Here is a 126,476-nt window from a genome sequence, read left to right on the forward strand (position 1 = left end):
GGTGTAATGGTTAGGGTGCTGACCAGGAGACTCTGAATTCTAGCCTACCCTTAGTCCCAGCCTGGTGACCTTGGGCCAGTCACTTTCTCTCAGTCCAACTCATAATAAAGGTGAGATATAAACAAACAAACAAACAAACAATGAATAAATCTATCTAATACTCCTTCCTCCTTCTAATTTCTCCACTACAACTACCCTGTGAGATGAATTGAGCTGAGAGAGAGAGGCCCCAAATCACAGATCGTTATATATCAAATGCAAGTCTTCTTTACAGGGAAATATAACATTCATAATCTTCAAAATCTTTTTTCCTTCTGTCTGGTAGAACTGTCTAGAAGCTGCTGGCTTTTGGGTGGGAGAAATATTTTCCATCTGTTTCTTGGTTTGGTGATGAACTGGTCCGGTATTGGGCCATTAGTTTTAGCTGCATGAGAATTGTCCCTCATTGTTTAAGGGCCTGAACTGTACAAATCTGTATGTGTCTACTGAGAATAATCTTAGGTGCAATTCATTGATAACAGGCCAGGGGTGAAATGCTCCTGGTTCGGATTGGATTGCTTGATCCGGTAGCGATGGAGGCGGGTGGTTTGGAGAACCGGTAGCAAAAATCCCTGCCCCCCCCATGCCCAGTTGAGCCACACAATCATCAGAAGCTTTTTTTTACTTTTAAAAGCGGTTTTTCTACAACCTTTTTGGCCGAAAAAATGCTTTTAAAAGTAAAAAAAAAGCCTCTGATGATCGCGTGGCTCAGCTGGGATCATCAAAGGCTTTTAAAAGAAAAAAACCCTTTTTTTCTTTTAAATGTCTCTGACGATCCAAGCTGAGTTGCCTGATCATCAGAGGCATTTAAAAGAAAAAAAGTCTCTGCCGATCAGGCAACTCAGCTGGGATCGTCAGAGCCTTTTGAAAGCATTTTTTTACATGTTTTAAATGGTTTTAAAAGTAAAAAAAATAAAAAATTGGCCACGCCCACCCAGTCACATTACCCCCCACCAAGCCACGCCCACAGAACCGGTAGTAACAAATTTTAGATTTCACTCCTGTAATAGGCCTTAGAGCTGAATAAAGGATTTAGGATTGAAGCTCTTACATTTCATAATCTATTAGCTTCATTGATTAGAAAGCTGAGGTTTTCTGGATCGAAAAATAATATTGCCTGGACACCAAAATGTAAATATGAAATATTGTTGGAGAAGAGGGAGAAGAGACAATAAGCAACCCTATTGTCTGTCCTATAGCCCTCCATGTTTGCATCCATGGACGGGGAGGAGAGTTGATCCCAGATGAACTTTTCTACCCAGGTTTTGTTAAATCATTGTCGTGCTAAACTTCAGGTGAAAGACCAATGAGCAATGTCTTAACATAGGTTAATGATAAAGTATTGCTGGTTGGTCTTTTGTCAGATCTCACAGACATAAAGCCTCTGTGTTCCAATGACTTGAATTTGGCCTACCATATTATGCAAATGTAGCCATTTGGGCTTATAGGTTTACACTAAACCAGTGTTTCCCAAACTTGACCCTTTGAAGATATATGGACTTCAACTCCCAGAATTCCTCAACCAGGCATACTGGTTGGGGAATTCTGGGAATTGAAGTCCATGCATCTTAAAATAGCCAAGTTTGGGAAACACTGCACTAAACCACAATGTAGTTTGATCGCTTTCATATTAGTTCAAATTCAGCCAATTGGAAAGGGTGATGATAGTCATGACACTATGCAACATGCAAAACTAGCCAGCAAAACTACCTACAACTCAAGCTAACTGTGGTCAGAAAGTGCTTGGTATTTTCTCTGCATTTAAAAAAAAAATATTATCATACTGGGAGGCTCTGTTCCCAACTTGATGAGGATATAATAGATGTTTCAATTTTAAGTATGGTAAATTAATGTCTTTTTTCTCGGAACATCTGCCACTTAAGCACCATATTTTAATCTGCGTACAGATGCCTTGTATATGATGCTCCCCATTAAAGTGATCTATTTTTTGACATCACTCTTTGGATCAGGGGTGGACTGGGGGGGATAGAAAAAATTAGAAGCACAGACTAGGACGATGGAAATGTTTGGCTACAATCAACTTTTATTCCTTCAACTTTATTCAATAGAGCAATACTTAGAAGTGTAATTTTGATAGTAAAAGGTTGTATAATTAAGATTCTTCTTACAAATTTCTCCGAGGGATTTTTCTGTAGATGCTCAGATGTTCTTGAACTCCCTCCTTAGCTTCTAGGAATGATCCCATAGAGACTTTACACTGCTTCACCTAATGGTCCCAATTCTGGGAGCAAAACTGAAATCACCTTCCCAGGGATTTGCTCTTCTGGGTGTTTATACCTCTGGATTTGAGATGATCAGCTGAATGTAGTTGACCTGTCTCTTCAGTGACAGTGTCAGCTCCCAGCTATCCTAATAAGTCCTTCTGGGCACGATTAAAAAGTTCGTGCTTGCCACCTTGCCATTATGAAACTTATGCAAGAAGTTTGAAAGTTCTAGCAAATTGGCTCCTTGGTGTATCATTAAAAATCAACTTAGCTTCAAAGACATTACTTTAAATGAGAAAAAGGCAGCTGCTACTTCTCTGGAGTTAATACTCATCTGAAAATGATGTTCTGGGAAAAGAGAAAGATGCCTACCTTGTGCATTATGACCACTTTGGTTTAATGATTCTGCTCTTCATTTGTATTGCCCATGTCTTCCCTACACCTGCAGCAACACACTTGAGTCCTTATGTACGTAAGAAATTAAGAACAACCAAACTCTATGAATCCAAGGTCCTTCCTCACCCAACCTTTTATTTCTTATGGTGGCCAACCAGATGTATCTAGAATGTTGATACGTGGAGTTGGAGATCTATCACCCTCCTACTGTTGTTTTCTTGCGAATAGTAGTTGGAAGCATGCTCCATCCTACCAGAGGTTTCACTGAGTCTTCATGACCAATAATCTTTGATAGATCTTCCCTCCATGAATTTATGAATCTCACTTTTTAAAAGCTATTAAAATTAGTGGTCATCATCAATTTTTCTAATAATTAATACAACCGGTTACTTATGCACTCTGTGAAGAACTGTTTCCTTTCAGCTGTTTTAAACATCTTCTCAGTCAGTCTTATGTGCCTTTTGAGACAGGAAATAAAATGGTCCCTGACAACTTTATTTAGGTCATGCATGAGTATACACAACCAGGTCAGCCATCTTTTTACTAGACATTGTAGCTTTTTCTTGTGTGCAAAATGTTCAATTCCCATGCATTATAATTATTTTCTGTATGGCTTTTTTCTTGGTTTGTGGGTAAAACACAGCCCTTTTCACCAGGGGTGAAATGTAAAATTTGTTACTACCGGTTCTGTGGGCGTGGCTTGGTGGGGGTGGGTAATGTGACTGGGTGAACATGGCCAACTTTTTTTTTTAAACTTTTCAAAGCATTTTTTCTAATGCTTTGAAAAGCCTCTGCTGATCAGGCAACTCAGCTGGGATCGTCAGAGAGGCTTTTTAAAAAATGCTTTGAAAAGCCTCTCTGACGATCAGGCAACTCAGCTGGGATCATCAGAGACTTTTCAAAGCATTTTTTTTACCACCTCTTCGGCCAAGAGGTTGCAGAAAAAAATGCTTTGAAAAGCCTCTGACGATCCCAGCTGAGCCGTGTGATCATCAGAGGCTTTTTTTTTTAACTTTTAAAAGCATTTTTTCGTCGGAAGAGGTTGTAGAAAAAATGCTTTTAAAAGTAAAAAAAAAAAGCCTCTGATGATCACGTGGCTCAGCTGGGATCGTCAGAAGCTTTTCAAAGCATTTTTTAAAAAGCCTCTCTGATGATCGTGCGGCTCATCTGGGCATGGTGGGGTGGGGGTGGGGGTGGGGGGTGAGGGCTGCAGGAATTTTTGCTTCCAGTTCTCCGAACCACCCGCCGCCATTGCTACTGGATCAGGCGATCCAGTCCGAACCGGGAGCATTTCACCCCTGCTTTTCACCTTCTTGCTTGCATCTATACATGGAAAAACTAAGACATTTGTAAAGTAGGATTTACTGATGTAGAATCCATAATGAAGTTTTTTCCTCCATGAACCTAATATTTTTTATTTGATTAACATATCACCAATGTAGAACAGACATTAAGTTGACTGGCTAGAAATTCAGAGATCTCTGTTATTTTTAAAAAACTTTGAGACCTTCTAGTCATCTCATGCTGGGTTTAATCTGAATGACAAATTGTAAGTATGGCAATGTAAGATTGGGGCTGGGGAGTTAACACAAAGATTGTGGTCCAGGTTGCTTACTCACTGGGGGTGAATGGGATGGAAGAAGCAGTAGCTCCTAACAGTGCATCCAGGTAAAGAAACTCAGAGTTTTTTGTTCAATAAAAAGTGTTACCAGTGATAGAGAGCATTATGCACCAGGAAAGCAGGCCACAAAGTTGGAACAGCTGGAGACAATTTAAAGGATGATGGAGGTGGCAAAATTGACTGGGAAGTTGGCTGGAGATTGAAGCTGACCTGGAACTGGACTGGAGTCTGTGTGAGCTTGGAGACCAGACTATGGAGGAAATCCAAGGCAGAGCCCAATGTAGTAAGATTTACCTTCGTCTCTGTCCCATGGGACCATCAAGGTTAAATGATGGCCAAATAAACTAATGGGGATGAGTGGTGAATGGGGAAAATGGATCTGGGTCTCTATATTGGATTCTGCATGATGCCCTGGCCTGACTGGCCCTGCTTTGGATATGTTGTCTGTCAATGATAGTGGGGAGACTTTGGAATTTTCCCATCACTGGCATAACAGACTGGGCAGCTGACCTGGTAGAGCAGTGCTGATGTGAGTGACCCAAAGACTGTAGATTGGATGTGAGGTTAGAGTTACTAGTGGTAGTCTTACTAAGACTGGCAAATAAATTACCAAGGAAACTTTGGACCCGGGAGTACAGGAGGATGGACTCATGCTAACAGGAGAGAAGCCACATTAAACTATTTTGTGTGTTGTCAGCCTGGACCCTGATGAAGCATGTAACTGGCAGTTGAGGCCTGGGCCTATACCAAGTACATATATGGCCTGTGGTGCTGGACTTTTTTCTATCTTTCTTACATTTGTTAATGCCTCAATTTCAACTGTTGTACAGTAGAAGCTGCTAGTCAATAATTTGGTTAGAATTTGATATTGCTTCTACTTGAATCAAACCTGGAGGTTTGGTGGTTGAGGAAGGATTTCAGCTGGTAAATGAAATCTATCAGAGTGTTAGTGGTTTGATAGATCCTTTTATTGTAGTCTTACTTCCCTGATGTTGAGTGTCTCTGGTGGAAACAATTGGGGGGGGGTAGGATATATAGTAGAGGAAAATATGGGTGGTGGTTGATTGATCCCAGCTGCCACAGAGATGACAAGCATAGGATGTGTGTGAGGAAGGCAGAGTTGGGATGGGATGAAGGCAGGTGAGGATATTATAATCAGGGGTGGGTTCTAAAATATTTTACTACCAGTTCTGTGGGTGTGGCTTATTTTGTAACAATGCTTTGAAAAGCCTCTGCCGATCAGGCAACTCAGCTGAGATCATCAGAGGCTTTTCAAAGCATTTTTAACCACCTCTTCGGCTGAAGAGGTTGCAGAAAACAATGCTTTGAAAAGCCTCTGCTGACTCCAGCTGAGCCGCAGGATCATCAGAGGCTTTTTTTTTTACTTTTAAAAGCATTTTTTTGGCCGAAGAGGTTGTAGAAAAAATGCTTTTAAAAGTAAAAAAAAAAAAAGCCTCTGATGAGGTGGGGTAAGCTAGTGGCAACCGGGCTGGGGACCGATTCGGGGGCGTGGCCAGCCAATGCTATTACCAGTTCTCCGAACTACTACACATTTTTACTACCGGTTCTTGTGAACCGGTGCGAACCGGGAGCAACCCACCACTGATTATAATAATGGGTGAACAGGGGGATATATGAATGGAGATCTGAAGACTGGCACTCATGTAACCAATTTGGTCCAAAATCTTAGTTCTGTCCCATCAACTAGCCTTCAGTGATCATCACTAATACTAGGCCTAATAAAAGCTCTGGGCTCCAGCTGATATTTTTAAAAACCGTATTGGTGTGCAATAACATCACCCACATGGCCAGCCATATAGCAACTGCAGAAATGCAGATTGGTTTTATCACAGGACCAATGATGTGAAATGCTCTCACCTCTATTGTTCCTGATCAGGATGCCCAAAGAGTCCACCACAGGGCACATTGAGGTCCCAAATATGTACTAGAAGATGAGATACCCCACTTATTTATTTAGGATGAGTACAATGGCAGGAACTTAACACTTAACACTTCCTTCCAGTTATCAATGGCCAGTTTTTCCTGGGCTGCTGAGTTGCTTATCCCCTTCTGAAGTGTCTTTTATCTCTTTCTCTGATAGACTGGTGAAACATTGGACTTTTCTCATATTTTCTCCTTTTTTACAACTTTACTGGTGGAAAGTGAGAAGCAGAGACTCTGCTGGTTCACTGATGGAATAAAATGAGCTTAAAAAACAACAGGTGAAATTGATAACAGTTCTGCCATTCTTTCTAGATAAAATAATCACTGTAAAACCAATGCTTTGTTTCTCCACCAACGTACCAGGCAAGAAGGAGTGAAGAAGGGAGTCAATGAAGGAGTGAAGAAGGGAGTCAATATACATGCCATTAGTACTTGTTTTCTTGGCGCATGTGGGAAGGGTAAAGAAAAAAAGGGGAATCCATCAATCAGGTGCCATAGTAAATGTAGTCCAGACAGAACCCCCAGGCCATCACTATGGTTAAAACAAAGGAAGAGGCAAAAATCCAGAAACAGATTTCTCAAGGTAGTTTCATTTTCATGGAATACAAGCTGCTTAAATATGGACAAGTCTTGTGATGTGCACCAGATCAACCCATTCATTCATGATTAAATACCTTATTACCCTTAAAGATAAGGGTATTGATATTCCCTTAAAGAACAGGACATTTAGATTAAAACAATCACTGTCCCCATCACTTTGAATTGGTAAGACTATAACCTAAAAGGGATGGAGGAGACTAACCAGTTACCTGCTATCCTTTCCTTGTAATACCAGGTTACAGTTTTACATCAACTCTCTGCTGCTGGTTAGTACTTGAATATTCTTTCTAGTCCATTTCCTTCTCTTGTCTCCTGGAAACTTCCCTTAACACCTGGATTTAATAAAACCTGAAATCCAAATGCATCATTAAAAACTTCATCCTCTCTTGGTTATGATATATATGTACAAAGCCAAAGCAAACTGGGCCACCTTCTGCTATAAGTCCTCCCATGTTCCATTTAATCCCAATTCTAATTTAGAAACTTCCTTTTTTAATTTTCAGTACTCAAATGCTTATTCTGATCTAATCAAGCATTTATACTTGCTCAATAAGTCATCAAAGTCTTCATGGAACACCATGAAACCATAAAACTGGGATATAGACTCATGTTATAAGTCCATCTGCAGATAAGCTGACCTTCCAATTTTTAACTAAAATTCTATGAAAAATGAGGGTAGTTTATCTTCATATGGCATATTTTTCATCATATTCTGGTTAAAATTTTGAGGATCAGCTTATGCATTGATGGAACTGTTTGCGAGTATATATACTACTTTTAACAAATTTTATAGGATTTCATGGTACATTATGGTACTTGTAAGTCACCTTGAGTTGCCATGTGTGAGTAGGCAGCAATATAAATTTTCTAAATAAATAAAAAAATAAATTATTTATAGATTATATATCGATTCTGCCTTTATAGATTTTAGTTTTACAGCTATCACTAGTATTCATTTCATAGCATGGATTCATAGATTCATCTATTGAATAATTTTATATGCTTAATTTGATAAATATTTTATGGAGAATTAATTTTATAGGTTACCCTTATAAAATAAAAGCACCTGATAATTCCATAATTAATTCTGTATTGCCGAGTTGCTATCTTATTTTGATTAAAATCTGAAATAAATCTTTGGGGTATCAGATTTTCTTTAAATACCTATGGTTCAGTGTCAAATAGATGTGTTTGACTTGCATGCCTGTAACACCTGCCAGTATGAGCATGCTTCATAACACTTTTGAACACGGACATAAGTACCACTGCTAGCATTACAAAGCAATACACTGATTTGTTAAGTCTAGGAGTAGCCCCAGAGATGGGTTTCAGCAGGTTCTGACCAGTTCTGGAGAACTGGTAGTGGAAATTTTGAATAGTTTGGAGAATCGGTAAATACCACCTCTGACTGGCCCCGCTCCCATCTATTCTCTGCCTCATGAGTCCCAGCTGATCAGGAGGAAATGGGGATTTTGCAGTAACCTTCTCCTGGAGTGGGGAGAGAATGGAGATTTTACAGTATCCTTCCCCTGCCATGCCCACCAAGCCACACCCACCAAGCCATGCCATGCCCACCAAGCCACACCCACAGAACTGGTAATAAAAATTTTTGAATCCCACCATTGATAGCCCTTACTTTTTCATAAGTAAACCTTATGATTTTCAAGAGCAAGAAGTGTTTTTAAGTGTTTCTGCACTGCAGCTTTGAAGGAGCCAGGCTGACACCATATGGCCACTACAGTTTGGATCTGAATTCCTTAGTTTCTTTGCCTGCAGCGTTTCCAAGTAGTTCATCAGCTTCTGAATAAGATTCCTTCAGAAAAGACATTGCAGTTCTCTTGACCTGGACTCTTCCCTCTTCTGATGAGCAATTGCCTTGTTGAAAAATTAGTTTTGTTCTGATTTGAGGACCAACATGTAGATATAGAGAAAGAAAGAAAAAAACTTTTCCAGAAATTAATGCATTGATAGTTTGATTATTGTTATGACTCAAACTAATTCCTAAACTGTACCCCACTGAAGATTTTGAGATTCTCTTGATACCAAAGAATACTTCAATTTGCCAGATGGCTTAGCAAGTTTTAAAACAGTAGCTTGCTTTTTAATGTTCTCAAAGGCCCAGGTCCCCAGATGTTATCTTCAGTACGAATTATATATACAATACTTGAATACAACCTAGATTCGTATTCAGATTCTCCCTAGTTCTATTCCTTTGAGGGTGTTTTTCTTTTATAGTACATAAGACGCAAAATACAAAGCAAGATTTCATTACTGCATCATTTTTTAAAACAATGTTATCTTAGTGTTCTCTTATTTAAAGCTAGAAGAACTCTTCATCAAGTAGGCTTTTTCCATACCTTTAATAAATTGAAATAAGCTGGAGAACTGAAAACTGCTGTCACATTACATTTCAGGTACATGGGGAATGGGCAGGTTACCCTTTAGCATCATCATATGTTTGAAAATTGCATTTGTATATTTATTTATTTGAAATAGGCATTATATTTTCTGGAATAATCACATTCTCGATAAAGCTCAGTGTAAAAATGTAGGAACATTAAGAGTCAGTGTGTTGGATGATTAAGGTACTGGCACCCAGGAGGCTCAGGTTCAGGTCTACCTTGGCCATGGAACCTTATTGGCTATTCTGAAGACTCTCTTTCAGTCTCCCTCACAGGACAGAGGTGGAAAAATAGGAGGAGTCTGCGGTGCTTATACAGCCCAGCTCCTGAACGAAAGACTGGATTTAAGTTTGACAAATAAATAAAATAAATGACTATTGCTGGGATGTGTGAAAAATAATTACAGCTTCATTTGATTCAATATCTAATTTATTCAGATTAATATAATAATCATCCTACACACATTCTTTTTTATTGGAATCTTCCAGTCCTGTTTAGTTTAGGTCAATCATAAATGGTCACTTTAATTTATTTAGCAATTCGGTTTACGGGCTTAAGATGTTGAGCTAAATGCTCTTCTTGAACAAGGTAAGGAAATGTATCAGTTTGCTTCAACAAAAATGAGAGGCAACTCTTAATAGGATATAATTAATAGATCCTATTTGCACTGAACTCTGGATTAGTTCCAAATTCTCATCCTATTTTCTTTCTTAAGTTTCAAATGTTTGTTGATTTTATTATTCTTTTTCAGTCTTGTTTTGGACTCATCCTGAATTTCACTAGAATTAATTCCAGACTATGAATATTAAATCTATGCCAAATAGTTTGGTCTTTTTAGTTCATTTGTACCACTCACAATTACCAGAACACAATTATACATTCATAAAAATGTAGTAAAACACTCTTGATGTGTTGTTAGTTGACTGTATGAAAAAGTCTGTAATTGATTTTAGATTAAGTCAAAATTGATTTTATATTACGATAAAATTATGCTGCTTTAATATTAAAATATGCTATGTAATGTCAGAACGAGTGCTACAAAGTCTGTAAATTGTGTTTAGAAATGTTAAAAAATATCTGCTATTCAAGCTCAGATGTTTTGTAAGTCTTTTGTGAGGCATTTTTGTCTGCTCAGACCTGAAAAAACTAAGAAAGTTTGCTAAAAGATCAAGAAAAAATGGATGCAAATAGGATTAGTGGCAAACAAGTACAATTTTGTTATAACACAACACTATTGTTTATTAATATTGAATCTATTAAAGCATGAATGTGTTGATTTTGTAGCACCAGAAGGGACTTTTCAAAATAATAGTTATGTTTCCCTGTATTTTAGCTGAATTTTTATTGACAATTACAACTTTCCCCAGTGTACCTACATTGGCTTTATGGCAAATCAGTATTTCTGATAAATGAGATTAACTGATGACAATTGGTATTAACAATTCAAAATTCATTCTTCATGCATACAACATTCCATGTTTGCAGATCAAAAACGAACACCAAAATGAAAATCAAAGACTCCAACTTCTGCCAGAAAAATCAAGTATTGCAAAAACCAGATATACACAGAGTCCTTCGTGTGTGTGTGTGTGTGTGTGTGTGTGTGTGTGTGTGTGTGTGTGTGTATGATGAAAGATGAGGTTGATTCCATTCTGTGTTTTGGAATATATTCCTTGCTTTACAATTCATCATGATGAGCATATTGCAAATTAAGGCTGCATTTCTGTTTTGATTTAGCAGAGCAAAGGGAATGATAGTCTGAGTCTGCAGTACCAAAAGGGACACTTCATTTCCTTCTACTTTTTTTTTTTTTTGCATTTTACAGAAGTTATCAAAAGAGTTATCAAAAATTAATGGAATGGTTTCTAGACCTTTTGAGATGGCAAATACATCTAAACCAAGCTGCATATAATTTATAGGGAAAAAAAACCCAATACATTCTTCCCAAAATTCATGGAAGAGAAAATCAGAAACCCTGATTTAATTTATTTCACAGCATCATCCTTGTCACTGACCTGAATAGAGGCTCTTGGCCACCCCAACTCCTACTCATCCAAAGGTTGTTGGTCCCTGTGCTAGACACTGAATGCAACTGAGCACTATATAATTTGAACTGAGTGGTCAGAGTGTTTTAGTACAAACTATCTCTTGCCTTCCATATAACCTTACATCAAAGGACATTGTAAGTCTCACTGTAGCACTTTCTGGCCTCAAAGCTGCTGCTACATGAAGGCTAAGGTCTTTTCTCCAACTATGTTGGAATGTTCATTCACCCTGTGGTCTCCATAATCCCTTTGCTCTCTCTCAAACTTTGGTTTGAATTGTAAATCTCTTTCAGAATTTTGAGGTAAAACTGCTGTCTACCTAGAGCAGGGGTGGGCAAATGTGGCTCTTTTACACTTCAACTCCCAGAATTCCTGAGCCAGCTTGGCTGTCTCAGGAATTCTGGGAGTTGAAGTCCACAGGTTGTAAAAGAGCTACATTTGCCCACCCCTGACCTAGAGTATGATTTTAAAAAACAACAACAACAACAACTCAATGAAAAACATTGAGTCAAGATTCTCAGCCAACTATAGCAAAAATAAAAATAAAAGGCTGAGCGCACAAGGTATGCTTTAATTACATCTCTTCATTCTTTTTAGATACTTCTGCTTCAGGCTTTTTGGCATGAAAATGGCTAATAACACAGGAGTAAAGGATTTCTACTTCACTGAACTGTCTGGTCTCCCTGCAGTGCACATTTCTCTATTTGTGGTGATTCTGCTGGCCTACCTGACCACTCTGGCAGGGAATGGGGCTATTCTTATAGCAACAGTGACAGATGCTCACCTCCAGACTCCTATGTATTTCTTTCTATGTAATTTATCTTTGCTGGATGTCCTTTGTCCAACCGTCACTGTGCCAAAAATGCTCCAGATGTTCTTGTCAGAGGACAAGAGAATATCATTTGTTGGCTGCATGCTGCAACTCTTCTTCCTGATTTTTGTTGTGGGCACTGAAATTTTTTTGCTTACACTGATGGCTTATGATCGCTATGTGGCAATATGCAGCCCTCTACATTACACAAATATTATGAGCAAGCGATTATGTGTTCAACTGGCAGCTGGGACTTGGCTAACAGGCTTCACAAATTCTATGATTCACACCTCAATGACCTTTACATTATCTTTCTGTGGGCCCAATAAAGTTAATCAATATTACTGTGATATCCCTCCAATTATGGCACTTTCTTGCTCTTCCACATATCTCCCTGAGCTTGTCCTCCTCCTTGTGGCTGGCATTTCAGGGGGCGGTGCTTTTCTTGTTACTCTGATCTCTTATATCTATATAATTTCAGCTATTTTACACATGCGCTCTGCTGAGAGCAGACAAAAAGCATTTTCCACTTGTGGTTCCCACTTGGCTGTCGTTTGTCTTTTCTATGGGACAACCATTGCAACCTACGTCAGGCCCACTTCCACTTACTCGCCCAAGAAAGACAGAATTGTTTCAATGCTGTATGGGATTCTTACTCCCATGATAAACCCAATGATCTACAGCCTGAGGAATAAGGAAGTTAAAAGGGCTTTGATCAAAGCATTTAATATGCAAAGGGTTTTTTTGAGGGGTTGAATTTGGGTTCCCCTCTACTCGAATGTTATCAGAAACTTTCTTGCAACATTTTGGTAAATTGTTTTCTGGCCCTTTCTGATTGAAAATTTGTATTAATCTGTCCAGTTTTAATAACAATCAGTTTCTTAGCTAGCAAGATAGCACCCTAACCCTAACCCCTCCTTCTTCTTGGATGAAAAAAGTCAAAAGCTTCTGTAGGATAATTTGGGCCTTTGAACAATTGAAAGACAATTGGGAAAAGAGGAAGTTTTATTTTGCCTCAAAGGGTAGACTACTTGGGCCTGTCCTACCTTCAGGCTGATATGGTTGCTTCTCTCCATCCCCATTCACTGCTATGATTATTTCACAATGGCAACCCCAAGAGAAGATGAAAATGATGTTGGAAAGAAGGTCATTTCAATCTTGAGGCCACAACTATATGATAGATCACCTTATTCAAATCTTTCAAGAAGGTCATTCAGCAACTTTACTATTTTTCTTTTCTTTACAGTGCTGATTTGGAAAACATACTGGGGAGATTTGCTGTAAAATTGTGCTTGGTTTTGTCTTCATTTTAATACTAAGATTGTTCAAATTTTAAACTTTGAAATGTTATAATCTAATATATTCTCTCTTGAGGAGTGTTGTAAGATAAACATGTAGGAACATGAATTTATATCTACTGCATTTATTATGCACACATTAAAATATGTGAGTTTTACATGTCCTAAATGGGGAAGATTTTTCCCCATTTTTTCCCCATATTTTTCCACTATCAGTTTTATATGTATATGCCACTATAGATGACACGGGACTGTCCAATATTAGACTGACCTTGGCTGATCTCAGTAACAATAGAAATAGCACTTAGACTTATATACCACTTCACAGTGCCATACAGCACACTCTAAGAGGTTTACAGAATCAGCATATTGTCCCCAACAATCTGGGTTCTCATTCTATCAGTAAAATGAGAACCCAGATTGTTGGGGACAATATGCTTCCAAGGTCAGCCTTGTAAGGATGGAAGGCTGAGTCAATCTTGAACTGGTAAGGATCAAACTCCTGACAATGGTCAGAGATCGCCTGCAATACTGCATTCTAACCACTGCGCCCCCATGGCTAGGATAGCTAGGTAAACATGCATGGGATTAATAGCTGAAGGGGAGACCATCAGAAAATCTCAGATCAAGGGGCTAGACTAAGTGGTAAGACTAAGAAAAAAAATTCAAATGTAATCAAAACAAAACATGGAAGAAGACTATGATAAACTACTTTCATGGTGTTTCCAGGAAAACAACACGTTCATGTTCATAAGGTCACCAGAAACCTGATATGTAAGAAAGCTTATTTAATGCAGATTGGAATAAGACGAATCAGTTTACAAATGCTGAGTCAATAGATTGTTCAACTCCCATGGGGGAAAAATAACTGATTGGCTTCCTTTGAGTAAACCTGCTCTGAAGTCCTATAGAACCTGTCAAAATAAGTGACATGTGCAGTTTCTGCAACTCTGGACTGATTTCCAGTGGTTTGGAGCCATGCCAGAAATGCAGAGAATGTACAGAGGGTAGGGTATTGATAAATAGTTTTCTGTGTTACATTTGCAAAAATAAAAGATGCAATATATGAAGGACCACACTAGCAGCAATTTCAATTCATTCAAACAAACAGACAAAAACAATCTCTCATTCAATACTAGAAGCAATTTTATGCTAAAAAATTCCCCTTTTAAGAATCAAATGAGTCTACCAGTATGTATGCATTATTTTTTAGATTAATTTCCTACATTTCCTTTAGGAGCTTATAGCAGTGTTAATAGTCCTCCATCATCCCATTTGTTCTGTCCCCGTCTCACACACGCACTCAAACAGACAGCCGGGGGTTAAATAAACTGGCAGGCAACAAATTCTTCTGATAAGAGGCTTGGCAGCAACCCAGTAGCTGCTTGCCAAGAACTTTACTCATAAACAAGATACACACAGTTCAAGAATTGTCCAGTCCGTAATTAAATCCAAGGCAGATAATGTTGTTTCCAAAGATGCAATGTGACTCGATAGTAGTTAGTTTTGTCCGTCACAGAGTCTGAATGGCCACCTTACCCCCTTTTATACCCTGTGGGGTGTGGTCCAGGGACTCAGCTTAATCTCTGGCATCTGCCTCTTCTTCTGTTGCGTGCGCTTATCTCTGCGATGCTGCCGAGGATCCAGCCAAGACTCATCTCCCTCATTACTGTCCACCTGTGGCTGCGTGGACGTGCTTGGCCCCGGGCCTATCTCTTGCCCTTCAGCGGACACTGAAGGCATTGCCAGAGAGGAGGGTTCTGGAGAGGGAGGCCTTGCCAACTCCTCTCCTTCACTCTCAGAGTCCTCTCTTGCCAATGACACAGGCTCAGGTAACAACACTATCCCCCACCACAGCCACAACACTATCCCCCACCACAGGGCCCTTCCCCCACGGCTGATGGTCAGGATGTGGTCGGGATGGGAACTGGTCATGGAAGGCCTGTACCAGGTCAGGGGCATGGACGGAGGAAGCGTCCTCCCAAGAGAAATCCGTGGGCCCGTACCCCTTCCAGGCAATCAGGTACTGAAAACACCCCTTCAGCCAACGGGAGTCCCTGATGCTGTCCACCTCGTATATCGTGGAGTCATCCTCGTCAACTGTGGCTGGGGGGGTAGGTGTCGTCGGGCATCGGAGATGGCACGATGGGGCCTCAGGGACCAGGAGGGACTGATGGAAAACAGGGTGGAGCCGCATGGAGCATGGTAGAGTCAACCGGTAGGCCACTGGGCTGATGACTGCCTCGACGGGGAAGGGACTGATAAAGCGCTGGTCCAGTTTCTTCACTGGCCGGTCTGTGGGGAGGTGTTTTGTGGACAGCCACACCCGATCTCCAACTTCCAGTGGTGGCGTTGCCCGTTGAGAGCGGTCAGCGACCCGTTTATAGTCCTCTTTTGCCCGGATCAGCTGCCGATGCACCAGTTGCTGCACTGCCTGCAATTCCAAGAGGAAGTCCTGGGTCTCGGGAACATGGGAATCTGAGATCGACCAAGTTGAAAAGCTGTGGATGGTATCCTATGTTGGCATGGAACAGGGTCATCTGGGTGGAGGTGTGTTGGGAGTTGTTAAAGGCGAACTCCACCAGGGGAAGGTACTCGGCCCAGTTGTCCTGCTGCTGGTTGACGAAACAGCGGAGGTACTGTTCTAGGATGCCAATGACCTTCTCCATTCCCCCATCAGTCTCTGGATGATGCGCTGATGACAGGCACACCTGCACCTCCAATGTGGCCATCAGGTTTTTCCAGAAGCGGGCCGTGAATTGGGCCCCACGGTCCAAAACCACCCTGTCCGGCAGGCCATGGAGGCAGAAGATGTGTTGCAGGAACAGACGGGCTGTGGTGCGGGCCGATGGCAGTCCACGGCACGGGATAAAATGTGCCATCTTCATGAGCATGTCCACCACCACAGGGACGGCCGTAAACGTAGTGGTGGCAGGTCCATCAGGAAGTCCATGGAGATGGCTCCCCATGGTCTCTCCGGTGTCTGCAGCGGCTGGAGGAGTCCAGGAGGTGGGCCGGACGCAGCTTTGGCCTGTTGGCACATCACACAGGACGTCACGTATGCGTGCACATCGTGCCGTACCCGAGGCCACCAAAAAGTCCGCGTCACTAGGTTGAGGGTTTTAAAGAAGCCGAAGTGTCCCTCCGCAGGGTTGTCATGGCACTGGTTCATGACAAGGGCTCGGAGTGGACTCGTGGGCACGTACAACTGGCCCCGGTGCTTCAGCAAGCCCTCCTCCAAAGTCCATGGGGATGCGGGGCCGACTTCCGCTTTCCGCTGCTGCGACCAGTCATCCCGACGCTGCGCTTCCAGCACCTGAGCCCGCAAGTCCGTTGGTTCCTGGACCGCGGCCAAGGATTCCGCTGGCAGCACCGTCTGTGGGGAAGGGAGTCCTTAGGGCAAAAGTACTCCAGCTTGTGGGATAGAGCATCTGCTCTCTGGTTGTGGCTACTCGGAATGTAGGTGACGTGGAAGTTGAACCGGGTGAAAAACAATGACCTCCGGATCTGCCGCTGGTTCAACTTCCTGGCCGTTGTGAGGTGCTCCAGGTTCCGATGGTCCGTCCGCACCTCCACCTGGTGTCGGGCCCCCTCAAGATGATGCCGCCAAACCTCAAACGCAGCCTTGATAGCCAGCAACTCCTTTCCCCAGATGGTGTAGTTGCACACGGAAGGATTGAGTTTCTGTGAGTAATAAGTGCAGAGAAAAAGAGTGCCGCCATCCACCGGGGCCTGTAGCAGCACCGCCCCAACCACCACATTGGACGCATCCGTCTCGACCATGAACGGACGATGTGGGTTGGGGTGCCTCAGGACAGGCTCCGTGACAAAGGCTCGCTTGAGAATCTCGAATGCCTGCTGCTGTGGGGACCCCCACTGGAACAGGACCTTCTTGTGAAGGAGTTGGGTCAGCGGCAAGGTCAGGGTTGTGAAGCCCGGGATGAAGGTTCGGTAGTAGTTGGTGAACCCCAGCAAATGCTGATGTCCTTCACCCGACGAGGGGGTTCCCAACTACACAAGGCCTCTACCTTGCGCGGGTCCATAGCGATGCCTTCGGGGGAGATGATGTGCCCAAGGAACTCTATGGAATTCTGGAAGAAGAAACATTTCTCCAACTTCGCATAGAGTTGGTGCTCCTGCAGGCACTGCAGAACCTGGTGGACATGCTGGAGGTGGCTTTCCTGGGACCAGGAATAAATCAAAATATCATCCAGGTATATAACCACAAACCGCTCCAACATGTCCCGGAAAATGTCATTCATCAGGTGCTGGAAGATTGCGGGAGCGTTGGTCAACCCGAACGGCATGACAGTGTACTCGAAGTGGCCGTATCGGGTGCCAAACACCGTCTTCCACTCGTCCCCCTCTCGCACGTGCACCAGGTTGTAGGCCCCTTGGAGATTGAGCTTGGTGAAGATTGAGGCCTCCCACAACCTCTCCATCAGCTCCGGGATGAGCGGCAGGGGGTAGCGATTCTGTACTGTGATGGCATTTAAGCGTCGGTAATCACAGCACAGGTGTAAATCCCCTGTCTTCTTCTTCACAAAGAGGACCAGGGCCGAGAGAGGGGAGGACAAAGGCTGGATGAACCCTCGGGCCAGGTTCTTCCAAAATGTCCTGTAGGGTGGCCAACTCGGGCTCCGACATGGAATACAGGCGTCCCGTGGGCAGTGGTGCACTGGGGAACAGGTCCACCGGGCAGTCATAGGGTCGGTGCGGGGGTAGTCGGTCCGCCTCCTTTTCGCTGAATACGTCGGCGAAGGGCGTCAGCTCAGGAGGCAAGGAGATGGCTGGGGTGGAGACGTCCTGGCCGGCACAGGTGTGGCGGAGATGGTCGACGCACTGCAGGCTCGGGAACAAGATGGCATTTCTCGACCATGCCACCTGCGGATCGTGGGTCCGAAGCCAGGCCATCCCCAGGACCAATGGGAAGTGAAGGTCTGCTGTCACGTAGAACTGGATGGCCTCCTTGTGTGTCCCAATGGCGAGGCGCAAGGGCTGGGTAGCAAATTTGATGGGCCCCGCCACAAGTTCCTGTCCATTGATAGTCTCAACCCTCAATGGAGGGTCCACCGGAACCAAGGGGACCTTAAAATGGGCCACAAAGGCCTGGTCCATGAAGTTTGTCATGGCCCCCGAGTCCACCAGCACATGCGCTTGAAGCCCCTCCGACCGGTTGGCCAACAAAACCCAGGTATCCAGAATCAGGTGCCGAGGGGGCTCACAGTCCACATTCGCTAAGTCCGGCAGGGCGTTGACACACGCCCAGCCTAGGGTTTCCCCTAGACCAGGCCTGCCCCATTTCCTGGCTGGTCACACCAAGATTCCAGAACAGGCTTGAGCGCCCCACTTCGCTTCCTGGGACACGAAGCGGCAAAATGTCCAAGAGCAATGGGCTATTTTGAAGCAACAGGGGCATGGCCCATCAGGCAGCAGAGCCAGAAAGGAAGCTAATCACCAATGCCACCTGAGCCCGGTCATCCGGAAAATCCTCTGGTCTCATAGTCATAAATAGTTGGCATTGTACCATGAAGGCCGGGAACATCGCTGGCTGCCCAGAAAACCTATCTGGCACGTTCACTGGACATCTCCGATGGGGAGGAGGAGGAGGGGGAGGGAGAGCTGCAGGAGCATCCCCCAAAGCAAGTTGAGCAGTTAACTGTGCCAATTGCTGCTGCAGAAGCTGATTATCAGCTTGCAGCTGTTGTAACTGCTGCTGCAGCTGTTGGTCCATCGTGGTTAAATGATGGGTTAAATTTCTGGTGACAGACAAGATGTTCTGTCCCCGTCTCACACACGCACACAAACAGACAGCCAGGGGTTAAATAAACTGGCAGACAACAAATTCTTCCGATAAGAGGCTTGGCAGCAACCCAGTAGCTGCTTGCCAAGAACTTTACTCATAAACAAGATACACACAGTTCAAGAATTATCCAGTCCATAATTAAATCCAAGGCAGATAATGTTGTTTCCAAAGATGCAACGTGACTCGATAGTAGTTAGTTTTGTCCATCACAGAGTCTGAATGGCCACCTTACCCTATTTTATACCCTGTGGGGTGTGGTCCAGTGACTCAGCTTAATCTCTGGCACGCCTCTTCTTCTGTTGCGTGCGCTTATCTCTGCGACGCTGCTGAGGATCCAGCCAAGACTCATCTCCCTCATTACTGTCCACCTGTGGCTGCGTCGACGTGTTTGGCCCCGGGCCTATCTCTTGCCCTTCGGCGGACACCGAAGGCATTGCCAGAGAGGAGGGTCCTGGAGAGGGAGGCCATGCCAACTCCTCTCCTTCACTCTCGGAGTCCTCTCCTGCCGATGACACAGGCTCAGGTAACAGAGCCACAACACCATTTTGCTAGACAAAGATACCTTGTGATGTGGTTGGGGCTATTTGTCCCAGAAATGCCAAAATCCTTTATAAGAAATCAATGGATAAATACAAAATAACAGATTTATTAAAATCAAGACAGGCAGATATAGATTATCTGGAATATTGGAATGGTAGGGGGTAGGAGGTGGCAACTTTTTTCCATATAGAAGGCATGACAGAAATTGCAATTGTGCAATCTACAAGACTCTGGATTACAGATAAAAAAGGAAGGGACAATTTCCTTTGAAGACAAGAGATGGGAATATGAAAATAATAGGTAAGATCTTATTTTATCACGTTTGTGCCCTGATCACAATTGGAGATTTAAAATCTATAGATATAGAAATTGACACATATACACACAGGATGCTTCATATGGATTACAGCTGCTTTTGAAGAAATCCAGTTCCAAGGAAACAAGCAGTAGGTTTGCTGGAATAATTCTTTGAGTTAAATTGGAGATGGATATCATTAATATTTCAATACAATTTGTACTTTCCTGTGGAAAATCCCTTTGAACTCAAAGGAGATTGTTTCTTATGATTAATAGCATTGTAAAGTAACTTTTTCTAATTTGATGCTGTTGCATTTAAAAAAGATTTTGTCTAAGTGCACTTCTGTTCCAATGAAACTCAAATCCAACTGGTACCAAATTCCTTAGAGAACTTGGAGTCCCTCAATAGACTCTTGTCTTAATGCTGTCATTTGCCTTTGTTAAAAAGGAAGAGGTAACAAAGACTTTACTTTGATGATTGGAGCAATGATTTTAAATGTGATACCTGAGTAGCCATGAGTGTATTTTGCTTGACTCCACATAAATTCTTCATGCTGTGATTCCTGTGTTGATACAGACAGGAGAAACAAGAAAGGCAAGTGACTTCAATTTATTGGAAGAATAATTTTATGTCATTAGACATTATCTAATGTCATCTTCCATGTTCAGGTGCCCTCTCGATGTGCAGGATTTTCTTTATGGACATGTGGGGAAATATGCAGACTGCAGTCCCATCCATCTGGAGACCAACAGATGAAAATGAGTGGGTCTATTTTGTTTGCAGTTTTATTCTTTAATGAATTATTTGTCCTGAGTCAATGCCGGAAGAGAGTAGATTTTATCCATAGCTCTGATAATCTCAACTGATGACCTTAGCACATTTTATTTCCTCATGTTTAACCTCCAACTGCAAAATGGGAAGGTTTAATTTAAGGCATTTTGGGGAAGGCTTAGTAACAGCCTTGAAAATATTATAGTTTTTGCACTGTATTGTTATCATTGGTGAATTGAAACCCATTTATTTATTTATTTATTTTATTTTATTTACAAATATTTATATGCCGCCCTTATCCCAAAGGACTCAGGGCAGCGAACACAAGTTAAAAAACATACAATAATAAAGGAAAATCCTAATTAAAACCAATTAAAACAGAGACAAATAAATAATAAAACCCAAGAATCAGAATCAGCCCATTTGTTGAAACAGCCAAGTCTTTAGGCCTCAATGGAAGGAGTGGAGATCAGGCGCCGTCTGAAGCTCGGTAGGTAACTCATTCCAGAGGGCAGGAGCGCCCACAGAGAACGCTCTACTCCTGGACGTCGCCAGCCGACATTGTCTGGTCGACAGTTTAGTGTCATGTTTTTGAAAAATGAAACAGCCTTAACTTATTCATGCCTGCTAGTAATAGAGATTTTGAAGGGTAAAATGTTATTTGCAGATGGTAAGCTAGTAGGAGTTTCACAAATCTAAACTGCCCCTCCTGATGAATATCTTACCGAATAACAACAGCAATTCTAAGATAACCTGTTGCAGCAATTTGACTCTGTAATGTATTCCTGAACTAAATCTGAATTAAGAATTTGCATTCAATGGCTTTCAAGATTAAATATTTGTAGTCAAATATTAGATTCACAGTATATATCCTACAACTATTTTTTTTATCAATTCTGTTTATTAATTTAGACAGTGTCTAAAATCTCCTTTAAACATAATGACCTAATTTAACAATGGTTTGCTCTTTATCTATGTTAACATTTATATAGTACTGTAACTTTTATACTATTTTTTATAATCTAAGTAATCACAGATAAGGAGAAAAAATGAGTGGACTATTAAAGCCTCTAAAACAGAGGTGTTAAACTCAGGTTGTCACAGCAGCATCACATGATGTATTGGAACTCCCCCCCCCCCTTTGCTAAACCAGGCGTTGGTTTAGCCAGCATGTGATATATCTGGCACACGGACCGGGAGTTTGTAATAATAGGCAATAAAGTTTAATGCTGGTCTTTAGCCCTAATTACAAAGAGAAAGAGACACTATCTGTCTACTGTTATAGTTTCCTTTTCTATTGGGACTTCCATTCGGATTTCTTCCCAACATCCGATTGCCATCTACCCTTTGTAGTCCGCAGAAATATAGGTGATAATCTGCATCTCTGCTATACTCTAAAATCCAGAAATATATATTTTTTTAGCAAACCTCTTTTGCATTGTCTTATTTTAGGTACTCCTGAAGCTCAGTCTGATTGCCAGAAAGATGGAGAAAAGCAACACAACTGGGTTGAGGGACTTCTACTTGACTGAACTGTCTGATCTGCCTGAAGTACAGACTGCCCTCTTTGTGGTGATTCTGCTGATCTACTTGACCACCCTGGCAGGGAACGGGTCTATTCTCATGGCCATAGGAACAGATGCTCACCTACAAACTCCAATGTACTTCTTTCTGAGTAATTTATCACTTCTGGACATCCTTTGTCCAACAGTCATTGTACCAAAGATGCTTCAGATATTCTTGTCAAAGGACAAGAAAATATCCTTTGTTGGCTGCGTGCTGCAACTCTTCTTCCTCATTGATATGGTGGGCACTGAAATCTTCTTGCTTGCAGTGATGGCTTATGACCGCTATGTGGCTATATGTAGTCCTTTACATTATGCTAATATAATGAATAAACAATGGTGTATTCAATTGATGACTGTGATTTGGCTATTGGGCTTAATTAATTCTATGATTCACACCTCACTGACTTTTAGATTGTCTTTCTGTGGATCTAAGAAACTCAACCAATATTTCTGTGATCTTCATCCTGTGATGGCTCTCTCTTGTTCTTCTACTTTCCTTGCGGAAATTGTTCTTCTACTTGTGGCTGGTATTATAGGAGGTGGGGCTTTTCTGGTCACCCTGATCTCTTACATCTACATAATTTCTACCATCTTGCGCATGCCTTCCACTGAGGGGAGGCACAAAGCCTTTTCCACCTGTGGTTCTCATTTGATCGTTGTATGTCTTTTCTACGGGGCCACCATTGCTACCTATGCTCGCCCCACCTCATCTTATTCAGGCAAACAAGACAGAATAATTTCCATGCTATATGGGATAATCACTCCCATGCTGAACCCTATGGTCTACAGTTTGAGAAATAAGGAAGTTAAAAAAGCATTGTACAAAGTCTTCAAACTGAAAATATTTTCATAGATGCCTCCTTTATTTCCTTCTTTAGTTATCAAAATGTGTTATGTGTTTAAAGCATTGGTTTTTCTCTGATCTATCCATACAGTCATTGTAAAAAAAAAAAAAAACCTAGGTAAGCACTAAGATTGCCTGTTTTTGTTCAATATTTGTAATGGTATGTGGAAAAGATCTTTGGCAAAAGACTGGGCAAAGAGAGCTGCCAAGAGTATGGTGAGATAAGAGACAACATAGCCTGCAACTGGATAGTGAGAACGGCAAGAAGCATAGACGGGACACTCCTTCCCATCTATACTTCCCGGGGGGATGTATTTTTAGACTTTCAATATTTTGTCAATATAATTAGAATTAACTCATCTAATTGTGATGGTTTGTCCCATGAGGCTGACAATATTTTACTTTTTGTAAAGGAAAGAAGGAAAGAAACAATTTGGTGTAGCGATTAAAGCATCAGGCTAGAAACTGAGAGACTGTGAATTCTAGTCTTGCCTTGGTACAAAGCCAGCTAGGTGGCCTTGGGCTAGTTACTTCCTTTCATCTCTAAGAAGAAGGCAATGCCAAATCAGTTCTGAAAAATCTTCCCAAGAAAATTGCTGAAACTTGTCCAGGCAATCGCTGAGAATCAGACATGATTGAAAGGAAGACAAAAAATTATCTATAAAGGGGTGGCTGAAGGTTTTTGCTTTTGTTTTAGAACCATCCATGCCTTAGATATCAGAATGCATGAATTTGGGATGTAACTGTACTTAAAATGCAATGTTGCAACAATCCAATTCTGTTATCCTAATTGACATTCTCACTTGTACAGTAGGTGAGCTTCCTTCTGCCCTCTATTGAAAAGAAGGCAATTTTAATATTTAATAATAAATGTGATTTTTTTCCCCTACTCAAAATAAATGCTTGTTGTAATGTTTATGGATCCATGGTTCAGATGACTCTTGAAAAAGCACCTTTGGGACTTTTACCTTAGTGCACTATCCTCTCCTGCTGTTAATTTTCTTAGAATATTGTGAACTACACGAAAGTGAGATGAAAATAAGTTCTCATTATATGTTAATACTCTTCTTTAGCCCCTAAAAATTCTGATTTTGAATGGATATATTAACATCTATTCCATCCTAGCCTAACACCGTTGGTGAAAAAGTTATTGATTAATTGAGATTAATGTGCCTCTCATGTTTGAGAACCTGGAATATAGAACTCGGCTATTGTACTGAATTGTCCCCAGGCTGGTTTCTTTCATTCCTTATTTCCTCACTGGTCACCTGTGATTGTCCTCTGTAGAGACAATCTGCCTGCAGTGCACCTTTCTCTATTTATGGTGATTCTGCTGACCTACTTCAGCACTCTAGCAGGGTATGGGGCTATTCTTATAGCAAAGTGACAGATGCTCACCTCCAGACTCTTAGGTATTTCTTTCTGTGTCTGGATGTCCCGAGTCCTACTGTCACTGTGCCAAAAATACTCCAGACCTCCTTGTCAGAGGACAAGAGAATATTGTTTACTGGCTGCATGCTGCAACTCTTCTTCCTGATTTTTGTGGTGGACACTGATTATTTTTTGCTTGCAGTGATGGCTTATGACTTCTATGTGCCGATATGCAGCCCCCTATGCTCCACAAATATTATAAGCAAGCAGTTATGTGCTCAACTGGCAGCTGGGACCTGACTAACAGGCTAAACAAATACTATGATTTTTACACCACTGACCTTTATGTTACCTTCCTGCTGACTCAAAAAAGTGAATCAATATTACTGTGACAACCTTCCCATTATGGGAAGGTCTTCTTGCTCTTTGACATATCTACCTGAGCTCGTTCTCCTCCTTGTGGCTGGCATTTTAGGGTGTGGTGCTTTTCTTGTTACCCTGATCTCTTATATCTGTACAGTTTCAGCTATTTTACGGACACACTCTGCTGAGGGTAGGCAAAAAGCATTTTCCACTTGTGGCTCCCATTTTGCTGTTGTTTGCCTCTTCTGTGAGACTACACTTGCAGCAGTTTCAACTTATGGCAAAAACAAACAACCATACAAAACCCCTTGCACTTATTTATTAGATTTATTTTCCACATTTCCTGTAGGAGCTGAAAGCAGTGTCAGTAGTCCTCCCCAATGGTGGGTTGCCCCTGGTTTGGACCGGTTCTATAGAACAGGTAGTAAAACTGGTGGGAGGCTCTGTCCACCAACCCCGATGTCATCAGGAAGCTTCTGAACATGCGCACGTGGGCGGCCCTGTTGCGAACCGGTAGTAGAGGTAAGTAGAATTCACCCCTGGTCCTCCTCCATCTTATTTTGCTAAACAAAGCTACCTTGTGAGGTGATTTGGGCTGTTTGGCCCATAGATTCCAATATCCCTTATATATCTATATAAATAAAAATGTAAATGTCCGTTTGTACATAACCGCACAGCTCCGAAAGTTCTTCACCAATTGCTTTCAAATTTTGACACAATGTTGCATTCATCTATGGGTGTGTTTTTATATACCTATATTATATACATGTCACACCTGTGACAGGTAAAAACATGAAAAACATTGGAAAACATTGAAAGACATTGACAAACATTGAAAAACAGCGCCACCTGCTGGACGTAAAACCAATACACCAACATTTTACCACATGAATTTTGAAAATTCACTAGGTGAAATGTGAAAATTCACATTTTTCACTAGGTATAATTCCAAAATATATCAACAAAAAAATATCAGCAGTCCAGATACAGAAGACTCAGGTAGCACATACATTTACATGTTTAAAAATGCTATAAAAATTGTTGCTCTGTTCTCTGAGGAAACATACTACACTATAGCTGCAGTTATGTTTTTACTGACCGAAATGTCTAAAAATGGGCATTTGCACATATATACCTGAATACTTATAGGAAGCACAGATGAAGGGAATTTTGGGGAAAAGCAGACTGGTTATGAAATGTCACTCCATCAATAATTTCCAGGATAGATAAATCACTTAGTAACAATGTTGGCAATGCCATGAACGAAAATGAACATTTTACCACATGAATTTTGAAAATTAAATCACAAATTTTTCACTAGGTATAATTCCAAAATATATCAACAAAAAAATATCAGCAGTCCAGATACAGAAGACTCAGGTAGTCCTCAACTTGCAACAATTCACTTACTGACCTTTCGAAGTTACAACAGTACTGAAAAAAGTGACTTATTACCATTTTTCATGCTTATGACCATTGCAGCATCCCCATGGTTATGTAATTTATATTCAGCTGCTTGACAACTGACTTACATTTATGACGGTTGCACTATTCCTGGGTCATGTGATCACTTTTTGCAACCTTCTGACAAGCAAAGTCAATGGAGAAACCAGATTCACTTAACAACAGGGTTACTAATTTAACAACTGCTGTGATTCACTTAACAAATGTGGCAACAAAAAAAAGTGGTAAAATGGGGCAAAACTCACTTAAGAAATTTCTCACTTAGCAACGTAGATTTTGATTTCAGTTGTGGTTGTAAATTAAGGACTACCTGTATTAAAGATTGATTGGATTCGATTGGAAAGATTTAAAGAGCTCAAAACCAGATAAGAAAAATATAGTGCTACAAACATAGCAATAGAAACTTAGATATAGAAATTCATAATTCTATAAAATATAAATAGTTGTAAATTAAAGTAATGAGCTCTAGCTTAAGATAGGTAGGAGAGTCCAAACAAATATATTGTTAACATAACATGATGTGGTGCGGAGAGCTGCGAAGGCCTGGCCTGAAAAGGTAAGGGCGATGACGGGGGATGCAGAAGTGGCTGGGCCAGAGATAGAGATAAACAGAGAGAGAGGGAGAGAGATACATACAGAAATACAGAGAGACGGGGGGTGGGGGTGGGGGGGAGAGACACATACAGAGATACAGAGAGAGAGGGTGGGAGAGAGAGAGACAGAGAGAGATACAGAAAGAGTGGCAAGAGAGAGACATAGAGATACAGAGAGAGGGGGGAGAGAGAGAGACATAGAGAGATACAGAGGGGGGAGAGAGAGAGACATAGAGAGATACAGAGAGAGGGGGAGAGAGAGACACATAGAGAGATACAGATGGGGGAGAGAGAGACATAGAGAGATACAGAGGGGGGAGAGAGAGACATAGAGAGATACAGAGAGAGGGGGAAGAGAGAGAGAGACAGAGGTACAGAGAGAGGGGGAGAGAGAGACACATAGAGAGATACAGAGGGGGAGAGAGAGAGACATAGAGAGATACAAAGAGAGAGGGGGAGACAGAGAGGGAGGATTTTGTGGTTCCCATTGTTTTTTAGCAACCGGTTCTCTGCCCTAATCACCAGCTGCGTAGGCGTGGCTCGGGGGCTGTCATATGACTGATGAAAATGAGTGACGTCGAGTTGGCCACACCCACCAAATGTTTGTGGAGAGTTTGGAACTTCAGCCTCGCTCTTTTAGCCCAGCGGAAGCACCAGACTGGGCCACAGCAACGCGTGGCCAGGTACAGCTAGCATATATATATAAAAATCAATGGATAAATACAAAATAACCCAGACATTCTTTTTAAATCAAGAAAGGCAGAAATAGATTATCTGAATATTGGGATGTGATGGGGAGTGGCAGCCTTTATCCATTTAGAAGGCATAGTAGAAATTGCAATTGTGCAAGCCACAGGGTAATAGCTCAGAACATAACTGTCTTCTTGTTATAATGGTTAACAATGTCCATACTCTGATTTACCATGAAAAAGGTATAATTTCCTCTGAAGACAAGAGATGGGATATGACTATGATAGGTAAGATCTTATTTTATCATATGTGTGCCCTGTTCACAACTGGAGATTTAAAACCTATATACAGAAACCTGTATACAGGATGTTGATGTGGATTAGAGCTGCACAATGGAAATAAAGTTTTGAACAGACCTAGTTCCAAAGAAAATAAAAAAGTACAAAGTTCACTTGAATAAGTCTAGTTCTTTGAGTTACTGTAAAATATCATGAATAACCCAACACTATTTGTACTTTCCTGGCAGGAAGTCCTCTTTTTATTTAGTTTTTACAGATTAATAGTAGTGTAAAGTCACTCTTCCTAGTTTGATGCTGTTGTATTTTTTTTAAAAAAATCGCCAAATTGAACTTCTGTTCCAATGAGACTGAAATCCAACTGGTACCAAATTCCTTGGAGAACTTGGAGTCCCTAAATAGACTCTTTGCCTTAATGTCATCATTTGCATTTGTTAAAAAGGAAGAATAGCAAAGACTTTATATTGATGATTGGAGCAATGATTGTTAATTTGATGCCTGAGTAGCCATGCATGTATTTTGCTTGACTCCACATAAATTCTTCATGCTGTGGTTACTGTGTTGATGCAAACAGGAGAAAAAAGAAAGGCAAGTGACTTCACTTTATTGGAAGAATAATTTTATGTCTTAGACATTATCTAACGTCATCTTCCATGTTCTGGTGCCCTCATGATATGCAGGATTTTCCTTATGGACATATGGCAAAATATGCAGACTGCAGTCCCATCCATCTGGAGACCAACAGATGAAAATGAGTGGGTCTATTTTGTCTGGAGTTCTATTCTTTAATGAATTACTTGTCCTGAGTCAATGTCAGAACAGAGTAGATTTTATCCATAGCTCTGATAAAATCTCAACTGATGATCTTAGCACATTTTATTTCCTCATGTTTAACCTCCAACTGCAAAATGAGAAGGTTTAATTTAAGGCATTTTGGGGAAGGCTTAGTAGCAGCCTTGAAAATATTATAGTTTTTGCACTGTATTGTTATCATTGGTGAATTGAAAACCATTTAGCTTTGTGGTTTGGAAAAACACTCTTAAGTGGTGATTTATGTCTGCTAGTAATAGAGATTTTGAAGGATAAAATGTTATTTACAAATCTTAGGCTAGTAGGAGTTTCATAAAAATCCGCTCCTTCTGATAAGTACCTTATAGAATAACAAGAGCAATTCTAAGAAAACCTGTTGCAGCATTTGACTCTTACGCATTCTTGAACTAAATCTGAATTAAGAATTTGCATACAATGGCTTTCTAGGTTGAATATTTTCAGTCAGATATTAGATTCATAGTATATAGTCTACAACAATTTCTAAATCAATTCTGTTTTGTTAATTTAGATAGTGACTAAAGCCTTTTTAAACACGTTATAATTTAATTGTGAGGATGATGGATCTAACCCAATAACTCATAAGACACAAGTATAATCTTCTTTTCATTTCTTTATTGCAGGCCTGAACTAGTCCTAGGCCCATTCAGTTGATAACCACTGACCTTTGTCTCTCTCTTACAGCTATACATCTGGAACTGCTGGATGGCCTCGTGGTGGGACCTCTTATACCCAGGGGGAGGAGTCAGAGGTAAGGTGGAATGATGGGATATGTGGTTATGTTAAACCTTGCAGGACTATGAGGGGATGTGATACGAATGGGTTAGACATTTAATTTGACATTAATAATGATGTATTCTTCATCTCTTCCTCCTCTATTAATATTTTTATAGCACTAACCATTTATGCTGATTTTTATAATCTAAGTAATCCCAGAAAAGGAAAAAGAAATGACAGAAAGGGAGTGAAGAACTTGAGATGATTTCCAAACTCCTTTATGCTTGATCATTGACCATGAAGGGATGATGGGATCTGGATTACTAAAGCCTCCAAAGGCTTCATCACTCATAATAATAGGTAATAAAATTTAACACTGACCATTAGCCCCAATTATGAAGAGAAAGAGACACGATCTGTCTACTGATATAGTTTCCTTTTCCATTGTGGACTTATTCCCAACATCCCATTCCCAACTACCCTCTGTAGTCTGCAGATATATATGGAAGAAATGTAGGTGATAGTCTGCATCTCTGCTATACTCTAAAATCCAGAAATATATATTCTTTTAGCAAACCTCTTTTACATTGTCTTATTTTAGGTACTCCTGAAGCTCAGTCTGATTGCCAGAAAGATGGAGAAAAGCAACACAACTGGGTTGAGGGACTTCTACTTGACTGAACTGTCTGATCTGCCTGAAGTACAGACTGCCCTCTTTGTGGTGATTCTGCTGATCTACTTGATCACCCTGGCAGGGAACGGGTCTATTCTCATGGCCATAGGAACAGATGCGCACCTACAAACTCCAATGTACTTCTTTCTGAGTAATTTATCACTTCTGGATATCCTTTGTCCAACAGTCATTGTACCAAAGATGCTTCAGATATTCTTGTCAAAGGACAAGAAAATATCCTTTGTTGGCTGCGTGCTGCAACTCTTCTTCCTCATTGATATGGTGGGCACTGAAATCTTCTTGCTTGCAGTGATGGCTTATGACCGCTATGTGGCTATATGTAGTCCTTTACATTATGCTAATATAATGAATAAACAATGGTGTATTCAATTGATGACTGTGATTTGGCTATTGGGCTTAATTAATTCTATGATTCACACCTCATTGACTTTTAGATTGTCTTTCTGTGGATCTAAGAAACTCAACCAATATTTCTGTGATCTTCAACCTGTGATGGCTCTCTCTTGCTCTTCTACTTTCCTTGCAGAAATTGTTCATCTACTTGTGGCTGGTATTATAGGAAGTGGGGCTTTTCTGGTCACCCTGATCTCTTACATCTACATAATTTCTACCATCTTGCGCATGCCTTCCACTGAGGGGAGGCACAAAGCCTTTTCCACTTGTGGGTCTCATTTAATTGTTGTATGTCTTTTCTATGGGGCCACCATTGCTACCTATGCCCGTCCCACCTTTTCTTATTCAGGCAAACAGGGCAGAATAATTTCCATGCTATATGGGATAATCACTCCCATGCTGAACCCTATGATCTACAGTCTGAGAAATAAGGAAGTTAAAAAAGCATTGTACAAAGCCTTCAATCTGAAAAGATTTTCATAAACATCTCCTTTCTTTCCTTCTTTAATGATCAAAATATGTTAAGTTTTTAAAACATTGGGTTTTTTTTTTCTGATCTAGCCATACTGTCAGTGTACTGAGCCTACCGTAGGTGAGCACTAAGATTGCCTGCTTTTGTTCAATATTTGTAATGGTATGTGGAAAAGAGCTTTGGAAATTGGGCAAAGAGAGCTGCCAAGAGAATGGTCAGATAAGAAACAACCAGTGGTGAAATGTAAAATTTGTTACTACCGGTTCTGTGGGTGTGGCTTGATGGTGGTGGTGGTAATGTGACTGGGTGGGCGTGTCCAACTTTTTATTTTTATTTTTAAAAGCATTTCTTCTATAAACTTAAGAGGTTGCAGAAAAAAAATGCTTTTAAAAGCCTCTGATGATCAGGCAACTCAGCTGGGATCATCAAAGGCTTTTAAAGGCAATTTTGTTTCTACAACCTCTTCGGCCAAAGAGGTTGCAGAAAAAAAATGCTTTTAAAAGCCTCTGATGATTCCAGCTGAGCCGTGTGATCATCAGAGGGTTTTTATTTTTACTTTTAAAAGCATTTTTTCGGCTGAAGAGGTTATAGAAAAAATGCTTTTAAAAGTAAAAAAAAGAGTCTCTGATGATTGCATGTCTCAGCTGGGCATGCGGGGGGCAGGGATTTTTGCTACCGGTTCTCCAAACCACCCACCGCCATCGCTACTGGATTGGGCGATCCGGTCTGAACTGGGAGCATTTCACCCCTGGAAACAACATACCCTGAAGCTGTATAGTGGGAAGGGCAAAAAGCATAGATGAGACACTCCTTTGTTTGTAAAGAAAATGGGGGAGAAATATGTACTTTCAGTATTGCAAGATTTTGACAATGTAATTAGAAATAAAATCATCTAGTTGTGATTGTTTGTCCCACAAGGCTGACAATATTTCTCTATTGATATCAATAAGGAGAGAACCAGCTTGGTGTGATGATTAAGGCATCAGGCTAGAAAGTGGGAGACTGTGAATTCTAGTCCTTCCTTATTGTAAACCATTTCTGGAAAACCTTGCCAAGAAAATTGCCAGGACTTGTCTAGGCAATCGCTGAGAATCAGACATGATTGAAAGGAAGAAAAAAAATGTATAAAGGGGTGGCTGAAGGTTTTTGCTTTTGTTTTAGAACCATCCATGCCTTAGATATTAGAATGGATGATTTTGTGATGTAAATGTACTTACAATGCAATGTTGCAACAATCCAATTCTGTTATCCTTTTTTAAAAAATTTTTTAAAAACTTTTATTAATTTAAGAAACCTCATAATACATTTATAAATGCAAGTAAAACAATTTACAACAAGCATCATCTTAATGACATCTACCTATAATATCTGAATTGTTACAATATCAATATCCTATATTCTTCAGTATACATTATTTCTCTCACCTTATATAATGATATTATTTTATCGATATCTGGTGTCTCTTTCTTAAATTTCATTTGATGTAAAAATTTATTTTACTCTATTGATATCTTTTCTTTTATTTAATTTTTCTTTCTTTCTTCTTCTCTTTTTTTTTTCACTTCCCTCTAACCATTTATACCACTTTTGCCAGACCAGATAATATTCAGATTCTTCCTTTCCTTGGATCTCCTTGGTGAGTTTATCCATCTCAGTGCATTCCATAATTTTGGATATTAATTTCTCTTGAGTCGGGACCTCTTCTTGTTTCCAATTTTGTGCGTATATGATTCTTGCTGCAGTCAAAATGTATGTTATTAAATATATTATTTCTTTTTCATATTTGCTTGTAGGTATTCCTAATAAGTAAGTTTCTGGTTTTAATGGTACCTTTTGAGTTATTATTTGTTCCAGTTGCATTTTTATATTGTTCCAGAATTTTTTAGCTTTGGGACTATATGGTAGTCATGTCCCAATTCTGTTATCCTAATTGACATTCTCACTTGTAGCTGAGATTCCTTCTGCCCTCTATTGAAAAGAAGGCAATATTACTCTTTGATAAATGTGATTTTTTTTCACTCAAAACAAATGCTTCTTGTAAAGTTTATGGATCCATGGTATTTTTCTACCAACTTTTGGAATTTAAATAACAATAGCTTAATGCATGTTCCTCTTTTGTCTTAATTTTTCTAAGAATACATGAAATTAATGTGAACTACATATAAGTGAGATAAGCATACATTCTCATTATATGTCAATACTTGTCCTCAGCCCCTCAATAATTCTGATTTTGAATGGGATTTCTTCAGATTTTTCCAGTTCCAGAACCAACAGTAACTCAGGCAGAGGCACTCCTCCTCCCTCCCTCCCTCCCTCCCTCCCTCCTTCCTTCCTTCCTTCCCTCCCTCCCTCCCTCCCTCCCTCCCTCCCTTTCTTTTCAATTTAACTTTTTTATTAGTTTATCAAAGTATAAAATAGAAAGAAAAAGAAACATGGAAAAGTAAGAAGAGAGGAAGGGATAAAGAGGGGGTATAGTGTAACAGGAGGAAAAAAAAGAAAAAGACATCAACTTCTGACTCTCTTTGGCACAGTCGAAGGTAACAACATTACAACCACAAATTTTTGCTTTTACACAACAGTATGTACAAGCCATTTCTATAACAATAAGCCTGTCTAATTTACAAAAACAGAATCAAAGTTTCTTTTTTTTTCTCATTGGAAACACAAAATCCAGAAGCAATTTCAAACTAGAGGCAAAATTAAATACAACTTATTTGGATAAAAGAATCATTTAAAACCATCTCAGCTTCTTCTTGCTGTGGGGAATAATATATCATTCATTCTCATATTTTTCAAATCTAGTCCATAATATTTTACCAACTTTAGAATATTATTCAGCATTACATAAAGAACCGGCAGCCTGCATATACATACGTATTCATTTCATACATACAAAACTGACTTAAAGCGTTCTAACAGTACATATATTATATTTTTTAAAAATCTATCCTAATTAATTAAACCAGATTTAAGTCACTCCCTCCAGTTTATCTTCATAGAATAGAGACTTTTTCTTCTCAGGAGAATCTATCAAGTCTCCTTTCTTAAGAAAGAAGATTATAAATATAAATGTACAATTATGAAATGATAGATTGGGTAAAATGGGAAAGAAATTGAAAAGAAAGTATATATTATTAGAAAATTGGAGTTGCTTGAATACCAAGTAAGGAAAATATTGCACAACAAAGGAGAAAGAAAAGAAAGAGGAGGAGAGGGATAGAGGAGGAGAGGGAGAGAGAGGAATGGAAGAAAGGGGAAGGAGAGGAAGAAAGGATAGGGGACAAGAGCAGGAGAGAAGGTGAGAAAGGGGGAAAAGAGGGGAGGAGTGGGGGAGAGGAAGGGGAAGTAGGGGAGGAGAGGAGAGGAGGAGGAAGAAAGTAGAAGAGGAGAGGAGGGAGGGAGGGGAAAGAAAGAAGGAGAAGAAGGTTTGTTGTGAAAAGAGGGAAAAGAGAGGGTAGAAGAGCAACCCCAAATATAATTAAAATTTCTTATTTTTATACTTTCATTAGAAAAAAAATATGTATATATAGGATAAATTATGGATAAGAGAATGTACATTTACAATATGGGTATAAGAAATAAAAATAAAAAAACTTTTTTCAAAAAAAGTCTCCTTTCCTGAAGAAGTTCTCAGATTTATTTATATCCATTAAAAAAAATGTCCCAAAGTGTTCTGTTAGATGTTGTAAATTGGTCTGAAGCATATCTTCCCTGATTAAATTTTCCTTCACTGAAATAGCTATCATATCTTTTTTTCTCGAAGAATTCTCAGCCTTGTTAACAAGGCTGAGAATTCCTCCTCCTTCTTTCTGATTACATTACAAAGGTTCCTTCTATCCCTTATTCAATCAGTTTTACATTCAGCAAATCAAGGAATCATCATTCCACTTTTCCCCCCATATTCAGTAATATGTTCCAAAAAAGATTTCAAAACCTTTATTGTCATTGTACATCATGTATACAATGAAATTGGTTTAGCCTCTACTGGTGCAATCCATACAAGAATACAAGACAACATGAATAATATAAAGAATAATCCTCATACAAGTACCCTGTTTTCCCCAAAATAAGACATCCCCTGATAATAAGCCCAATCGGGCTTTTGAGATCATGGCAATAAGGCCAAGCACTTATTTCAGGAAAATATAATACAGGGTCTTATTTTTAGGAAAACACGGTACTTAGGAAAAAAACCTAGTCATAAGTTTCCATATGTACATCATATTCTGTGCAACATGTATATTACTCTGGTGTATAATCTTATATCATAGTATATACATATTACACACTACACTGGCACCAGTGAAATTCATCATATTAATTTATTTGTGGTGCGATATTGTGTTCAGGACTCTGACAGCCCATGGGTAGAAGCTGTTTTTAACCTGTTTGTCCGTCTGGCTATATTTCTGTGTCTTCTGCCCAATGGTAAAAGTGAAAAGAGACTCTGGCCAGGGTGTGAATCATCCTTAAGTATCTTCCCAATTGATACTTGAAGTAGGCTTCCCTGATCCAGAAACATTTGATCATATTCACTCCCATCTTCAACCTATACTTTCTTGGGAAAGTGATGACAATGATAACTCAATTTCAACTTTGAGAAAATTAATTATTTTGAAATCCGGTCATGGAATAAAAACGGTGTCAGTCACTTTAGTGGATGAAGTTTGTCAGGATAGGAATGAAAAAAGAGGTCCCCCTGGTTCTTTTGGTTGTCCCAGGGTTGAATATTCTCCTCCATGCATTTTCTCGCCATGCTATATAAAACCATTGGAGAGGGGCATCTGTTGTGTAGGATGAGATTCGTTTATTTATTTTATTTGAATGCTGCCCACTGGCTCTGATGACATTCAGGTATGCATTACTAAACTGAAAATGACTTAACCAATGTCTATCAGATAGAAAAGAAAGCCCAATTAAATAACCCAAGTCATTCATCAGTAAACATACAGAAACATCGTTTTCCCCCAAAGGACTTGGGGCATGAGTTAGGGGCCATCATAGAAACTGTGGTTATGGTTTATGTGGCAGTCATGACCTCTTTGGCCCAGTATGGTCAGGACTGATCATTCATGCTTTAAGCATCACTTGGGTGTAATGTACTTTAAGTTGGGTAGGCTTTGGAGAGCACCTGGAAACCACAGCTGGTTTAGAATGCAGCTGCAAGATTAATGGTGAGCCAATCCTGCCATGGCAGGATCACATCTTTCCTGAAACCACTGCATTAGATCCCACTAGTCTTCAAGACCCAACTTAAAGTACTGGTAATGACCTATAAGGTCCTATGAGACAGCACTATGTTACATTCAGTTCTACTTGCAGCTATTGAATCCGCCTCTTCACAGAAAAAAAAAATCTCAAGAAAACCTGTTAAGAATCACCCTCCCCACCCTGAATTGAGGAGGGGGCATGAATGAGATGATAGGCTTTCTCTGTGGCAATGCCTACACCTTGGAATTCTTAAACCACAAAGATCTGCAAAGCTCCATCTATAATAATCTTAAGAGAACAAAGGAGCGAGTTTGGGAGCTATAGCATGGGTGCATAGGGCATCTTTCGGAAACTTCACATCCCGTGGTTTGTGTCTGTGTTTTTATTGACCCTCAATATACTTTTAATTGGTTTCTGTTTTAATGTAATTATTTTTAGGATTTTTGTCACTCCAGGTTTCTTGGCTAGATGCCTGGCCATATAAATTGGATGGATAATTGAATGAATGAATGAATGAATGAGAGAGTTAGTGAATGAATGAATGCTACCATTTAAAGACATTTTTATTACACTGTGCCTTCAACCCTAGCTTGATTTTATAGATTTTATAGACATCCATCTTAGGAGAGGGTTGATTTATTATTACTGTTTTTTTTTTAAAAAATGGCTCATTTCTATTGTTGATTTTTTTAATTTTAATCTGTTGCCCTTTACCTAGTGCATGGTTGGTTGAGTGGGGAAAGATATAAAAAGCTTATATATATATATATATATATATATATATATATATATATATATATATATATATATCTTTGTCTCCTAGAAGCACGAAGCCGAAAACACCAGCCTGAAGATGACAAATGAGACTTCGTCAAAACGTCGCCAAGACACTTCCAAATTTATGCGGGAGAAAACCCGAATAACCAAAGACCTACATACAAACACCCACGAAAACCTCAGAAAACAAACAAATATATATATATAGTTAAAATCTCAGGTGTTTCCCCGCGTCATTAAAAGTCTGTTAGTTAAAATGCTTAAAATCCTGGTTAAAATCCCAGCTTAAAATCCCAACAAAACACTTTGTAAAGTCTTTAAAAATTCTAGCTAAAATCCTAACCAACACTTTAAAAGTTTTCTTTTTGGCAACATTTCGACAAGCTCTCTATCTCTCTAAAGACAGAGTTACAGGCTAACCAGCATAACCAGCTTTTTATCAGGTTCGCCTGATACGCCAGTTGCGCCCCTTTCTGGATCGGGACTCCTTGGGCACAGTCACTCATGCCTTGGTCATGTCACGCCTGGACTACTGCAACGCTCTCTACATGGGGCTCCCCCTGAGGAGCACCCGGAGGCTCCAGCTGGTGCAGAATGCGGCCGCGCGGGTGATTATGGGAGCGATGTGGTGCTCCCACGTAACACCTCTCCTGCGTGAGCTGCATTGGCTCCTGATGGTCTTCCGGGTGCGCTTTAAGGTGTTGGTTCTCATCTTTAAAACGCTCCATGGCTTAGGGCCAGGGTATTTGCGAGACCGCCTGCTGCTACCGATAACCTCCCACCGGCCAATACGCTCTCACAGAGAGGGCCTCCTCAGGGTGCCGTCAGTCAGGCAATGTCGGCTGGCGGCCCCCAGGGGGAGAGCCTTCTCTGTGGGGGCACCTGCCCTGTGGAATGAGCTGCCTCCTGGAATACGATTGATTCCGGACCTCCATACCTTCCGTAAAGCCCTGAAGACGTTTTTATTCCATCAAGCTGGCCTAGCCTAAATGGTTTTTTAAAATTGGGATTTTAAATTTTATGGATTTGGGGGTTTTAAATTGGGAAGCTAGTGATTTAATTCTTTTTAATTATCTTAACTTTTGTATTTGTATGTTTTTTTAATTTTGGCTGTTCACCGCCCTGAGTCCCTTCTGGGAGAAGGGCGGTATACAAATTAAATTAATAAATAAATAAAATAAATACGTCTGCAGCAACGAACATAGAAAAGCAACAACTCTGACCTCGCAGCATACCCAAAACTTCTAAACTGAAAGTAGGGGCCCGATGATGATAAGTTAGAGAGCTTGTCGAAACGTTGCCAAAAAGAAAACTTTTAAAGTGTTGGTTAGGATTTTAGCTAGAGTTTTAAAAGACCTTACAAAGTGTTTGTTGGGATTTTGGAGGATTTTAAGCTGGGATTTTAGCCAGGATTTTAAGCATTTTAATTAACAGACTTTTAATGACAGGGGAAAACACCCGAGATTTTAACTTTTTACATACACACACCCGTGAAAACTTGAGAAGACATATATATACATTGCTCATAGAAGCACGAAGCCGAAAACACCAGCCTGAAGATGACGAATGAGATTTCGTCGAAATGTCACCAAGACACTTCCAATTTTACGTGGGAGAAAACCCGAATAATCAAAGACCTACATACAAATACCCACGAAAACCTCAGAAAACTATATATATATACATACATACATGCATACATACATACACACACACACACACACACAGACACACACACACACACACACACACACACACACACACACATCATATTATAAAAAACAATTTCTTAATTTTCATTCTTCTCCAGGCTCCTTTAACTTCTTTGTTTCTTAAAACATAGATAAGGGGGTTCAGCATGGGGATCACAACAGCGTAAAACACAGAAATTACTTTGTCATAATTCAGAGAATGAGAAGAGCTTGGTTGCACATACATGAAGAAGAGGGTGCCATAGAAAATCACAATAGCAGTCAGGTGGGATGCACAGGTAGAGAAGGCTTTGTGTCTTCCACTAGTAGAATGTTTTCTAAAGATGGCATTCAGAATATAGACATAGGAGATCATGACTGTGAAGAGGGACCCAGTTAAATTGATAGTACTCAATGCAAAAAGCTGGATTTCTTTTGGCTGAGTGTTAGAGCAGGATAAAGCTAGAAGTGGTGGGTCATTGCAATAAAAGTGATTAATTAAATTTGGACCACAGAAGGATAACTGGAATGTTAATGCTGTCTGGATAATCGAATTCACAAATCCATAGCTATAGACACAAACTACCAAGGAAACACAGCGCTTTTTGGACATAATTCTGGAATAAAGCAATGGATGGCAAATGGCCACATATCGATCATAGGCCATGACTGATAGCAAAAACAATTCAGTGGTCACCAATGCAACAAACATAAAAAATTGTATAAGACATCCAGTCCATGAAATAGTTTTCTTGTCAGCTAAAAAATCTGCTATTGCCTTGGGGGTAACAGTTGAAGAATAGCTGGCATCCAGGAAGGCCAAATGGCTGAGAAAGAAGTACATTGGAGTATGTAGCTGGGAATCCACCTTGATCAACAGGATCATCCCAAGATTTGCACTCAGTGTGATGATATAAATCATCAAGAATATATTAAAGAGAACAACTTGTAATTCTAGATGATCTGTGAATCCTGAAAAGATGAATTCAGTCACCTGAGTTTGATTTTGTCCAATCATGTAGTCCTCTCCTTTTTTTTTTTTTTCCTGCCAAGGGTTTGAAGAAAGGAAGAAGAAATCAAGATTACTATATTGTTGTTCATTAACTTTTGATGTTTACTGGATTATTTTAAAATAAATATTAAATGTTTGTTGATCTGAAAAGTGGACCCTGCACCTGTGGGAATAACATTAGGAAGTTGATGATTTAAATATGCTTCACCAGAGTTTATAATTCAAGCTCACTCATTTTATTATTGAACTTGAGAGTCAGTTTGGTCTAGTGTTTAAGGCACCAATCTAGAAACCAGGAGACTGCGAGGTCTAGTTCTGCCTTAGCCATGAAAGCCAGCTGGGTGACTTTGGGCCAGTCACTCTTTCTCAGCCCAACTCACCTCACAGTGTTGTTGTGGGAAAAAGATGAAGATGAAGGTGTGTTGGATATGTTTGCTGCTTTGAGTTATTTGTAAAAATAATGAAGACACTATATAAAAACAAACAAAGAAATAATACAATTTCTCTAAATTAAATAAAATGCTTTTCATATATTCATATTCTTTTCAATTGAAAACTGAAAAGAAAACTTTTGGCTGGAACAATCTTGTTCCAGTGTAGTCATACTGCCCTTCCCAAATCTTGTTCATTATCCTTTCTTGTCATCCTTTCAGTAAGACTTCTGTTAACACTTTCCCAGGGATATTTAATAAACTTGTCTACAGTACTTGCATCCATTCTTTTTATCTTTTTTTGTATAAGGAATAATAATTATTTCAATTTTCAGGTAGAGACACAGCTCCCACAAATGTTAATTAAGTCTTATAGTCGTTTTGGAAACAATTGACACCCATATTTTAACAATTTTTTAATTACACCATTTACATTTACTGTTGGTAGAACAAATATTAGAATTGGCAGTGAAAATATTGGTGAATAGCTTCTGCCTTTTAGGATCAACCATCAACAGTAAACTAACAGTCTAGAATTAAAATGCACATGGTAGGGCATCCTGAAGGCTTTGGAAAAGAATATGCCTATAATATAATACCTACCTATATACCTACAAAATACTACAAGCCATATTATTCTCTGTGACATTGTATGGAATAAAAGTTGGACTTTGAAGAAGCAGGATAAGAACAATATTTGATGCTTTAATTTTGGTATTGGAAACCTGAGAATGCCATGGACAGCCAAAAAAGCCCCAAAACGAATGGATCAACAAATTAACCAAGAATTCTCATGTAAGGCACAAATGATCAGTCTCAAATGATTGTACTCTGGATACAACCTTATGCAAAGACCTAGTTGTGTTGAGAAGGTTCTAATGCTAGGAAAGATTGAAGGAAAGCCAGAAGGTCTTCTTTACCTTGACATTGATTGCTGCCCTCCAGGACCCAAATATATTTTTTTACAAACTCACCAGTGGAACAATGATCAGGCAGGTTTTGTTTTTTCTCCAAATGTTCTGATGGAAGGAAGGGTAGACGAATGAACTGACTGTTGTTTAAAAAAATTAAAAGGTGAAATTGACAAGGCTGTGCTCTTTCCAGGACTATGTGCAACTAAAATGTACAAAAAAAAGCCATCACTAAATGTTAATTTTAGCTTTTGCAAAAATTAATTATTAAAGTATAATTTAAAAATTCCTGCATTATTGCATCCTCTTTTTTTTTTTTTTTTTTACTTTCTGATCATTTGAGCACTACCCATATATATGTTTCTGAAGCTGGAGTAAGTTGATTTCATCTTTAACCAGCTACCAATTGAGCAAATCAATGGTAGAAAGCGGCAACAGTATATATATATATTTAAAAAATGCTCTTGAATTAAAAGCCTACCTGATTAGTCCAATGTACCCTTGAAGCACAGTTGTTATCAATAATTTATATAGGAAACCCCATAATTATATACAGTATTTCAGTTGGCTTAATGATTTTCTCCCTTGAGAAAATTAAGCATGTTTACTAACAAGCAGCGAAAAATGGAGGAAAAATGGAAACAGCCAGACATCATTTTCCTACAAAGCTGAGTCTCCGATGAGGTTCTCCTGTGTCTGACTTATTTTTGAAAGATCTCTGCCTAGCTCAGCAAAACAGCAGCTGCCTCCATTTTGGCTGCACATTTGTGTGTAGAATGCAAACACTGCCAGAAATAACTGGTCTCATGAAATACTATTCTGTAAAAAAAAAAAAACCCTCTCCCTGAACACAGAAAATTGAATAACAGCAGATACTTTTAAAGCTTGTTTTGATCCTATTGTGCTAGAGCTGTATTTACAAGGCAGGAGTTTCTGAGATGCCAAGATGTTCAGAAGCAAACATTGTTCTTTGTTCTCTTTTTTCATGTTATTTGCTGATGTTGACAACGGCCTTTACTGGGATCTAGTTCAAGGAATGAATCTCTCTGAACATGAAAATTTTACCTTTGATTCTCTTAGGAACCATAGAAGGGTAGCTTCCTAGTTAATGAAGAAGGGCAGATAAAGTACAGGAAAATGGACAACAGCTGAAAGAAGCAAAAGATTAAATCTTTTGGAGAAGACCAAATCCTATACAGCAGTCTTGTCCAATCCATGGCCTCCAGGCCTGGATAGCTAGTAATGTGGCCCCACAACTTTTAACATTATTATGTGCTTTTTAGTGATTTTTTAAAGTGATACTATATTATATATTTTATATGTGGACCAAGATCTTCACTCCTCACTTAGTGAGGTCCAAGCAAGCCAAAAGATTGGACACTCATGCTATGTAGCATCCTTAATTTCTCTTACTAAGAGCTGGAACTATTGAGTGGTGTGGAGATAATATTGAAAAAGGAATGCAAAAGTCTGCTCCAAAGCACTGTGACTTGAAAGTCCATGATTACTCTATTCCAGGTGATTAGGACAGAGTTTTATCTATTATGTGTCTCCTTTTCTCCTTGCTTTTTGCCTTTTGCCATCCTGGCATGTTAGAAAACTGGGAGTTGCAATCATTTCTTCAGTCAGCATGTCTGATTACAGAATGGGAAAGCATCACAAAACTTCTAAGGTTTGCTTGGATCCTTCCATAGAGATTGGATTTCATCGCCTCTGGTTATATAATCCAGTTTGCTTCCCATTTGGAATATAGACAAATCCAATGCATATCCCTACAGTGGAATCATTGCATTAAGTCTGTCTCTCTTTCTTTCTGATTGCTGTGTCTTTTTATGGTCACTGCAATCTGAAGACTGGCAGAATATTTCTGAATCTGGAATTAGCACAACAATGCATCTGATTTACAAAAGTATGCTGATTCTTCAGTGCAGAAAAGCATAAATGGATTTGTGGAAACATCTCTTCTTTCTATTCTTTTTCTTTTATTTCTGATAATTCTGCTGTAATTGCAGTTACCACTGTACTAAAATGAAGAGGTTTTTTTGGACATAAGTAGTATAAAGGTAAAGGTAAAGGTTCCCCTTGCACATATGTGCTAGTCGTTCCCAACTCTAGGAGGCGATGCTCATCTCCGTTTTAAAGCTGAAGAGCCAGCGCTATCCGAAGACATCTCCATGGTCATGTGGCCGGCATGACTAAATGCCAAAGACGCACAGAATGCTTTTACTGTCCCACCAAGGTGGTCCCTATTTTTCTACTTGCATTTTTTACATGCTTTCAAACTGCTAGGTTGGCAGAAGCTGGGACAACTAACAGGAGCTCACCCCATTATGCGGCACCAGGGATTTGAACCACTGAACTGCCGACCTTTCAATCGACAAGCTCAGCATCTTAGCCACTGAGCCACCGTGTCCCTGTTGAAGTAGTATAATGCACTCCAATTCATATTCGGGGGAAGATGGGGAGAAGACAAATAAAATTATTCTTTATACTTTTTTGCTGCCACCTCATAAGGATTTAATTGGGATCCATATGTTAAACTTGGATCTTATACTCATTTAAGATCCGCGTGCTGTTGGGCATCTTGTCTGTTCTTTTCTTGGAACTCCAGTACTTTAGTTGTACATGTGCATATAGATGAATGGGTGTGTGTGTATGCATGAACATTATAAACTGCCCCATTTTTTAATTTGAAAGCCAAGTCAACCATGAACAAATATTGTATAAAGAAGATAGCATAGGATATGATGAATTGTTTCTTTTTAAAGTGATGCATACACAGTACAGTACAATTCCTCTCTGTTTAATTAGAATAAATTGGCAGTTTTAATCTTTTTAAAATATTTCTTTATTATATACCAGCCATCTCCTTCTCTCCCACTATTTTTCTCTGTGTGTCTTTTTCTCAACTACACCCCCTCCCCTTCTCTCTCTGTTTCTGTATGTGTATATGTAACTTTCAGAGGTGGGTTTCAGCCGTTTCTGACCAGTTCTGGAGAACCGGTAGCAGAAATTTTGAGTAATTCGGAAAACTGGTAAATACCACCTGTGACTGGTTCTGCCCCCATCTATTCTCTGCCTCCAGAGTCCCAGCTGATCGGGAGGAAATGGGGATTTTGCAATAACCTTCCCCGGGATTGGGGAGGGAATGGAGATTTTACAGTATCCTTCCCCTGCCATGCCCACCAAGCCATGCCACACCCACCAAGCCACACCCACAGAACCAATACTAAAAAATTTGGAAACCCACCACTGGCAACTTTGAGTTAGTGTTGACTCTTGGCAATTGTCTGGGCAACTGCAGCTTTCTTAACAGAATTTCAGAAATGGTTTGGCATTGCCTCCTTCCTCAGGCTAAAACAGAGGGAGAGACTGGTCCAGAGTCACCCAGCTGGCTTTGTGCCTAAAGCAGAACTAAAACTCACAGTCTCTTGGTTTCCAGTCTAGTGTCTTAACCACTACACCTAAGTGGTTTCTTGTAAGGAAGTGGCAGTTTATTTATTCACATTCAAATAAAATAATATAATAGCATAATCTGTCATCCCAAACACAATTCAAAGCCAGCTTTCATAATAAGCAGTCATACATGACAGCCATAGTAGATAAATAGAAGGGCACCTCCTATTTTTGGAGAAAAAGCAATAAGAGATGAACCTGTAAAATAGCAATAAATCTCAAAAACATCATGTATTCCTCCTCTGTATCATGCTATAAGGAATACATTTATTAAGAAATAGCAAAGGATTCAAATAACTTATTTAGAAAGGCTCACATTCTATATGTACATAGCAGAAACAATTCTGTTGAACAGAAGGAATGACAAATTGTATATGGAATATAAATTATGACACCAATTGAGCCCAAAATTTATGTTCTAAGCAAGACATTTGTTAAGTGAATTTTGCCTTTTGACATCTTTTTGTTTGCAGTCTGCGTTAAGAACTTGTCTCTTTTAAATATTCTTTAAGATTTGAAAATTACATACTTTAAAGGTCATTATTCACAATATGTAAATCTACGTATAACCTCAAGCATATATGACTATTTTTGTTTTTGTTATATATACAATAATGCCAATGATGATTTGGGTCAAGTCATATTCTTCTGAGTTTGATCATTCTTGAATCAGAAATCTTATACAATATTTAGCGAAACCGGCTAATTACAGTAGCAGTTACCAAGAACTATGTTAATTTAATCTAAAGAAATTTCATCCTGATTACAAATAAAACAATTTAATTTATTTTTCTTCAGAGTCTCTGCATCTCAATTGTACAGATTAATTGTAAACTTGCGATTCCGTTCCATTCGCTTTACAGTTTGCCTTTCCTTAATTTCAGAGATTGGAATATTAATAGTTGGTAAGAAGAGGCAACAGTTAGAAAAGGTTAAGTGCCATATCAGTGGCTGAAGGGGGAGGTTCCATGCAGTATCTGATATGGCACAGAGCTATTGAAATGCAAAGCTGTTCATTCACAAGTAGCTATGTGAATAAGCGGAAGCCATTGAAATTAACAGGTTATAAAGGCTTGTTCCATTTTCTCAACATTCATGTACCTGAATGAACTTGCTTTCTGTAAATTCCAGCTCTATCACAAAACATTTGAATGAAGATCATGGGGACTTCTTTCTTGATTGTGGCTTAGCAGCTGCAGCAAGCACAGGTTCTTAGTTATGGCCACTTCATCACTTCATGTTTCTCAAACCAATAGCAAGTCAAAGGCCTCCCTATCCATTTCACTAGGACTAAAGATGTTGGTTTCTTTTCTGGATTTCTTGATGCAGGATGGTCTTTTAATTCTCTCAGTGCCTCTTATGTTAGACTTTTTATTTTGTGATGCAACAGGGGTTTCCGAGCTCTGGGAAATTTGCATAGAAGGTGGGTTGTTAAGGAAATTTTTCACAGCTAATCACAGAATGAAACAATTGAGGCCACATTGCCATAGAATAGAATAGAATAGAATAGAATAGAATAGAATAGAATAGAATAGAATAGAATAGAATTCTTTATTGGCCAAGTGAGATTGGACACAAGGAATTTGTATTGGTGCATACGCTCTTGATATACATAAAAGAAAAGATATATACACTGAGAGCATATGCACCAAGACAAATTCCTTGTTGGCCAACCAACACTTGTTATGAAGAATGAGTAAATTGCATTTGAAATTGACAGTTTTTCACACTAGAAAGTTTTCTTGCAGCTTATTTTTCTCAAATTTTCTGAGAATTTGGCCCATGTGCCCACTATTGGACATATCAAGACCAAGCATTGTTTGCAAGGCGTCTCACAATAAAAAAACATTTCTTCCCCATCACCTTTTTAAAGGCTTCCTTCACTTCTTTGTTTCTCAGGCTATAGATAAGGGGATTCAGCATGGGGATAACAACAGCATAAAAAACTGACACCACCTTGTCATAACTGAGGGCATGAGTGGAGCTTGGTTTCAGGTACATGAAGAAGAGGGTGCCATAGAATATGATGACAGCAGTCAGGTGGGAGGCACAGGTGGAGAAAGCTCTGTGTCTTCTCCCAGAAGAGTGTTTTCCAAAGATGGTGCACAGAATGTAGACATAAGAGACAACGATTGTCAAGAGAGAACTACTTAAATTGATACCAGACAAGACTAAAAGCTGGATTTCTTTAGGACGCGTGTCAGAGCAGGACAAGGCTAACAGTGGAGGGTCATTGCAGTAGAAATGATCGATCACATTTGAGGAACAGAAAGAGAGTGTAAAAGTTAATGCTGTTTGAATCACTGAGCTCACAAAGCCATAGAAATACACACTGGTCACTAATAAGGTGCACAACTTCTTCGACATAACAACAGAATAAAGCAGTGGGTTACAGATGGCTACATACCGGTCATAAGCCATGACGGACAGTAAGAACAATTCCGTCATCACCAAACCATCAAACATGTAAAATTGAATAGCACATCCAGTCAAGGAAATGCTTTTCTTTTTGGCAAAAAAACCTGCCATTGCTTTAGGAGTAACTGTGGAAGAATAGCCGGCATCCAGGAAAGACAAATGGCTGAGAAAGAAGTACATTGGAGTATTCAGCTGGGGATCAGTTTTGATCAATAGGATCATCCCTAGATTTGCACTCAATGTGATAGTGTAAATAATCAAGAACAGGGCAAACAGAACTACTTGCAATTGTGGATAATCCGTGAGTCCTGAGAAGATGAACTGTGTTACTTGGCTTCTATTTTTCTCATTCATTTATAGTGGTTTTTTTAATTTTAAAAAACCTATCAGAGAAAGAAGGGAAAGAGAACAACCCAAAACAAACTGGAAAAAAGAAGATAAAATTATAGTTATTTATTTATTTTTTATTAAATTATGGTACTCACAGAAATTATCATAAATGCAATAAATTGAAACAGATCAAATTCTAAATTCTACTTTATATTTTGAAAACATTTACATTCAAGATTGTGCACGTTTGGTAATTCTGAAATGATCCAATAATCCAGTTATTTTTGTTGTCCATGGTACATCCTAGGATCACTGGAATTTAGAGCTAAAATGCATGGTGGTGTGCATATGAAAAAAAATGTACCACTGATTTCTTTGAGAATGAAATGTGATTCACCAGCATTGCATGCTCTCTATTAATCTTTATCATTGATCAGTTGAAAATTTTTACCGAACTGAATACAGTACTCTTGAGCAAAATTCATTGAAAAAAAAGAACATGTATTTTAGTAAAGTATATATTGTAGCAATTAGAAAGAAAAGGAATCAGGAACAATGCTGATGTGGTAAACACATCTTCGCTATCTTCCCCTTGCTCCAGAGTTTGTAAATGTAAAAGTACACAAGGTACCATCAGTTTTATGACTATTATGGTTAATGTTAGATTACCCCGGCTCTACCCTTTTCTATTCCAAAAGCTTGCTTTATACTAAAATCATTAAACATATGTTCTGTCTTCAGCTATTGTAATTCTGTTAAATAAAATTCCTAATTTGGGAAAAGGAAGGAAGTAAACAGTGCAGATGTGTTGCTTCTTACAAGTTAGAATAGTAATTATTTCATTTTCCACCAATCACTGGCTGATACACATATCTTAGTGAGACTTACCTGTTTTAAGCAGTGCAATCTCCAGCTGAAATGATGTAGTGGAATAATGCACAGCACAATAATATACTGCAATTACATCTCATGGGTATGATCTTTGGAATCCTCAAGACTGATGAAACTCAGCAATTAAACTACACTGGGTACCAGGTCATTTTTCTCTGCTCCCTCAGAATTTTCTATTTGTCCTTGTTGCTGTCAAATGAGTCCCAGAACTTGATAGATGCTTCCTTGGTAGAAAAATAACTATTGGAGGTGACAATTTAAGTAAGTGGTACTATGTGTATTTAATTTTTTTTCACCCTCTCTGTTGTTCCATTGGGAGTCTCTCACCAAATTAGTACTCCAATTTTAGGATGCCAAAAACATTGAGCATCCTTTTATTCAGAAATTAAATTATTACAGCTTCCCTATGTGAGATTTTAAACACAATCATTATCTATCTTTTCAGTAAAGCCAATTGTATTTCTATATGCTAATATTTTCAGTCCTTCTAAAAAGTTGAAAGTATTGTTTTTATCTGTTTCAATAGATAGAGAGGAGGAGCATCTTTTGATCCCTCCATTTATAAAATGTCTTATGGGTCCTTGAAAGAGTGGCTTTTGTGTTGCAGAGCCCGCCCTCTGGGACACCACACTTCATCTGATCTTGACATTGGCCCTGATCCTGTGGCTCTTTCCTAAAGACATGGATATGCTCCAGAGCCTACAAGTTATAAACTTTGCAGACTTTAACAATTGCAAATGAATGAATCAATGAGTAAATATATCTTAAAGAGCAATTAAGAGAGCCAGTTTGGCATAGTGGTTAAGTCACCAGTCTAGAAACCAGGAGTCCATAAGTTCTAGTCCCATGTCAGACACAAAGCCAGCTTGATGACCTTGGACTGGCCTCTCTCTCTCTCTCTCAGCCTAAGGGAGAATGCATGGCAAGCCACTTCTGGAAAACCTTGCCAAGAAAACTGCAGGGATTATCTAGGTGGTTGCCAGAAGTCAAACCCTCCCATTATCAATGAAAACATTTTAGTTTTCAGAAATCAAAGCATTAAAAAAGCTCAGAGGTTTGTTCCAAAGAGGAATAAATTCTTAACTGAAAAAGGACAAAATGGATGACTAAAGCTGATTTTCTTTCAGAAATAATTGCATCTGATGAATACCTCCCCTATTCTAAAGTGAATGATATGTGTGATCAAGATATTTTGGAGCACGAGGGCTAACCTTTAGATAATCTATGTGAGACCTTATTTTATGATGCATCAGTTTTTCCCAGATCCATAAAATTCTGTTCTGTGCCATATCCCGATCCCGTAGAGTATTGAGTGGCATTGCATTATTGCGGTCAACATATATACCTCAAGAGTACAAACTGGGGAAGACTGATCAACTATGTTAATATGTGGAGAGGAAGGGTTCTTTTATTCAAAGCATAGAGAAAATTTCATCTAATTTTTAAATCTGTAATACTTTCTTTCTACACTTAGCTCTTTCTTTTAAAAATTGCCATAATATATTACTGCTCTGTAACTCCTGTTAAAAAAAAGAAAGAAAGATACAAGACAAGATCTGGAATGGGCAGCAGGATATAGTTGAAACAGAAACTCAGTGAAGACTTCCCTAAGAAAACTCCCGAGGTCTTCATTCCATTATAGAAAGTGGTTACAACTGATTCAGTTTATTTCAGGGTAACATCAATCATTGGTGGAAAGATAAAACGGTTAACTGGTTGTGACTTTTCTAATGGCTTCTTTCACCTCCTTATTTCTCAAGCTATAGATTAGGGGATTCAACATGGGTATGATTAATGTGTAAATTATGGAAATTACCATATCAGTATCCTGTCCAGATTTAAGATTGGGATGGATATATGTAAAGGTCCCGGTTCCATAAAGTAAAGCCACTGATGTTAGGTGAGAAGCACAGGTGGAGAAAGCTTTACATTTTCCCTCCATCGAGTTGATCTTCAGGATGGCAGATAAAATGCAGAGATATGAAATAATAATGACTGAAATAGAGGTCATTGCAACTATTCCTGATGCAAAGACAGACAGAGATTCTGAAAGGTGGGATTCAGAGCAGGAAAGCTGAAGAAGTTTAGGGATGTCACAGAAGAAATGTTTGAGGATGTTACATCTACAGTAGAATAATCTGAATATACACGCTGTCTGTAGCACTGCATTTGCAGCACCAGCTGCATATGATCCTGCAACCAGACAGTTGCATACTTCTTGGGACATAAAAACAGGATACAGGAGAGGGTTGCAAATAGCCATATATCGGTCAATTGCCATCACAGCCAAAAGAAAGCACTCAGTAGTCACAAAGACAGTGAACAAACAGAGCTGAACAACACACCCTGTGTAAGAGATGCTTTTATGATCTACCAAGAAGTTCACTAGCATCTTGGGGGCAATCACTGAGACGTAGCAGAGGTCAGTGAAGGATAAATGGAGGAGGAAAAAGTACATGGGAGTGTGAAAGTGGGAGTCAGTCCTAATCAGCACAATTAGGCCGAGGCTTCCAGTCACAGTGAAAAGATAAATGGCAAGAAACAAAAAGAAGAGAACCATCTGCAGGTTGGGTTCATAAGTGAATCGTAGTAGGATGAATTCTGTTACCATTGTGTAGTTATTCTGCTGATCCATCTTTATTGAATCAGGTCTCTGGAGAGAAAAATTAATAATCAAATCAAACAAAAATATAATTACATATTTCTTGCATGATTTCTTACATTTTTTTTTGCATTCATAGGTTTTGCTTGGTTGTACTTTAGTAAAACATATGGACCAAGAAACCCTTGACCTGTTCCTGCAGATAAAAGGTTCTTCACTTGGTTTTATCTCTCCCATTAATGCTAACAATCCGTATCATAGAAGAGTAGTATTTCATCCAGCAGCATCACATGCAGGCCACGGAGAGGGGAGCGAAAAAGGTATGACTGATGATAGCTTATTTCCAGAAAGTGGGAAATACTGAAGAAAACCTTTATAAATTACACATAATATGAACCTTTGGTTTGACATGGCATCCAGATCCAAATACTGAGCTTTTCTAGCTTCTGTGCTGGCTACATGTTAGGTAAACTTTTTGCAGTGAGAACTCCCAGGATATGGCAGGTATACTTGGCTCCCAGTGTTTTCTAGTGAGAGAGGAGGGTAAGAACTCTTCTGCCTTGATGCCTTGATAGGGACCCCACTTCCAGAGATACAGCACATTTTCTCACTACTGGAATAGTCTCTCTGTGTGCTATGTGTTGCCTTGAGCACTTCATTACTGCATACGTTTTTATTTTTATTTATTTATTTAATTTTTCAAATTTCTGTATTGCCCATCACACTTGCGTGACTCAAATAAAACAATGAAGTCATAGAAAAGCCACAATTAAAAATAAAGCTAAAAATAAAATTAAAAGAGAGTCAAAAAGGATGATTTCAAAGTTAAAAGGCAGACGGAGCCTCTTCAACTCACCAGTCACCTTCAGAATTGAATGACCTCCGCACAAAAAAGTTGGCAGAATCAGGTCTTAATGGTTTCCCAAAGGCTAGGAAAGTGGAGGCCTGCCTTGCCTTTGGGGACAAGATGTTTGATGTTCTACCACCAAGATCCTGAAAAATGCAAATCTGCAGAGGAGGGTGGAAAACAACCAAGCAAGCAAACCAGATCTGGATACCAGTTACCACAGATAAGAGGTATCATGAAGCAGATCACACAAAGGTCAATGAAAGATTAAGATAAGATGGGAAGGAATGTGTGACAGATGCTGCTGATAAAAGGATAAAAGTTTTCCAAATCAGGCACACAACTGTAATTGATGGAGTATTCCTGCCTTCTCCAATCCCTGTGCATTCCTTGGACAGGATGTAACAAGCAAAGTGATAATCAGTAAGCATGCATGTATGCATGTATAATATGTGATGCTTAAACTAATGTAAAGATTTGTACTGTAATAGTCTCTCTGTGTGCTATGTGTTGCCTTGAGCACTTCATTACTGCATATGTTTTTATTTTTATTTATTTATTTAATTTTTCAAATTTCTGTATTGCCTATCACACTTGCGTGACTCTGTGCAGTTTCAAATAAAATAATAAAGTCATATAAAAGCCACAATAAAAATAAATCTAAAAACAAATTTAAAAGAGTCAAAAAGGATGATTGCGAAGTTAAAAGGCAGAAGGAGCCTCTTCAATCCACCAATCACCTTCAGAATTAAATGACCCCCCACAAAAAAGTTGGCAGAATCAGGTCTTGATGGTTTTCCAAAGGCTAGGAAAATGGAGGCCTGCCTTGCCTTTGGGGACAAGATGTTCGATGTTCTACCATCAAGAACCTGAACTCTTCTATCTCAATTGAAAGTGTGTGAATGTATACACTCATAAATCCCACTTTCCCACTCAATACTTCATTGGTCAAGATGCAAAGTGAGGTGATTGAAAGAGGAAAGATTGACTAAATGGAGGAATAGAGGAGATTTCTTTTTTCATCTTGCCTCTTGGGAAAGGTCCAGTCTTCAGTAAGCAAATATCTCCAGGTAAATAGTTGTCCTTGTTCATCACATTCATGAAACTATCCTCCTTTGTTCTGCAGAGTGCAATGTTATTGGCTGGGATCAAACATTGAACTTTATTTTAACCATGACTTAAATCTGATCTAATTTATATTTAAATTAAGTCCAAAACAAATGCATTCCATTATGGCTTAATCTTGCATGAGGCAAATCATTCCCTGTTTTAGAATTTAGGACTAGAGGGGGAAATACATTTTTAGTCATAATAAATGAAAGAATACTTTGTTCGAAGAAGGTAGGATGAAGTATTGTTTCTGGAAGCTCAACTAAAGAAGTTTATTGGATGAAAAAACATGTTTCTTTATTACCATCATTTTTAAGCTTCTGGTGGCTATCTTCTCACCAATACAGAATCCTAAACCAATTAAAGTTTAGTCAACACTGATTGTTTTATAGCCTTTATGCTGATTAAAAGCTGTTTTCCAATTACATTAGGTGCAAAAAAAAATCCACTTTTTGGCAGTGGCTGTTTTGCAATGTTATATCAGTGTTTTCTAAGTTCAGTTTTGACATAGTTTAAGAAGTTGTATCTTGGAGGATGAAAACTTAGTGCATTATTTCTGCTGTGAAGTCATTCATGGCACAAAATAGTAAGTTCATGTCATTTTTATGTTGTCATCATAGATAAATTTAGTATTAATGCCTTTTGCTGAAGAGAAGAAGGTTGTGTTCTGAAGGTTTCAGCTGATGGATTTTTCCATTCAATTAAAGCTGATAGATGAATGAGATGCTTTAAGAGAAGCATATTGTGGCAAGTGGCCATCCTTCTCTTTTTTCTCCTGAATATCTCCCTAAATCACTTTGGGAATAAAATTATAACCTAGTCTTTTTGTCAGAATTTAACTACACACACTAGACTAAGATACATTTAAGTCAGAGGTGGGCTGCTGCCGGTTTGGACTGGTTTGGGCAAACCAGTAGTTCTGACCAGCGGTTGGGCCCGCCTAACCCCCCCCCAGCGCTATCCCGTCCTATATAATTGTGTTTTTGATTCCGTGAGCAGGCATGGAAGGCGCGTGCTCACATTTTTGGTTCTGGGTGAACTGGTTGTTACATTGTGTGATGCCCACCTCTGATTTAAGTCCACCAGTATAAATGAAGTTTGTAGACATTGGTAGATATGAACATGCTGTACTACAGAAAAGTGATCATGTACAATCTCATGTACAATCTCTCTCCCTCCCTCCCCCCTCCCTCCCTCCCTCCCTCTCTCTCTCTCTCTCTCTCTCTCACACACACACACACACACACACACACACACACAGAAAGTTTACAGCATTCAGCAGGATGCACATTTTGATGGGCAGATGTAGTCTTTATGTGAAAAAAAAAGCCACTTCTATCAACAAAATTGGTTAACAAATATAGTTGTAAACAATTATATATTTCTTGCTTGTATTCATCCTATATTGATCTCTAAATTTTAACTTTCCCTTCTTTCCCTTTGTCATGAAATATTTATTTGTTAGAAATATTATTCAACTTACCAAAGTATTGCAGAAAAATGGCAGGCATGGGAAACATAAGGGGCCTCTCTACAGTTTTCCATGTCCAACAAATAGATTGATACAGCCTCATTGCATGCAATATTTCAAAAGGGTAAGATCCATATATTTTATTCTCAGAAAATTAGCATATTTTGCTTGTAGAAAATCTAAGATGTCCTGGGGGGGACGCAGGCAGAGTCTTTCGTGTATTATAATAAGTCCCAGTGGCAATGCTCATACTAGAGAAGAAAACTGTGTTATCTCTTGAAAAGTTAGTGTGAATTGTTTAGACATAGTTTACATACAAGATCCAGATGGACAAAGAATTTACAGGATATTATTTTTTGACTCAGCAAGTGGGAGATGGTTTCATATATCCCACTAAAACTCACCTCTCAAGATGTGGATAGACCCTGTTAGCTTTTTGCAAAGCCTTGAAACGTGGCTCTTTTCTTGGGACCAAGCAGAACGTTGGATGAACCTACATGTAATGTAGGTTGAGATTATTTTTGTGCTGTGGCCTTGGTTTCAGGGCATTCTTGTTGTTTTATTTGGTTGGTTATTATCTGTTTTCCATTTTTAATTCAATGTACGTCTCCCAGGGTCAGAACTGTGAACTGATCAGCTATTTAAATTGATTAATGTAATAAAATTCAATAAAAAACAAAAATACACATTATATGTATAACGTATCTATTATGGTGCATGAAACCAGCAATCACAAAATATCTGGTCTGCAGAGAATGATCAGTAAATCTGCAAACCTGTTTTACTACGACTAATCTCTACTAGATTTATTTCTGAGTAGATGTGTATACAAAATAAAGGTCTCACTTATACAATAGACCTGCCCTGCCTTGAATTAAAAATGTCACAAATAGTACTTGATTCTTCAGAAGAAAATACAAACATTCCACTTATTTGTCATAGTGACATTTCAGAACAGACTACTCTTTCTATCCCTCTCTCCAGTAATTCTCTTCACAGTGCTCTGTTTGCAGTAGAGTAATCTAGAAATTTTTAGCATGCATAATCAAGAATATCCAGGGCAACAGATAACAAAACATCCTTTTTTTATTAATTTATAAAGACCATTCTTCCACAAAACTGCCTCAACCTGTATGTCAGGAATCTGCTAAGATGCATCCTTACTGTAGGAAAAAGCTCCATCTGTAAATATCACATCAGAGGTGGGTTTCAGCAGGTCCTGACCAGTTCTGGAGAACCGGTAGCGGAAATTTTGAGTAGTTTGGAGAACCGGTAGTAAAAATTCTGACTGGCCCCACCCCCATCTATTCTCTGTCTCCTGAGTCCCAGCTGATCGGGAGGAAATGGGGATTTGGCAGAAACCTTCCCCTAGATTGGGGAGGGAATGGAGATTTTACAGTATCCTTCCCCTGGAGTGGGGTGGGAATGGAGATTTTACAGTATCCTTCCCATGCCACGCCCACCAAGCCACACCCACAGAACCGGTAGTAAAAATTTTTGAAACCCACCACTGTATCACATGATGTTAACCTAAAGGAGCAACATTGCAGGCAGTTTTCAAATGAATTCTAAAACCCTGGATTTAAACACCCACAGCCTCTTGAATGCCTATATCACTTTTTCTGAAACAATGTGGTCTCCATTGCCTTAGGATTGTTAATGCTTCTTGCCAATGTCATCATCTCCTGACAAGCAAAAATGTTGGTTATTTATGTTTTGCCCAGGCTGATCAGTCTCACCTTAGATTGGGCCCTGTGTCCAAGTGTTCAGTCCTGGATACAATCTGAATTTTAAAAAAAAAAGTTCTTTTCTGAATGTCCAATTGTGTATATCACACACTCTCCTTTTATTTTACTAATAATAAGCAGGCACAGCAGCTAAGCAAAGATGTTCTTGGCACATCTATGCTGATTTCTAGCATGTACCTGGACTCTTGTCAGCCCTTCAAAATAGACCAGGGCAGGAAACAGGGCAAGGATTTCAGGAATGCTACTGTGTTGGTATGGTGGAATAAAAGAATCTCAAAAGCCTGCAAAACGATCCTTCTGCTGCCCAAACATTATAAAGGTGGGGTTGTTTTTTGTTTCTCAGATTGTTTGTTTTTCCTTTCCCAGGACTGAGCTATCTTTTGCTTATTGATCTTTGCATTCATTTTTTCAAGATTATCTGCACACCCTTGATAGTATCAACTCATAGAACAAGAGAAATTAAGGATGCTGTTTAGCAGGGGTGTCCAACCTTCTGGCTTGCCTGGGCCGCATTGAGTGAAGAGGAATTGCCTTGGACCGCATATAAAATATATAATATAGTATCACTTTTAAAAATCACTAAAAAGTATATAATAATGTTAAAAGTTGTGGGGCCACATTACTTGCTATCCAGGTTTGCAGGCGATGGATTGGACAAGTCTGCTGTATAGGATTTGGTCTTCTCCAAAAGAAGATTTAACTTTCAGCTGTTGCTGCTTCCTACCATTGGTCAATTGGTAGTTGGTTGAAGATGACATCAACTTACTCCAGCTTCAGAAACACGGAGTATTTAAATAATCAGAAAGTAAAAAAAAAAAAAAAAAAAAGGAGGATGCAATAATTCAGGAATTTTTAAATAATACTTTAATAATTAATTTTTGCAAAAGCTAAAATTAAGATTTAGTGATGGCTCTTTTGTACATTTTAGTTGCACGGAGTCCTGGAAGGAGAAAAGAGCACAGCCTTGTCAATTTCACCTTTTAATTTTTTTAAACAGTGGTCAGTCCCTCTGTCTACCCTTCCTTCCATCAGAACATTTGGAGGAAAAACAAAACCTGCCTGCTCATTGTTCCACTGATGAGTTTGTAAAAAATATTTGGGTCTTGGAGGGCAGCAATCGATGTCAAGGTAAAGAAGACCTTCTGGATTTCCTTCAATCTTTCCCAGCATTAGAACCTTCTCAACATAACTAGAACAGAACAGAACAGAACAGAACAGAACAGAACAGAATAGAATTTTTTATTGGCCAAGTGTGATTGGACACACAAGGAATTTGTCTTGGTGCATATGCTCTCGGTGTACATAAAAGAAAAGATACATTTGTCAAGAATCATAAGGTACAATGCAACATGCAACTAGGTCTTTGCATAAGGTTGTATCCAGAGTACAATCATTTGAGACTGATCATTTGTGCCTTATATGAGAATTCTTGGTTAATTTGTTGATCCATTGGTTTTGGGTGTTTTTTTTTTTTTTTTTGGCTGTCCATGGCATTCTCAGGTTTCCAATACCAAAATTAAAGCATCAAATATTCTTCTTATCCTGCTTCTTGAAAGTCTAACTTTCATTCCATATAATGTCATAGAGAATAATATGGCTTGCAATATTTTGTAGGTATATAGGTAGGTATTATATTATAGGCATATTCTTTTCCAAAACCTTCAGGATGCCCTATTATGTGCATTTTAATTCTAGACTGTTAGTTTACTGTTGATGATTGATCCTAAAAGGCAGAAGCTATTCACCAATATTTTCCTTGCTCATGTCTTGAATAATTTTCTCCATCTTGCTGGGGTTAAATCAGGGATAGATCAGAGTTAAATCAGGTTTATATCAGGTTATATCAAGTTATGCCAGAGATGTAGCCTCTCTTTGTGGCTTGAGAAGGGAGATGCTGGTTGTTTCAGTGTTCCAGAACGTTAGGTATTCAGAATGTTGTTCCTTGATGCTCACTGTATATTGTTTGTTTGCTGATGTTTGGTTACCCAACTAAATAACATAGTCAGTGCTAGGATAGCACTGATGCTACTTTGTTGGGTAATGAAATATCTGCAAGCAAACAACCAAACTCAGACAGCACAACTCTGATGTATATATACATCAGTATTTGTTCAGTATTTGCTAATATTACTCATTAATGCATTCTGTCTGCTATTTTACATTTGCATTCTGTTTTAAGTTGCAGCCATCATGACCACAACCTTGGCCTTTGACAAACTTTAGGGTTTGTTAGTCATCTTGGTTTTAGTATCATACATTCTGATAGCGTTCTGGAAATGTCAAAAGCTTGCATGTTCAATTGATAACTATGATTTATTAGTTTAACAATATTGATCCATTTAGCTGAACCTAGCTACCATACTAAAATTCTTTATGATAGCACCTGAAAATGTGATTCTGGAGTGTTGGATCAAAATCTGGAAAAAGGCAGATATAATACAGTGATCTAAGTCCTGTTTCTTGTGTACATGTTTGGCATGTACACAACAAACAGCAGTGGGGCTTGATTGTGCCATTACGTCCACAATCCTGCTGATATAAATCACCCAGTTGATACTCTAGTCCAAATATCAGGTAATATAGCAAATGTATTTATATCACATTGTATAAATCTATGTTTTATGATGTATGCTGCTCAGAGTGACTTGCTGGGTTGATCAGATATAGAAATCAAATCAAATCATATCAAATCAATCAATCAATTAATAAAATCACTGCTGAAGTCACATGGTAAAAGCCAAACTATTTTGGGAAAAGGTGTGCTTTAAGAACTTTATTTTATTTATTTATTAAATTTGTTTGCTGCCCATTACCTGGAAATACGCATTGCACCTAAACTTTGTTCTATAATCAAATGGTTGACTTTGACACACTCTTATTTAGTTTAATGTTTGTGTCAATACTGTACATCCATTTCCACAAGAAAAGCATTCAAACATAATTGTATTTGTTTTGATTAATAAAAAGGAATTATCCTTCTTTTTAAGTCAGCATGAAAATGCATTGTCCTTTCCTTTTAGTCTTTGTATCACTTATCTAAAACTTCTTTTCTCACCTCCCTAAATTGTTACCAAGCATTCAATAGGATGTTTCTAAGAGAAATGCAACAATGGCTTTCTTTTTTGACATGAAGGAAGTCACATTTATACCACTCTTATTTCAACAATATTATCTTGTCTAGCATTCTGCTAAATGCATCCTTTACTTCCTTGTTCCGCAGACTATAGATGAGTGGATTAAGTGAGGAGATGACAAGAGTATAAAAGACAGATATGATTTTGTCTTTATCCAATGAGAAATTGGAGCCAGGTCGTATATACATGAAGATGATGGTTCCAAAGAAAATGGTCACAGTGGTGAGATGGGAGGCACAGGTGGAGAAGGCTTTATATCTTCCCTGGGCAGAACTGATCTTCAGGATAGCAATAACAATGGCAATGTAGGAGATCAAAACAGTCAGAAAAGTTGTCAGTGCAATTGCAGTGGATATAACAAAATTCACAAAGTGAGCAATGTGTGTATCTGAACAGGACAACTGAAGCATTGAAGGAACATCACAGAAGAAATGATTAATTATATTTGAATTGCAGAAATTCAAACTAAAAATAAATGTGGTCTGGACTATTGAATTTGCAAAACCACAAGTATATGCAGCTATGACTAAGAGGAAGCAAAGCTTCTTTGACATGACAACAAAATACAGCAATGGGTTGCAGATTGCTGTGAAGCGATCATATGCCATCACAGCCAGAAGGCAACCTTCAGTGGTCACAAAGATGGCAGAAAAGAAGAATTGTGTGGTGCATTCTGTGAAGGAAATGGTTGAATGTTCTATCACAAATGTTGTCAACAATCTTGGGGCAATGGTAGTAGAAAGACTAATATCTATAATGGACAGGTTTCTAAGAAAAAAGTACATGGGGGTGTGAAGCCTAGCATCAATTCTGGTTAGAATAATTATCCCAATGTTTCCCACCAGAGTGATGAGATAGATGAGCAGAAAGAAGATGAAGAGGGGGATCTGAAGCTCTGGGTGGTCCATGAATCCAACAAGGATGAACTCAGTCACAATGGTTTGATTTGTCTGCATTGTTTATTTCCCTCTGATAGAATAAAAAGAGAGGGAAAACCTTATAGCAATATAAGTGTTGGATTGTTTGAGAATGCCTAAGGGAGAGACTCTGAAAACCCCAAGCTAAATGAAACTGTTTGCTTGATAAATATGCTCTTTTCAAAGTACAATGTTGAATTGGAGACTGTGCACACCATTACATAGCACTCCAGTGACAATTAGCTACCTACCATCATCTCCGTGCATATTGGCTACTATGTATGAATATATATTAAATACGCATCTGAAATTAATTCCAATTTATGAACTATAATATTTACTTTTGCAGTTGGTTTTTAGAGCATTTCAAAGTAGCTGATCAGAAGAGTTCCATTTAGTATTTCTTTTTCCAAGTACTCTTAAGTGGAATGCCAAATATATATCTAAATCTTCATTTTAGATAAACTGGCTTTGAAAACTGCAAGACACTGACTAAATCATGCAATATAATATTCCATTGGCAAGAAGTCTCATATGTCAGGTTGTGTTGACTGGAATTGACCAAGAGTATGTAATTGTTGTCCTTCTGAAAATAAATATATTTGCTATATCATAAGTAATATTAATTGAATGAGGAGAGTAACCCTTTCCGTCAATGCACAAATAATGAGATGTCTCACTATAGTATCGACTAATAAGAAAGAAGGCACTAACTGTTGACTCATAAACTTCATTCTGCATTTCTGCATCTCATGTATTATAAGAGATTTAATTTTCACCAAGCATCATGAAGTAGCTTTTGGAGTTTGGGTAAAAGAAAATTCTAAGTAAAACACAGATCAATATTTTCATATCAGAACTTTTGAGTATTCCTACATCTGTCTGCAAAAATCTAATAATGACGAGGAGTAGGAGATGGAAGTGTAGGAGGAGAAGGAGGAAGAAGATATGAACTTTTAACAGTATATTTGGATAATTACAAGTGTTAATTAAAGAACTTACCAGATTAGAAGTCAAGATTCATTTCCAAAGATGAAAAATGAAATATTGGGATATAATTCCTCATTTTATACTTTGTTTGCCATCGCTTAAAAACCAAGCCCATGAAACTCTCTATTGATGTAATTAACATATCATTAAAATACTCAGTACAATTCTTGGCAAAATACACCTGAGGTCCTACTGGGAATTCATATATCCATTGTATAGTTGCTGTACATAATTAGTTCACACTTCCATTGCAACTCACTATGAAACATCATTATATAGTTTGATCAAATTTATTTGTAAGATAAACTTGCTAAAAGAGGAATGTACAGATTAAATCAATCATATTCTGAAAGCCAGAGCAGCCAGACCAACAATACAGAGTAGTGTTGATACCTGTTTTAAAATCAAGTAGAACTGACTGTTCAACATTTCATTTTAGACATAGCCTATCCAGTGGTGGGATTCAATCGGTGTAACAACCGGTTCGCTGAGCATGCGCTTTGCAGTTCCTCACTGTTTTAGGAAGTTATGAAGTGGAGCCTTAAACATGTACAGTCTTTGCATGCTTTCTTTTTTTTTTTTTTTTATAAATACTTTATTGAATTTTTCCAAAATAAAAAAAAAGATAATAAACAATCTCTATCTTGATCAGAGGTACAGTGTTTATACAATTTGGTGAATCATACGTTAAATACATTCCTTCCTTAGCTATACAATGTTCTACGCAATATAAGTCCAATTCAAATGCATAACAAGTCATATCCTACAATCATACTTTTATTTTGTTCTTCAGCCAATTATACCAATTTCCCCATACTTCATAATATTTAGAATTCTCCTCATTTTTTAACTCGCTTGTCAATTTTGCCATTTCTGCGCACTCTAGAATTTTATTTATTAATATTTCTTCTGAAGGTGTAGATTTATTTTTCCAAAGTTTCACAAAGGCTAATCTAGCCGCAGTTGTAATCTGAATTATGAGTTGGGTATTGTTATTGTTAAGGCCATCTTCAGTCATACCCAAGAGGAAGGATTCTGGGGCTAGGACTATCTCCTGTCCCGTTATTTCAGAAAGCCAAAGTCGGACCTTTGACCAGAACTTTTTGGTCTCAGGACAGGTCCACCATAGATGATAGAAGGTGCCAACCGTTTTTCCACATTTCCAACATGTGGCTGGGAGATTTGGGAATATTTTCGCTAACCTAGCCGGGGCTAGGTACCACCTGTGTAACATTTTATAGTGGTTTTCTCTAAATGTTGCCGATTTCGTTATTTTGTAGTTCCGATTCCAGGCCATCTCCCAGTCGTTAAAATTAAGTCTATATCCCAAGTTTTTTTTCCCAGATATTTAGCTGTTTTTTTGCTATGGTCTCTGCTCTGTCCTCATCTAGTAGGAAGTTGTAGATTTTCAATAGCATTTTCTTGTCTGTTCCCCACATAATTTTATCAAAATTTCCATATTTCGCTTCAATACCAAATTTATCTCTATCTTTTTGAAATCTGGAATTTATCTGCAGGTAGGTCCACCAATCCACGTTGAACCCCTGGTCCCTCAATAAATCCAAAGGTTTGAGCTTCATATGCTTTCATATAGGCCAGTGTTGGCGAACCTTTTCGGCACCGAGTGTCAAAACAGGAGCATACGCACGCTGCTAGAAACCAGAAGAGCAGTTCCCGGGCACGCATGTGTGCACTGGGAAGCTGAACTTCCAGTTTCCGGTGTGCGCATGCGCACCAGTCACCTGGTCTTCCAGTTTCTGGCATACATGCACACGCAAAGACCAGCTGGCTGGCACGCATATGTGGGCCAGAAACCAGAAGCTCAGCTTCCCAGCATTCGCATGTGCGCTAGGGAGCTGCACTTCTGGTTTATGGTGATCCCGCACACTCGAAGGCCAGCTGGCTGGCACGCATATGCACGCTGAAAACCGGAAGAGCAATGGGCGACGGCTGGCGTGTCCAGAGAGATGGCTCCACTTCCAACATGCATGCCATAATTTTGCCATCATTGATATAGGCTTTCCACTTTTAAAGTGATGTCCTTCAATATATTCATTGAATCATAGTGGTAGTGAATAAATGAGAACATTCAGCACTCTCTGTAGAGCCAAGTGGGTCATCAGATTTTTAGTGACCCAGCAGCATGAGGAAAAGGAGAGGAAGAAGAATCAGATAAATTTCAACCTTTTCAGGCCTGTCTTGATGATGATTTGGTCATTCAATCAATTAAAACAAATAACATTATCTTTGTATTAAATGACTCCATCAGAGTTTTGCAGAACCTTGTTAATATTGCACGTGTTGCTCTGATGATGTACACTTTTTGATGTAGACTACAAAAAAATAAATTGGGATCCCAGCCCACAACAGATTTCTCTTTTGTTTTTTATTTTATTGCTTTTAAAATAAAGAATCCCCTTCTAAGATAAAACTACATATAGAAAGTACATATAGGTACATATTTAAAAGAAAATTAAAAAAAGAGGTGGAAAAATACAGGAAAGGAAATCATAAAACGTATCCATTCTTGTTCTCCTTGACCTCTCAGTCACCTTGACAGCATTAACCATGGTATCCTTTGGGGCTAGCTGAGGAGTTTGAGGCTAGGTGGCACAGACTTGTGCTGGTTTGGCTCTTTTTCCAAGAATAATCCCAGTTGGTGAGAAGTCTTGTCCACAGCTACTCCTCTGTGGTGTGTTGAATGGGCAGATACTCTCTACACTCTTTTTAAACATCTATATGAAGCTGCTGGGTGAAACCATCCACCACTATGGGTGAGATATGCTGATGATACTCAAGGTTATATATCTATCCTTGGTAACCCAAGTAATAATTTCACTGCCTTCTTGCAGTGCCCAGAAGTTGGGAAAGTTTGGAGGGGGACAGGAGACTTCAGATGAAGCCTGCTAAGACTTTTGGATATAAGGAGCTTCAGGATCTGGAACTTCAATATCTTTAATCGGGATGGGGTTGCACTGTCCTAGACAGATCCAGTGTGCAATTTGGGGGTTCTCCTGGACTCTAAATTTCTGCTTGAAGAGCAAGGGGTAGTCATGGCTAGGAAAACTTTTGCACTGTTATGCACCAGTTGCTCTCTTTCCCAATTGGGAGTCCCTGTTCTCAGTCACTCAAGCCCTGGTCATTTTATGCTTGGACATGGTTTATATGGGGCTACCCTTGAAGGGAATTCAGAAGCTACAGCTGTTGCAGAAGGCAGCCTTGTGGACAGTTCTTGGAGCCCCTAGAGTGGCCCATGTTATATTGTTGATCCACAAGCTGCACTGGTTGCTAGGTTACACCCGATACAATTCAAATGGTTAATTATTACCTTTGAAGCCCTTCATGGCTTAGGTCCAAGTTATCTGAGGAACTGATTTACCCAATGGGAGTAGCTGTGCCAACTGGCCTGGGGCCCCAATGGGTCATTCTGGACATACTTAATTGACTAAGATAAGATCCCATCTCTTCCCCATGTACATCTTGTTTCCTTTTCCCATCTTGTCAATTTTTATTCTTTTAATATTTTACCTTGTTTTTATGATTGTAAGCTGCTTAGAGTCACCTTTAGGTGCAATGCAGAGCATATGAGTTTAAATAAATAAATAAGCAAATAAAAGTAGAGGACTACTTTCAAGCATGATAATTTCAAGCAAGCCAGATATGGAAGACTGATCATCATTAGTTGGTAGTTGCATTTTAGTAAAGATCTTCTTGGAATCAAAGAAACACTTCTGGCTATCTATTGTGTTTTCAGTCAACAACAGTTTTGTTTTCTCCATCAAATTTATAATTCAAAGACCCTTAAAATATCTTTCTGCTTTGTAATTAATATTGTTTTGTGACCATTTCCCATTTTTATTATAAGGTGTTTTGAAGGAATGTTTTAAAATTGACTGAAACAGTTTAAGTGGGAGTAATTAAGCAAAACTGAACATACATGTTGCCCTTTACCAATTAATTGACATAGACATTCTATCAGTTACATCCAGCTCGGTCAGTTCATTCTATTAGTTACATCCAATAAAATAATAAAAATTTTTACATCTGAATTACATGGAACTACAGATTCCATCTAAACTTTGTTTTATGATCAATCATCGACTTTGGCACACTCTTCTGAAGTTTAATGTTTCTGTCTATACTGTACATCATTTACAGAGGAAGAAGCATTCAAACATAATTTTGTTTTGATTAATAAAAACAATTCTTCTTCTTATAGGTCAATTTAAAAATGCATTGTCCTTTCATTTATTCCTTCAATTTATTTAGCATTTGGATAACCTACGTGAAATTTCAAGCCTTTTTTCACCTGCTCAAAATATTATCAAGTATTCAACAGTATTTTTCTCAGAGAAATCCAAGTATGGGTTTCTTTTTTGACATGAAGAAAGCCACATTTATACCATTTTTATTTCAACAATATCATCTTGTCTAGCATTCTGCTAAATGCATCCTTTACTTCTTTGTTCCGCAGACTGTAGATGAGTGGATTAAGTGAGGAGATGACAAGAGTATAAAAGACGGATATGATTTTGTCTTTATCCAATAAGATATTGGAGCCAGGTCGTATATACATGAAGATGATGGTTCCAAAGAAAATGGTCACAGTGATGAGATGGGAGGCACAGGTGGAGAAGGCTTTATATCTTCCCTGGGCAGAGCTGATCTTCAGGATGGCAATAACAATGGCAATGTAGGAAATCAAAACAGTCAGAAAAGTTGTCAGTGCAATTGCAGTGGATATAACAAAATGCACAATGCGAGTAATGTGTGTATCTGAACAGGACAACTGAAGCATTGGAGGAACGTCACAGAAAAAGTGATTAATTGTATTTGAGCTGCAGAAATTCAAGTTAAAAATAACTATAGTGTGCACTGTTGAACTTGTAAACCCACAAGTATAGGCAGCTGTAGCTAAGAGGAAGCAAAGCTTCTTTGACATGACAACAAAATACAGCAATGGGTTGCAGATTGCTGTGAAGCGATCATATGCCATCACAGCCAGAAGGCAACCTTCAGTGGTCACAAAGATGACAAAAAAGAAGAATTGTGTAGTGCATCCTGTGAAGGAAATGGTTGAATGTTCTATCATAAATGTTGTCAACAATTTAGGGGCAATGGTGGTAGAAAGGCCAAGATCTATAATAGAGAGATTTCTAAGAAAAAAGTACATGGGGGTGTGAAGCCTAGCATCAATTTTTGTTACAATGATTATCCCAATGTTTCCCACCAGAGTGATGAGATAGATGAGCAGAAAGAAGATGAAGAGGGGGATCTGAAGCTCTGGGTGGTCCATGAATCCAACAAGGATGAACTCAGTCACAGTGGTTTGATTTGTCTGCATTCTTTATTTCCCTCTGATAGAATAAAAAAGGCAATACGTATGGCAGTATGACTGTTGGATTGTTTAGAATGCCCAAGGGAAAGAAAACCCAAAATTATAAAGGAAGAATTTGCTTGGGATGTATGAGTGCTCACTGTTGTATTATGGGCTCTTGATAAATATGCCCTTTTCAAAATACAAAATACAATACCAAACAATGTTGTATTGGAGACTGCACACCATTATGTAGGACTGCTGTGTCATTTAGCAAAGAATAGATTCATACCTACCATTATCTACTGTACTTGCATATTCCAGGAAGCAGATCTCTCTGCAAAAGAATGTAGAGTTCCTGCTTAAATGTGCTCTCCATTACAATCTAGAAAGAATTACAATTGCATTACATTACAATCTCCAAAGAAGCTCAGAGTGATCAATCAGTTGAACTGTATGGATGTATAATTCTCACCCAGTCCTCAGCCAGAAATGAAATCCACCTTGGCAGGGAGTTTTCTGTGGACTTGTGGTGTCTATTGGCTGCTATGCATCAATATTTATTGAACTTGCATCTGAAATAAATTCCAGTTAATGATCCATAATCTTTACATTTACAACTAGTTTTTAGAGCATTTCAAAGTGATTACCATATGCTACAGCCCTGTCTTGCAGGAGTGATCTATATGCTTTCTTTTTCCAAGTAGAAATACACTTAAGTGGAATGCTAAACATATATATGAATTTGCAGTTCAGATTAACTGGATTTGAAAACTGGCAAGACACTGGCAATATTCTGCAATATATTACTCCACTGGCTACAAGATATCTTCGTATTCATATGTGAAGTTGCAGTCACTTTATTTGAGTAGGTGTGTGTATATGTTGTCTCTTTGGACATTCACATCTTTGCTATATCATAAATATATAAATTGACTGAGAAGGTACGGTAAGTAACTCTTTTTCGCTCGATGTACAAATATTAAGATATCTCACTATAGTTTCTATTAATAAGCTGGAATAAAGAAAGAAATACTGTTGACACAATTTTTTAAAAAAATTGATTTATATGCCGCCCTTCTCCAGAGACTCAGGGTGGCTTACAATGTGTTAAGCAATAGCCTTCATACTTTTGTATATTTATACAAAATCAGTTTATTGCCCCCACAAACTGGGTCCTCAATTTACCTACCTTAGAAAGGATGGAAGGCTGAGTCAACCTTGAGCCTGGTGAGATTCGAACTTACAGTAATTGCAGACAGCTGGTGTTAATCACAATGCTATCAGTCTGCTGAGCCACCAGGCCCTCATGAACTTCATTCTGCATTTCTGCATCTCACAAAGTATTATGAGGAACCTTTTGGAGTGTGTGTAACAAGAGCATTCTAAGAAAAAGACCAATTATTTTAACATCACAATATTTGAGTATTCTGCAAAAATATGATGGTGATGAGGATCAGGAAAATGTAAGCATTTAGCAGTCAGTAATTGAAGAACTTACCATGTTAGAATCAAGATTTCATTTCCAAAGATGAAAGATGAAACATTGGGATAGAACTGCTCATTTTATATTTTATCAGTTAAAAACCAAGCCCATGAAGCTCTAAGTTGAAGTAATTAACATATCATTAAAATGTTCAATACTATTCTTGGCAATTTATAGCTGAGGACCTGTTGGGAATTCATATTTCCACTGTATAGTTGCTGTGCATAATTAATTCACATTGCAAATCACAAAGAAACTTCATCATAGGGTTTGATCATTTTTATTTGAAGCATTAACTGGCAAATTGAGGGACATAATGATTAAAGGACCTCAATCCTACTATGAAGGCACAGTTAATGAAGTGGAACCAACAATGGCAAAGTAGTGACAATACCTGTTTTTAAATCATGAAGAATTGACAATCCAACTTCGTATGCTAGACTGTCTATCCAAACTTGGACTGGCAACATGGGGGTTTTGTCTTCCTTCCAAATATTCCTGATTTTTCTATCTGGGCATGAAGTTATATTTCTACATATAGTCATGCAGTACAATTATTATTCAAGCACATATATACGGTATTGCTAATACATGTATATAATTATCATGTTTTCTTTCTTTCTTTTTTTAACCTTCTGTATTTTGAATAAATGGATACAATATTGCATTACGTTTCTCCATACAAGGTCTATATCATAGGCAATCTGCTCATAGTTGGTAAATGCAATCAGGTCATCCATTGAGTGATACAATTAGTAAGGGCACAAAGAAGCCATTTACATTGTCCAATTGTCAAATTTTCATGCACCAGATATGTAATTCATAAGAATATTTTCTGAAAATGTTAACTTTTGTCGTAGAATCACATTTATATAATCCACTACTTTCTCCCCAAACTTTCTAAGTATGGGACATTGTAGGAATATATGTTTTAAAGAAGTAGTATCTTTATCATTACATCTCCAACATAATACTGTTTTTGGCAGTCCTTTTCTACTGCCAAAACACAATGGAGTCCAATAAATTCTAAATATTATTTTCTGTTGTATAAATCATAATTTACACTCTGTTGACACTCTTGCTATAGAAGTCAAAACACTCTTCCATTCTTCCACCTCTAATTTCTTATTCCACCCATTTCTTAGCATCAGCATATCAAACTGATTTATTGATAACAAATAGCTACAGAAACCAGTAGTACATTTTTTAGTTTTAAAGAAATTAAGCAATTCTAATGCCTCAGATGTCTCTGAAGCTGAAAATGCTGCTGATCAATGTTGTTAAGAAAAGTTGGAATTTTAAAAATATTCTCTTTGGGTTATATCCGATAGATGATATTTACCTCTTAACATAGAATGTGTTAGAAAATCATCATTTATCAGTTGCTCCAAAGCCATACCTCTATTTTCCTCCAATTTTTCCAAATCACCATTTTCTTGCATCTTTTAATTTGGCTTTCCCCATAAAATCAGTTTGGTATGGGAAAAAGGGTTTAATTTTTTTGGTTAGACATTCAATTCCATAACTTTCTAACTGACATAATTGTTTCCAGAGCTATTCAGAGATTTAGTATGTTTATCTCCTAATATGTCCATTGAACCAAAGATGCTACACCTATACATTCCAAGGTTGTCCAAGTCAGAAAATTAACAAGATATTGACTTCCAATATTTAATGCTTCACCATAAATGTAGTCCTCAATTTATGATTGATCATTGAACAACTGTATTCCATCGACACTCTTGGAACAGATGTTCTATGATCCATAAAGCACTTCTAGCTCAGTGGTGGATTTCAAAATTTTTTACTACCGGTTCTGTGGGTGTGGCTTGGTGGGTGTGGCATGGCTTGGTGGGCAAGGCTTGGTGGGCATGGCAAGGGAAGGTTACTGTAAAATCCCCATTTCCTCCTGATCAGCTGGGACTCGGGAGGCAGAGAATAGATGGGGGCAGGGCCAGTCAGAATTTTTACTACTGGTTCTCCAAACTACTCAAAATTTCCACTACCGGTTCTCCAGAACTGGACAGAACCTGCTGAAACCCACCTCTGTTCTAGCTGTTATAAATGTGACCCCCCTCAATCAAATGACCACATTTTGTGTGCTTGACAAACTGGTTTCCAAGAACCCTGCATTCATGTGATCACCATTTGCAATATTCTCTGCCAGCTTCCCAGAAAGTCAACGGGGAAGCTGATAGAGAGGATACCAAGTGGAGGGGACATTATTCTCCCCTCCATGCTGGGAAGTAAAATTCTGCCATGTGCTGGAGCAATGAACTTCAAATTATGTAAAACGCTAGCAAATGCCAGCATCCTGAGCCTTCCAGAATGATGGTGTTCACTAGCTTTTCACCAGATTTAAGGCCCATTCCTTCAGCACACCAAGGGATTTTAACTCAGGAAGAGAAATCTCATGGCATGCTGGGAGAATTAAACTGAACTCTGGTGAAAATATTAGTGGACATCATTGTTCTTGAGATTGTTCTTCCTGATGGGTAGAGGGAAGGCCTGGGAATCTTGGCTCTCCATAATGTTCTGATTAAAACAGGAGAGCAACAGGAGAGCTGAGATTGTGGTTATTGAGTGAAGTGCTTAATGATTGCTTTGCTCAACAACCAAGAATCTGGGCCCAATCATGGTTATAAGTGGAGAACTACCTGTGGGTAACCATGATGATATAGCTCCAGATTTGGAAAACCCAATCCTCCCTCATTAGTTGGAAATTGCACTTTATGTAAAGATAGTTTTGGAATCAAAGAACCCCATGGAAATTTTTGAAACAAGGAATTTATTTTCTGGAAATATTTTCCAGCTATATAAACTGGAATTCCTTTCAGAATATAAATTAATCCGGGAATAATATTAATGTTGAGAGGTAAGTTTAATGGATAACTTTTAAAAGGTTAGTTTTAATGATTCCCAACTATCATTATCTGAAGAAACCCCTCTCTCTATATATATATTTATGTTACATATTACTGAGTTATATTCATGGAAATATACACACATCAATACTAAATGGATTTGGTACAAACACGGAATTAATATTTCTTAAATGTAATCAAATTTCAACTTCAGACATCAATTCCAGTTTGGACCGGTTAATAGACTAGCCCACTATTTTACTAAAGGCATCTATTATTTGCAACAATATTGAAATTGTTAGTTTAAGAAATAAATAGAGGAATGTCAGCTACAAATAAAACCAATTTGTGTTCAACTGAATTACAAACTACTCTGTAGGTCCCCTACGGTTTCTAATAACACAAACCAGGGTTTCTACATAGATATTAAAAAGCAAGGGTGAAAGTGCACATCCTTGTCTAATTCTTCCAAATAGTGGGAATGTAGGAGAAAACACACCATAAATATCTTAATTCATTCTATAAATTCCAAAGGAAATCCAAATATATTTAGTGCAGCAAACATGTAATGTTTGTGAATTTTTCAGCATCTCATGATAAGATTACAAGATCCTTATTTTTATTTTTATTCAAATCTATTAGATATTAAACTAATTTTATATTATCTACTGGTTGTCTAGTTTTAAAAACCCTGCTTGATAGTTCTTAATAACAAATGATATGACTTGCTGTCATACTGTATAATTACTAATGCTGCTGTTAAAATCTTTGTATCAACATTAATCAATAAAATTGAATGATAATTAGTACATTAGATGTGCTTTTATCTGCTTTTCATATAAATCTATTATAAGTGTGATTAAATGCCACTGATAAAATTGCCTTTTCAACTAAATTTTCATACACTTGACAGATTCTGGGCATCAAAAGATTTACGGTATATATGTTTTATACCACTCGATAAGGAACTTGTTTAATCCTGGTGTTTTACTACTTGCCATTTAAAAAGTTATTTGTTTAATTTCTACATCAGGATAGTGGAACAAATAAAAGTTGGTTTGTATTTAATCTAAATGTGATATATTAATTTTATTTTAAAAGCCTCTATATCATTCATTCAGTAATTCTCTGGTTTACTATATAATTCTGAATAAAATTGAAAAAATTGAGAGTTTATAGATTTCATTTCTTTCACTTGTAATAATTGGAATCATTGCCCAATCTTCCTTTTGCCTTAGATGATCAGTCAAGATCTCACCATTCTCCCAATAGTTCTATCATAAACATGTTAACATATTTTTTTTCTGCTGTTTAGTGTAAGTTCATATTTATTTATTTTTCTGTATTTCTTTGTGCAAAAAATCTCTGCCCAAAAAAGATTCAATTAATCTTTCAAATTATTTTCTTTTTGATTTTTAATCTTATTTTGCATGATGCATAATCAATAGTTCTACTTGAAATATATGGTTTACGTGATTCCCATTCAAAAATCCAAGCAATTGATGTGTCTGAATTCAAATTAAAGTATTATGAAGTCTGTAGCTGTATTTGTTGTGCAAATTCTTTAGCATTCAATAGAGAGACATTAAAATACCAATTTATTGATATCTTTTAAAATATTTTTTATTTTATTCAAAACTTAAAATACAAAGTCCAAAAAAGCAAAGGCAGAACAAAACCAAACAAGACAAAAAAGAGAAAAAAATACACATATATTGTCCCCCCCCAGTTCAATACTGATAAATATATTTCAACATAGTAGTTATCCCTCCTTGCAAAACAGGTCTACAATATATAAGCTTCTACAATTAATTTTTTCAAAACATTTTCATCAAAAAAAAATAAAATAAAAATCAGTTAACAGGTAAGCCCAACAGCAAAAACTAGTTTCAACCCCTCTACCTTTATTAACACTCTATTATTGTATTTAATTCGCAGAAAGTCTGCAATGGCTTCACTTTCATCCTTATCCACTACAGTCATTGTTTCTGGTCCATCTAGGATCAAATATCCTTGATTGATTCTTAGTAATCAAACTTTTCCTTAGAACTATTATTAGAGTCTTTCCATATAATTGCATTTCATTCCCCAAAGTCATTAATCTGTGTTGTAGATATCTCCACAGTATTTGTTTTTCAAATAGTCCATGAGTTTTCTTAAAAGAGTCCAATTCATCACAGATCCATTCTGTTATCTCTGGACTTCTTGGATTCATAGTCCTTCCTGTCTTATCCAACAAATCTATAATTTTCCAAATCTGTCAGCAGTGGATTAACTTCCAATGCATCTGACTGCAAATCTAGTTCTGCTGTTGCTTGTATCCGAGTATACTCCTAAAGGTGATTGATTTATGGTTGTTGTTGCTTCAATGAACCTATCTAAATTTTCAAAAAGAAAATTTTTGAAATTTTCATGGGAGGGCAAAAAACCCAGGATAAGCTTGAACACACTACAGGATGATAAACTTAGAGGAGGTTTTGGTTTCCCAGCGTGGGAGAAATACTATAAGGCAGCATGCCTGATATGGATAAAAGAGTGGGTTAACTTAGATAATCAACGATTATTAAAACTTGAAGGCCATGATTTAATGATGGGGTGGGACGCTTCCTGTGGAATTCCGGGAACAAAACGTACCAACATTTTAATAATCATATAATTAGGAGAGCATTAATTGATATCTGGTTGGAGATAAAGAAAAAAATGCTATATGAAGGTCCCTGGATGGTTTTCCACAGTGGAGGCGGCTATGCACCCCAATACCATAAATTTTCATAGAACTATACGGTATAGGGATCTACTAGACTCAAATGGACTACTAAGAACATGCCAGGACCTCAGAGATGCGGGAATGGAATTGGATTGGTGGCCCTACCTTCAAGTACAAAATAGATATAGGAAAGACAGGGACGAAAGAGGAATTGATGTGAATCCTAATAGGCTAGACAAATTTCTGGAAGTGAAAGAAGGAAAATTAATATCTAAAATATATAAATACTTATTAGAAATTGACTTAAATGAGAATATAATTAAATGACAAATGGTTGCCTGGACCAGAAACATAGGTAAAAATATTCAACTAGAAGAATGGGAAAGGATTTGGGAAAACAACATCAAAATAACAAAATCAGTAACCTACAAGGAAAACCAATACAAAATGTGGTATAGGTGGCACCTTGCCCCCGCAAGACTAGCACAAATGTACCCTAATTTGGATCCGAATTTTTGGAAATGTAAACAGGCCCGAGGAACTTATTATCATGTATGGTGGCTATGTCCCAAAATCAAGGTATTCTGGGGGAAAATCAGAATTTGGATATCACAAATTACAGGAGAAGAAATAGAATTAGACCCAGAGATTTTTTTATTAGGAATATATAAACAAAATATCAGAAAAGAAATGACATATTTGATACATCATATAATTACGGCGGCCAGAATAGCAATTGCACAAGTTTGGAAGACTGATCATTTGCCAACTGACCAGCAGATAATACAAAAAATATATGCATGTGCGGAATCAGATCAATTAACACTGAAATTAAAGGATAAGGAAAGCTCAAAGTATTTTAAGGTATGGGACACGTGGTACGATTGGATTAAGCGAAAAGAAAGTGGATAAGGATATACGTAGTAAAGCATATAGATAATCTTGATGAGTACTAAATTTTACCTTTCTTTAATAGTGAATTTTAAATTGAGAACTGATAATTGAGAGTGTATTTCCATGCTTATTTCATATAAATACCAACAAGGACTTCACCGTCAGGATAATGAATATGGGACTAGGTTAAGAAATATATAATGTGTAGAGAAGAAGAATATATATAGATATGTAAAAGAATAGAAATGAAATGTCAAATATATGATATGATCTATGTTTATGAATATCTTATTATGGTTTTAATTGTTTTTATAATTGTTTGATAATTTAATGAAGTTTGTTTTAAAATTAAAAAAAATAAATTTTCAAAAAGAGCTTATAAATTAAAAAGTATTCTTCCTTCAAAGGCTTCCCAGAAAACTTTTGTTGTTTCCATTTTTAGTGTAACCCAAAAACATAGGCAATTCCTTTCAAGGACAGTCTGTACCACTACCAGCTAACCACAGGAAGGATTGAGATTTTAAAATCTATCTTTTTCCCAGCATAGAGAATAAATAAACGAAACAAAAGGGAAAGTTCCTGTCTCTTTAAAAAAAAAAGAAAAAAAAAGAAAAGAGAAATATTCAGAAATAAAATACGGTAAAGTAGGAAAGCTTATAAAAAATGATAAAACCAATTCCTTACTGTAAGAGTCCAGTGTAAATCAGATCATTTTCATTACCTAAGAAAACATCTTCATGTATATTGACTTCCATGAGATAAAACAGAAAGAGTTTTGTTATTCCAGGAAAAAAAAAAAAAGCAGTAGTAAAGAGTAAAAAACTTCACATTTATAATCCAGCAATGGGGTAAGGATAGTTCAGATGTTTACCATTTAAAATGTAAGGCAAAAACAAAAGAAAGTAACTTTAAAAAATAATGTTAAAACACATGCATAAAAACCTGATCAGCTGATAGGAAAAGATGGAGACCCAATTCTCTGGCCGTTCTTACCATGAATTGCAATTATCAAGATTCCTCTTCATTGGTAAGTAAACTGTCATCCAAGAGTCATTTAGAGTCATTCCTAATTGTTCTAGTTCAATCTAGGGACACTTTGCCACCAAAGAGCTACTTTTGGTGGAGAAATCAGCTGTTCTTCTAGCTGCCCTATTATGTAGGAAGCAAACAAACACTGATGGTCATGTATGTATGTTTTTGAGTATGTTTTTAAGTATGTTTCTGAAATATAATTCATGGCTAGAAGTTCCATCAAATCACTATAGATCCAAGACTAGATATGATGATTGTGAGTTCAAATTCTGAACACACCTCAGTTTACAGAGTTTAGCCAGGAGACAGCCTCCAGTGCTACAAGGCAGAACTTAATCCAAAGACATTAAAATCTATCACACTATCCACAATTTCCTTTTATTGACATTTCAAAATATAATCAAAAACATTTTAGCTACATTTTAGAACTGGGCTTATATCACAAACCTGGATGGCTTTGACCAAGGAAATATAATTTGGAATATCCAGATTTTTTTTTTAACGTGAGATTTGTACTCTTCACCGAACTACATATCCCATAATTCCAAACAAAAAAGGAATAATGACAAATCCAATATAAATCAATTATTTCCATCTCTGTTACCTTTCTTGTAGCTCACATCTCTCCTTCTTGGAGATAAAAAATAGTTTCAGAAGGATCATTTTGAGGTGAAAAAAATGGGGGAGAGAGGGAAGATAACATAGAGAGAAGCATTCTCTTTCTGCCTGCCTTTAGGTGGGCCTTAGTTTGAAAAAGAATTTCCAAGTCATGGTTTTTTGATGAATATCCATTGCTAGTGGCCATCTTTGTGTTCTCAATCATCAACAAATTTTGATTCCTCCATCAACTTTTTAATTCAAAGAACCTTTAAAAATATCTTTCTGCTTTGTAATTAATATTGTTTGGTAACCATTTCCCATTTTCATTATAAGGTATTTGAAGGAATATTGTAAAATTGACTGAAACAGTTTAACTGAGACTAATTAAACAAAACTGAAATACATGTTGCACTTTATCAATTAATTGACATAAACATTCTATAAATTTCATCCACCTCAGTGCTAATTAAACAAGGAATTTTACATTTGAATCACATGGAAATGCAGATTCCATTGAAACTTTGTCTTACAATCAAATGGTTGACTTTGACACATCCTACTGTCCATACTATACTGTACATCCATTTATGCAGGGAAAAAATTCACACATAATTTTATTTGTTTTGATTAATAAAAAGAATTATTTATCTTTTGGATCTGTGTAAAAACACATTGTCCTTTTTTTAAAAAAAATGTTTTGGTACCTTAGATGCAATTTCAGCTCTTTTCTCGCCTTCTCCAAATACTATCAAGCAGTAAATAGCATTTTCTACAGAGAAATACAAATATGGCTTTCTTTTTTAAATATGAAGAAAGCAATATTTTTATTTCAGCAATGTTATCTTGTCTAGCATTCTGCTAATTGCATCCTTCACTTCCCTATTCCGCAGACTATAGATGAATGGATTAAGTGAGGAGATGATGAGAGTATAAAAGACGGATATAATTTTGTCTTTATCCAATGAGAAATTGGAGCCAGGTCCTACATACATGAAGATGATGGTTCCAAAGAAAATGGTCACAGTGGTGAGATGGGAGGCACAGGTGGAGAAGGCTTTGTATCTTCCCTGGGCAGAGCTGATCTTCAGGATGGCAATAACAATGGCAATGTAGGAGATCAAAACAGTCAGAAAAGTTGTCCCTCCGAATGCAGTGGATAAAAGGAAATTCACAAAGTGAGCAATCTGTGTATCTGAGCAGGACAATGCAAGAAGTGGAGGAACGTCACAGAAGAAATGATTAATAGTATTTGAGTTGCAGAAATTCAAGCTAAAAATAACTATGGTGTGCGCTGTTGAATTTACAAAGCCACAAGCATAGGCAGCTGTGACTAAGAGGATGCAAAGCTTTTTTGACATGACAACAAAATACACCAATGGGTAGCAGATTGCTATGAAGCGATCATATGCCATCACAGCCAGAAGGCAAGCTTCAGTGGTCGCAAAGATGACAAAAAAGAAGAATTGTGTGGTGCATCCTGTGAAGGAAATGGTCGAATGTTCAATCACCAAGGTTGTCAATAATTTAGGAGCAATGGTGGTAGAAAGGCTAATATCTACAATGGAGAGATTTCTAAGAAAAAAATACATTGGGGTGTGAAGCCTAGCCTCAGTTGTGGTTAGAATGATTATCCCAATGTTTCCCACCAGTGTGATGAGATAGATGAGCAGAAAGAAGATGAAGAGGGGGATCTGAAGCTCTGGGTGGTCCATGAATCCAACAAGGATGAACTCAGTCACAGTGGTTTGATTTGTCTGCATTGATTATTCCCCTCTGATAGAATAAAAAAGAGAGGGAAAACCTTATAGTAGTATGACTTTTGTTGTCTGAAAATGTCTGAAAATGTCCAGGGGAGACTATGAAATCCACAGACTAAAAAGAGACAGTTTGCTTGGGAAGCATGAGTACTCATGTTGTGTTATGGGCTATTGATAAATGTTCTCTTTTCAAAATACAACATTGTACTGGACAGCATGCACAATATTTCTGTATGTAGGTGTTTAGTGACAATTAACAAACAATGGATCCATACCTACATTCACCTTCTTGCATATTCCCGGAAAAATTTCTCTCTGTGAAAGAATGTAAACTTCTTTCTAAAATGTATTTTCTGTTAAATTCTAGGACTCTCCAAAGAAGTCAGAATGATCAATCACTCTGTATCAATTTATAATTCTATCCAATGACTTCTGAATTATTGTTTATTCCCCTCTGATAGAATAAAAAGAGAGGGAAAACCTTATAGCAATATAACTCTTGGATTGTTGGAATGCCCAAGGGAAAGGACTAAGGATGGAGTCATACCTACCATCATCTTGCAAATTTCAGGAGGATTTATCTGCGTGAAAGAATGTGGTCTTCTTGCTAAAATGTATTTTCTATTGCATTCTAGTACTCTCCGAAGAAGGTCAGAGTGATTCAACACTCTGTGATGAATTGTGGATTTATTTACAGAATACAGAATAACAGATTTGGAAGGACCTTGAAGGTCTTCTAGTCCAATCCACTGCTTGAGCAGAAGGCCCTGTACCATTCCAGACAAATAATACACAGATCATTATTTTTACATCAGAACATTTGAATATTCCCACATTTGTCTTCAAAAATCTGATGGAGAATGAGGATGAGGATGAGGGTGAAGATGAGGAAGATATAAACATTTAACAGTATATTTGGATATTAAAAGTGCTTAATTAATTTACCAGATTAGAAGTCAAGACTGCATTTCCAAAGAAGAGAGATGAAACATTGGGATAGAATTGCTAATTTTATAGTTTTTTAAATCGTTGGTTAAAAACCAGGTCCATGAAAATCTCAGTTGACATAATTAACATATCATTAAACTGCTCAATGCAACCCTTGGCAAAATACACCTGAGGACCTACTGGGAATTCACATTTCCATTGTATAAGTATGGTACATAATTAGTTCATTATGTTGTCTGATCACTTTAATCTGAAACTTTAACTTGCAGATGAGGGATGTATAGATTAAAGAACCTCAATCATACTCTGAAAGTATGAGCAATGAAGTCAAACTAACAGTGGCAAAGTAGTCAAAATATCTTTCAAATTATGCAGAATTGGCAGTTCAATGTTGCATGTTAGGCTTAGTCTATCCAAACATGGACTGGTAACATGGGGTTTTTCCAAATGTTCCTAGTCATTATTTGTCTATCTGGGCATATCTCCTTTGGCTTCCATATTTATTCTCCTGGCCCTATTAGTTGCAAGAGACGAACAGGCTGAAATCAAGGGAGGGGTCACCAATTTTCTTTGCTTTGACCATTGGTAGTTCAGATTCTTGTAGAGAGCTTAAGTTTACAATAAATACCTTTATACTCATTTGAACTGCCTGGATTTTCTGATTTCCCTGGTGCTTAACAATAATCTGAACTACTCCTCTTTACCAAAATTTTCACAGACTCCGGAATAACTGAGCCATGGCTCCCAACCCCTGATCTGCAGCTGTAGCAAATGAGCCAGATGTACACTCTATCAGCAGATGCCAAGACAGCATAGAAGATGAGATGAGGAATTTTTTTTTTAATTTGATTTATATGCCGCCTTTCTCCGGAGACTCAGGACGGCTTACAATGCGTTAAGCAATAGCCTTCATCCTTTTGTATATTTATACAAAGTCAGCTTATTGCCCCCACAAACTGGGTCCTCATTTAACCTACCTTAGAAAGGATGGAAGGCTGAGTCAACCTTGAGTCTGGTGAGATTCGAACTTAAAGTAATTGCAGACAGCTGGTGTTAATCACAATGCTATTAGTCTGCTGAGCTACCAGGCCCGTTTAATGGGCCTGAGCTACCAGGCCCATTTTGCAGCCAGTTTTCAACTACTGATGCAGCAAGTACAGATCCTGACTCAACAATGGATTCTGCTGCAGCCACAACCATCTACTCTAGCTACCAAGGTACAACTGCCAGCTCCTGCCACACTCATCCCCAAGACCCTCAGCTGCCTACCACAGAGATTCACTGGCAAGTCTGATAAGATAAAAAAAGGGCCTGGTGGCTCAGCAGACTAAAAGCATTGTGATTAATACCAGCTGTCTGCAATTACTGTAAATTCGAATCTCACCAGGCTCAAGGTTGACTCAGCCTTACATCCTTTCTAAGGTAGGAAAATGAGGACCCAGTTTGTGGGGGCAATAAGCTGACTTTGTATAAATATACAAAAGGATGAAGGCTATTGCTTAATGCATTGTAAGCCACCCTGAGTCTCCGGAGAAGGGCAGCATATAAATCAAATTAAAAAAAAAAAAAGATAGGAACATTCCTAGCCCAGTGCAAAGTATTTATTGGCACCTGACCAGGGGAGTGTCCCAAAAACAGATCGAGGATTTCCTTCATCCTCAGTCTTTTAATCGACTCCACTGCCAAATGGGCACTTCCAGTCATTGAGAGCAATGACTCCATACTGGGCAATTTCCCAAACTTCCTTACTAGATTTAGAGAACATTTTGGAGACCCTATTCAGATAGAAACTGCCGAATAATGTATACACCAGCTGTGCCAGGGCAACAACTCCATGAGAGCACATGTTGAAGATTTCAAGCTCCTTGCAGCAGATCTGGATTGGAATGAGTCAGCCTTAAGAGCACAATTCAAGAGTGGGCTCAACAAGGCCTTAATCACACAACTGATACTCCATGGTCTACAAGACTCTGCTGAGCCACTATTACAGCTGAGTCTCGACTCACAGAACTTAAAGCATTTTTTGGCATTCCCAGCCAGCTGCTTCCAAAGCTGCCTCCTCCCATCACTACCCCAAGCCTCCCTGTCCCCTTGGATTTGGATGCTGAATAGGAGTGGCCAGACAGGCCTCTGGAGCAGAAGAATGGCAACGGCACAGAGAGCTCACCTTTGTTTCTACTGCAGAGACTTTGGCCCACATAGTTAAGAATTGCCCTAGTAAACCTCTCAGAAGAGGCAACAGACAGCCCAGCAATGTCTCTACTACTCACCACCTGAACACCAAGCCCCAAGGCCAAGAAAATGAGAAATGCATCCCCCTCCATGAATATACATGGGGGGACACCGGGGTAAAATCCAGCAGGTTCTGACAGGTTCTGGAGAACCGGTAGCGGAAATTTTGAGTAGTTCAGAGAACCAGCAAATACCACCTCTGGCTGGCCCCAGAGTGGGGTGGGAATGGAGATTTTGCAATATCCTTCCCCCAGGAGTGGGGAGGGAATGGGGATTTTCAGTATCCTTCCCCTGGAGTGGGGTGGGAATGGAGATTTTGCAGTATCCCCTGCCATGCCCACCAAGCCATGCCCACCAAGTCATACCACACCCACCAAGCCACACCCACAGAACCAGTAGTAAAAAAATTTGGATTTCACCACTGAGGGACACCCAAGCAATGAATGAGACTTAATTACTTCCACACTCAGGTAAGTTAATAAAATCGGATTCTATCCTGAAACTTCCCAGGGGTCAGGAAACAACCATTCCTGTTTTGATAGATTCTGTGGCAATGGCTAGCCACAATCCAGAAAGATCCCCCACTGTTCCTCTGAAATCTCCATTGCCAGAAGCCAAAATTTAAAAGCAGGCCCCATCACTCACACTACAGGGTCTTTGCAATTGACAATAAATCAATATTCTGCAATGTCAACCCTTTTGGTGGCTGACCTCATCGATCTTTTACTGGTGCTGGGGACCACTTGGTTACAACACCATGATCCCACTATTAAGTGGAGGAACTGGTCTATTGCTTTCGACAGCTCTCAATGCCTTTCTCATTGCAATTGGCCCTCTGAACCCCCCTCCCCCACCTTCCCTCTCTGAAACCTAACAGAAAGATCCCCAATCTGCCAAATAAATGCATGGACGTTGCTGATGTTTTTGGAGAAGAAGAAGTCTCAGTCCTCCCCTGGCACAGACTGTGATTATGCCATAAATGTGGTCCCTGGTGCCAAGATAACAATCAATAGGATTCAAGATGGGCTGGACTTAATTCTTAGGCACAAAGGGACTCATGACTGATGATGTGTTTGACCCCTCCCTTGGGCTCAGCCAGGTCATCTCCTATAGCACCCACCCCACCATCTTGGCCCCCCTCCTCTTCCATGAGCTCTTCTATGCTGCTTTCCCTCTCCTGCATTGTGTCTTCAAAGTCTGAGTTCTCATGGGAACTTGGCACTTAGAACTTGTCTGTGCCTTTGCTCTTCTTCTGCTCTAGGGGTTTGTCTGGCTGGTCCAATTGCATTGGCTCTTCAGTGTCCAGATCCAAGGGGGCAAGGAAGCTATGGGTAGTGATGGTGGGGAGGGAGTTGTTATTAATATAGTATATAGAGACAGAGCAATAATTTGCAAATGGTTTACTAGTTTAAAAAATTGGGGAGGGGCTTGTTTTGAAAAGGATAGGAATTAATATTGTAGTAATCAGTATTAATCAGTATTCAATTGGGGGGATTAATATTGTAGTAATCAGTATTAATCAGTATTCAATTGGGGGGATAATATGTGTGTATGTGTTGTTTTTTAATGCACCTTTTTAATGGCTTAAATGTTTTGTGTTTTGATTTTTTTTTGTTTCTTTTGGGTTTTTGGGATTTTTGGGAGTTCTGTATTTTAACTTACTTTTGAATAGAATAAAAAAAATTGAAAAAAGAAAAGGAAACACCAATTGTTGGCTTCCAGTAAAAGTCTGTAGAGATTCTCAGTCATCCAGGTGATGGTTGTCCCAAAGGTGCTTTTTCGGGAGGCAACTAGACTTTCTTGTTTCTTCTTTTGAAGACGTTGACTGGTCATTGAACAACTATATCAAGTCATGAAGGTCTTGGAACTGAAGTTCTACAACCCATAAAGCCCTTCCATTTTCATTATAAGGTATTTTGAAGGAATGTTGCTAAAATTGACTGAAGCAGTTTAAATGAGAACAATTAAACAACACTGAACGTATATGTTACATTTTACTAATTAATTGACACAGACATTTTACCAATCCCATATACTTTGGTGCCAACAAAATAATAAGGAATTTTACATCTGAATTACATCTACATACATATTACATTTAAATTTTGTTTTATGATCAAATGATTGACTTTGACACATTCTTTTGCACTTCAATCATTCTATCTATACTATATGTGCATTTACATAGAAAAACATTCAAACATAAGTTTATTTGTTTTGATTAATAAAAATATTTTTCTTCTATTTAAAAACATTTTGTCCTTTTATTTTTTTAATTTTCATTTATTCTTTTGAGTAACCTATATGTAATTTCAGCTCTTTTCTCACCTGTTCAAAATACTATCAAGCATTCAAAGAGAAATACAACAATGCTTTCTTTTTTGACATGAAGGAAGTCACATTTATACCACTTTTATTTCAACAATATCATCTTGTCTAACATTCTGCTAAATGCATCCTTTACTTCCTTGTTCCACAGACTGTAGATGAGTGGATTAAGTGAAGAGATGACAAGAGTATAAAAGACGGATATTATTTTGTCTTTATCCAATGAGAAATTGGAGCCAGGTCGTATATACATGAAGATGATGGTTCCAAAGAAAATGGTCACCGTGGTGAGATGGGAGGCACAGGTGGAGAAGGCTTTATATCTTCCCTGGGCAGAGCTGATCTTCAGGATAGCAATAACAATGGCAATGTAGGAGGTCAAAACAGCGAGAAAAGTTGTCAGTGTAATTGCAGTGGATAAAATAAAATGCACAAAATGAGCAATTTGTGTATCTGAACAAGACAATTGAAGTATTGGAGGAGCATCACAGAAGAAGTGATTAATAGTATTTGAGTTGCAGAAATTCAAACTAAAAATAAATATGGTCTGGATTGTTGAACTTGCAAAGCCACAGACATATACGGTTATGACTAAGAGGATGCAACATTTCTTTGACATGACAACAAAATACAATAATGGGTTGCAGATTGCTGTGAAGCGATCATATGCCATCACAGCCAAAAGGCAACCTTCAATGGTCACAAACACGGCAAAAAAGAAGAATTGTGTAGTGCATCCTGTAAAGGAAATTGTTGAATGGTCTATCACAAATGTTGTCAACAATTTGGGGGCAATGGCGGTAGAATAACCAACATCTACAATGGAGAGATTTCTAAGAAAAAAGTACATGGGGGTGTGAAGCCTAGCATCAATTCTGGTTAGAATGATTATCCCAATGTTTCCCACCAGTGTAATGAGATAGATGAGCAGAAAGAAAATGAAGAGGGGAATCTGAAGCTCTGGGTGGTCCATGAATCCAACAAGGATGAACTCAGTCACAATGGTTTGATTTATCTGCATTGTTTATTTCCCCCTGATAGAATAAAAATAGAGGGAAAACCTTATAGCAATACTAGTACTGTCAGATTGTCTGAGAATACCCAAGGGAGGAGACTAAGAAAAACCCAAACTAAAAACAAGTTGTTTGCTTGGAAAGCAGAATTACTCCTTTTTGTATATATGGGCTTGTTGAATTGTGGGCTCTTGATAAATATGCTCTTTTCAAAGTACATAGTTGCATTGGAGATTGTACACACTATTACATAGGAGTGCAATGTCAATTAACAAACAATAGTTTCATACCTATCATCATCTCTCTGCATATTATAGGAAGCATTTCTCCGTGGGAAAGAATGTAGACTTCTTACTAAAATGTATTTTCTATTACATTCTAGTACTCGCTGATTAATGTACATTATAGCTTTGTCCTGCAGTACAGTTATTTATTGGTTCGATTTATATGCCGCCCTTCTCCAGAGAACTCAGGGCGGCTTACAATGCTTTAAGCAATAGCCTTCATACTTTTGTATATATCTGCTTAGTAGGGCTTTCGACCCCCCCCTAAGCGATGTTCTTTTTTTATACAAAGTCAGCTTATTGCCCCCACAATCCGGGTCCTCATTTTACCTACCTCGAAAGGATGGAAGGCTGAGTCAACCTTGAGCCTGGTGAGATTTGAACAGTTCTATCTAGTATTTCTTTTTCTAAGATGAAATACTTTTTAGAAGAATGTCATGGATTAATTGGATTTTAATATGGATGTGTTTACTACGGTATATCATAAATAATATACATTGATTAAAGAGATACTGTAAGCAACCCTTTGCTTCAATGTACAATTTATAGGATGAACCACTAAAGCCCCCACTAATAAGCTAGAAAAAAGAAGGAACCATCTATTGACTCATGAACTTCATTCTTCATGTACTACGAGAGATTTAATTCACACAAAGTATCATGAAGAAGCTTTTGGAGTTAGGGTGACAAGAGAATTATAAGTAAAACACAGAACAATATTTTTATATCAAACCAGTTGAGTATTCCTACATCTGTCTGAAAAAAATATGATGAAGAGGAGGAGGAGGAGGAAAAGAAAGATATAAGCATTTAACAGTTTATTCAACTAACTAGAAGTGCTCAATTAAAGAACTTACCAGATTTGAAATAAAGCTTCCATTTCAAAAGATGAAAGATGGACCGTTTGGATAGAATTTCTCCTTTTATACTTTGTTTACTCTTAGTTAAGAACCAATTTATTAAAATCTCAATAAATCCCTTGGCAAAATGCACTTGAGGACCTACTGGGAATTCAAATTTCCACTGTATAGCTGCTATGCATAATTAGTTCAAACTTTCATTAGAATTCACTAAGAAAACTCATCATGCAGTATGAACACTTTTATTTGAAGCAATAACTTGCCGTTTGAGGGACCTTAAGATTAAAGTACAGGGCATTATAGAAACATATTTTTAAAGATGCACTGTACTTATTATTGCATCCCTAACACAATGTAATAATAAAACAACAATGTTGTTTTTGACAGTCCTTTTCTATACAAACATAAGAGAATCCAATAACTTCTAAATATTAATTTTTGTTGTATAAGTAATCATTTGAAGTTGATTGACATTCTTGCTGTAGAAGTTAACCCACTCTTCCATTGTCTAGACTCTAGGCAATACAAGACCCTCTAATTCTTTATTCCCCTCATTTCTTAACAACTGCATATCAAATTGATTTACTGGTAACTCATATTTGTAATTGTGTAAGTTTTAGTTTTAAAGGAATTAACCAGTTGTTTTAGTATGTCAGATGTGTGGGAGTCTGAAAAGCCTGCTAGGTAATGCTGTTAACAAAAGTTGGAATTGTAAATATTGCCATCTTATAGATACCTCTGATAATCTCTTAAATACTGAGTATATTAAAAATTCATCATCTATCAGTTAATCTAAAGTCAATTTCCCCACTTCCATCCATTTTTTTCATATCACCATCTTTCTCCCAATGTTTAAAGTTGGTTTTTCCATAAAATAAATTTAGCCTGAGGATTCCCAGAAAATAGCCTTCTGAGCAGTGAGGCATTTTTTTCTCCCTGCCAACAAACAGCTGACTTTGTTACCACAACTGGTTCTTTGACAGTGTGCTCCCCAGATTTAAATGGCGGAGTAACTAGGAATGACCCATGACTATCCTTGAACAATCATGGGCAGAGAATCTATTCTAGAGGATTAAAATTCTTGGTAAGAATGGCTGGAGTGGTTGGGTCTCCATCTTTTCCAGTCGCTGCTTGGATTTATAGGTATGCCTATGTTTTTAACTTCACTTTTTGACATCTGATTGTTAATATCCTGGCTGAATGCCGATTTGCTTTATCGAGCAACCCTTTTGCTTGATTACAAATGTAAAGTTTCACCAATTTATTCCAGAGTTCTAAAATACTTTTTCTTTTGGCGCAAGAAAACTGGCGGCATGACAGTTTTTTCTTTTGCAGTGAAAGTGAATTGATCTGATTTAAATGGGATTTTTACTCTAGCAATTTTGTATTTTACCAGTTTTTCTAGAAGTACTCCATTGCTTCATTTTATTTTTGCATAGAGTTTTTTGCAAAATGCCAGTTGTGCAAAAATGCTGTAAATTAAGAATGTTTTCAGAAAAAATGTTAATAGTTTATTTTTATCAGTTCACAAAATAGAAATGAACAGAAGAGAAATCCAAATCAAATCAATATTTGGTGTGATGACCCTTTGTCTTCAAAATAGCATTAGTTCTTACGCTTGCACAAAGTCAAGTTCTTACGCTTGCACAAAGTCAGGGATTTTATAGGATTAGAGTCAGATGTATGATTAGCCAATTATACCAAGCAGGTGCTAATGATCATCAATTTCATATATAAATTGTAACACAGTCATTAACTGAAACAGAAGCAGTGGTGTACGAGGCTTAAAACTGGGTGAGAAACGGCTAAACTGCTATTAAGGTGAAGTTGTGGAAAACAGTTTCATGTCTCAGGTCATACACCATGGCAAAACTGAGTACAGGAACAAGACAAAAGGTAGTGATACTACTCAGGAAAGCCTCTCCCAGGCAAAGATTGCAAAGCAGATTGGGGTTTCAAAGTGTGGTGTTCAAGCTCTTTTGAAGAAGCACAAAGAAATGGGCAACGTTGAGGACGGTAGACACAGTGTTCGGCCAAGGAAACTTAATGCAGCAGATAAAAGACACATCATGCTTACTTCCCTTCAACATTGGATGATGTCCAGCAGTGCCGTCAACACAGAACTAGTGGAAACCAGTGGGACCAAGTACACCCATTTACTGTCTGGAGATGTCTGGCCAGAAGTGGTCTTCACAGAAGAATTGTGGCCAAAAAGACATAACTCCAATGTGGAAACAAGGCTAAGCAATTCAACTATGCACAAAAACATAGGAACTGGGATGCAGAAAAATGGCAGCAGGTGCTATGGACTGATGAGTCAAAATTTGAAATATTTGGCTATAGCAGGAGGCAGTTTGTTTACCGAAGAGCTGGAGAGTGGTACAATAACAAGTGTCTGTAGGCAGCAGTGGAGGTTTGTTACATGGTGGAAATTCCTTATAAGTTTGGGGCTGCATTTCTGCAAATAGAGTTGGGGTTTTTGTCAGGATCAATGGTGTCCTCAATGCTGAGAAATACAGGCAGATACTTTTACATCATATACTATCAGGAAGGCGTGTGATTGGCCCCCAAATTTATTCTGCAGCAAGACAACAGCACCAAACATACAGTCAATGTCATTAAGAACTATCTTCATAACATATGCTCAATTCTGGAAAGATAAAAATACCTCATCAGAGGAAGCAATTATAAAGAAGATTTTGGGTTGTGTGGAAGCAGGTAAATTAAAAAACTGAAAGATAGAGACCAAACACAAACATGTTTATCTTGGGAAAAACTATATATTTGGCTATCAAAGAGAAAACTATAATCCCAAACCAGATTAGGAGTTGTATTTATTGAAGAATTTATATTATACAAGTAAAGTGAGATCGGATAGACCTAATTGATTTACAAATGTAAATTAGGTTGTTCTGCCTCTCCCGGAATGTAACATAGATCAGTGTTTCCCAAACTTGGCTATTTTAAGATGCATGGACTTCAATTCCCAGAATTCCCCAACCAGTATGCCTTGTTGAGGAATTCTGGGAGTTGAAGTCCATACATCTTCAAAGGGTCAAGTTTGGGAAACACTGACATAGATATATTATACCGAATATTAAGTTATTAAGGTACTACTTATAGGCATATATGTTATTTGTTTTGTTGTTTTGTTTGTCATTTATCTGGTGTGTTGTCTTCTTTTTTTAATGATAAATGTCAATAAAGATTATTTAAAAAAAAAGAAAGTGATACCTGCAGCAGGTAACCATCATTAGGTAATCTTGCTGGAAGGGAAACCACCAGGTATTCTCATGTCTGGTCATTAGACTGACTTTTTTTTTTTAAAAAAAATCCATTTTAAAAGTCAGCAATGGCAAAGTACTTCCTTAGTGTTATCAACAACAAACAAAAAACTTGTACGCAACTTTGTGCTCACTCAGAATCCTAGGTGGCTTGTGGGAAATTTTCATTACAGAATTTCTGTTTGAGGTTGTCCTGGAGAAAGCATCTGCTAGAATTTTGTATAGTTCAAGTCATGCTGGCAATGGAATAGGATGGAATTAGAATGGTGGAACTGCAAGATGCAGTTGCAAAGATTCAATATATATATATATATATATATATATATATATATATATATATATATATATATATATATATATATATATATATATATTGCAGCAATAATACAAACTAAATGCCTAGAGCTGTTTTGTAAAACCTTCAACTGGACCAATTACACCTTTAATAAAACATAAACATTTTTATACGTTAAAAAAAGAAGAACTATCAAGTCATGCTGGCAATGGAATAGGATGGAATTAGAATGGTGGAACTGCAAGATGCAGTTGCAAAGATTCAATATATATATATATATATATATATATATATATATATATATATATATATATATATATATATATATATATATATTGCAGCAATAATACAAACTAAATGCCTAGAGCTGTTTTGTAAAACCTTCAACTGGACCAATTACACCTTTAATAAAACATAAACATTTTTATACGTTAAAAAAAGAAGAACTATCTTCAGCATAAGGAAGAACAAGAAGTCCTGTACATTATGATTTGGCCCCCACAAAGCCCTAATTTCGACATCTTTGAGTCTGTTTGGAATTACATGAAGAGACAGAAGGATTTGAGTCAGCCTCTATCCACAGAAGTTAGTTCTCTAAGGTGCTTGGAACAACTTTGAAGGAACCTTGCCAAGTTCCTTCAAAAACTGTGGAAGTGTACCTAGAAGAATTGATGCTGTTTTGAAGGCAAAGGGCGATCACGCCAAATATTTGGATTTCTCTTTTGCTCATTTAGTTTTCATATAGTTTTCATATATATAACTATATATTTTTATATGAGACCAGTTGAGTCCTCTACATCTGTCTGAAAAAATATGATAGTAGTAGTAGGAGAAGGAGAAAGATATAAGCATTTAAGTTTATTTGGCTAACTTGAAGTGCTTAATTAAAGAATTTACCAGATTAGAAAGAAAGATTCCATTTCCAAAGATGAAAGATGGAATACTTGGATAGAATTGTTCATTTTATACTTTATAAAGCGGTGGTGAGGCCCCTCCTCAAGAAGCCCTCTCTGGATCCGGCTGTTTTGGCTAACTATCGTCCAGTCTCCAACCTTCGCTTCGTTGCGAAGGTTGTTGAGAGTGTGGTGGCGCAACAGCTTCCCCGGTACCTGGATGAAGCTGTCTATCTAGACCCGCTCCAGTCCGGCTTCCGGCCTGGGCACAGCACGGAAACGGCATTGGTCGCATTGGTGGATGATCTCTGGAGGGCCCGGGATAGGGGTCATTCCTCTATCCTGGTCCTGTTAGACCTCTCAGCGGCTTTTGATACCATCGACCATGGTATCATGTTGCACCGGTTGGCGGGGTTGGGGGTGGGAGGCACCGTTTTGCGGTGGTTCTCCTCCTACCTCTCCGACCGGTCGCAATCTGTGTTGACAGGGGGGCAGCGGTCGACCCCGAGGCACCTTGCTTGTGGGGTGCCACAAGGGTCGGTACTCTCGCCCCTTCTGTTCAACATTTATGTAAAGCCGCTGGGTGAGATCATCCGTGGCTTCGGGGTGGAGTTCCATCAATACGCTGATGACACCCAGCTGTATATCTCCACCCCAGGCCACCCCAATGATGCCCTTGAAGTGTTGTCCCAGTGCCTGGAGGCCGTGCGGGCCTGGATGGGGAGAAACAGGCTCCAACTCAACCCCTCCAAGACCGAGTGGCTGTGGCTTCCGGCGTCCCGATATAGCCAGCTGACGCCATCGCTGACTATTGGGGGTGAATCACTCGCCCCCACGGAGAGGGCTCGCAACTTGGGCGTCCTCCTGGACGCACGGCTGTCCTTGGAAGATCATTTGACGGCCGTGGCCAGGGGGGCTTTTTATCAGGTTCGCCTGATACGCCAGTTGCGTCCCTTTCTAGATCGGGACTCCCTACGCACAGTCACTCAGGCACTCGTCACCTCCCGCCTGGACTACTGCAACGCTCTCTACATGGGGCTCCCCCTGGGGTGCACCCGGAGGCTCCAGCTGGTCCAGAACGCGGCCGCGCGGGGGATCATGGGGGCGACGAGGCGCTCCCACGTGACACCTCTCCTGCGCGAGCTGCACTGGCTCCCGGTGGTCTTCCGGGTGCGCTTCAAGGTGTTGGTGACCACCTTTAAAGCGCTCCATGGCTTAGGGCCGGGGTACTTACGAGACCGCCTTCTGCCACCAATAGCCTCCCACCGGCCAGTACGCTCACACAGAGTGGGCCTCCTCAGGGTGCCGTCCGCCAGGCAATGTCGGCTGGCGACCCCCAGGGGGAGAGCCTTCTCTGTGGTGGCGCCTACCCTCTGGAACACCCTCCCCCCAGAATTACGCATAATAACAGACCTCCGGATTTTTCGTCGGGCCCTAAAAACCTATTTATTCCAACAAGCTGGGCTGGCTTGACCAAATTTTTTAATTTTTAAATTGATTTTAAATTGGAAATGGTTTTAATTCGGCCAAAACATTTAATTATTTTAAATAGTTTTTTTTAGATTCACCATGTTTGTATATATGTCTTGTTTTTACCTTGGCTGTGCACCGCCCTGAGTCCTATCTTGGAGAAGGGCGGTATAAAAATTTAATTAAATAAATAAATAAATAAATAAATTATTTACCATTGGTTAAAAACCAAGCTATTAAAATACTCAATAGAACCTCTTGGAAAAAATGCACTTGAACACCTACTGGGAATTCATATTTCCACTATATAGCATAATTAGTTCAAATTTTCACTGCAATTATTTGGTAATTGGTTAGTAATTCATTGTAATTACCGTATTTTTTGGAGTATAAGATGCACCTTTTTACCCCCCAAAAGGGGGTGAAAATCTGGGTGCGTCTTATACTCTGAATGTAGCCCCGCCCATCCACCAGCCCTCACCCTTCGGACATTTTCGGGCAGTTCAAGGCGGTGGGGATCTGGGTCGGGGCACAGCATGAGGAACAACCCTCTTCGGGACGGTCTGGGGGGGGGGAAATCTGCCCAGCAGCTTTGGGGAACAAGGCGGGCCCCACGGTTTGCGGCTGTTGCCCCTTTGGCCACCCAGCAGGCAGCTTAGGGCAGACAATGGTCACAATGACTTCACTACCCAGCAATGTGAGGATTCCAATGTGAGCATCAGTATTACAAAGGAAAGCGTTTTCGGGTGGCAGACCCGTGATCCCCTTCCTGATTCCAAACATGGGGTGTGCAGAGGCAAAAAAAGTGCATCGTGTTTCAGGCTGCGGATCTGGCCAGGAGGAAAGAGAAGGTGAGTCTGCTGAGAAGGAGGATGAGGGCGCGCAGCTCTGCAATGTGCAATGGGAAGAAAAGCATTTTCAGGTGGCAGCACTGCAATCCCTTCCCTGAATCCAAAATGGTTCCCAGTTCCCTACTGCACATTGCAGGGGAACTGGCCACCTGCCGCCTGAAATGCAGCTCTGAGAATTGCATTGGGGAATCGAGGCAGCGGTGGCTGGAAAGGAGGGATGTTTCACTTTAGGAGCTCCCGTTCGGCTCGCTCGGCTCCTGGGTGCAGAGAGTGCTTAGGCATCAGCGGTGGTGGTTCTTCACATTGCTGGGGAGTGAAGTCATTGTGACCATTGTCTGCCCTGAGCTGCCCACTGGGCAACCAGAGGGGTGACCAGCTGCAAATTGTGGTGCCTGCCTTGTTCCCTGAAGCTGCTGGGCAGATTCCCCCCCAGACCGTCCCAAAGAAATTTGTTCCTCAGGCTGTGCTCTGTCCCTCCCCCCAGAGCATGCAAGGGGTCTCTTTGGGGGAAAGCGAGTAGTCCCTGCAGATCGCAGGAGCACCCTGATAAGTTTTCTGGAAAAGAACTTATCAGTAATCGACGCCCTCTTTCCCAGCCGAATCTCTGAGGCACCTCTCGCTTGCAGGAGGAGGAGGAGGGCAGCGTAAAGCAGCACCATCTTAAATGCTGATAGGCAGAGGTAGAATTCTTGTTTTCTTGTTTTCCTCCCCCAAAATTAAGGTGCGTCTTATACTCTGGTGCGTCTTATACTCCGAAAAATACTGTAGTTAGTAATTAGTTCCACTGCATAATTAGTTCAAATTTCCATTGCAATTCACTAAGAAACCTCATTATGTAGTTTGATCATCTTTATCTGAAGCATTAACTGGCAGATTGAGGGTTCTAAAGATTATAGGATCTCAACCATACTCTGAAAGCACAAGCTGTGAAGCCAGACCAACAATGGCAAAGTAGTGAAGATACCTATTTTAAATCCTGCAAAACTGATAGTCCAATGTTTCATGTTAGACATAGTCTATGCAAACATGGATTACCAAAATGTGTGTGTATGTGTTTGTCTTCTTTCCAGATGTAGCGCTATCCCTGAAAGGGCTGCTAGAGTTGGATCCCTCTATCCCTTTCTCCAGGCAATTAGCTTCCTCTCTGCCTGGCATCTCAATATCTCTTGTTCTGTCCCTTGCTCTGGCCATCAGCCCGCTCTGGTTGCTTGTCCGTGTGTCTTTGCTCACCTGGCTCAGCTCACCTCCACTCTCCCTTGGCATGTCTAGTACCACTTCTGGTCACTTGCTTGGTCACTCACCTAGATCAACTCAATTCAGATGTCCTCCTTGTGGATTTATATCAGGACTTTCTTCAGTCGCTCTTCATGTTGTTCTAAAATCGCCCCGAAGACAATGATGTCATCTAAATACCCCAATACCTCAATCAAGTTCATGTTTCTGACTGCTCCATAAATCACTGGAACATTGCTTGGGCCCCCAATAAACCCTGGGGCATCTAATTATACTTGTAGAACCCCAGTGGGAAAATTAATGCTGTCTTCTCTTGATCGTCTGGGTACATGGGGAACTGATGGTACCCACTCCTCAGATACAGCACACTGAACCACTTAGCCCCCAGTAGCAATGTAATATGTCCTTGATCTGTGGAGTAGTATACTGGTTTGGGATGGTCCTCCAATTGAGCATGTGGTAAACTATGCGCATCCTCAGGGACCCATTTTTCTTCTGGACACAACTATGGGAGAGGCATAAGGGCTCCGAGTCTCTCAGATAATCCCTTCCTTTTTCATTCTGCCAGATGTTCTCTGAGGTTCTCCAATTCACGTAAAGGGATCTGCCAAGATCTCTCTCTGAACAGCCTATCCTCTGTAATTCAAGTCAATGTTGGGCACTCCTACCATATCCCACATCCAACTCACGTTTTAAGAATAAATTCTGCCATCTCAGAAGTTGATCTCTGTCCCTCTCCTTCCATTCTGGGGTGATGTATAATACCTGATGTATTTTGTATAAATGGATCCAATATTGCATTAACTATTTCCATACAAAGTCTAGATCTACAGGCAATCTTCCCATTATAGTTGGCAAGTGCAACCAGGTCCTCAACCCAATTCAGCAACATCAGTTTTCTGGCCATAACAGGGCACAGAGAATCCATATGCATTGTTTGGTTGTGAAATTCCATGTACTAGGTATATAGTTCAAAAGAATATTATCTGAAAATGTTAACTTGTGTCATAGAAGTACATTTGTATAATTCCAAATCTTACTCCCAAATCTTTATAAGTTTAGAAAATTGGAGAAACATACAGTATGTGTTAAGGAAACATTATCCTTATTATTATATTGCTAACATAATGTTGCTTTTGACAGTCCTTTTATATACAAACATAATGGAATCCAATATTTTCAAAATATTATTTTTGCTGTATGAGTGATAATTTGAGGTTGATTGATACTCTTGCAATAGAAGTTAGAATAGAATAGAAGACACTCTTTCATTGTGCAGGCAATACAGGAATCTCTATTTATTGCACTCATTCAATTTGAATTATTGATAACAAATAACTATATAAATTAGCAGTAAGGTTTTTAATTTTAAAGAAATTAAGCATTTCTAGTTTCTCAGATGTCTCAGAAGCTGAAAATGCTGCTGGTGAATGTTGTTAACAAAAGTTATAATTGTTAATATTGCCATTGGGTTATACCTGATAGATGATATTCATGTATCTCTTAACACAAAATATGTTAAACATTCAACTCCAGCCCCTATCAGTTGGTCCAAAGTCAATATCACCACTTCCATCCAATTTTTTCATTCCATCTCATTCCATAACTTTCTAACTGTTGCAATTGTTTCCAGAGATATCAGAGATTTAGTATATTTAGTTTCTAATACTGTCCATCCAACAAAGATGCTATATATTTATATGCCAAAGTTGTCCAAATTAACACCTACTGTACTTGCCCTCTACTAGAATAGAATAGAATAGAATAGAATAGAATAGAATAGAATAGAATAGAATAGAATAGAATAGAATAGAATAGAATAGAATAGAATAGAATTCTTTATTGGTCAAGTGTGATTGGACACACAAGGAATTTGTCTTGGTGCATATGCTCTCAGTGTACATAAAAGGAAAGATACATTTGTCAAGAATCATAAGGTACAACACTTAATGATAGTCATAGGGAACAAATAAGCAATCAAATCATATTAGGAAACAATCAATATAAATCTTAAGGATACCAGCAACAAGGTTACAGTCATAGTCATAAGTGGGAGGAGATGGGTATATGTAGTCCTCTACTTACAATTTGTCATTTAACAATTGTAATTATTGGTGGCCTTGAAACAGGCTTTACAGTTTGTATGGAACTTCCAACTTTTGTAAAATGTCATGTGACCCCCCCCTGGGTCACATGATCATATTTGGGTGCTTAGCGATCAGTTTAGTTTTACCTCTCTTACTAAGTACTCTATGATTATGTGAGTGCTGTTTGCAATCAGCTTTCCATGAAAGTCAATGGGGAAGCTGGCACTGAATATTGCAAGTAGGAAGGCATGGATTTGAAGTCCACTCTGCCAGCACTCTGAAGGATTTGCTGTCCCCTCCATTTATGTAAGGGAAATACTGTTATACACTAAAGGAATTGATATTAAATCTGGTCAAAATGCAAGCAAATGCTAATTCAAAATTTTATCAAGCTTTCAATAGCATTTTTCCCTCAGAGAAAATGCAATTATGAGTTATTTCTTTAAAATGAAGGAAGTTATATTTAAACCATTTTTACTTCAGTAACATTATCTTGTCTAACATTCTGCTAACTGCATCTTTCACCTCCTTGTTCCGGAGACTATAGATAAGCGGATTAAGTGAGGAGATGACAAGAGTGTAAAAGACGGATATGATTTTGTCTTTATCCAATGAAAAATTGGAGCCAGGTCGTATATACATAAAGAAGATGGTTCCAAAGAAAATGGTAACAGTGGCCAGATGGGAGGCACAGGTGGAGAAGGCTTTATATCTTCCCTGGGTAGAGCTGATCTTCAGGATGGCAATAACAATGGCAATGTAGGAGATCAAAACAGTCAGAAAAGTTGTCAGTGCAATTACAGTGGATAAAATGAAATGCATAAAGTGAGCAAGCTGAGTATCTGAACAAGACAATTGAAGCATTGGAGGAGCATCACAAAAAAAATGATTAATTGTATTTGAGCCACAGAAATTCAAATTAAAAATAAGTATGGTTTGCACTGTTGAACTTATAAAGCTACAGGCATATGAAGCTATAACTAAGAGGATGCAAAACTTCATTGACATAGTAACAAAATACTGCAATGGGTTGCAGATTGCTGTGAAGCGATCATATGCCATCACAGCCAGAAGGCAACCTTCAGTGGTTACAAAGATGGCAACAAAGAAGAATTGTGTGGTGCATCCTGTGAAGGAAATTGTTGAATGTTTTCTCATAAATATTGTCAACAATTTGGGGGCAATGGCGGTAGAATAACCAACATCTACAATGGAGAGATTTCTAAGAAAAAAGTACATGGGGGTGTGAAGCCTAGCATCAATTTTTGTTACAATGATTATCCCAATGTTTCCCACCAGAGTGATGAGATAGATGAGCAGAAAGAAGATGAAGAGGGGAATCTGAAGCTTTGGGTAGTCCATGAATCCAACAAGGATGAACTCACTCACAGTGGTTTGATTTGTCTGCATTCTTTATTTCCCTCTGATTGAATAAAAATAGAGGGGAAATCTTATAGCAGTATGAGTACTGTTGGGTTGTCTTAGAAAACCCAAGGTTATGTAAGATCAATCAATCAGAATAGAGCTGGTTTGCACCCAAAGTCCAAAAGCTTCTTCATGTTGCTTGATGAGAATTAAATTTCCTGTAGTACATGAGATGCAAATATGAAGAATAACAAGATAACAGAGTTGGAAAGGACCTTGGAAGTGTTCTAGTCCAATCCCCTGCTCAAGCAGGAGATCCTATACCATTTCAGTCAAGTGGCTGTCCAATCTTTTCTTAGAAACCTCCAGTGATAATGCACCCACAATTTCAATAGGCAAGCTCTCCCACTGGTTAATTGTACTCACTGTTAGGAAGTTTATCCTGAATTCCAGGTTTGTTCTCTCTTTCATTAGTACCCATTCATTATTTCTTGCCTTGCCTTCTGGTGCTTTGAAAAATAAGTTTAGCCCTTCCTTGTATTTTCCAGGAAGCATTTTACTGTGTCAAAGAATGTAGACTTCCTGCTCCAAGAAGCTAGATGTCTATTACATTCTACTACTCTCCAAAGGAGTTCAAACTGATCAATTATTTGAATTGTGTGGAATGAAGTGTAATCTACTTTGGCAGGAAGTGTTCTGTAAAACAATCATTGATGTCTACTGGCTATTATGCATTAACATTTATCTAAATAACATCTGAAGTTAATTCCAGTTTGTGATCCATAACCTTTACATTTACAACTAGTTTTAGAGGATTTCAAACTGGCTGATTACCATACATAATAGCTCTGTCCTGCAGCAGAATTCTATCTAATGTTTCTTCTTCCAAGTAGAAATACTCTTAAGTGGAATGCCAAATTTATATCTAACGATGCAGTTTAGATTAATTGGATTTTAAAACTGGCAGGACACTGGCTATGTCCTGCAATATATTATTCCACTGGCAGCATGATATCTTCCCAGCCACATTGTAATGATTGTGGTCATTACAGTTGAGCAGGTATATGTATTTGTTGCCCATTTTAACATTAATATGTTTACTCCATAATAAGTAATAGTAATTGATTGAGGAGATACTGTAAGTAACACTTTCCCTCAATCTACAAATAATAGGATTAACCTCTGCAGCCTGTACTAGTAAGTGTTGACTCATGAATTTCATATGTTACCACCCAGGAGTAAAAATCAAAGATGTGATTGAATCTTAGTAAAATAATCAAACCCACAGATTACTATCTTTTTCTTCTCTTTCATATGAGGATGAGTGACATGGCAATGAACCAGAAAACAATATCAAGAGATTATGAGCAGCTCAGCAAGAAAGTCAAAGAATTAGGAGCACAGGTAGTGTTTTCAATTGTACTTCCAGCAAAAGGTCGACATCCAATGAGAGAACAGCAGATTTTGGAATTAAACTACTGGCTTAAGGGATGGTGGCATCAAGATAACTTCAGATTCTTAGACCACAGTCTATGTTACCTACCTGAAGGGCTTCTGACATGGGATGAGCTGCACTTGACAAGAACTGGAAATAATGTATTTGGAAAATGACTGGCTTAGCTTATCTGAAGAACTTTAAACTAAAATTGAAGGGGAAGGATGACCAATCTTTAGGTTCTTTAGGACCTAATCCCAAACATAAACCCCAAGACAACCAATCAAACAAGGAGATAGGGAATGATGGAAAAGAAGGAAAACTCAGACACAGAAAAGGAGTTATAGGAAACAAACCTGGGGTTGGCCATAAAGGACTCAGATGCCTAATGCTCAAAGTTTGAGGAACAAACAGCGTGAACTTGAAGTACTAGTACACGAGGGCAGGTATTAAATAGTTGCCATTACTGAAACTTTGTGGGATTAAGCTCATGATAGGAATGTCGTAATGGGGGGACTTTAATTATCCTGACATCAAGTGGGAGATCAAACAAGTTCCTGATGAGCCTGGCTCACAACTTTGTCATCCAAAAGGGGGGAAAAGAGGATTAGCTATCCTGGATTTAATTCTTACTAACAGAGATGAAATGATAGAGAGGTTGACGTAGCAGGATCTTTGGGTGAGGGCAACCATATCATATTGGAATTCAATATAATGCACACACAAGCAATAGAACAAAATCAAACTAGTGTCTTAGGCTTTAAAAGAAATGACTTCAGCAAACTTAGAGAGAGCTTGGGTAGTGTTCCATGAATAAAAATCTCAAGAATCTTGGGAAACTCTAAAAAAATGTAATTATAAAAGTCCAGCACAATATCACTGAAAAGAAAAATAAGAGATCCAAGAAGAAACCAGCAGGGTTGCATAAAGAACTATCTAATAAACTGAAAGACAAAAAGTCCAAGTATAAAAAATGGAAAGAGGGACACATAACTAAAACAGAATACCACTATACATACCTGCCAATTTTGCAAAGATGAAGTCAGGTAAAGTAAGGCTCAGAATGAGTTAAGACTTGCAACAAATATCAACATATTTAAAAAATATTAAAAACGTAAAAAAAAACAAGAAGGAAAAATCGGTCCACTAATGGGAGAAGATGGCAAGGAAAGGTAGAAGGGAGAAAACAGGTTGGTTAATTCATTCTGTCTTCACACAAAAGAAAAACAACAACAGCACAACCTCCCAAAAACAGAACTGTAAAAGACAGACTAGGAATACAAACTAAAATAGGCAAGAAAATAGTAAGAGAATAGTTGTCCACCATAGATGAGTTCAAATCACCAGGACCAGATGGAATATATCCCAGAGCTTCAAAGGAGCTAGCAGACATGATTTTGGAATAACTGAAACATACCTTTCAAAGATCCTGGAGCACCATGGATCTACCAGAGGACTGGAAAAGTGCTAGCATGGTTCCCATCTTCAAAAAAGGAAAAAAATGAATCTGGGATACTATAGACCAATCAGCTTGACATCAATACCTGAGAAGAACCTTGAAAAGATAATCAAACAACAGATCTGTGAACATCTAAAAGCAAGCAAAGTTATAACCAGAAACAAACATGGGTTTGTCAAAGACAGATCATGCCAAACAAATCTTATTGCATTCTTTGACAAAGTGACTAAAATAGTGGAACAAAATGCTGTGGACATAGTATAATTGGACTTCAGTAAGGCATTTGACAAAGCAGACCTCAACCTACTTTTTGCTAAGATAGGAAATAGGATTTGTAACTGGTTGACAAACCACTCTCAATGTGTAATTCTCAATTGAATATACATGGAGGGAAGTAAGCAGTGGGGTACCCCAAGGCTCTGTCTTAGGCCTAGTACTCTTCAACATCTTCATAAATGATTTAGATGAAGGCAGTGGTGGGATTCAAATCATTTAACAACCGGTTCTCTGCCCTAATGATTTCTTCCAACAGCCAGTTCACCAAACTGCTCAGAAAGTTAACAACTGGTTTTCCTGAAGTGGTGCGAACTGGCTGAATCCCACCACTGGATGAGGGGATAAAAGCTGGCAGGAATAGCCACCACCCAGAAGGCAAGCTCAAGCTCCAGAAGGATCTTGACAGACTAGAACACTGGGCACCATCTAACAAGATGAAATTAAATGGTGAGAAAAGTAAAATGTTACACTTAGGTAAGAAAACCAAATGTACAGGTATAGAAAGAATGGTTTCAGGGTTGCAGGTATGTCTAATTTAATGAAAAGAAGTGTTATTATTATTATTGTTATAATTGGTTCGATTTATATGCTGCCCTTTTCCGGAGACTCAGGGCGGCTTACAATGCGTTAAGCAATAGCCTTCATACTTTTGTATATACCTGCTTAGTAGGGCTTTCGCCCCCCCCCCCCAGCGGTGTTCTTTTTTATACAAAGTCAGCTTACTGCCCCCACAATCCGGGTCCTCATTTTACCTACCTCGAAAGGATGGAAGGCTGAGTCAACCTTGAGCCTGGTGAGATTTGAACTTGCAGTAATTGCAGGCAGCTGGTGTTACTTAACAGTGCTTTAGTCTGCTGCGCCACCAAGGCTCTTGGTGTTAGCAGTGTTCCAATATCTAAGGGGCTTCCACAAAGAAGTTGAGGTCAACCTATTCTCCAAAGCATCTGAAGGCTGGACAAGAAGCAATGGATGGAAACTAATTAAGGAGGGAACCAATCAAGAAATTTCTTGACAGTGGATGACTTCCCTCCAGAAATTGCGGGTGCTCCATCATTGGGAAATTTTAAGACAAAATTGGACAGCCATTTGTCTGAAATGGCATAGGGTCTCCTGCTTGAGTAGGGGGTTGGACTAGAAGACCAGCAGGGTCCCTTCGAACTCTGTTATCTTGTTATTCTTTTTTGCATCTCATGTACTACAGGAGATTTAATTCTCACAAAGCATCATGAAGAAACTTTTGGAGTTTGGGTGAGAAGAGAATTCTAAGTAAAACACAGATCAATATTTTTACATCAGAACAGTTGAGTTTACCTGTGTTTGCAAAAGGATGATGATGAGGAGGAGGAGGAGGAGGATAAAGATAGGCTTTTACTGAAGATATAAGCATTTAAAAGTATGTTAGTCTAAGTAGAAAAGCTTAATTAAACTTACCAGATCAGAAATCAAAATTCCATTTCCAAAGATGAAAAATGAAATATTTTGGATAGAATCGCTCATTTTATATTTTGTTTACCATTAATTAAAAACCAAGTCCATGAAACTCTCAGTTGAAATAATCAACATATCATTAATATGTTCAGTATGACCTCTAGGCAAAATAAACTTGAGGATGTACTGGGAATTCATATTTCACATTCATAATTAGTTCAAACCTCCATTGCAGTTCACTAAGATACCTTATTATGTAGCTTGATCTCTTTCATCTTGAAATATTAACTTGCAGATTGAAGGATTATAGATTAAAGAACCCCAGTCAGACTATGATTGGGGTCCTTTAATCTATACATCCCTCAATTGCTTTTATCTTGAAATATTAACTTGCAGATCGAAGCAGAAACAACGAAGCTAAAACAATAATGGCAAAGTAGTAAAAATACTTGTTTTTAAATCATGCAGAATTGACAATCCAATGTTGCATGTTAGACGTACAGGTAGTCCTTGTTTAACAACCATTCCTTTAGTGGTTAAAAGTTACGGTGGCACTTAAAAAGTGGCTTTTGATTGTTTTTCACACTTACAACCATTGCAGCATCCCCATGACCACAGGATCAAAATTTGGATGCTTGGCAACTGGCTCATATTTATGATAGTTTTAGTATCCCAGGGTCAAGGGATCACCTTTTGCAACCTTGTGACAAGCAAATCCAGTAGGGAAGCCAGATTCACTTTACAACCATGTTACTATCTGAACAATCCTCACTCTTCTCAGAGGTTCTGAAATTAATCTTGAAATATCTCTGGCTTCCATAGTCTCTGCATACTTTCTGAAATGCTTTCTACTTTGAAAATAATGTCCTACATTATATTCACTGAATCCAGTGGTGGGTTGCCCCCGGTTCGCACTGGTTCTATAGAACCAGTAGTAAAACCGGCAGGAGGCTCCGCTCACTGACTCCGACATCATCAAAACGCTTCTGCGCTTGTGCAGGAGAGCGCACGCACGCACGCGCAAGCAAAGCATGTGCGCACGCGTGGCCCTGCTGCGAACTGGTAGTAAAGGTAAATAGAACCAACCCCTGACTGAATAGTGGTGATGGATAAATGAGATCATATAGCCATCTCTTTTGAGCCAGGTGTGTCAGATAATTATCTAAAACAGTGTCACTGAACCACACTGTCTATACTGGAAGAATGGTTTTGTGTTTATACTTTCCCTCCATTTTGTCTAAGGGACTGAAGGGGGAGTGGCTTAGCCACTCTATAAATATGACCCCCTTTACCCACAAACACATGGGAGACACAGGGGAGACATAGAGGAGACACACAGGAGAAAAGAGAGAAGAAGGGATTATGCTCTAGGCACATTTACCTCAGAAATAAATAAAGACCAAGATACAATATTCTGTGATTTAAAAATGTAAATAGTTTATTGATTTTAAATAAACAAACTTTTTCTTGATAAAAGAAATCTGGCTTAATTGTAGCTGCTGGGACATTCCAAGATCTTATTGACCTCTACAACCTAAACAAAAAAGTTTTCTAACAAGGTGGGCCATCTCTTTGCCTGAGAGGGCAGTTTGCAATAACCCAGCAGCATGAAGTGGAGGAAGAGGAATCAGACAAATTTTAATCTTGTAAAAAAACCAATAACAGTTTTAATTTATTTGTTAATAAGATTTATATGGCCATCCATCTCAGAAGAAGCGACTCTGGATGGTATACAATAATCAACAATTCAAAAATATGAGATACAATCCTATGTAACTGGGCAAGAATCAGTCCCAGGCATCTCTTCTGGACCTGCAATGAGGCTGGTGTCCAGCTAAGAGTGATTTGAATGATTTTGTTTAATCAATGCTGAGAAATTCCTCCCCATGTCCCTGCTAAAGGTTCCCCAGGTCCCCTTTACTCATAAGAGCTTGTATCACCAAAAACAGGACTGAGGGGTTGCAATTTATGTATGCAATAAGGGTGGGGAAATATTGCTGTTTCACTGCCCTATCATCACAAGATGGGCCTTCATACAGACTCTGGCCCATTTTCTATTGAGTTTGTCCTTGGTTGAGTGCCAGTGATGCCTAGACACCTCTGCTCTCATTTGGCAGAGTCCCCAAGAGGGACAAGGATCCCCCAGAGAGGTGAGGAGGCATGGATGCGATCACTTTCAATGCCTCAGCCACCCCCTTATTCCAAGCAGCAACCAAGGCTTCAGATGAACCCTGCAACAGACTAACAGCAACAATTCCCAGCACCTTCTGAAACCCATCCAGGTTCTTCCATTGTTAGAGGCAGGCCAATCTAATGGTTCCAGCTTCCCTACAATGGAGCATTTGGTGGATACTAGAGAATCCCATGGAAGTCAGGGCATGATCTGGCCAAGACAAAGGGAGATACCAAGTGCTCTCCCAGTGTCAAATCACATAATTTAGGCTTTGACATTTTAGGTTCTGCAGTGTGACCACTACTCTGCATCTGGTTCTGGATGACCTGGGATAGGTCCATGGTCCTTAGGGTGGCCATAAACTCCTGAACCACCTCATATCCCATTCCTAGAGAAGACAGATTGAAGTCCCCCCAGAACCATTAATTCTGGGGAACTCCACTGTCAGTCCAGAAGTGGAGTCAAGGAGCTCAGATGGGGAAGTCGTTATGCTGCAGGGAGGCTAGTATACAGTGTTGGTCTGACCATGTGCACTTTTTGATGAAGACTACACAAAATTAAACAGGGGTCTCAGCCCACATAAGATACTTGACATTTTCTCCAGCCCTCCAGGCAGAGGCAAGCAGATCATCCTGTCACTGCCTCCTTTTCTGCTCTTAAATTGTGAATTAGGAGCAAAACAAAAAGGGAAAAAATGGTTTTGATTCCCTCTGTTAAAAAAATGCATAAGAGAATAAGCCATGTTATATACTCCAGGGAACATATCGGCAAATGAGAATTTAAATTGTTTATGACCACAAACAAAACACATTTGCACTAAACAGTATATGCTGTTTACTAACTACATCATGATAGGTAGTTAGCTATCTGACCCCAATAACAAAGAAAGGTAAGTACATGCTACTCCTAAACAGATTCCTTTATTGTTCCTTGCCCATAGTCAGAAATCTTGCCAAGCTAAAGCAACTATTAGCTTCATTGGGGATATAATCTGAGAATCTCTAGGGAGGAGCTGGTTTAACTCTCTTTGTCCCAACCAAAGTATCTAAACTTCATTGCCTTTTGGTTCTCTGGAATGCAGCCCCTCCTTCATGGGAATTCAGACGACGTTCCATCATATTAGGACTTTTTTTTAAAAAAAGAGACTGAATCACTGGTGAAATCCAAATTTTTTTACTACTGGTTCTGTGGACATGGCTTGGTGGGTGTGGTGTGGCTTGGTGGGCAAGGCAGGGGAAGGATACTGCAAAATCCCCATTCCCATCCCACTCAAGGAGAAGGATACTGCAAAATTTCCATTCCCACCTCACTCTGGGGCCAGCCAGAGGTAGTATTTGCCAATTCTCTGAACTATTCAAAATTCCCGCTACCGGTTCTCCAGAACCTGTCAGAACCTGCTGGATTTCACCCCTGCTTTGAATCAGAGACATAGTGGGAAGATGAATAAATAAAGCAGAAACAAATAATGTAATGTGATGAACACTAGGTACTTAGTCAAACATTTTAAACATTGCCTCTTGTGTTTACTGATTGGAATTAAAATTGGATCCTGAAATGTCAGTGTCACGTACCCCTGACCATGGAAAAAACATGTGCTGGTAACTCTTTTTATATGACATTGCAGATGATGATGAATTCAGCACTTTCTGAAGCTTTAATGACTGCTTAGAATTGTCATTTTAGATGCTGTAGTTTAAAGGTAAAGTTTCGGCTTCTTCCACAGACTTTTTGCTAGATTTTTTTTTAAAAAAACCATGGACTTAGTTCTCCTTTATGTTTACAGAAGAGGATTAGCGCTGTCTTGAGAGGTTTTTGCACAGAAGTCCAAGAGAGCCAGGAGAGTTGCTGATTCTTTCTCTAACTAGTGCATTAAGCCTTTCATGCTGCTTCCGATGACAAGGACTTTCACCTCACTGTGCTCTTTGCTATTTTTATGACCCTGGGGGGCACCATTTTGCCTGCTCCATGGCACCACTTTGGAGGTGACATCTCCTTGTTGATAGTCCAGCCATTCCCTTGCAGCATTGTGTTGATTTTTTAAAAAAATACATACATGAAGAGAGTCTTTCAGCATAAATCATCATATGATGGTGGACAGAAATAGTGTTTATTGCTGAAGTACCGAACTATGAAAAGTTCAGCTGGCAAGCAAAAGTATTTTATTATTCAAAATTACCGTACATCCAATTAACATCTAATGAAAATAAAGGCCAATAGAAGATTTTTATTAGGACGTTGAATAACAGAGTTGGAAGGGATTTTTGTGGTCTTTTAGTCCAATCCCCTGCTCAAACAGGACACCCTATACCAGGGGTCAGCAACCTTAAACACTCAAAGAGCCACAAAGGTCCTAACTGGAAGCCCCCGTTCAATTCTGGAGCCGACTGGAAGTCCAGTTCCCCCATCATAGTCTCCTCCTAGAGCGGTGTCTTTTTTCCTCTGCTGACCGGAAGTCCAGTTCCTTCACCATAGAGTCTCCTCCTAGTGCAGCATCCTTTTTCCTCTACCTGTCCTAACTGAAAGCCCTATCAATTGTGGAACTGACCAGCAACAGAGAGCCACAGCAGAGGGATGAAAGAGCCACATGCGGCTCCAGAGCCGTGGGTTGCTGACCCCTGCCCTATACTATTTCAGACAAATGGTTGTCCAATCTCTTCTTTAAAATCTCCAGTGTTGGAGCACCTAAAAATTCTGGATGCAAGTCATTCCACTGATTAATTGTTCTAACTGTCAAGAAATTTCTCCTTAGTTCTAGGTTGGTTCTCTCCTTGATTACTTTCCATCCATTGCTTCTTATCCTGCCTTCAGGTGATTTGAAGAATAGCTTGATCCCCTCTTTTTTGTGGCAGCCTCTGAGATATTGGAACACTGCTATCATATCACCTCTTTTCATTAAACTAGACATACCTGCAACCGTTCTTCATATGTTTTATGAAGAAACCCTCATTATCTTTGTTGTTCTTCTTTGCAGAAGGTGTTTTTTCTTTCCTCCAGCATGCAATTTTATAAGACTAATTTCCAGGCTAAGTAGCAGTTCCAGTGTATACTTCCGTGTATGCTTGTGAAGTTGTTTGAGAGAGAAAGAATGGGATTATTTGTTAGGCTCTTGGCAGAGAAAGAAAGTGTTAAACATAAATCATATGCTCAACACTAACTTTTGCTCTAAAGACTGCACTGAAACGTTGATAATAACTGCCTCTTTTCTCGCTGTTCTCTATCAAACCTTTTCCAATATATGCCATTGCCTTGCCTCTGAGCCTCCTCAGACATTAAAATGCCTCCCCTCCCCATTAAATCAAATCAAAATCTAGAAGCTAAAAGATACTGGACTAAAATCCACACATGGCTGGAAAAAATGACAAGAAAACACATAGACTTTAAACCAGAAATTTTTTTATTAGAGATTGTGCCAGAAATATACAATAGAGAATTGAAATATTTGATTGTGAATGTATTAACAGCGGTTAGAATTGTGTTTGCTAAAAATTGGAAAAATGAGAAAATACCAACACAAGATGAAGTTATTAAGAAAATCATGGAATGTGCTGAAATGAGTAAATTGACATTTGAAATTAGAGAACAAGAAGATAAACAATATTATAAGATATGGGATTTATTTTATCAATGGCTAGATAATAAAACATGGAAATGAAATACGAAATATAAAATGAATGTTATAATATAATATTTGAAAATATTTTTTATGAAATGATAAAGCCATAGTTAAATCAGATAATTAGTTAATTATGAATAGGGGGAGGAAGCACAAAAGACTTGTAACTGACCGACACACTGTTTGCAATTGTAATGGATGATGGATTTATATTTTATGTTTTGTTTAAAAATAAAAAAAAAATAAAAAAAAAATCAAATCAAATCACTTCTTCTGTTTAGAATCTCTGAGGACAAAACGAATTCCTTAGCAGTTTTTGAATGGATAATTTAACATCCTGATTTCTCAAGGTATAAATCAAAGGGTTCAGCAGAGGGGTTATGAAGACAAAAACGGTTGAGAGCCATGTGTCTTGACCTAGCGAGGAAGCTGCCTTAGGTCTCAAATACACAAAACAAGCACAACTGAAGTGGGTGATCACCACAGTGAGATGGGAAGCACAGGTGGAGAACATTTTTTTTCTTCCCAGACTGGAGGAGATCCTTAGGATAGCAGAAATAATATAGGCGTATGAAACAGAGATCAATAGGACTGTGCCCAGCAAAACAACAGCACATAAAAGGACCACCACCAGATGAGTCAGGTAAGTATCAATACAAGTCAGGTTCAGCACAGGTGAAATGTCACAGAAAAAATGTTGGATTTCTTTTGGCCCACAAAAAGGCAACCTGAATATAAGGATGCAAATAACTAGAGAGATATAGCATCCTGCTAGACATGATGCAGCTACTAGTTTGATGCAAACCTTTTTCTCCATCAGTACCTGGTACTGAAGTGGGTAGCAAATGGCTGCATACCGATCATAAGACATAGCAACTAACAGGAAACAATTGTTGGCTCCCAAACTAAAAAAGCAAAACATCTGCATGGCACATCCAACAAAGGAAATGGACTGTCTGCCAGTCAACAGAATGAAAAGAAGTTTGGGGACAGTGACAAAGGTGGTACAGGTTTCTGACACAGATAATGCAAAAAGTAAAAAGTACATTGGACAATGTAGAGTCCGGTCGAGCAATATGACTGACATGATAATGATGTTGAAGGTCAGGATGGTGCCATAGGTAAGGGAGAAAATCACAAAAAGTAAAGTTGGTTTCTTTCCAAGGATGGAAAAGCCCAGCAAGAGAAAATCATTCATGGAGCTGTCGTTACTATTTTTCATACCAGATGTAAAATTGTCCAGATTGTCAAGAAAAAGGTGGGGAAGATATTTGTAAGTCATAAGATGATCCTCCGATCATCTCAAATGAAACTAAAATTGATCTTTGCTTCAGTTTAGGGTTTTCATAGAAAAGGCAAGCATGCATGAAACAGGCAATCCACTATATGTCAGCAAGGACATCAGGTAAAATAGCTTTCCTGGCCTATAATGTGGACAAATAATAATGTAAGGTAAAATAATGTAACACTCTGAGCAACATTCAGATGATAGCTAATGCCATTTCACCTGCATTCTTAATAATTCCTCTTCATGTAGCTGCTAGTCCTAAGTATCCATTTATAACATTCTTGCTTTAGTTAAATATGCAAAAAATAAATAATATTATCATAGATACAATCTTTCCCCCATCTGTTTTCTGAAGTTTAATGGCATTCTAAAAAAACAACTTGATGAGGCTGAGTCCAATTTATACTAATTTCTTTCTTTTCAGGCTTTTAAAATATAAATCTGGTGACAGAATGATGCTTCGTACTGATTGCCATCAGTGCCACAAACCTTCATCCTGAAAAGATCCCTGGTTCTCCACTGTTTCTCTATCAGGTTTTATGAAAGAACTCTTCTCAATTTGTTAATGACATTTTTGAGTTGATCACAGAAACAGGGATAAAGGTGGCGGATCCAGCCACTAAAGCATATTAGAGGCTGATGCCGATATATCCAAGCTATCCTCAAAGCTTCATTTACAACAAATCCATATTCAGTTTTATTAAGATTCACAGAGATACTGATTTACTCTGGGAATATGTTCCCCTGATAACATAAGTGATTCACATTAGGAAAAAGTAATTTATCTTTAGAAGCGTGAAGACTTTTTCTTTGTTGGGCAAAATACTACGGTGTATTCCCTTGGTTTCTCCTTGTTAAATGAGTAAAAGAGTCAAGCCTCCCTCCCAGTATAGCAAATAAGCCTTTTTAGGAAGCAGAATTATAGATGCTATAAACTAAAGGAACCAGAACCAACGTTTTGTTTATTGAAAAGATGCATTCAGTCCCAAGGCTTTGACAACAAACATAGGACAAGCAAGTAACAAACCAAATAAAATATCAGTGATACAATGAAACATTAAAATTAACAATCTATATCAAGCTCTTTCTCAAAAATAGGCTCCAGTTTAGCTTCATTGTGACTGGAAACAGAGTGCTTTGGAGCATTGCAGAACACAAATGCACAACTTTTCTGCAATCCTCAAAGCTGCTGCATCTTTTCCTGCAACCACACAGCAGGCGCAGAGAGCAGCCATGCAACCTAGGAAAACCCTCTAGCAACCACTTCTAAGAGATTGCAGAAAAGTGCTACATTTTATGCCTGTGTGTGCACTCTAAACCATTTTTGCAGAATGTCTCAGAAGTATTGCACAGCTCCTGGATGTGAGGATTAAAGCAAGCGCTGGAAATTCTGAACAACTAAGCCCTTGGCAAGGGAGGGTGAGACTCTTTGCTTCATTGCACTTGCCATCTTTTAACTTCAATGTTTTATTCTTATTTCTTTCTTGTCAGATACCTAGAATCTTTTAGAGAGTCTGATGGTGTACAAATTTAATAAATAATAATAATTCTGCGATGATACCTTTAATACCATCAAACAGCAACATCTGCCTATCCCAGGTTGTTGGGAAAGACTTGACAGGTGGATAAAATGTCAAATCCAGGCTAAACATCTGGTTGAGTGTGCGATCAGGAGAAAAAAATCAACTGCAGATCCTTGTAGGTCACATGAAACACGTATAGCATATACATATCAAGTGTACAGGATTGTAATTCTGTATGGCTACTACACTCATTTAAATACCTGTATTTAAAGCAGCAACCAATAATGTTTTTAAAAGACAGCTTAATAACGTTCCATTTTACTTGCTCCAAAACTGCTCAAAATAGACTTTTGCTTGCTAATGTTCATTATATTTAAAATTTTCAAAAAAACAGAGAAACAAAACAAGCCCCAGAAAGTCGGGCTATGAATGTTTTAGGGTTATCTATAATCAATAGTGACAAAATTGGGGTTCAGGTTACTCCATTAGTTTTGTTAATCATCAAGAGTTAATAAATAGGCTTTCTGAAATCATAGCGTTATCATTTTGGGAGAGGGTTCATGACCAGCTAAAGATCTGCACTGGGTGGACCAATAAATCATCAAAACTATTGAGTCTCAAGTGATATAGAATTCCTGCTGTCCAGACCTTTGGGAAAATGCTGGTATATCACCCTGCATGACTTTTCCTGTTCTCAAAATGCTACATTTATGTGGGCATAAACTGCAATGGAATAAAAATGGCTTCAAGACTGCGCTGTAAGTAGTGGCTTGTGAGACCTGACAAGCAACATTACTTGATATTAATTTCCTCTGAATCTCCACTGATTCGAAACTTGTATTTCTGCCTAGGAAATTCTGTAATTTCCCCAAGTATTTTAAATCACTAACATAGACATACGTGATCTGTTAGGGCAGCAGTTCTATATTCATTTAGAAGGACCAGCTACTTCCTACTACAAGCATGACTAGAGTTGGGTTTGTCTTTGGCTGCCATGACTTCTTTTCTTTTTCTTATTGTAAGTTTTTTGTTTGGTTTTATCCCCATGTGTGACATCACAACTGTGAGATGGGTGAGCTGTATACATTGATTAAACAAATAACCATAAACAGATTTGTGTGTTCACTTTGCTTGTGTGAAGAATGAGATTCAAGTGTTTCATTTTGACTGCTTTCTTATCTCCATTGCTTCAGAAGAAGGGTGTGGAATGAAAGAATCAGTTGCTGGAGATAACTCATAGGAACGAATATGTAGTTTTAATTATTTTAAAATCATTTATTTTTTCCTATTTTGACAGATGGGAGACATTATCATAAATTATAAGTGGTGGATAAAGAAAAGGGGGTGGAAATCAAAGGAGGTGGCAACCTTCCCTCCTTCTTTGTTATATGTAAACATTGTATATTTTATAAATTGGGTGTTTTAATCTGTGTTTCGGCCAAAATATTTAATAATTTTAAGGGACTTTTAATATTTGTATCATCTGTATTTTATCTTGGCTGTTCACCGCCCTGAGTCCTCCGGGAGTAGGGCGGTATAGAAATTTGATAAATAAATAAATAAATAAATAAATAAATAAATAAATAAATAAATAAATAAATAAATAAATAAATAAATATATGCCTAGGCAGAATCCGCAAGCATAAGCAAAAGATTTGTAATTGGGATTTTCCACACCGATTGATTTTCAATTTGTTTTTTAATTAGGAGAATCGTATCTGTAGATTGAATAAACTAACAGTTTTCTTCCAATTTTGCAATGAGAGTCCCCCCCATAGGATTACAAAATGATTCTAAACCACCCCAGGGCAGCAAAAATCTTTATTCTTTTTGACAATTAAACATTTTCTTCAAGGCATCTTTTACCTCTTTGTTCCTCAAACTGTAGATCACTGGATTCAGCATTGGGACTATCAGCGTGTAGAACACAGCTGAGATCTTTTCTTGTTGCTGAATGTACGCAGAGCTGAGCTGCAAATGGCTTAAACTAACTGGCCCGTAGAACATGGTGACTGCTGTTAGATGGGAAGCACAGGTGGAAAAAGCTTTATATCTATTCCCAGAAGAATGCATCTTTAGGATACTAGTCAAGATACATAGGTAGGAGATTATAATTATCAGGAGAGTAGAAAGAGCAATTATTCCAGAGAAGGTGACCAATATAACTTCATTAATATGAGTATCACTGCATGAAACTTTCAACATAGCTGGTGTATCACAGAAGAAGTGGTTAATTACACCTGGGGCACAGAACAACACCATAAGTAAGCCAGAAGTGTGGGTGAGGGAATTCACTATTCCCCCTAGGTATGAACCTGCTACTAGCAGGACATAGACCCTTTTGGTCATCATAGTGGTATAGAGCAATGGCTTACAAATGGCTACATAGCGGTCATATGCCATTACTGCAAGCAGAAAGCCCTCAGTACTCACAAAGACCACAAAAAAGCAATGTTGAGTGATGCATCCAGCGTATGAAATAGTTTTAAATTGTGCTAGATTCATCAAGAGCCTCGGTGCAAAGATGGAAGAGTAGCAGACATCAACGATAGACAGATTGCTGAGGAAGAAGTACATTGGGGTATGAAGCCGGGGGCTGATTCTGATCAATACCACCATCCCCACGTTCCCAGCCAGGGTCAGAAAATAGATCAGGAAAAATATCATGAAGAGGGGCACTTCAAATGCCAGCTTGTCTGTTAGCCCAAGAAGAATGAATTCAGTGACCATGGTGTAATTGTTCATGATCAGTTAGAGGCGACCACCTGGAACTGCACCTGCAAAAACTGCAAAAAGAAAAGCCGTAGAACAATTATATTGGTCATATGCCATCACTGCAAGCAGAAAGCCCTCGGTACTCACAAAGACTACAAAAAAAGCAATATTGAGTGATCACCATGGCATCACTTAACTCAACTTTAAGCAACCAGCTTGGAATTGGCATCCTAGCAGAAAATTTGATTTTTAAGTGAGATACAGAATTTTTGGAAGATCCTGTTTGTGTGAGAGGTATTTTTCAAACGAAAATACCTCTCATACAAACAGGTTGAATATGAGTGAAAAAATGCTTGGTGGGTGGTGAAGACTGCTTTTGGAAAAAATCGTATTTTTCCCTTTCTCCTCCTGGAACTCCCACCCCTCAAAATGTCTTTCTAGTTATTCAGATGAACTACATATTGTTGATGGTGTCTTACACGATTGTAGTAGGAAACAGAAATTAACCAACAACTATGCAGAACAATTTTGCATTATTTCTTATGCTGGCTGTATGCTTGTCCCCACTGCTCCCTTGAAAAACCACACAACTCACAATGTTGAGATGGTCCTTCTGAATCATTTGAAGAGGTTTTTCAAGAAACGTGGACAGCTGCAAGGAGAGGAGACAAAGGGAAAAATGCAAGGCATAAATTGCCCTTTGTTCAAAGAGCATAGGATACAATTTGGGCAGTTTCCCTAATGGAATTGGCAATTTTTCTAAAGGATTGTTCCCTGCATGGTTTTTGTGTGGGGAAAAAAATGAAAATCACCTGAAGATTTTAACTGCAATTGCTTTTAGCATTGTAGCTACATCAAGTTAAGACATGGTATAAATGATTAATGATTACCTGGATCCTTTGAGTATTGGGCAGCTTCAGCTTCCTCAGCTTCTTTTGAAGATTTGTCCTTCATTGTAGGTTTATCAGATGCATTGTTTGAAGTATTTTTTTCTGATTAACATTAACATATTGTTACACATTAAGAAGATTCATTAAATGATATAAATCGTTCCAGTCATTTCAACTGAATTACATCTCCCCCCCCAATCCCAAATAAATTATGTCTGGAAATCAATTCAGTTTCAGATCTTTATTGTCGGTGCACAACATATGTACAATGAGATTGTAAAGAAGAGCAGGAGAGAGGGTAAGAAGGGGAGGAAGAAGAGAGGAGAGGGGAAAGAGGAAAGGAAGTAGGAAAGGAAAGGAGAGGAGGAATGAGGAAAGAAGAAAGAAGAAAGAAAGGAGGAGAAAGAAGGGAAGGGAAAAAGGAAAGGTTGTAGTAAAATAAAAGAAGGAAATGGTAAAAGAGCAGACCCGAACAATTAATTAATTAATTACCTAATGGGAGTTAAAGAAGAAGATGAACGAACAATGTATAAGGATGGATAAAAGACTGTACATTTAAACATGTTGATGAAAAATAAAAATAAAAAACTTTTTTCAAAAAAAAAAGAGATTGTAAATCCTAAATCACTACTCTGTTGCTGTGTGAGTCAAAGAGGATTCTGGGATCCAAATGAAAATATATGAGCTAAGGAAGCAAGTAAAAATGCTCAGAGATTTTGGTCCTCATTAAGTTTTCCTGAGGTTCCTGTACAGAAATAGAATTGCATAAACTATTCATGGAGCAGATGGACTCCTTTATGTAGGGCCTACACCTCTCAGATCGTCTGTTGAATACTTGAATGCTAACTAAAGTAAAATAAACTAATTTTTAAGCACTTTCAGAAGGATCACGTGAGCAGAATAACTTTTAGAAAAGGCTCATTACTGAAGGTGACCAAACAAACAACCATAGAGTGAGGGTGCAAATTTGGAGAACAGAGATTGCAGAAGAAGATGGCTTTAGTGGATGCCTTACGGCTAACACAATCTTCTGCCTGAATTTGTTAAATGTAATTATAACCCATTGCGTAAAATGATCTAGACTGTGTAGCATTTGTATTCCAAAGTGGTAGGGTCAAGAACAGTATTCTCTTTTCTTTCTAAGTGTTCCTCTTCCCCATTTCCAGAATAAATATATCATATTTCTACTTATTCCAGTCCCCTCTCTCTCTTTTTTCCAAATTGATCTCTAAGTTTAATTCACGACAGAAAGAGGAATGCTTAAAAAAGCATTTGCAGGATTTACCAGATGCAGAACAGTTAAAAATCCTTTCTAATTTGGTTCTGAAAATTATTCCTTTTGCATAAAAAAAACTCTTAACTCTTAAGAATAAGAAAATAAATACCAACCTTTGCAAAGGTCGCCTTGGGCATTTGCAACAGCCAAAATGATATTCATTTCAGCTTTTAGATGCTAATTGCTGCCACACAAACAATATTTTTAATTGAAAATCCCAGTAGCTTTGCTGGATTTTTCAGTTTCTGCTCATAGGCATTGGATTCATCTTCATAAACTATTATGCTGAAAATATTCAATTACTTTTTCTCTATGTTCTTGTATTTCACAGCACTATAAGCAATGTAAAGGCAATCCAGAAATAATTTTTATCACTAACACTATCCCGAATGAATGTAAGAAGCCAATTGACTTTGACCTTGGAGGGACTGCATCACTTTTCAGTATAGATTTATATAGGAGAGGCGAGTTGGTCCCAGACTTGATGATTTAGGATAGAAAGACATCTATTCCTTTAAATAAGCTGAACCAATATCATCCCTGAAGTAACTTCATCTTCAGAGTCTTAAGGGAAACAATTTCAGGCTATCTTCTTGGGAGCTTTAAGGTTATACTACTTTTAAATTATTCATAATTGATGCTTCTTTTTTGTTAAATAGAAAAACAAGTCAATACAATTTCCTAATATCTAATTACTTTCATTTTTGCCCCATTCTGAGGGACTCTCTGTTCCAGATCAATGAAGAAAAGTAACACCACTGTTCCAAAACCTGATACTGTACAATAGTATGGTTTCTATAATATGGATTGCAAGTGTTTTTGTGTGTGAAAGACAATGGGTAATGTAAAGGAATAAATTTGTATGAAATTTGTGCGTGAAATAAGATTGTAGTTCACTTGGATTTTGTGCAATCTAGATAAAAATTGGATTTATGCAGATCCTCAGAGATTCCCAAGTGGGTTCCATCTGAAGCCATCATCAAAATGACGGTCACACCCATCTGATATTGCAATGACAAAACTAATATTGTTTGACATCACCAAATGTGCAAAAACACAAATCCAAGCTATGGATTTTCATATGCCCTCAGTATTTTTACATGAAATTTAGCTAATGCTACCATCAAAACACATGCAGCGTTGATCTTCATGGAGTGATCCACAATCATCACACACTCTAAAGAACCGAAATGGATTCAGAGTCGGAAAGGTGATCCAGAACCCTTGTATCACATACCACCACTTAAATAAAATTCATTATTTTGCTCTGCAAGCACAGGGAAAGACACAATTTCTTTATGGTGTTGCCAACAAATGTGATATGAGTCTACACATTTTCTCCTCAGAATTTGGATTACTAAATCCTAATATCCAATAATATTTTAAGGAATCCTCTAAAAGCCTTGTAAGAATGCATTAAGCTTGGCTTGGATCTATCTTTTAAATTCTTCTGATCTTATCTTCTTTTGATTGTGATTCGGCTGCATGACATAATATGATAAATGGTGGACTGGCAGAAATGGCGGCAGCAGGGGGTGGAGAGAGGGGATGGTTTCATGCGTGCTCACACATCACTTCCACAGCCTGATCCGAACAGGCTGCGGTCTGGCACTCGGCCACAGCCCAGAAGTTAGAGACCCCTGATGTGGAGAACAGTGGGTGCCAATCCAATACAAATGCTCTTGGTAATATTTCTTTCTGCTTTAAGTCACTCCATTTTTTTACTTCTTTGGAACAGATTTGCAGATGTTTAAAAGAAGAAAAAAAAAAACAAGAACTCAGATTCTATTGAAATGTGGAGCCTCTCCTTAAAATTTTTGCTTTTCAGTATAAACCAGAAAAATTTTCTGAGCTTGGTATCAGAAGTAACTCAATGAAGACAATAAGGTAAATAGGCCACCATGCTTCTCTAATCTCAGAACTGCAAATTTAACCACAATCTTCCAATCCAATTTAGTAGAGAGTCTAGATAAGGTGTGTCAAACTGGATTTCTTCGAAGGCTGGATCAGCACTGTAGTTCTCCTCCACAAGTTGGTGGGGGCAGGAGCAGGGTGGGAGACGGGACAGACACCTCCTGCAGCACCCTGCCGGCCAAAATGGGGCATGCAGAGGCCACACGAGACTGCCATGTGGCCCATTTTTGGCCAGCAGAATGCTGCAGGAGGCCATGGTGGCCGAAAATGTGCCACAGGAGGACCGCACGCAGCCTCCCCTCAGCCCGTTTTGACCCCTGGTCTAGATGGTGTGAAAACTGCAACATATGAGAGACCATGATAACTACAATGGGGAGGAGAAGAAGATAGTCAGCAATACTGAGGAACATTTTTTAAAAGTAATTTCTCGGTTTATTTATATATGATTTTATTCAATGAGATACAAGCTGTCTATTATGAAAAGGCAATTGCATTGGATATTCTTCATTACAGTGCAAACACTTGTTTTCAGAGAGAACCTTTTCTTCCTTGGAAAAGCGTGTAGAGAGGAAAACACCCTTTCATACTGTCATTAGATCCATATCTTCAAAATGGCATTTCCAAGAACCAGAGATCTTTGCTAACAGAAGTTTCTGTGTGGGTGGGAGCTATTAAGGTGGAATATTGGAAACTTTCAAAAGAGAGAATAAAATTGTGCATTGTTCATGTGAGTGTGTATATGATTGGGAGGACGGCAGAAGGAAAAATAAGTGAAATTTAAAATTATTGAGTGGCTATAAAGAGGTTTCCTTTCTCCTTTAAGTTACTTCAAGCAAAATCAAGGACCAGGGAAGAACGTTTGCCAATCCTGCTGTTTGCCTTGCAAATAAGGGCCAGAAATTCCTCTGGAAAAGATACTTTATCAAATTTACATCACTTGTGTTTTTTATTTTAAGGTATATTTAGCAGATGGAAGAATTGCCAGGATTCTATTAATAATCTACATTAAGAAATCCTTTGTTAAGACTTTATATTTTTTTCTGAAATGTAGTCATTTTTGTTTGTTTACTCTGAAGATAAAGTAAAAGAGATATTTATTGGGAGCCCAGTTCTCTTCCAAACACTTTTTTCACGGCATATTTTACATCCTTATTCCTCAAACTATAGATCAATGGATTCAACAGAGGTATTATTACTGTGTAAAACACAGATGCTGTTTTGTCAGTGTCAAGGGAATAGCTAGAAGTGGGCCGGAAGTACATGAAGAGAATAGTTCCATGATATATGGCCACTGCTGTGAGATGGGATGAACAGGTAGAAAATGCTTTATGTCTCCCTTCTGTGGAGTGAATCCTTAGAACTGCAGCAATAATGAATATATAAGAGGCAATAATGATCAGCAAGGTGCTCATTTCAAACAAACTGCCAAAAATGAATATTAGCATCTCATTCATAGAGACGTCATTGCAAGCCAGTTTCAAAAGCGGGGTGACATCACAAAAAAAGTGATTGATGCTCCTGGAGCCACAAAAGGACAACCTTAACAAACCACAAGTGTGAATCATAGAGTTCACAACTCCCCATAGATATGAACCAGCTATCAATCCAGTACAAAGCCTTTTGGTCATCAGCAAAGTGTAGAGCAAAGGCTGGCAGATGGCCACATAACGATCATATGCCATTGCAGCCAATAGAAAGAACTCAGTTGTGGCAAATATTGCAAAGAAACAATACTGTGTGATACAAGAAGCATAAGATATGGTTTTCTTTTCCACTAAAAGGGTTACCAGCATTATAGGTGTGATGGTGGTGGAATAACAGGCATCTAAAAAGGATAGGCTGCTAATAAAGAAGTACATGGGGATATGCAACTGGGGAACAATCCAAATTAACAAAATCATCCCAAGATTCCCCAGCAGAGTGGCAATATAGATGATTAAAAATGTTGCAAAGAGCAATTGCCGCATTTCCAGGTGTTCTGTGAGTCCAAAAAGAATGAAGTTGGTCACCAAAGTGTAATTTGTCCCAGGTATTGGCTTCATTCCCTTTTTCCTGTGGGGGGGAAAACAAGAAAAATGTTTCTTAAAAAAATACAAGTTACAGAAGTCTGACCAAGTAGCCTCAATTTCCCATTTCTCCTGAACATAGGGTTTGTGATGAGAGAGTGTTTAATTGATGAATTAGGGTGGGGAAAGGAGATTGTAGTTTTCCTCTTTTTACCTCTTTGCTATGCCTTTATTCTGCTTGCAAAAAGAGGGATCTTATTTTTTTGAAGAGGACATCTTTGAGAGAACATTTTCATTTTGACTCTGGCAACAACAGTCAAAAGGACAAGACAATTATTTTAATTTTAGAATTATTTTGCCTGTAACATATACCCTAAATGTTCCTTTTAATTTATTTTTGATTTTCTAATAAATAGATTTGTCGAAGTATATTTTCACTGACAATGAGATTATGTTTAAACTATACTGTTGAATTCATACTGGTGGGCTTCTCATGTGGATTCCAGTTTAGAAAAAACACAGGACAAGTGTTTTCTCGGGATGAGAGAGCAGCAAACAAAGAGCTACAATCTCTTTTATTAGTTATCCAAATACAGCGTCATCAGAAGGCTACACATTTATTATTATGGCTACACATCTCATATTACATACGAGAGATAGGAAAGCAATGGTGAAGATGTAAAGCGAAACCTTGGTACCAGATACTACCAGGCGAGAGGCCCATCTCCCTTATCTGATTCTTAGGAATGTGTTTACAAAGAGATAGGAGATGTGTCTGCTTTGCTTCTCAGGAAAGTTTATACAAAAAGACATCTTTGCTTTTACAGGCACAGCCTATGTTATAAACAAAGAGAGAATGAATAGGGCCCTTCAGAGAGTATCCATATGAACCCGCTTTTCATAGTCTGGTTATTTCGATGCTAAGCTCCATACAAGTGTCCAACCAGTTAAACTGGTCTATACTTGTACTATGGCCACTGCATTCCCACACTATACTTTTTTTGTTTCAGAAGTTAAAGTGATTTCTGCAGATATTATAAATACCAGTATAAATGTTCATACAGCTGGCTTTACTAACAACTGAATGTGTGATATATTGTACAGTGTTTTTGTTATTGGAGATAATTAAAAATTCTCTAGATTGCAAAAACAATGTCCACAAAGTTCCTTCAGTACATGTGATGAAGCTTATTATGCTCCATGTGGACTTCATCAATTGCCTTCACACCTAACTCTGAAACTGAAGAACAACAGTTTCCTCAAACCTGTGGGGTGATCATCTCACTAAAACCATAGATAGAAATGCTCAAATTACATTATGGTATAGAAAGATGAACTGCCCTGAAACAGAAAAATGTTATGAGTGATATTTTCAAGATCAAAGTTTCTCTTTGGTGGTCTGACTGTCAGAGGTAATTTAGGTACATAGGCAATTACAGAAGAAATGGGGGTAAAGTTTAAATGTTTTAGAATCACCTGCAAACTGGAATGTAGTTTTGAAAGAAAGATATGTCAAATAAGCCAAAGCAGATAGACAAGTGTGTGTGTGTGTGTGTGTGTGTGTGTGTGTGTGTGTGTGTGTGTGTGTTATTCTAGGAGAAGCTGTTGGAATGTGAGGTAGCAGTATAGAAGATGGAGGAGAAGAAGCAGTGACTGAGAGAGCCATTTAGTCAAAAAATGCAAAGACTGGGAAGGAATTTGTGGCACCAGAAACCAGAGGAGGAATCTGCAAAGGGAGAGACAAAGGTGAATACCAGCTAGAGATTGTAGATGGTGCAAAGCGGAAGGTTCAGCTATTGGAACTGGACCAACTGGACCAAGCAAGTAAAGAAGGATAAACCTTGATATATTCATGGTTAGGCAGACAGGAGATGTTTCTAGCATTCTTAAGGTTTTGGTAAATCCATGAAGGGGGAAAGAAGAAACTAGCTGCTAAAAGTTTTGTATTACCAAGGAAAGGAGTGGAGTAGAGGTTTGATTCTACTCCTTTGACATTTAGTTAAAATTCTTTTAATATCCTCTAGAGTTACTCATTCTTAGTGTACATACTTAGGTATATACTTGATTTTCTCTCTCTCCCTCTCCCCCCCTCATACAAACACACACAGACACATATGATTAGCATTATTGTAATATCTAAAATTATATCATAATAAACAGCTCTGTATTCACTTGTTAGTGGTGTCTATGTTTCTGGCTTTGTTCCTATCCATACGCAACCTGTTTCAGAAGAAATCTAAGCTTCTCTGGAAATATTATTATTATTATTACTGCAAATATTAATATCAAGTTAATAAGTCAAATAAATCTGCATACTCAATAATGTATGGAAACTCTTGCAGGTATAATGTTTATAAGTTCTTGTGTGAGTGGGCTTTTTGGTATATGTGTGATGTGGGAATAATTAAATATAAAGATTTGACTGATATGTTAGCCAAGAGACATAATAAAGTTACATTTATTTGAGAAAATATAAACATAGTTAAGAAAAGAGAGATGAACTTGAAAACCCATATACATTTTCTTGTAATCTCCAAAAGCAATCAAATTTAAACTAGTTCCTAAAGGAAGTCGTATCTGAGACATTTACACCATTTGTGAGTTCTAAACAGAATAAGCTTGCTCATCTCCAACTATTTATTTTTGCATTGTGTAATATCTCCCGTTACTTTTGCAATCCAATATTTATTCATTTAGAAACTTGTACGGTGCATATATTATATAAAATAATCCTAAGAAGCTCACGTTAATATTAAATAAAAAAAGAATAAATAAAACAAAATCAACCCCATGACACCACATATTAGAAGCACATCACATCACATAGATTCCTCCTGCCCTTACATTTCCTGGGCTACCTAGTCCAGTGCCTGGGTGGTGAGGCAGATCTTTTCAGCTCTCTGACAGGATAAGGTTGGAGTTCCTTGGAATTCCTGGGTGAAAGCGTCAAGGCACAATTGTTTAGGCTCAAATTATCCTACTTTGGGCATATGATGTGAAGATCCAGCTGTCCGGAGAAGGCTGTAATGCTGGGAAAGGTGGAAGGAAAGAGAAAAAAAGGACAATCAGCAGTAAGATGGATGGATCAGTGGGGGGTTGCTCCCGGTTCGCACCAGTTCGCAAGAACCGGTAGTAAAAATTTGTAGTAGTTCAGAGAACCGATAATAACATTGGCTGGCCATGCTCCTGAACCGGTCCCCAGCCCGGTCACCACTCACTTACCCCGCCCACCTCATCAGAGGCTTTTTAAAAAAACTTTTAAAAGCATTTTTTCTACAACCTTTTCGGTCAAAAAAATGCTTTTAAAAGTTAAAAAAAAAGCCGCTGATGATTGTGCAATTCAGCTGGGATCATCAGAGGCTTTTAAAAGCATTTTTTTCTGCAACCTCTTTGGCCGAAGAAGTTGTAGGAAAAAAAATGCCTTTAAAAGCCTCTGGCGATCCCAGCTGAGTTGCCTGATCGTCAGAAGCATTTTTAAAAGCATTTTTTTCTGCAACCTCTTAAGGTTGTAGACAAAATACTTTTAAAAGTAAAAAAAAAAAGTTGGCCATGCCCACCCAGTCACATTATCCCCCCCACCAAGCCATGCCCACAGAACCGGTAGTAAAAAAATTTAGAACCCACCCTTGGGATGGACCATTGGAAGTCCTAAAGGAAGAAATTAGGGATATACAGTATCCTAATTAACAAAATCTACTTATGCAATTGCCAAAAATCAACAATGATCTGAAGTCATATTAACAATAATTATCAATAGAAAAAAAGGGTTCTTAATCTAAAATGAAGCCATACATGGCAGCTGGGCTCTCTTCCAAATTATTTCTTTCCTTCTATGAGCATGGAAATATGAGTTTAGAAGTATTCATGGGGGTGGGGGGTGTCCCTTCCCTACCTTAAGTGGAAAAGAAATCAAGCCAATTCCAAGGACGTCCTTCATTTGAAAACAACAGGATCAAATGTACCAATTCAGTTTGTAGCTACAGCATAAAAAAATGATGCCCATCTAAATAAGAAGAGGACCTTGTCAGTATAATCTGTGCAAGCTTCTTAAATAACAAGCCATATATGGCACGCTGTAGGTTTAATAGATCAGACATTGTAGCAGAAAAGTTACTTAGCAGGTCCTCACATATGACTAATGAACTTTGAACTTGAATAGTCATTTGATTCTAATGATTGCTTGTGAGAAATAGCCAAACTGAATCAAACTAATAAAAGATGCATTGCTTACCTTTAAGCAGGAATTAGCATTTTAAAATTTAAGCACTAAACTGAAGGCTGAGTTTTCTGAAATATTTATACCAAAGCTTTAAAAATGCTCAATAACTTCTCTAAGGCACGGTAATTAAAGCTCCTCCCAGATGTACAGATTCAGAGGATTGTAATTGATCTCAAAATGATCCTGATTGTTGTATTATATCCTTTCATTTTTTTTCTTTTTTCTTTCTCTCTTTTTAATGAGGAACGAATTTCGTCATACATATTCCTGTGAAGATTCTCAATATTAGATGATCATATCTGTAAAGAGACAGGCAGGTTTACATGGAATGAGACTATCTGTAAAATAACCCAGTCTGTAGGTATTTTGGGGGGGGGGGAATTGAAAAATAATAACAATGTCTAGAAATTAACAGATGGCATCTGGAAAGGAACTATAGCAGGGGTGTCAAACTCATGGCCTGTGGGCCGGATGTGTCATGTGCTGGCTCCGCCTCCACCCATTTTAGCGAAGGGGAAAAAATCCCGATACGTCATATCGTACTGCTGTCACAACACAGGTTTGACACCCCTCAACTACAGTCAATATAGTTGTTATGATATCGTAGTCCATTTTCCTTTAAGTTACCTTTAAGTTAAGTTACAGCAGAAAAGTACAAATGTTACATTATTATAGAACAATTAATCAGTGAAACAACTTGCCTCCAGAAGTTGTAAATGCTCCAACACTGGAAGTTTTAAAGAAAAGATTGGATAACCATTTGTCTGAAGTGGTGTAAGGTATCTTGCCTAAGCAGAGGGTTGGACTAGAAGACTTCCAAGGTCCCTTCCAACTCTATTATTCTAATGTAAAGTACAAGTTTTCACATAATTTCTACCCAACCTTCCTTTCTGAGTGGGGATTGTTTTTATACAGTGTATATCCTATATTAACCACTAGGAGGCAGTATGTGACCAGTTTTGTCCTAATTGGCACCCTTCAGCATGTTTGTCTTTAAATTGTGGTCTCCAAAGTTGAGAAGGCAAAGGAGGAATCATCTGTATAGAGTAGCTACAATACTTGGAGCTAAAACCTAAGAATAGTCAATTTTATTCTTACTGAACGAGAGAAAGTGGCAAGGAAATTAACACAGAAAGAAAATTATATGGAGGTGTTTATCATTTTAATAGCTCTTGCTCAGGATTTATAGCCTTTTAAAACTACTGAATTCATGTAGATAAAAACTTCAGAGGATAAGATAGAACTGAACATTTTGGTGATAAAGCAGAGATCTGATTTTCTGGTGTGAACATGAAAGAGCTGTCGTAGTGAATGATTCACCTGACAAAAATACTGATACCAATCTGAAAATACTGCTAAACATCAGTGGAATCAGTGGTTTTATATGCTTCAATGGACTCTCTCTGTCTCCCACAATGGATAACTGTACTACATATGTTCAAAGAGTCTGAATTATCTTCAAAACCAGTTCTTCACAGAATGCTTTGCAGTTCTGTACTCTGGAATTATGCTACAACATACAGTAATTATCCTATGTAGAGCAATATATTGCATAACCTCCTAGTTAGGGGAATATGGAGTAAAAGCATACTGGTTTGCACATTTCTAGGTCAGAGATCCTCCATTACATAAAATAACATGAGCACAATTGGGAAAAAGCGAAACAAACACTAGGCTTTGGCTATGCATGTGTCATGCTGGCCCAAATGTACCATGCTGGTGATAATGTTCTTATCATAAGCAGAATTCAGAAACAGCCTTGCAGAATGTTATTATTTTTAATTACCCAAATTTCTAGGCCAACTCCCAGAATGACACTTGGTGTCTTCAGAAAATTAAAAACAGCAAAAAACAATCTCTGTGAGGGAAAAAAATATCTCTTATCACCAATCTAAAGCGATCTGCCAAAACACCCTAACCCGAGGCCTGAGTGAATCACCACATTTTAGAGCTCACTTGAAGATGCATTAGGTGAACAAATCTGGATAGATGCTGTTTCTAAGGGCTGGCACTACATCAGGGAAGAGCTACTTCTACATATTTGATGGCAGTGTTTAATTGACAGGACACAAGGTAAGCCAACTTTGTCTGGTTAAACAGGGTGGACAGATAAAACAGGAGACCGATGGTCCTTCAGATAGCTAGGTCATATGCCACATAGAGCTTTAGAGGTAAAAGCCAGGTCCATGAACTGGACCTGGAAGCTTACTAGTACCTAGTGCAGCTCACATGGAAGAGGTGTGACATGGTTATAGCAAGGTTTGTCTATCACAACTCATGCCACTGCATTCTGGACCAGTTGTAGTTTTGGAATGATCCTCAGGGCAGCCCCATGTATAGTGCATTGCAAGGTGAACAAGGCATGAATGCCCATTAAGAGGTACTCCCAATCTACAAACAGGTACAATTGGCATACAAACTGGATTTGTGCAAAAGCATTTCTGGTCAGAACTATTACCTGTTCCTCAAGCAGGAGCTGAGAGTCCAGGAAGTCCCCCAAATTTTGCATTAGTCTTAAATAAGGTGTGTGTGTTGTATGTCTGTCTGTCTGTGCACGCATGCTACTTACTCATAATGAAGGGACCTTCATAACAGGGAGGTCCATAACTCACCCAGTTCACCTGAAGGATGTTCTCAGGTAGATATTAAATAATAAAATCAGCTTAGCCATTCCATGCATTTGATAAAGTGAGTGATATTTCATGAAAGTTAGATTTTTAATAAAATATACTAGTTTGAAGAGATATAACAGCATTGTAACAGCATTGCCAAAAAGGCCTTAAGAGTTGCTAACCTCATTTTGTGAAGCTTCTTCTCCAGTAACATTGAATTGTTAACTAGGGCATACAAAACCTTTGCCAGACCAATTCTCGAATACAGCTCGTCTGCCTAGAATCCACATTGTATATCGGACATTAATATGATTGAGCGGGTCCAGAGATATTTCATGAGAAGAGTACTCCATTCCTCTATTCACAATAGAATCCCTTATGCCACCAGGCTTGAAATTTTGGGCTTGGACAATCTGGAACTGTGCCGCCTGTGGTCCGATCTAAGCATAGTACACAAAATTGTCTTCTACAACGTCTTACCTGTCAACAAATGATGGGAAAACAATCGATACAAACTCAAGGTAAACTGCTCCAAACTCGATTGCAGAAAATACGACTTCAGCAACAGAGTGGTCAACGCCTGGAATGCTCTACCTGACTCCGTTGTTACATCCTCAAACCCTCACAGCTTCAACCTTAAACTGCCTACCGTGGACCTCACCCCATTCCTAAGAGGTCCGTAAAGGGGGCGTGCATAAGCGCGCCAGCGTGCCTACCATCCCTGTCTTACTGTCCCCATTTATCTGTATTTACTTCCTTTTTTTTCATGCTTATGTTCATACTTATACTTGCTACCTTGTACAAGTTTGACAA

At 38.4% G+C, this 126,476-nt stretch overlaps 14 protein-coding genes and 1 pseudogene across 15 annotated transcripts; 4 read left to right on the plus strand and 11 right to left on the minus strand.

Moving 5' to 3' along the window:
• Positions 1–11,894: 11,894 nt before the first annotated feature.
• On the plus strand, positions 11,895–12,839 carry LOC139310452 (olfactory receptor 5V1-like). Its single transcript, XM_070934611.1, has one exon. The coding sequence runs from the start codon at positions 11,895–11,897 to the stop codon at positions 12,837–12,839; it is 945 nt and encodes a 314-aa protein (XP_070790712.1).
• A 9,436-nt stretch (positions 12,840–22,275) lies between these two features.
• Positions 22,276–23,217, plus strand: LOC139327387 (olfactory receptor 5V1-like). Its single transcript, XM_070957205.1, has one exon. The coding sequence runs from the start codon at positions 22,282–22,284 to the stop codon at positions 23,215–23,217; it is 936 nt and encodes a 311-aa protein (XP_070813306.1). The 5' UTR covers positions 22,276–22,281.
• Positions 23,218–24,529: 1,312 nt separating this feature from the next.
• Positions 24,530–25,422, plus strand: LOC139310467 (olfactory receptor 5V1-like; annotated as a pseudogene).
• Positions 25,423–30,158: 4,736 nt separating this feature from the next.
• LOC139327388 (olfactory receptor 5V1-like) lies at positions 30,159–31,100 on the plus strand. Its single transcript, XM_070957206.1, has one exon. The coding sequence runs from the start codon at positions 30,165–30,167 to the stop codon at positions 31,098–31,100; it is 936 nt and encodes a 311-aa protein (XP_070813307.1). The 5' UTR covers positions 30,159–30,164.
• Positions 31,101–38,844: 7,744 nt separating this feature from the next.
• LOC139327389 (olfactory receptor 5M5-like) lies at positions 38,845–39,786 on the minus strand. Its single transcript, XM_070957207.1, has one exon. The coding sequence runs from the start codon at positions 39,784–39,786 to the stop codon at positions 38,845–38,847; it is 942 nt and encodes a 313-aa protein (XP_070813308.1).
• A 6,595-nt stretch (positions 39,787–46,381) lies between these two features.
• On the minus strand, positions 46,382–47,350 carry LOC139310477 (olfactory receptor 5AR1-like). Its single transcript, XM_070934642.1, has one exon. The coding sequence runs from the start codon at positions 47,348–47,350 to the stop codon at positions 46,382–46,384; it is 969 nt and encodes a 322-aa protein (XP_070790743.1).
• A 2,575-nt stretch (positions 47,351–49,925) lies between these two features.
• LOC139327391 (olfactory receptor 5G9-like) lies at positions 49,926–50,852 on the minus strand. Its single transcript, XM_070957208.1, has one exon. It carries the CDS (start codon positions 50,850–50,852, stop codon positions 49,926–49,928), a length of 927 nt encoding a protein of 308 aa, XP_070813309.1.
• An 8,297-nt stretch (positions 50,853–59,149) lies between these two features.
• LOC139327392 (olfactory receptor 5AP2-like) lies at positions 59,150–60,085 on the minus strand. The gene has a single exon (XM_070957209.1). It carries the CDS (start codon positions 60,083–60,085, stop codon positions 59,150–59,152), a length of 936 nt encoding a protein of 311 aa, XP_070813310.1.
• Positions 60,086–65,444: 5,359 nt separating this feature from the next.
• LOC139327393 (olfactory receptor 5AP2-like) lies at positions 65,445–66,380 on the minus strand. Its single transcript, XM_070957210.1, has one exon. The coding sequence runs from the start codon at positions 66,378–66,380 to the stop codon at positions 65,445–65,447; it is 936 nt and encodes a 311-aa protein (XP_070813311.1).
• Positions 66,381–76,760: 10,380 nt separating this feature from the next.
• Positions 76,761–77,708, minus strand: LOC139327394 (olfactory receptor 5AR1-like). The gene has a single exon (XM_070957212.1). It carries the CDS (start codon positions 77,694–77,696, stop codon positions 76,761–76,763), a length of 936 nt encoding a protein of 311 aa, XP_070813313.1. The 5' UTR covers positions 77,697–77,708.
• Positions 77,709–83,286: 5,578 nt separating this feature from the next.
• On the minus strand, positions 83,287–84,222 carry LOC139327395 (olfactory receptor 5AP2-like). Its single transcript, XM_070957213.1, has one exon. The coding sequence runs from the start codon at positions 84,220–84,222 to the stop codon at positions 83,287–83,289; it is 936 nt and encodes a 311-aa protein (XP_070813314.1).
• Positions 84,223–95,945: 11,723 nt separating this feature from the next.
• Positions 95,946–96,881, minus strand: LOC139327396 (olfactory receptor 5AR1-like). The gene has a single exon (XM_070957214.1). It carries the CDS (start codon positions 96,879–96,881, stop codon positions 95,946–95,948), a length of 936 nt encoding a protein of 311 aa, XP_070813315.1.
• Positions 96,882–107,497: 10,616 nt separating this feature from the next.
• LOC139310487 (olfactory receptor 10K1-like) lies at positions 107,498–108,442 on the minus strand. Its single transcript, XM_070934654.1, has one exon. The coding sequence runs from the start codon at positions 108,440–108,442 to the stop codon at positions 107,498–107,500; it is 945 nt and encodes a 314-aa protein (XP_070790755.1).
• Positions 108,443–111,852: 3,410 nt separating this feature from the next.
• LOC139327397 (olfactory receptor 5J3-like) lies at positions 111,853–112,776 on the minus strand. Its single transcript, XM_070957215.1, has one exon. The coding sequence runs from the start codon at positions 112,774–112,776 to the stop codon at positions 111,853–111,855; it is 924 nt and encodes a 307-aa protein (XP_070813316.1).
• A 5,144-nt stretch (positions 112,777–117,920) lies between these two features.
• On the minus strand, positions 117,921–122,304 carry LOC139327507 (olfactory receptor 5J3-like). 2 transcript variants are annotated; one of them, XM_070957360.1, is made up of 2 exons: positions 122,271–122,304; positions 117,921–118,831 (listed from the first exon to the last, which is right to left on the minus strand). In XM_070957360.1, exons 1-2 carry the CDS (start codon positions 122,302–122,304, stop codon positions 117,921–117,923), a joined length of 945 nt encoding a protein of 314 aa, XP_070813461.1. The 2 variants fall into 2 exon arrangements, with proteins under 2 accessions (XP_070813461.1, XP_070813454.1); XM_070957353.1 differs by lacking the exon at positions 122,271–122,304 and having other exon boundaries at positions 117,921–118,868.
• Between the last annotated feature and the right edge of the window lie 4,172 nt (positions 122,305–126,476).

Source organism: Pituophis catenifer, unplaced genomic scaffold (assembly GCF_029215685.1).
Source record: "Pituophis catenifer annectens isolate HBS135680 unplaced genomic scaffold, rPitCat1.0.hap2 SCAF_1, whole genome shotgun sequence".
NCBI lineage: Eukaryota > Metazoa > Chordata > Lepidosauria > Squamata > Colubridae > Pituophis > Pituophis catenifer.

What these genes read in the sequence shown, in the direction of transcription:
- LOC139310452 (XM_070934611.1), top strand. Translation starts at nt 11,895, where the DNA reads ATGAAAATGGCTAATAACACAGGAGTAAAGGATTTCTACTTCACTGAA.
- LOC139327387 (XM_070957205.1), top strand. Translation starts at nt 22,282, where the DNA reads ATGGAGAAAAGCAACACAACTGGGTTGAGGGACTTCTACTTGACTGAA.
- LOC139327388 (XM_070957206.1), top strand. Translation starts at nt 30,165, where the DNA reads ATGGAGAAAAGCAACACAACTGGGTTGAGGGACTTCTACTTGACTGAA.
- LOC139327389 (XM_070957207.1), bottom strand. Translation starts at nt 39,786, where the DNA reads ATGATTGGACAAAATCAAACTCAGGTGACTGAATTCATCTTTTCAGGA.
- LOC139310477 (XM_070934642.1), bottom strand. Translation starts at nt 47,350, where the DNA reads ATGAATGAGAAAAATAGAAGCCAAGTAACACAGTTCATCTTCTCAGGA.
- LOC139327391 (XM_070957208.1), bottom strand. Translation starts at nt 50,852, where the DNA reads ATGGATCAGCAGAATAACTACACAATGGTAACAGAATTCATCCTACTA.
- LOC139327392 (XM_070957209.1), bottom strand. Translation starts at nt 60,085, where the DNA reads ATGCAGACAAATCAAACCATTGTGACTGAGTTCATCCTTGTTGGATTC.
- LOC139327393 (XM_070957210.1), bottom strand. Translation starts at nt 66,380, where the DNA reads ATGCAGACAAATCAAACCACTGTGACTGAGTTCATCCTTGTTGGATTC.
- LOC139327394 (XM_070957212.1), bottom strand. Translation starts at nt 77,696, where the DNA reads ATGCAGACAAATCAAACCACTGTGACTGAGTTCATCCTTGTTGGATTC.
- LOC139327395 (XM_070957213.1), bottom strand. Translation starts at nt 84,222, where the DNA reads ATGCAGATAAATCAAACCATTGTGACTGAGTTCATCCTTGTTGGATTC.
- LOC139327396 (XM_070957214.1), bottom strand. Translation starts at nt 96,881, where the DNA reads ATGCAGACAAATCAAACCACTGTGAGTGAGTTCATCCTTGTTGGATTC.
- LOC139310487 (XM_070934654.1), bottom strand. Translation starts at nt 108,442, where the DNA reads ATGAAAAATAGTAACGACAGCTCCATGAATGATTTTCTCTTGCTGGGC.
- LOC139327397 (XM_070957215.1), bottom strand. Translation starts at nt 112,776, where the DNA reads ATGAACAATTACACCATGGTCACTGAATTCATTCTTCTTGGGCTAACA.
- LOC139327507 (XM_070957353.1), bottom strand. Translation starts at nt 118,868, where the DNA reads ATGAAGCCAATACCTGGGACAAATTACACTTTGGTGACCAACTTCATT.